The sequence below is a fragment of the Pseudoliparis swirei genome, chromosome 9 (genome assembly GCF_029220125.1).
Source record: "Pseudoliparis swirei isolate HS2019 ecotype Mariana Trench chromosome 9, NWPU_hadal_v1, whole genome shotgun sequence".
Classification (NCBI taxonomy): Eukaryota; Metazoa; Chordata; class Actinopteri; order Perciformes; family Liparidae; genus Pseudoliparis; species Pseudoliparis swirei.
This window is the reverse complement of record NC_079396.1, coordinates 1,741,179-1,877,795: the sequence shown is the minus strand read 5'-3', so window position 1 is coordinate 1,877,795 and position 136,617 is coordinate 1,741,179. Positions and strand designations below refer to the sequence as shown.

Below are 136,617 nucleotides of genomic sequence, written 5' to 3'. Positions count from 1 at the left end.
AACTCGTGAAACGACTTTGAGATGTTTCGAGGACACTCCAGGGGTCGGTTGGGGGGTCAGGGGCGGTCTCCTCTCGAGTCTCTTCAAGATAAAGTTCTAACGTAGGGATGCTTCGTTTTTAAGTACTCGGTTAGGTTTAGGAATAAAAGCGTTTTAGCGTGTGTCTTGACTGGCGTTCCTAAAATCCGGAGGTCACGTGACTAAATGAGCATAATGTGGACTTGTTGTCACCCGGGACTCAGACAGCGGTCTCCTCTGGCTGGTTGGACCCGTCCAGCCGCCGGTCTCAACCGTGGCCCAAGGGGGCGGACGGGTTCTCAGCGGAGGGTTCGTATCGCCGGGCAACGACCAGACGGGACTTGACAGATTGCGTCATCGGATGTTGAGTGAATATTAGAAAACACACAACCAAATAAAAGCGCCTGCTCGATGTGCTCAGCAGCTGCTTTGCTAACAACTTCCTGTCATCGTGACGGATTCACGTCGAGCCTCCAGCTGCTGCCCCCTAGTGGCCGACGAGAGACCTGCCGACGCAGCTTCCAGATGGAGCGGAGCGAGTTCAGCCCAATCTACTTTTCAGAACGCGTCCGGAACACCCAAACTAAATATGATTTTCATCTCTCCCCCAGACACACACACACACACACACACACACACACACACACACACACAATGGATTCAAGTAGGCTGATGGATGTTGAATGGAGGGCAACGGTCCCCAACCAGCAGGTAAAATGTCTCCTAGCTTCTGTTAATGTTGCCAGATAGACCCGCGAGTGATGGACTGCTCTTGTCTCACACACACAAAGACTGTGTGTGTGTGTGTGTGTGTGCCTTACACCTAACACACTCAATTAGATGCACACAACGCTGCCCCAGAAATAGCCAGCCCCTCCACTGGCATCTCATCAGAGCCCAGTGGCTCCAGTGCTCCTCTCACAGCAACCGGAGCCTGACTCCGCTAACGAGGTCCGACCAGATGGTGCCGACCAGAACCGCGTATGAACCGGCACGACAGGTAACAAGATACCCGTGTGTGTGTGTGTGTGTGTCTCCCTCCTCTCTCCGTCTCCATGAGTGCACATGACTCGACTTCAATAGTTTCCTGTATTGAGAGACATGACGGGTCGGTTCTGTTTCTGGTGCAACTGCAACGTGATTAAAGTTCTGTGAGCGTCGCGTGTGGCTGGCGTGGATCTCTGCTCTCATCCGACAACCAAGTTCTCTGACTGGCAAAATAAATGCCTTTCATTCGCTGAGATTACATTTGAAGGTTTACATTGAAGTGTGTCAACAAAATAACATCATTTCACCTCCTGTTTGAAATCCTCCGGGCTTGAGCCCTCAAACTCAACGAAACATCCTCTTCTCGTTGTTCTGCACAATACGAAGTCGCTCTGTCTCTAAGCGTCTCTCGTTCAGCTCGCTGTCTGGGAGCCGTGAGGAACTCTGCCTTCGCCCCGCGAGCGTCGGCCTCCTCGTGCTGCGGAGCGACGGAGCGTTTGAGCCGCGGCGGTCGATGGGATCGATCGCCGCGGCGCCGGTGGAGGCGGACAGACGGGTGCCGAGTTCAACCACAGGCAGCTGTCATGCACCGGGAAACAGACAGAAACACAGTGACCGCGGTCGACGGAGGCCGAGCGCCGCCCGCCTGCTGCTGACGCTGCAGGGCTCGCTTACAGGGCTAGCAGTGCTAGTGTTATCTAACAGTGCTAGTGCTCTCTAGCAGTGGTACCTAGCAGTGCTAGTGCTCTCTAGCAATGCTAAAGCTCTTTAACAGTGCTAGTGCTCTCTAGCAATGCTAAAGCTCTCTAACAGTGCTAGTGCTCTCTAGCAATGCTAAAGCTCTCTAACAGTGCTAGTGCTCACTAGCAATGCTAAAGCTCTCTAACAGTGCTAGTGCTCTCTAGCAATGCTAAAGCTCTCTAACAGTGCTAGTGCTCACTAGCAATGCTAAAGCTCTCTAACAGTGCTAGTGCTCTCTAGCAGTGCTAGTGTTATCTAACAGTGCTCTCTAGCAGTGCTAGTGCTCCCTAGCAGTGCTAGTGCTCCCTAGTAATGCTAAAGCTCTCTAACAGTGCTCTCTAGCAGTGTTAGTGCTCCCTAGCAGTGCTAGTGCTAGCTAGCAGTGCTAGTGCCCTCTAGCAATGCTAATTCTCGCTAACAGTGCTAACTTCCACACGTATGCAACAAAAAAACCCGAGACAGACATCCACACCTGGAACGTCACACAGTCTGAACTCAGCCGTTGTTTTCTCAGGTCGAAGAAAAGTGTCCGAGCTCAGCTGCCGCCGCCATGAGAGTGTCAGATGGACCTCTCTTCCTTTAAATGTCCAGACAAGTACCCTGCTTTTATTCTGAAGAATGTCCAACGGGTGGAAGGCGTGTGTGTGTTCTCCGTGTGTTCTCCGTGTGTTCTCCGTGTGTTCTCCGTGTGTTCTCCGTGTGTTCTCCGTGTGTTCTCCGTGTGTCCGTCCTCGGCGGTCCGTTCGGCTCGTCTTCCTCCGGCTGAGCAGCAACAACTTGTTTCTCCTAAATCCCAGTTGAGCGCGAGGAATCCATCAGATAGAAAAAAACATCACAGATCCATTTCCTCAACGCACATGAATAACATATGGACGTCGGTGTGGGCTCCTCTGTGTGTGTGTGTGTGTGTGTGTGGCCCGTGTCACACCGTCTCCAGTAAGCAGAGGGCTTCCACGGCGTTGCTGGGTCCCTGGGCGACGCCCCCGATGACAAACAGCATGTTGGCCGCCTGCAGGAGGGCGGAGGAACAGCGCGCGGTGAGCATGGGCGCCGCGTACTCCCAGCGCCGCTTCACCGGGTTGTAGCTCTCCACCGAGCCCAGCGGCGTGGGCTCGTTGCCTGGGGGGAGGAAGAGGAGCGTGAGGAAGGCCATTGGGTCAGGAGAGAGTCACAGAACCAACGAAAGAAAACACGATGAGTTGAGATTCATCCTGTTGTGACGCGTGTTCATTATTACTGACGCTTTAAGTTTTATACCATTTAAGACGTTCAATATTAAGTTTGTTCCAGTTGCCTCTGAACATTCAACGAGAGATTTATGGAAATTCATAGTGGTCACACACACAGACACACACACACACACAGAGACACACACACACACACACACACACACACACACACACACACACACACAGAGACATACACACAAACAGAGACACACACATACACACAAACAGACACACAAACAGACACACACACACAGAGACACACACATACACACAAACAGAGACACACACATACACACAAACATAGACACACACACACACACAGAGACACACACACAAACAGACACACACACATACACACAGAGACATACATACAACAGACACACACATACACACAAACAGACACACACACACAGACAAACACACACAGAGACACACACACACAGAGACACACACACACACTTACACAGTTTGATAACCACTAACGCAGTGGACCGTGATGTACCGATGTGTATCATCTTTTCTCTAATATATATATATAAATATATATATATATATATATTATATATTTATATATTATTTATATATTTATTTACATATATATATATATATATATATATATATATATATATATATACGTATATATATATACGTATATATATAACCACCTGCATAACTCTCAGATTTATTTGAAGCCAAAACGTCTGTTTCAAGACAAATATATTTTCTTGACGCTCAGGTTATTTATAGAAGCTGTTGAAGTGTGTGTGGAAAACCATTGTCATCAACACAGGAAGACCACTTCAAAGCAATCTGGGCCAGACACACACACACACACACACACAGAGAGAGAGAGAGAAACACACACACACAGAAATACAGAGAGAGAGAGAGAAACACACACACACACAGAAACACAGAGAGAGAGAAACACACACACACAGAAACACAGAGAGAGAGAAACACACACACAAAGAAACACAGAGAGAGAGAGAAACACACACACAGAAACACAGAGAGAGAGAAACACACACACACAGAAACACAGAGAGAGAGAGAGAAACACACACACACAGAAACACAGAGAGAGAGAGAAACACACACACAGAAACACAGAGAGAGAGAGAAACACACACACACAGAAACACAGAGAAACACACACACACAGAAACACAGAGAGAGAGAAACACACACACACAGAAACACAGAGAGAGAGAAACACACACACAGAAACACAGAGAGAGAGAAACACACACACAGAAACACAGAGAGAGAGAAACACACACACAGAAACACAGAGAGAGAGAGAAACACACACACAGAAACACAGAGAGAGAGAAACACACACACACAGAAACACAGAGAGAGAAACACACACACACAGAAACACAGAGAGAGAGAGAAACACACACACACAGAAACACAGAGAGAGAGAAACACACACACAGAAACACAGAGAGAGAGAAACACACACACACAGAAACACAGAGAGAGAGAAACACACACACAGAAACACAGAGAGAGAGAAACACACACACACAGAAACACAGAGAGAGAAACACACACACACAGAAACACAGAGAGAGAGAGAGAAACACACACACACAGAAACACACACTCTCCTCCTTCCTGCTCCCTCTCTCTTCCCTCTCTCCTCCTTCCTGCTCCCTATCTCCTCCTTCCTGCTCCCTATCTCCTCCTTCCTGCTCCCTCTCTCCTCCTTCCTGCTCCCTCTCTCCTCCTTCCTGCTCCCTCTCCTCCTTCCTGCTCCTCTCCTCTCCTGCTCCTCTCCTTCCTTCCTCTCTCCTCTCTTCCCTCTCTCCTCCTTCCTGCTCCCTCTCTCCTCCTTCCTGCTCCCTATCTCCTCCTTCCTGCTCCCTCTCTCTTCCCTCTCTCCTCCTTCCTGCTCCCTCTCTCCTCCTTCCTGCTCCCTATCTCCTCCTTCCTGCTCCCTCTCTCCTCCTTCCTTCTCCCTCTCTCCATCTCTCCTCCATACACTCTTACTATGTCCTTTATTGTATATGCATTCCCTCTGGGTCATATACATGTGTGTATCATGTCCCTGAACGCCTCACCACTCAAATGACACCTGGAATATGCATCAGGCTACTCCTGGTATGCAATACAACCTGACAGGTTAAAATCCCAGTGCACCTGAACACATCGTGTGAGGAGGACCCATCAGCGAATGAGAAGCCTCTCCTGTCACTGTGACCGTGATGGACGACACACATAAAAGACCCTGAAGGCATCACCCTGAAGGCAAATATATAAATATATATATATATAAATTTAAATATATATATATATATATATATAAATTCATATATGTATATATTTATATATATGTATAAATTCATATATATATATATTAGGGCTGTCAATCGATTTAAAAAAATTAACTCATTAATCGCACATTTTGAAATTCATTACAGTTTTTTTCATTTGCTAAACGACAGCGGGCACAACTGGAGTCACATGTGCAAAACTCTAACTCCAGTCTGCACAGCAGCAGTTCATGTGGACCAAACTCTAGTTTGTTTTTCATTGCTTGAACACAGTTTTCAAAACTCTAACACTTATCCCGTGACTTTAACCACAACCTGCACAACACTGTGGATGTACAGCACTTTGTTCAAATGCAACACACTGCTGTCCAAACTGTGAACCACACATTCAAAACGGAATAGAGTTCAGCCTGGTGCCACTCAAACACTGATGATTGCAATTTCAGCTGAAAGGCTAAGCAGGTGTCTTGTTTTAGACTTGTTAGTGAACACACACACATATATATATATATATTCCTCGTTTGTTTGTGAAAACATTCCTGGCAATAAAACTGTTTCTGATTCTGATTCTGATTCTGATATTACAGTATATATAGGTAGAGCTCAGAAAGACTCATTTTGGAAATGGAACAAGGAAGACGGGTTCGTGGAGGGAGAAGGGAGGCAGGGAGAGGGGGATGAGTGGAGGAAGACAAAGAGCTGTTATTCCAGATGAAATAAGGGCTCCACTTATAGAGCATGTAATGTAATGTCGTGAACCAAGTGTCTGGTCACCACCCACATGACCGAATGTCTCTTTTGGAAGCCATGCGTGCCGGATGTGAGGACACGAGTCCAGAGGACTGCCAGGGATGGATCAGGCCCTCCAGAAGGTTCTTCCCCAGGTGCATGGCAAGAGAGAACATTAGATGTGATGTTGATGACATGTGGCCTGATGCTAGAGAGAGGCAGGATTAGGCCCTCAATTATTTGTTTGAATTATGTACTTTTAGTTTCTACCTTTTTTTTCTCATTACTGTAATTCCGTAAATTACTACAGACTGTTATCAAGATGGCGCGGCTGTGTCCAGACGCCGTCGAGGTAGCTCCGCGGAGATTGTGCGCTCTTTTAGTTTTTGTGTTTATTTTAATGTTTTGCCACAAACACATCGGCACTAACAGCATACGACCACAGCACACTTTTGGACATAAACTTTTGCGCAAAACAAGGGTTTTTGTCCACTTTTTCCATCGATCCAGCGTGGCCGGCAGAGATCAACCACATCAACAACAGTGGAGCCGCTACTACGGGAGACAACATCGAGGGAAACGGAGCGGAACAGACTGAGAGTTCAAGCCCACCCACCTCTGCCCAGCATCCTTAAAATAAGATGGATGATTTGATCAGATTCAACAGGACATGAGGAAACATGGCTGGTCCTTCTCTGTTTTCCGTGCAGACAGAACGGAAGAGTCTGGTAAATCTAAGAACATTAAGACTCTTTGGAACATCTCATTCCACCATATCGGACCTACATGATGTGTTATGTCGGCATCAGAACAAGTATCCCGACGGCTGTGGTGGTGGCTGGGGACTTTAAAAGGCAAACCTAAAAAGTCATGCACATGATCCAATCAGTTCCAGACGGTTTGAGGAGGGTTACAACAGCAGCGTTAGCTAACAACAACAACACTGTTAGTAGCCTGTAGAGTTCACCCCGCTAGATGAACACACACCTCTGTGACCGAGCACAGTGTGAGGAGGGTGTTGAGGGTGAACACCAGATTGAAGCAAACTGCTCATTTTCATTTATCTTAAAGAATTGTTATGTTCTAAAAAAATTAATAAATCATGTGAAAGAATGTCTCTCTTTTCTTTGAAGAAAATATTACTTTGTTTGAAGTCACTGAAATTGTTCAAACTGTAAAGATGAAAAGTTAGTATTTTCTGTATTGGTGTTTGATGCTCGTGTTTTTACTCTCAGTGTATTCTGGGTGACAGTGTGTGTTACCTCAGTGTGTGTTACCTCAGTGTGTGTTACCTCAGTGTGTTACCTCAGTGTGTGTTCTGAGTGACAGTGTGTGTTACCTCAGTGTGTGTTACCTCAGTGTGTGTTGCCTCAGTGTGTGTTACCTCAGTGTGTGTTCTGAGTGACAGTGTGTGTTACCTCAGTGTGTGTTACCTCAGTGTGTGTTATCTCAGTGAGGGTTGTGCAGAGTGTTTGGCTGCACTGAGCGTGTTTTGAATCATGTGTTAAGAGTTGTGTTGCTTGGAATGAGTTTTGCAGGTGATGTGAACTGTTTAGCTCAGGTGACTGTTGGTAGTGCAGACTGTGGTTAGAGTTTTGCACATGTGACTCCAGTTGTGCCCACTGTCGTTTAGCAATCGAAAAAAACTGTAATCGCGATTAAACGTTTTTTTTTCTTCTTTTTAAAGACCAAACTTAAAAAATGTAAATTCACCTTTTAAAGGCGTTTGCATATGACACATCCCCACGTGTTATACATCAAACATTCCAGAACAATCTCAGCTCTCTATATATTGAGGCACATTTGTCCTCGCGCCGTGTTCTCTGTCTTCTCTGACTGACAGGCTGCTAATGAGCCTCACCTGTGTGGTGGGAGGTCCTTGTGATTTACTGAGTGTTCATTGGTTGTTTTTTTCGCAAAATGTTGACAGACAAACGGATTGACCAATCACGGTGAAGGTTTCGTGACGAGTTCTTTCCAAGGCCGTCACTGACACGGTCCCCTGTTCCTCTGTATCAGAGGGGAGACGAGGAAGGAGGAGCAGGAGGAAACCCGACTGATTCATCCACGAGTTTAAACTGATTTATGCTCTGGATTGCGCGGAGAAATAATTGTTTTAAAAACGGAAACAGTGTTAAACCGTACTGCCGCGGCTTGACACTCAGAGGAGTGTAACAACTTCAACGAACACCGGAAGTAAACAAAGTTGCGTTAATTGCGAAATAATATTTTAGTGCGTTAACGCAGCCAAATTAATCGCATAGATTAACGCGTTAACGCTGAAAGCCCTAATATATATATATATATATATATATGTGTATATATCCCAGTTCAAGTGCACGTGGAGTAGAAGGCGCCTCAAACTTTCTTCATTTTGACCTTATTTAGAAATGATGATACATTTATTTTTCAAATAAAGGTATAATATATTAATTCTCCAGCTTTATAAAATGCATGAGGTCATTCATAGAGAATAATACGTATACATGCAGAATGTATCCTCCCTGTACGTATACATGTATTAACAGTGTTGCTGCATTATAGATGCTCGTTGCTCTATGTAGGTACATCTATCTTTTATTCCCTTTTATTAAATAGGTCAAAAGGCAGAGGGTTGGAAATACATGTATATATCTATATATAAAAAAACCATAGGGTCGGAAATACATGTTATATATATATATATATATATACAGTATAGAACTCGCAAGCCCAAAATATCCCCGCAGATTACATGGTGAGCCGGACTCACAGCTGACACTTGTGTGGATTATATATAACATATTTCCTCTCTCTCTCTCTCTCACACACACACACACACACACACGCACATACACACACACTCACACACACACACACACACAAACACACACACAACAGATGTCTCTCATGCTGTCGGTCACTGAGGACAGAAACAATAAAACTGTGAATTATGCCTGCCTATGTAACATATATATATATACTGTATATATATAAATATGTATGTATATATATATATATACTGTATCTATAAATATGTATGTATATATATATATATATACTGTATATACACACACACACACACACACACTGATGTGATGTGTGTAATCTGCTGATGCAGGTGCTCTGGAAACTAAATCAATATCTAACGAGCATCAGGACTGATCAATGTGGAGCGTCTTCACATGATGAACAGACGCAGCTCGCCAGGAAGAACATACAACGGCACTGGAACATGAAGGCGTGTGTGTGTGTGTGTGTGTGTGTGTGTGTGTGTGTGTGTGTGTGTGTGTGTGTTAATTATGCTATTCATTCATTGATTTAAACCTTAATCCTTTGTTACTTTATTTTGTATTTGTTCTGGTAGTGACATCTGTGTGTGTGTGTGTGTGTGTGTGTGTGTGTGTGTGACTGGAGCTGGAACTACCACACAGATGGTGCTTGAGGACTTTGCGTTAGAGAGACCTGAAATACAAAGCTTTTAAGGCCAGGTCACCAAGGTCATGCAACCCCACTGCAACCCATATATATATATATATATATATATATATATATATATATATCAAAACCAGGTCTGTCCAGAGAACTAAACGTCCAAGGAGAGGAGGAGTATCCAGGAGAGAGGTTTCAGAGAGAGAGAGAGAGAGAGAGGAGAGGAGCCATAGTATCTCAAAGAGAAGGAGGAGCCCAGCAACCCCCACCTCACCCAGAGATATCCCAACCAGAGAGCCCAGTGTATCCTAAACGTCCATAAGGAGAGGAGAGGAGAGAGGAGCTCAGTGTATCCTAAACGTCCATAAGGAGAGAGGAGAGAGGAGAGGAGAGGAGAGAGGAGAGAGGTGCTCAGTGTATCCTAAACGTCCATAAGGAGAGAGAGGAGAGAGGAGCTCAGTGTATCCTAAACGTCCATAAGGAGAGAGGAGAGGAGAGAGGAGAGGAGAGGAGAGAGGAGAGAGGAGAGGAGCTCAGTGTATCCTAAACGTCCATAAGGAGAGAGGAGAGGAGAGAGGAGCTCAGTATCTCAGGCCCATAAGAGGAGAGAGGAGAGGAGAGGAGCTCACTGTATGCTCAACGTCCATTAGGAGAGAGAGGAGAGGAGAGGAGTGTATCCTAAACGTCCATAAGGAGAGGAGAGAGGAGAGGAGCTCAGTGTATCCTAAACGTCCATAAGGAGAGAGGAGAGGAGAGGAGAGGAGAGGAGAGAGGTGCTCAGTGTATCCTAAACGTCCATAAGGAGAGAGGAGAGAGGAGAGAGGAGCTCAGTGTATCCTAAACGTCCATAAGGAGAGAGGAGGAGGAGGAGAGGAGAAGAGGAGGAGGAGAGAGGAGCTCAGTGTATCCTAAACGTCCATAAGGAGAGAGGAGAGGAGAGGAGAGAGGAGAGAGGAGAGGAGCTCAGTGTATCCTAAACGTCCATAAGGAGAGAGGAGAGGAGAGAGGAGAGGAGAGAGGAGCTCAGTGTATCCTAAACGTCCATAAGGAGAGAGGAGAGGAGAGAGGAGAGAGGAGAGAGGAGAGGAGAGAGGTGCTCAGTGTATCCTAAACGTCCATAAGGAGAGAGGAGCTCAGTGTATCCTAAACGTCCATAAGGAGAGAGGAGAGGAGAGAGGAGCTCAGTGTATCCTAAACGTCCATAAGGAGAGAGGAGAGAGGAGAGGAGAGAGGAGCTCAGTGTATCCTAAACGTCCATAAGGAGAGAGGAGAGGAGAGGAGAGAGAAGAGGAGAGAGGAGCTCAGTGTATCCTAAACGTCCATAAGGAGAGAGGAGAGGAGAGAGGAGAGGAGAGAGGAGCTCAGTGTATCCTAAACGTCCATAAGGAGAGAGGAGAGAGGAGAGGAGAGAGGAGAGAGGAGAGGAGCTCAGTGTGAAATAACTTCAGTTGTATCTTTATCATCAGGAAGCTGCAGCTCCTCATGTTCCCGTCTCTAGGAGACGATGACGTCCACTGAGCTGGTTTGTCTCCTCTGGTTTGATCCATCGATATAATCGAGTTTCATCTCCATAGCAACGGAGGTTTATGGACTGAGCATCAACACGACCACCAACAGGAATATAAATCTGTCTTTGGTTTCATGTGCAGTGAAACACAGAAACAGAAACACAGATCATCACACGAGACGTCACACCGGGAAAGAAATGCACTCCATCATGGAGGGGTGTGTGTTTGACAACAGGGCCCGCCTCAGGACCCCCCCCCCCCCCCCGATCAGATCGGTGGCTCAGGTCCCTGAAGTAGTCGTTTCCTTCCCTGCTGCAGCTCACGCGTCGTACATCGTAGTTTCTCGCCCGTGGATGGACAGCGTGGCTTTTGAAAGGTTACCGGGGGCAACCGAGTGGAAACGAGGCCCGGCGGTCCGAGCCTGGCCTTCGATTGGTTCTCTACGACCGTCTTTCTTTTTGTTTTTATCGAGCTAAACGAACAGGACTCGTGACTCAGAGCGTCGCCACAGTGGGAGGCGTGGACGGGGCAGCGTGGCGCCCCCTGGTGGTCAGTGGGCGGACGAGCCAAGGAACGGAATGTTTTGGAGGTGTTTCTGGAGGAAACACCTGGGTTCTCTCAGTAGTTTACGGTTCTCTCCTCTCTATAGCTTAGGGTTCTTAGTAGCTTTCCCATATTGTATGTTCGTGTATCGATTCTTCATGTAAAATAAATACATATATATACAGTATATATAAATATATATATATATTTATATATATACATATTGTGGCACACGGCGGGTGCCCCGTGACTGAGAAATAATAATTCCACTGTCCACACCCAATTTACAACCAAATGCAAAGTCTTTATTTCACAATACCAGCGGTTTAGATCAATCGGGTCCGCGGGGTACGGGCGAGGGTCTGGCAGGATCGGGGTATTCAGACAGGCGAGGATCAGGCAGCCAGAAGCGTATTCCAAAACAGAGTTCTATCCAGTCGCTCTGGGACCCACAGCCCATACTTCCTAATCGTCTCTCGTATCTGCTCTCGTATCTTCGTCTCCACCACTCTCTCTCCTTGTGGGCTTCTGTCCTTTCTTTTATCTGTAACGCCCCGGGTGGTGATTGGTTGCCGGCCCGTGCCTCCCATCACCCCCAGGTGTTTCCACTTTTGTTGCCTGCCGGTCTGGCTGTCGGGGCCCCGTTGGCTCCCTCTCTGGGCCGCAGTGGGGAAGTACAGGGAACAGTCGGTATTTACCGTCCCTGACTTCCCCTCGTGGTCTCGTCCGGGGCTGGCTGCCACACCCCCCTCCTCAGCTCCAACCGGGAGGGAGGGGCGGCCCATCCCCCCAAGGCGTCTCTCCGGGACATGGCATCCGCGTTCCCATGCGCGGCCCCGGACCTGTGGACGACGGAGAAGGCAAAGGATTGAAGGACAGGAACCAGCGGGTGACCCTGGCATTAGTTTCTTTGTTCCTTGACATCCAGACGAGAGGGCGTGGTCCGTGACAAGGGTGAAGTGCCGTCCAACAAATAATATTTTAACTCTTCCAACGCCCATTTAATGGCTAAACATTCTTTCTCGATCGTGAGTAGTTTTGTTCTCGGGTAGCAGTTTTCTGCTGATATACGTAATGGGGTGTTCCTCCCTTCTTGCAGCTGTGATAGAACGGCACCCACCCCTGTTTCGATCGCGCCTGTCTGGACGATGAGGGTTTGGAGAAGTCGGGGTCACCAACACTGGTCCTGAGCAGAGCGCCTCTTTGAGCTCTTGGAATGCCTTCTCCGTCTCTTCTGTCCACAGGATCCGGTCGGCCAGCCGGCTCCTGGTGAGGTCCGTGAGGGTGCTGCGAGGGAGGAGAAATGGGGACAAACCGGCGGTAATAGCTGGTGAGCCCCAAAGGTTCGCACCTGCTTTTTGGTTTGGGGCCGGGCCAGTTTGTATCGCCTCGACCTTGCCTGCCTGGGGTTTGACGCATCCACGCCCTATTGTAAACCCCAGGTAATCTGCGTCCCAAGCCGAGGCGACACTTCTTGGGGTTGGCGGTCAGCCCGGCCCCTCTCAGGGCTCTCAGCACGGCGGTGACCTGCTGGAGATGGGTCCCCACTCCTCCCATGGATGACAATATCATCTATGTAGGCTGCTGCATATTTCTGGTGGGGCGGAGGACGCGGGTCCATCAGCCTCTGGAAGGTGGCGGGGCTCCATGTAGGCCAAACGGGAGCATTAGGTAGTGGAACAACCCGTCGGGGTGATGAAGGCGGTCTTCTCCGGGCCGCTGGCGCCAGGGTACCTGCCAGTAACCCTTGGTCAGGTCTAGGGTGGTGATATATCGGCTGGTCCCCAGCCAGCTCGATCAACTCATCCACCCTAGGCATGGGGTATCGTCGAACTTGGATATCAGGTTTAGTTGCGGAAATCATTACAGAACCTGAGGGTTCCGTCTGGTTTGGGACCAGCACAATGGGGCTACTCCACTCACTATGGGACTCTTGATGATCCCGTTCTGTAACATCGTTTTAACCTCTTGCCGCACGGCTTCTCTCCGGCCTCCGGATTCGTAGGGCCTTAGCTTTACCTTCTTTCCGGCTCGTGATGATGTGATGTTGCAGAAGGTTGGTATGGCCGGCTTCCGAGAGAACACATCTCTATGGCGGTCGATCAGCTCTCGGAGGTCCTGGCGTTGTCTCGGATAGCTGCTCGCCCATAGGTACCACTACGGCCTCCGTTTTTGACGGGCCTGGTGGGAGAGATACAGCACACAGCCTCCCGGCGACCCATTTTTTAACAAATTGATGTGATATACCTTCTCTGGTGGTCTTCGCCGGGCTGCCTAATGCGGTAGTTGACCTCTCCCACCTTTTCGATCACCTCGTGGGGCCCGTGCCATTTGGCCAGGAACTTGCACTCCGATGTGGGCACCAGCACCAACACTCTGTCTCCGGCGCGAACACCCGGGCTGTGCGCTCCTGTTGTAGACACGGGCTTGGGCGGCCTGGGCGGCCTCCATGTGTTCTCTTACCATGGGCCATATAGTGGCCATTCTCTCCTGTACCTCCTCCACGTGTTCCACCAGGGTCCGATGGGGTGAGGTTGTTGCTCCCAGGCTTCTTTGGCCAGGTCTAGGAGTCCTCTGGGTTGTCTCCCATAGCAGCTCGAAGGGGAGAAAATCCTGTGGAAGCCTGGGGCACCTCACGAATGGCAAACATTAGGTGTGGTAAGAGCTGATCCCAATTCCTTCCGTCCGCTTGATAACTTTCCTCAACATCTGTTTCAGGGTCTGGTTGAGCGCTCTACCAGCCCGTCAGTCTGAGGGTGGTATACTGACGTTCTCAACTGGGTAATGTTCATGACTCGGCATAGGTCTTTCATGATTCGGGACATGAAGGGGGTGCCTTGGTCTGTTAATATTTCCTCGGGGATGCCTACCCGTGAAAACATTAGCATTAGCTCATGGGCTATTCCTTGGAGGCCATGGTGCGTGGGGAATTGCTTCGGGGTACCTGGTGGCATAGTCTAGGACCACTAGGATGTATTGGTGTCCTCGGGCACTTTTTGGCAGTGGCCCGATCAGGTCCATCCCTATTCGACTAAACGATCACGGCAATTATAGGCAAGGGGACTAGGGGTTGCGGTGATGGGGTCTGGGTGCCACCTGTTGGCACTCGGGACAGCTCCGCAGTACTCTTCACGGCTTTCTTTATGCCTGGCCAGTAAAACCTGGCTTTAATCCTCTCTAGGGTTTTCTACTCCTAGGTGGGCTCCGAGCTGGTGAGTGTGAGCTAAGCGCAGCACCGTGGGGATAAATGGCGTGGTACTAACAACAAGTCACTAGTTACGGAGGCTTTCCGGACAACCTGGTATAATAATGCATTTTTAATGGCAAAGTGAGGATATACGTTGTCTCACCCTTGACGAGTCGCCCGTCGATCACAGAGACTTGCTGCAGAGCGCTGGTGAGGTTGACATCCTCGAGCTGGGCAGAGCGAATCTCGGCTAGAGGCTCAGCCCTTGGGCCCACGTCGGTGTCGTTGTTGAAGGGAACATGTCCCATTGGTCGGCTTCCTCTCTGCTGGGAAGCGTCTGCCTCTTCCTCGAGGGGTTCCTTTCCTTCCCTCGTCTCCACCGGTCCCTCTTCCTCTTCCGCCACTACCTCCCGGCGCTGGACTCTCCTTCGGAGAGGGGTCAGTGGAGCCTTGGAGGCGACGTCCTGCACCGCACAGAGGCGGGGTGCCGAGTGGCGCTGCCTGGGAGGCGGGGCCGAGGGGCCCCTCGGGCTTCCGTGGCCTCCCATGGCCAGGCGCAGCCACAGCTGTCTGAAGAGGGGGAAGTCCCGACCGATGAGCACGGCTACTGGTAGGCCTGGTACGACCCGGCTGTGCCAGTATGTTCCCTTTATTGTTTTTAACGTGATGTTTGTAGTGGGTACTGACGGTGCTCGCCATGTATACACGTGACACTCAGTGTGTCTTCCAGGAGAGGGGCTGGGCGAACTCCGGTCGCACCAGCGTCACCACGCTTCGGAATCTATCAGGCGATGGCGTCTCGCCTGTTAGCGTGACCGGAGTCGAGGTGCGTCCCCCGTCTCTTCCGCCCAGCCTGTGGTTAGTAACCCATAGGGTCATCCGGCGGGTTTCTCGCTGGCGGCCGAGACCATGTGCACATCACCCTTCTGGGGACAGTTCCAGGCGATGTGGCCTCCTCCTCAAGACTCGTAACACCTTCGGTGGTCGGGGTTGGTGGGGGGCCGTCTCCATGGTGTTTCCTGTGTAGGTCTCACGACGGGCACCTCCTCGGGCTGTCGCTTCTTGGGGCGCGTGGGGGCTTCTGTATTCCCCAGCCGTCCACTGCGCAGTACTCCCTGGGCGGCCTGGTACCCTTCCAGCAGATCCATCAGCTGGTCCACGCTCTGGGGATTCTGTTGACACACCAATTTCTTGGCGTCGTAGGGAAGTGACCTCATGAATCGGTCCATGATGACCCGTTCGATGGGAGTGAGGGTTTTTGGCTCTGAGATCAGCCACGCATTGGTAAGCCTCACTAGCTCATGCATCTGTGCTCGAGGGGTGACTGTGGGGTCGAATACCCACTCGTGGTAACGCTGGGCTCGGGTGATCAGTGTAAACCCATGGCGTTTCAAAATTTCCCGTTTTAGGGTGTCAAAAGTGGTAAGGGGGTCAGTGGCTACGTCCTGGTAGGTAGTCTGCGCTATGCCTGACAAAAATCAGTCCTACCCATTGGTCGATAGGCCACTCTTCTCTGACCGCGGTCCTCTCAAAGGTGAGCAGGAAGACCTCAATGTCATCCGCGGGGGTCTGCTTGGTGAGGAAGCGTGCGGGGTGGACCCGGCGGTCCCTCTCATAGCCAGCATGCTCCTCCTGGGCTTCGTAACGCTCCGTGAGTTGGGTCCGCAGGAGCTCGGTGGTTTGCTGCTGCACCAGCAGGGTCTGGTCGTGGCGCGTCTGCTGCTGTTGATTGTTAACTATGAGCTGTTGATTGTTAGCCATGAGTTGTGCAATCAGCGCCGTTAAATCCTTTGATTCCATTGTAGTTGGGGGGGTTTAATCATTATCTTCAGTCAGAATGCGAAACCCGCATTCTCCACCATATGTGGCACACGGCGGGTGCCCCGTGACTGAGAAATAATAATTCCACTGTCCACTGAGACGTCGAGCCAATCGACCCCCACTACCCACCATTTTACTGGCAAATGTACAGTCTTTGGACAATAAGCTATGCGAGCTCCAGGCTCGTATTCAATTCCACCGGGAAACTAAGGACAACTGCATCATCTGCCTTACGGAGACATGGATGTCGGAGGAGGTTACCGACTCAGCCATCGAGCCGGCAGGATTTTCCGTCCACCGCGCGGACAGAACAAAGACTCTCTCTGGTAAAGATCGTGGAGGGGGGGTATGTCTCATGATAAACAGATCTTGGTGCAACCAAAGTCATGTACATACTCTCAAGTCGTTCTGTTCCCCGGACCTGGAGTACCTAATGCTCATGTGTCGACCATTCTGGCTACATGGAGTTTACAGCAGTCACCGTAACTGCTGTGTACATTCCGCCTCAAGCTAACACGGACATAGCGCTGAAGGAACTCTACGGGCGATCAGCGAGCAGGAGTCGGCACACCCGAGGCTGCTTTCATTGTATGGGGACTTCAACAAAGCGAACCTGAAGAAAGTTCTCCAAGTTCTACCAACACATAAAAGCAACACGAGGGGAGCGGATTCTCGACCACTGCTACACTCCCTTCCGGGATGGATACAAAGCCCTCCTCCGCCCACCGTTCGGCAAATCGGACCACCGCTCCATCCAACTACTCCCGCCTACAGGCAGAGGCTTAAGCAGCAACCAATCGCTGTGAAGGAAGTGCAACGCTGGTCGGACCAATCGGAGTCTATGCTACAGGACTGTTTTGAGCGTGACTGGGATATGTTCAGGGTCGCCGGACAACAACGTCAGTGAGTCGCGTCCTCAGTCACCGGGTTCATCAAGAAATGCATAGATGACGTTGTTCCTACCAAGTCGGTTCGGATTTATCCCAACCAGAAACCGTGGATAAATGGCGATGTTCGCGCTGCACTCAGACGCGTAACACCGCCTTTGACTCGGGAATATGGCGGAATACAAAAGAGCCCGCCACGACCTCCGAAGACCATCGGCTCTGCCAAGCGGGAGTTCAGGAACAAGGTGGAGGAAAGCTCAAGAGCCATGACGAGAGAGGTGTGTGGAAGGGGCTACAGACAATCACGGACTTCAGAGGGAAAACCAGCGGTGAAGAGAACTCCTCTACCTCCCTCCCAGGCGAGCTAAATACATTCTTTGCTCGGTTCGACGTGAGCGGCAGCCCGCCGAAGGCAGCGCCGCCCGAGGAGACCAGCCTGCTGATCATCTCAGAGGCTGACGTGCGCAGAGCCTTCAAGCGGGTGGACATCCGGAAGGCGGCAGGTCCGACCACATCCCGGGCGCTACCTCAGAGCATGTGCAGACCGGTTGGTAGGATTCTTCGCAGACATCTTTAACCTCCCTGTCCCAGGCTGTTGTTCCTGAGAGCTTCAAGATGTCCACCATTGTGCCTGTCCCCAAACACCCCAAGGTAACCTGCCTGAATGACTGGAGACCCGTAGCCCTCACCTCGATTGTCAGTAAATGCTTGAGAGGTTGGTCAAGGACTTCATTTGTTCCATGTTGCCTGCCACGCTGGACCCATGGCAATTTGCATATCGTCAAAACAGATCCACCGACGACGCAATTGCCATGGCACTTCACACCGCCCTTTCCCACCTGGAGGAGGAACTGTTGTGTGCGAATGCTGGTTGTGGACTACAGCTCAGCGTTCAACACTATTGTTCCCGCCAAGCTCGACACCAAGCTCAGAGGTCTAGGCCTGCACTCTACCATGTGCAGCTGGATACTGGACTTCCTGTCGGGCCGCGCCAGGTGGTGAGGATGGGCGGTCCCACCTCAGGGCCGCTGACCCTCAACACGGGAGCCCCTCAGCGATGCGTGTTGAGCCCTCTCCTCTACTCCCTGTACACCCACGACTGCACGGCCATGCACAGCTCCAACGTCATCATCAAGTTTGCTGACGACACAACAGTGTTGGGGCTGATCACCGGCACGACGAGACAGCCTATAGGGAGGAGGTTGGATCACTGGTACAGTGGTGCCAGGAGAACAGCCTCGTCCTCAGCGTCAAGAAGACCAAGGAGCTGATCGTGGACTACAGGAAGCGGAGAGGAGAGCACACCCCCATCTCCATAGACGGAGTTGCAGTAGAGAGGGTCAGCAGCTTCAAGTTCCTCGGCGTGCACATCTCCGAGGACCTCACATGGACCACGCACACCACTCACGTGGTGAAAAGGGCCCAACAACGCCTGTATTTCCTTAGGCGACTGAGGAAATTCAACATGGCAGCCCGCATCCTCAGAAAATTCTAGACCAGTACCATCGAGAGTGTTCTGAGAGCTTGCATCACCGTCTGGTACAGGAACTGCACCGCCCTGGAACGAGGGCACTACAGAGGGTGGTGCGGTCGGCACAGTACATCGTTGGAGGTGAGCTTCCTCCATCCTGGACATATACACCAAGCGGTGCGTGGCCAGGGCCAAACGGATGATGAAAGACAATAACCACCCGGCCACAAACTGTTCACCCTTCTACCGTCAGGCAGGCGATACCGCAGTATCAAGTGCCGCACAAACAGACTGAGGGACAGCTTCTTCAGTCAGGCCATCAGGCTGCTGAACAAGGACTGAGACCCTCATTAACACTACACACCAGAACATATTCTGTGAATATCTATGGCCATGGTGTATATTTTATTACATTGTTTATATATATATATATTGTATATATATATTGTATGTATATACATATATATATATATAGTCTCAAAAAAAGTGTATATTTTATTACATTGTTTTATATATATATATTGCCATGATGTATATTCTATTACATTGTTTTATATATATATTGTTAATACTTTCTTCTTTTTTGTGTGTGGATATTGTATAGTTTATTCTCATTCTTATTCTTTTTTTAGTCTGCTACTGCTGTCGGGTGTTTTGCACATAAGAATTTCACGAACCGATTATACTTGTATAAAAGGGGATGTGACAATAAAAACTTGAAACTTGAAACTTGAAACACCCAATTTACAACCAAATGCAAAGTCTTTATTTCACAATACCAGCGGTTTAGATCAATCGGGTCCATGGGTGGCGAGGGTCTGGCAGGATCGGGGTATTCAGACAGGCGAGGATCAGGCAGCCAGAAGCGTATTCCAAAACAGAGTTCTATCCAGTCGCTCTGGGACCCACAGCCCATACTTCCTAATCGTCTCTCGTATCTGTTCTCGTATCTTCGTCTCCACCACTCTCTCTCCTTGTGGGCTTCTGTCCTTTCTTTTATCTGTAACGCCCCGGGTGGTGATTGGTTGCCGGCCCGTGCCTCCCATCACCCCCAGGTGTTTCCACTTTTGTTGCCTGCCGGTCTGGCTGTCGGGGCCCCGTTGGCTCCCTCTCTGGGCCATTGAGAGTCTGACACGATGACGTAGAATGCTAATCGAGTGGCTCCTGTTGTTAAAGAAGCTCTCCATAAGCAGACTTGGGCCTCCTCTGACTTTCAGTGGGAATCAATAATCAATATGTGAGGCCCATAAATCACGAGGATCGATGGAGGAGTCGTTGAAGAGGAAAGGTCACGCAGTCACAGCTACTTTGAATGAGCTGTTAGCAAACTAGCCTGGGCTGAATGTGCTCTCTGGTCTAATGAATAGACATGAACTAATCAACAAACACACACACACACACTCACACACACACACACTCACACAGACACACACACACACACACTGGCAGATGAGTCAATCAGTGAACACGACAATGTGTCACGACTGTTTCTGCAAATGTGTCTCCAGACGGCAGTGAAGAGGAGTCTGTTTGAGAGCTCCTCATCTCCTCTCCTCCTCTCCTTTCCTTCCATCTCCTCTCCTGTGTCCTTTCATCTCCTCTCCTCTGTCCTTTTGTCTCCTCTCCTGTCCTCTCATCTCCTCTTGTCTTCTTCTTTCTGCTCCTCTGTCCTGTCCGGCTCCGTCCTGCTCATGGGTTCAGGGCAGAGAGGGAACTGGAGGCGCGTCTGCAGCAGAAGAGCTCTGACTAACTATCTCTCTCTCTCTCTCTCTCTCTCTCTCTCTCTCCTCTCTCTCTCGTCTCTCTCTCCCTCCTCTCTCTCCTCTCTCTCTCCTCTCTCTCTCTCTCCTCTCTCTCTCTCTCCTCTCTCTCTCTCCTCTCTCTCTCTCTCTCCTCTCTCTCCTCTCTCTCTCTCCTCTCTCTCTCTCTCTCCTCTCTCTCTCTCCTCCTCTCCTCTCTCTCTCTCTCTCTCTCTCTCTCTCTCTCCCTCTCTCTCTCTCTCTCTCTCTCTCTCTCTCTCTCTCTCTCTCTCTCCTCTCTCTCTCTCTCTCCTCTCTCTCTCCTCCTCTCCTCTCTCTCTCTCTCTCTCTCTCTCTCTCTCTCTCTCTCTCTCTCTCTCTCTCTCTCTCTCTCTCTCTCTCTCTGGTGGCCGTCGGCCCCGAGAGACGAAGTGAAACTGATTGTGTCGTAAATGGAGATTCATGTGTTCCTCCATCCGTCTGTCGTCTGATCAGAACCTCCACCTCACAGATGGAGGCGGCGCTCTTTAACCCCCCGACAATCCTCTCATTGCTGTCGGACACACACAAACACACACAAACACACACGCACACACACACACACACATGCCGCTGAGTGGCGGTTGGGCGGACCTGGTGGTCTCAGCTGGAGGAGAGCACAGTGAGTTATTTACAGCTCAGGATCAATCGCTTCCCTTTCTTGTTCCGCCCCCCCCAGGTGCTGTCGCCGAGCTCGATAAGACACACACGCATACACACACAAACACACACACACATAGACATACACACACACACACGCAAACATACATACACACACGCACACACACACACACAAACACACACACACATAGACATACACACACACACACACACACACACATTGGTACGTATGCACACAACGGCACAAATGAGCAGAAAGGAACGTCGGCAGACGTGGACACGTGTGTTCACCCATGAACACACAGACACACACACACACAGACATACACACACACACACACACACAGACAGACAGACAGACACACACACACCGCCTACCCCCATTTCCAAATGTCATCACCGGGGAGATGGGAAGACGTTGGTAGGACGAGGCGCTGATGACAGGATCTCACATGAACACCTGGAGATGTTCAGGTGTATATATATATATGTAAATGTTAAGCGTCTTTGAGTACGATGAAAGGCGCTATAGAAATGTTATGTATTATTATGTATATATATATATATATACATTTATAACATATAAACTATTGTTTGTGGGGTTTTCTTGACTGTAACATCCACGGGGAGACTGTGTATATTGCATATTGTGAATATTGTGTATCTATCTTGAGGTTTTCCGATAAGCCCGGTATGCAGAGAGGTAACTTCCCATGATGCACCCTGCTGTCAATCTTCTCTAGTGAAGGCGTCAACGAGGACGTGCTCTGATCCCTCCTGACGGGAATTATTATATTATATTATTATATATTATATATATATATTATATATATATATATATACATATATATATTATATTATATATATACTGTATATTTATAATCTATGTATATATATAAGTGTATGTATATATATTATATATATATATATGTATATAATAGGGCCTCATCCACCCCTATAATACAACACCTGCCACCACAAGAACCAACGTGATGGAAACAGCTCTCTGGTGGAGTTTGCACCTGTTACACGTCTCCAGCTTCCAGCTCCTAAACTCCGGTAAAAAAAAAAGGAAAGAAGTTCCATAATGAGAAAAAAAACTATTTCCCATGATCTGAGCAGCAGGACATCAGCGTTAAGATCTCCCACCAAAGTTCAAGGTTCAAGGTTCAAGGTTTTGTATTTGCCAGCACTCGGACGCGGCGGCGCGTGAATCGTGGCCGGCGTGCGGAACGAGGCGGATTCGACCTTCATCTCGCGTTGGAAGACGAGGAGGGTCCTGCTGTCGCCTCCACTGAGAGACATCCAGGCCCACGCAGCTGGAACCACACCTGCATCCACCTGTTGCTGAGAGACGGGCTGAACCGGGAGGTCAGGCTGAAGGTCAATGAGCAGAACCCGCCGGTTCCTCTCGGCCCTTCAGGGGTTACTCGTTGATACGTATGACTGATGACACCGACCTCATCCATCTGTAACGATACTTCATCTGTTAACTTCTAATTTAACGGCTTTTCCTGCCACTACTTTTGACCACGTCTGGTTTCTTCCTCGCACGCCGCTCTCCGGGATGACGTGAGCGTGGAACACACGGATGGTTCCAGGACGGAGGGTTCCCCAACAGCTTGGGTGAGAACTTCTTCCACCTCGTCGGTCCAGACTCAAACGAATCAACCTTCATGCAACATAAAATATATAAAATATCGTGTTTTTCCATGAAGACGTCTGAGTTCAGTGGAGAGCTGGAGGCGGGTGATGTTCCATGACTTATTTCATTTCTCCACTTTTAAATATCATTTGCTGAATGAACCAACAGCTGCACAGCTAACGGCCTCCCATCAGCCCAGCTGGGTGAATTAGCCAATGTTAGCGTGTTTAATTAGCATGGTCATCAATCCGGTCACAATGGACGAAGGTCCTCAAAGGAATATATTCGTCATTTTCTTTTTGATGAAAGCCTTGAAAAGTCGTCCTCTCCTCTCACCTCCAAAGCCTTCAGAGGTCGCTGTGCTTCTGTATCTGTCTCTGAATGCACAGATTACCACACACACACACACACACACACACACGCACACGCACACGCACACACACACACACACACACTCATGAATCTTCTCCAGCTAGCGGCGGTTGCTGCGGTGCCGTGTGATTAATAGCGCTCGCCCTTCGATGACTCGATCGATGCGCTGATCCACGTCTCGGGACAAAGCGCCGCACGTTAAACCGCCGGTGAGGAAGAGTTGATTCATCGGTGAGGAAGAGTTTATCATCACGCGGACTGAGGGTTCAGAAGACGGACGGCGGACGGAGAAGATGGATCAGAGAAGATATCACGACTCATGATGGAGGCGGTTCTGGAGAGAGAAACACGGATCGTTGCGTTAGCTCCCTACTAGCTAGAGAGAAACACGGATTGTTGCGTTAGCTCCCTACTAGCTAGAGAGAAACACGGATCGCTGCGTTAGCTCCCTACTAGCTAGAGAGAAACACGGATCGCTGCGTTAGCTCCCTACTAGCTAGAGAGAAACACGGATCGTTGCGTTAGCTCCCTACTAGCTAGAGAGAAACACGGATCGTTGCGTTAGCTCCCTACTAGCTAGAGAGAAACACGGATCGCTGCGTTAGCTCCCTACTAGCTAGAGAGAAACACGGATCGCTGCGTTAGCTCCCTACTAGCTAGAGAGAAACACGGATCGCTGCGTTAGCTCCCTACTAGCTAACCCGCCTCCTCAGAAATCCTTTAAATATTAATGTCCAGTAGGTGGACATGAAGTCAGAGTGGCTCTAATGAGCTCCACATCCCCAGGTCCCTGAACTCCTCACTAACACCTCAACGTTCCCCAGTTCCCTGAACTACCCACTAACACCTCAACGTTCCCCAGGTCCCTGAACTACCCACTAACACCTCAACGTTCCCCAGGTCCCTGAACTACCCACTAACACCTCAACGTTCCCCAGTTCCCTGAACTACCCACTAACACCTCAATGTTCCCCAGTTCCCTGAACTACCCACTAACACCTCAACGTTCCCCAGGTCCCTGAACTACCCACTAACACCTCAACGTTCCCCAGTTCCCTGGACTACCCACTAACACCTCAACGTTCCCCAGTTCCCTGAACTACCCACTAACACCTCAACGTTCCCCAGTTCCCTGGACTACCCACTAACACCTCAACGTTCCCCAGGTCCCTGAACTCCTCACTAACACCTCAATGTTCCCCAGGTCCCTGAACTCCTCACTAACACCTCAACGTTCCTCTCAACGTCTTTTTGCTCCGCCGGTCGTGAGGATGTAAAATAAAGACGTAAACGAGAGTCCTCTGCTCGACCTTCCAGGATGAAAACACGTAGAAATCAATCAGCTGCTGGAGGAGGAGGAGGAGGTTGGCTGTGAATCGGTGGGGAGCGGCTCGTCCTTCAATCAGAGGATCGGCAGGTCGATCCCCGGCTCTGCTCGTCCGAGACATTTAACCCCCCGATGTCTGCTGAGCGTCCCGGTGGTCGGGTGGAGCCGAGGCTCCTCCCCTCATGTTCTCCACAGATGTTCTCCATGGGGAGAACCTGGACCTGAACCCGGACCTGTTCCTGGACCTGTTCCCGGACCAGTTCCCGGACCTGTTCCTGGACCTGTTCCTGGACCTGTTCTGTGGGCCAACTGGGTCGAGGTTCCAGGCGAGCTGAGAACATCAGGACGTTCTGCACCAACCCGACGTCTTCTCAAACCGCCGCCGCAACTCTATCATTCCTCTATATCTGTGGTCCAAGAGGAGGATCCGGCTACAGAGCCCGGTCTCGTCTGAGATGATGTCACGGCAGTTTCGTGCGGTGTTGCTATGACGATCGGCATGGGTACAGCCGCCCAGCTGACATCTGCAGCGCTAAACAAAAACAAAAATGTTCAAAGAACGGTTGCGCAACGAGATCAAGGATCACAAAGAGGACTCAGAGGAGCTCCATGTGGGTCACGAGCTTTGCTTTCACCGCCACCTGGCCACTGTCAGGGGGGGGGGGGGGGAGATCAAAGGAGAGAGCGCAGCGCTAACAGGAAGGAGAGATCTCTGTGAGAACACACAGAACATCAGAACATCTCAGAATGGAACTCAAAGGGGAAACTTCTAAACTAGAGAGAGGATTCAGATGAAGACCTTCAGAAGGTCTGGCAGCAGGTGACGGGTTTTTCCGTCGTCATGGTATCACGGGTTTGCACGCCGTAGTTATTCTGCAGATATTAACAAACCTAATATCTATTATTCTATCATATAATATTGATGATACTATCAGCTTCAGGACAACACGAGGGCCGCGGCTCGACGGTCCACCCAACGGGCTGAAAGCCAGAGATGGAGATTACATTATTCTTCCTCTCTCTCCCTCTTTTTGCCTCCGTTCACCTCTTTCCATCTGTAATACGCTCACCTGACGGATGAAGGTCAGGCTCATAAAAAGGTTCTTCTATCCGCCGCAAACCAACGTGGATGAATGCTCAATTTTCGTGTGGACCAAAGGCCGGCAGAGACAGACGTCTGATGCATCGGGGTCCTTTCCGACCAGCACACCCACCCCTCCAAATGAAATGACGCAATACTTCATCTACAACAACCTTCCAAAAAGAAAAGCAATAAAGGCCGTTGGGACCGGACACCGCTGTGAGAAAACAGCCCAAAAGGTATCACCGTTACCCCATGTGGACTGCATCTCGTACGAGTGCGATCGCCTTCAAACGTGGGCGATCAACACATTCCAAGCACTAGCTCTCTTTTAACAGCTCAGTACCCCGTGGGAGTGGACTTGGCTACGACAACCTCTAGTTGTTCGATCATCTCCTCAGAATCCGGACCCACAACCGAGTGATGTTTGAGAATGAATACATTCGGTTCCATTTCGATGCATTTTATCAGCACAGACCGATAACATGAGTTGTAAATCATGAGGGGAAGCTGTAGTCTGCATATCGTGGGATGCTCAGAGAGAGATGAGCAGAACGGTCGATACTCTGAGAAGACTCTGAAGACTCTGAGAAGACTGAGAATATTCTGAGAAGACTCTAAGAATACTCTGAGTAAACTCTGAGAAGACTCTGAGAAGTCTCTAAGAAGACTCTAAGAAGACTCTGAGAAGACTCTGAGAAGACTCTGAGAAGACTCTGAGAAGCCTCTAAGAAGACTCTGAGAAGACTCTGAGAAGTCTCTGAGAAGCCTCTAAGAAGACTCTGAGAAGACTCTGAGAAGTCTCGAAGAAGACTCTAAGAAGACTCTGAGAATACTCTGAGAATATTCTGAGAAGTCTCTAAGAATACTCTGAGTAAACTCTGAGAATACTCTGAGAATACTATGAGAAGTTATTTCACTCGAAAAAGACAAAAGTATCCGGCTCCCCCCGAGCCTTTAATGCCCCCGGAGTGGACCGGACTCCGATAGGTTCATTGTTCCCTCGGGGCGGATCATAAACCTGTCTCACGTGTTCAGACACCGTGACGAGTTTTAAAAGCAGCGAAACTACCGACTCACATCCAGAATGAAGAATAAACCTAAAGAGTCCGATATGAGCAGAATTATAACGTTTCATCACGCTCCGACAATGAGGAGAATAGAGCTTTCTGTAAAACTTTTTTTAATAGCATTTTCATATTATTATAAATACTTTAAATAATATATATTATTTATTAATTATAATTCATCCAGTTCGATTTGAAATCTGACAATGTACAGTATATATATATATATACTGTACATTGTATATATTGTACAGTATATATATATACTGTACATTGTATATATTTAAATAATATATACTGTATATATATAAATATATATAATATGACAATGTACAGTATATATACTATATATATATTTATTTATATATACTGTATATTTTTATATTTAAATCATATTTATTATTCATAATTCATCCAGTTCAATTTGAAATCTGACAATAAATATTGTTGAGATGTTATTCAACAGAACTTTCTTTATTTGATTTGACATAAGACATTAATACAACTGTTTGCTAATTTAATATATGTATGTATATATATATATGTATATATATATATACATATATATATATAGATATATATATAAATATATATATATATGTCACTAAATTATACATATTATATATTGTTATGTTCCATGAGGGGATTCTGGGTGTTGATTGAAGGGATCACCGGGCCACATGTTCGGTGCATTGTGGTGAGACTCACTTTGGTTTCAGGCTCCTTTCATCACAAGTGGCTCCTCCATAATTAATCTATTTTCCTCTTCCTCGCTCCAGCCACATTTAACCACAGCCGGGAACTAATAATAACAATCAAAGCAGTTGTATGTCATCGTTTTTGTAAAAAAAAATGAAAAAAAGAAGCTTTTCTTTGCCTGAAGTTCCTTTCCCCTCAAAACCTCTTCCCACCCGTTGCTGTCATCTTGTTAACATAAGGCGGTACACACACACATATGTAAGCAAATAGGCACACACACTAACCACCACACACACACACACACACACACACATTGTCATCCAGCAGCAGTCCCTGGGGTCTACAGGCTTCCTGCGACATCGTGTCCCAACAGGACGACAGGACGGCTCCTTGAAGATAGATAGATAGATAGGTAGATATATAGGTAGATAGATATAGATAGGTAGATATATAGGTAGCTAGATGATAGATAGATAGATAGATGATAGATGATAGATAGATAGATAGATAGATAGATAGGTAGATAGATAGATAGATGATAGATAGATGATAGATAGGTAGATAGATAGATAGGTAGATAGATGATAGATAGATAGATAGAAAATGAGTGAGAGAGCAGGAGAGGAAAACAGAACAAATAAAAAGAGAGTGGGCTCCTTTGACATCTCACAAGCTTCTCTCCTAATCACCAGGCTCTCCGAAGGAACAGAGCCCTGATGTCTTCTGAGCTGATTACCGTGTAATTGTCTGGTAATCAGAGTCGACACGGGGAGCAGTCGCAGTGAGACGGGGAGCAGATAAAAATAACTCAGGGGAGAGTGAAATGCTTTGAGGAATTGATTGTGTTTCTGGGTTCAATGTATTTATCTGTAGGGCAAGAAAGAACATGGATTAGGGCGAGGTAACCCATCGACATCTGTGCTTTCTACTTGTGCTTTTAGACGATATACAAATGTTTATGCAGTTAACATTGCTTATCAGTAATCATTAATCAACAGGCTGATAAGCTCGGGACAAAATAATTCCTGTTGTTTAAATAATTTGCTTATATTGATCATATAGAACGCTTCTGGTGTTCATTAAGGCTCTTTTTACACTCAACAAATTGAAAAACTGATGTTAAAGCTGTGGAATGCATAAACATATAGAGTAACTCCACCAGGTGGGACTGCAGCCACTGCCTACCCATAATGCCTCATATAGATACTTCTTTTCATCCTTTACTTTCATGCAGTAACCCATCTGCTTATCATCTGGAGACCTGAGGCGGATGCAGCCTGCACATCCAGTTAAAGACGGTTTCCTCCCAATGAGAAACAAAGTCGCCTCGAGGCTTACGAGAAAACCCGCCGGCAAGGTAGGTAGATAGGTAGGTAGGTAGATAGGTAGATAGAAAGACAGATAGATCGATAGATAGGTAGGTAGGTAGGTAGGTAATCTAGATAGATAGATAGATAGATAGGTAGCTAGGTAGGTAGGTATATAGGTAGGAAGGGAGGTAGATAAGTAGGTAGGTATAGATAGATAGATAGATAGATAGGTAGGTAGGTAGGTAAAGATAGAAAGATAGATAGATAGGTAGGTAGGTAGGTAGGAAGGTATATAGGTAGGAAGGGAGGTAGATAAGTAAATAGGTATAGATAGATTGATAGATAGATAGATAGATAGGTAGGTAGGTAAAGATAGATAGGTAGGTAGGCAGGTAGGTAAAGATAGATAGATAGATAGATAGGTAGGTAGGTAGGTAGGTAAAGATAGATAGATAGATAGGTAGATAGATAGGTAGGTAGGTAGGAAGGTATATAGGTAGGAAGGGAGGTAGATAAGTAAATAGGTATAGATAGATAGATAGATAGGTAGGTAGGTAAAGATAGATAGATAGATAGATAGGTAGGTAGGTAGGTAGGTAAAGATAGATAGGTAGGTAGGTAGGTAGGTAGGTAAAGATAGATAGATAGATAGGTAGGTAGGTAGGTAGGTAAAGATAGATAGGTAGGTAGGTAGGTAGGTAAAGATAGATAGATAGGTAGGTAAAGATAGATAGATAGATAGGTAGGTAAAGATAGATAGATAGGTAGATAGATATGTAGCTAGGTAGGTAGGTAGGGAGGGAGGAAGGGAGGTAGATAAATAGATAGATCGGTAGGTAGGTATGTATAGGTAGATTATTCATCCTCAGGGGTAAATGCGTGGTCCGTCCTGTAGTGCGGTCGTGTCTCTGCTTCCTGTCGAAGTCAGAGGATGAGAGAGTGAATGAAGTGTGACCGGAGCGAGGCCACGGAGGACAGTGGCGAGAGGAAATTGAAAGTTCAAGGATGTGGAAAGCAGCAGAGGGAAAGAAAAGTGGAGACATTTAAAAGTGAGAGGCCGGGGGGATTGGATGGCGAGGTGAAAAGAGAGAGGAGCTGGACTGTGACAGAGAGCAAAGAGCTGAGGAGGAAACGTCCAGGGAGACTCTGGAGACCCCAACGGGACAGAAGACCCCGTCAAACCAGTTGCTGAAAGAGTGAGACCCTCGATGAAGAGGCCCTGAGGGGCGTCTCGTTCAGGGGTCACGGAGGGGATGACTCTGCCCTTACAGTACCGTTACAACATAAACTTATAGAACATGACACCACGCCTGCTGGTGGATAATCGCCTCCACCTGGCCGGGTAGACGTGGAGCTGCCGGTGAACACCAGCCGGTCTCCCCCCCCCCCCACTGCTTCCCATCAGCGCTGTGAGTCGATGTGGGGAACATTTAAAATGCTAATCTCTCTGATTAAATCGTTCCCAGTGCTCATGGAGGATCTGGTAATGAAGCTGCTTTATGAGCGCGAGGCCCCGAGGGCCACCGCCTCCATTAAAGAGCGTCACCGCAGAGCAGCTGAGACATCGGACCTCTGGAGACATCGGACCCGCCGCCGGCACGACGGCAAGATAACCGGATTCAGACTCGACCTCTCGGCCTCTGTTCTCTTGTTCTACCTACACCGGACTCTCCGAGGGTCTCTGTGGGAGGCGCTGGGGGGCGTGGCTTCTGGAGGACGCGGCCTCTGGAGGACGCTGTGTTGTTGGTGTTGTTGTTTGACGGGTCGCTCGCGTCCCTTTTAACCGGCTCCCTTGACGATCACCGCGCTTTCACTCAACCTGCGTCTCACCATCTGTGACGAGCATCTCATTTCAAGCCTGTTCAGGACGTTAAACATAACGTACGTGTCAGTCTTGCTGCTGCGTAGCTCTCGTGCTGTCCCCTCGGTGTTGGTTGCTCAGTTACATGAAGATGAACTTTGCTAATCCCCTAAAAAAATCACTTTAAACTGCCGTGGCACCACGAGGGACACGCCCCCATCTCCATCTGATTATAGCCTCGGAGGTCTCCCTCCTGTCGATAGACCTACAGCTTGATGCATGGCGGAGGACTGTGTTCTGTCGTCGCCGTGGTTACGATGTGAAGCTAATGTAATGAAATAATGAAGATAATAAAGATAAAATATCAGGAATCCTCCTGTGCTCCACTCGACGCTGTGTTTCAGGCGGTTGGAGCTTTCCGGTGCAGCGAGAGGAAATTTGATCTACACATTACCCACAATGCATCTATTTATTTTTGGTGCAGTAGAGGACGTTCTCCTTCGGCATCCCCGTCAGCGTCGATGGGATCCGACTCAACTTGTGCATAATCGTGGTGTTTCAGGAGCTACTTTATTCATCGTGCTCCGGGGGCGTCAACCACGTCAACCACGTCAACCACCGTTACCATGGCTGCACACAGCGAGCAGCTTCTGCTTCCTCTTCCTCTCCCACGAGTCCAAGAGAATCAAACTACGAGGGGAGTATCTATTCACGTGGCGGCTGATCAACGGTAATCGATGTCTGAACCAGTTTCCCAAAGCAGCTTTTGTTTCCCCCGTTTCATATTACCCTAAAATCCCCAAAATATGGATTTTTATTATTTATGGAATGTAGTTATTGCACAATTTGTATCTCTTTACGTCCCAATAAAAAGACCACTGGCCTCAGACCATCGGCCTCAGACCACAGACCACCGGCCTCAGACCACCGGTGCAGTCAGTGCATCTTTACGGTTTGCCGTTTGCTCAGTGAGACTTCTACACACACACACACACACACACACAAACACACATGGCTACCTTGGTCCAGGTCATACTCCTCCATGGTGCTGACGAAGTGAGGCCTGGAATAGAAGTTGTGGGGCCCCGGCTGCTGGAGGCCCCCCAGGCTGAAGAGGCTCCGCCCGTTGGAAGCGCAGCAGGAGAAGGCCCTGCGGCTCGGGATGCAGGCGTAGCGCGTCCAGCTGCGGGTCTCCAGGTCGAAGGCCTCCAGCGCCGTCACCGGCATCTTCCCCTGGCGCCCGCCTGGAGGACAGAGGAGGAGAGGGTTCATCCACATGACCAATGAACAGGGTTCATCCACATGACCATTGAACAGGTTCATCCTCATGACCAATGAACAGGTTCATCCTCATGACCAATGAACAGGTTCATCCTCATGACCAATGAACAGGTTCATCCACATGACCAATGAACAGGTTCATCCACATGACCAATGAACAGGTTCATCCTCATGACCAATGAACAGGTTCATCCTCATGACCAATGAACAGGTTCATCCTCATGACCAATGAACAGGTTCATCCTCATGACCAATGAACAGGTTCATCCACATGACCAATGAACAGGTTCATCCTCATGACCAATGAACAGGTTCATTCTCATGACCAATGAACAGGTTCATCCACATGACCAATGAACAGGTTCATCCACATGACCAATGAACAGGTTCATCCTCATGACCAATGAACAGGTTCATCCTCATGTCCAATGAACAGGTTCATCCTCATGACCAATGAACAGGTTCATCCACATGACCAATGAACAGGTTCATCCTCATGACCAATGAACAGGTTCATCCTCATGTCCAATGAACAGGTTCATCCTCATGACCAATGAACAGGTTCATCCACATGACCAATGAACAGGTTCATCCTCATGACCAATGAACAGGTTCATCCACATGACCAATGAACAGGTTCATCCACATGACCAATGAACAGGTTCATTCTCATGACCAATGAGCAGGTTCATCCACATGACCAATGAACAGGTTCATCCACATGACCAATGAACAGGTTCATCCTCATGACCAATGAACAGGTTCATCTACATGACCAATGAACAGGTTTATCACATGACCAATGAACAGGTTCATCCTCATGACCAATGAACAGGTTCATCCTCATGACCAATGAACAGGTTCATCCACATGACCAATGAACAGGTTCATCACATGACCAATGAACAGGTTCATCCACATGACCAATGAACAGGTTCATCCTCATGACCAATGAACAGGTTCATCCACATGACCAATGAACAGGTTCATCCTCATGACTAATGAACAGGTTCATCCACATGACCAATGAACAGGTTTATCCACATGACCAATGAACAGGTTCATCCTCATGACCAATGAACAGGTTCATCCACATGACCAATGCACAGGTTCATCCTCATGACCAATGAACAGGTTCATCCACATGACCAATGAACAGGTTCATCCACATGACCAATGAAGAGGTTCATCCTCATGACCAATGGACAAGTTCATCCACATGACCAATGAACAGGTTCATCCTCATGACCAATGAACAGGTTCATCCTCATGACCAATGAACAGGTTCATCCACATGACCAATGAACATGTTCATCCACATGACCAATGAACAGGTTCATCCTCATGACCAATGAACAGTGTTCATCACCATGGTGACCAATGGGTGTCCAGGAATGGGGGGGGGGGGGGCTACAAGTTGTTTACTTTCACAAATCCCGTAAACAATTGAACAAAAAGTGGCTAGAGAGAGGGAGCGTACAGGAATGTGAACCATGGAGGACGGGCGAGAGATATATATAATATATATATACATATATATATATATATTCATATATAATATATATAATATATATATATATATATATATAATATATATATATATATATATAATATATATATTCATATATATATATATTCATATATAATATATATATAGATTATTGGGGAATAAAACAAGAAAATAAGCCGATGTTTATGCCGACACGGTGGACCAGAACAAAGCCTGCAGGACCCTGATGATGGGACCCTGATGATGGGACCCTGAAGACAATGGCTCTCGAGGTCAAACACAGCCATCTGGTGGCCACTGGGATGGAAACGGTGGGTGAGAGATGGGAAGATAGACAGAAAACAAAGAGAAACCGGTTGGATCCGGTTCCCTCACCCATCATGAAGATCTTGTCTCCTCGGAGGAAGGACGTGGCCCCGTAGCGCGGCGTGGGCAGCGAGGTCACCGGCTGCCACTGGTCCTTCTCCGCCTCATAGACCCGCACCAGGGCCTGAGGCGTGGTGTCGGCCCCCATGCCGCCCAGGGCGTACACCTTCCCGTCTGCACACGCACACACACACACACGCACACACGCACACACACACACACACACATGTTAAAGGAGCGCGTTCCAACCCGCTCGCTTGATGCTACAATGAAGCCGCGTCTCATCGGCTCTGGAGCTCGTTGTCCCCCAAACATCTTAAAATACGCATCAAGTCTGAGTAACCAGGAGAACCAGGAGAAGCTGGAGAACCTCTTTCACAAGGACACAAGGAAAAGTGCTGAGCGAGCAAAATACTGGGAGAGAGAAGAGGAGAGGAAGCGTGAGAGGACAAGGGAGGAGATGGGAGGAGATGAAAGGAGATGGGAGGAGATGAAAGGAGATGGGAGGAGAGAAGAGGAGAGAAGATGGAAGGAGAGGAGATGGGAGGAGATGAAAGGAGTTGGGAGGAGATTAGATGGGAGGAGATGGGAGGAGATGGGAGGAGAGGAGAGGAGATGGGAGGAGATGAGATGGAAGGAGAGGAGATGGGAGGAGATGAAAGGAGATGGGAGGAGATGAGATGGGAGGAGAGTATATGGGAGGAGAGGAGATGGGAGGAGAGAAGATGGGAGGAGAGTATATGGGAGGAGAGGAGATGGGAGGAGAGGAGAGAAGATGGGAGGAGAGGAGAGAAGATGGGATGAGAGGAGAGGAGATGGGAGGAGAGGAGAGGAGATGGAAGGAGAGGAGATGGGAGGAGATGGGAGGAGATGGGAGGAGAGGAGATGGGAGGAGATGAGATGGAAGGAGAGGAGATGGGAGGAGATGAAAGGAGATGGGAGGAGATGAGATGGGAGGAGAGTATATGGGAGGAGAGGAGATGGGAGGAGAGAAGATGGGAGGAGAGTATATGGGAGGAGAGGAGATGGGAGGAGAGGAGAGAAGATGGGAGGAGAGGAGAGAAGATGGGATGAGAGGAGAGGAGATGGGAGGAGAGGAGATGGAAGGAGAGGAGATGGGAGGAGATGAAAGGAGATGGGAGGAGATGAGATGGGAGGAGATGGGAGGAGAGGAGAGAAGATAGGAGGAGAGGAGATGGGAGGAGAGGAGAGAAGATGGGAGGAGAGGAGATGGGAGGAGAGGAGAGGAGAGGAGATGGGAGGAGAGGAGAGAAGATGGAAGGAGAGGAGAGAAGATGGGATGAGAGGAGAGGAGATGGGAGGAGAGGAGAGGAGATGGAAGGAGAGGAGATGGGAGGAGATGAAAGGAGATGGGAGGAGATGGGAGGAGAGGAGATGGGAGGAGATGAGATGGAAGGAGAGGAGATGGGAGGAGATGAAAGGAGATGGGAGGAGATGAGATGGGAGGAGAGTATATGGGAGGAGAGGAGATGGGAGGAGAGAAGATGGGAGGAGAGTATATGGGAGGAGAGGAGATGGGAGGAGAGGAGAGAAGATGGGAGGAGAGGAGAGAAGATGGGATGAGAGGAGAGGAGATGGGAGGAGAGGAGATGGAAGGAGAGGAGATGGGAGGAGATGAAAGGAGATGGGAGGAGATGAGATGGGAGGAGATGGGAGGAGAGGAGAGAAGATAGGAGGAGAGGAGATGGGAGGAGAGGAGATGGGAGGAGAGGAGAGGAGAGGAGATGGGAGGAGAGGAGATGGGAGGAGAGGAGAGAAGATGGAAGGAGAGGAGATGAAAGGAGATGGGAGGAGATGGGAGGAGAGGAGAGAAGATGGGAGGAGAGGAGATGGGAGGAGAGGAGAGAAGATGGGATGGGAGGAGAGGAGAGGAGATGGGAGGAGAGGAGATGGGAGGAGAGGAGAGAAGATCAGATGGGTTGATGGGGAGAGGAAGAAGAACTGAGAGAGTCCTGGAGGAAGAGGAAGAGGAAGAGGGGGAGAGTCGTTGACCTGGACAGATGCACAGAGCCGTGATTTAAGACAGGAAGAACAGAGCGAGAATGAATCCGTCACTCGGAGCGCCGTGAGGAACCCTCCAGCCCATCAGGAACATAGAACATAGAACGTAGAACTCTGAGCACAGCACCGTACTGCAGGGTTCTGTTGTTTCTCCTTTACAACACGTTGACATCCAACAGGTTTGAACCGCTCACTGCTAAAAAACACACTGTGTGTGAGTGTGTGTGTGTGTGTGAGTGTGTGTGTGAGTGAGTGTGTGTGTGTGTGTGTGAGTGTGTGTGTGTGAGTGAGTGTGTGTGTGAGTGTGTGTGTGTGAGTGTGTGAGTGTGTGTGTGTGTGTGAGTGTGTGTGAGTGTGTGTGTGAGTGTGTGTGTGTGTGTGTGTGTGAGTGAGTGTGTGTGTGTGTGTGAGTGTGTGTGTGTGAGTGTGTGTGTGTGAGTGTGTGTGTGAGTGTGTGTGTGTGAGTGTGTGTGTGTGTCTTTTTGATCACGCCCAATCTCTTCCAATTAAAGCGCTCTCTTCTCCGCCGGTCACCCCGGGAGACGCCATGGCAACCGCAGCGTATAACCTACAGACGGCTATTATGGGATGGCGGCTCGGCAACAGCCAGACGGCGACAACAGGAAGTGGAAACACGGAGCAGACACACAACAGACACAACAGACACACAACAGACACACAACAGACACTCATCTTCATCACTCATCATCACTATGATGTCACACATGCCTCGTGCGTCTGCTTCCTCATCTTTCATCTGCTCTCTCTCAGCTTTGCCACTTGCTCTTTACTTTCATCATTTCATCCCCCCCCCCTCCTCACCCCCCCCCCCTCATCCCCCTCCACCTTTTTATCTCCCATTCAGTTTAATTGATTTCACCGTCTCTTGTCACCCTCTTTCTTCTCTTGGATATCATTATGTCCTTTTATCTCTCTCTCGCTCTCTCTCTTTTCTTTCTTCTCTCTCTCTCTTTTCTTCTTCTCTCTCTAACCGTTTCCCGTGTCCAGCCCCAGTGTTCTCCTGCTCCTCTGTGGTAAGCCGCGTTCCTGCTGCAGAACGTCTCCATGTTCTCCTGAAGGAACCAGAGGAGGAGAACCACGAAGAGAACTATGAACACACGAGTCAAATGAATCAACTATTCATAGTCCTTCTTTCGAGAACCGATTCCTTAAAGAGTTCCTCAAAGAAACTATAAAGGTGCCTCAAAGAACCTTAAAACATGGTTCTTTAAGGCACTATTCATGGTATCTCAAAGAACCTTTAAATCATGGTTCTTTAAGGCACTATTTATGGTTCCACACAGAATTTCTAAACCAGGGTTCTCTAAAGAACCTTTTCCTTAAAACGTTCTTTAAAGAACCTATAAAGGTGTCTCAAAGAACCTTTAAAACATGGTTCTTTAAAGCACCATTTATGGTGTCTTAAAGAACCATGTTTTAAAGGTTCTTTGAGGCACAATTTCTGGTTCCACAAAGAACCTTTCAAGCCACGGTTCTTTAGAGAACCATTTTCCAAAAGAAGTCTTCAAAGAACCTATAAAGGTGCCTCAAAGAACCTTAAAACATGGTTCTTTAAGGCACTATTTATGGTGTCTCAAAGAACCTTTAAATCATGGTTCTTTAAGGCACTATTTATGGTTCCACACAGAATTTCTAAACCAGGGTTCTCTAAAGAACCTTTTCCTTAAAACGTTCTTTAAAGAACCTATAATGGTGCCTCAAAGAACCTTAAAACATGGTTCTTTAAGGCACCATTTATGGTTCCACGAAGAACTTTTCAAACCAGGGTTCTTTAAAGAACCATGTCTGTTACAGAGACTGGAGCAGTCGACATCATGTTTTCACGGGCAATTAATTTGGTTTAAATCCTATTTATCAGATTCCAGATAAGTTATTTGTAACCACAAGACGCCTCGACAACTACCAACGTTAATCATATCATTCTTTAACATGCTTGTTTTTATTATTTTTGTTAACACCCACACACTTTCCCTTTGGGCAGTAAGAAAGGAACACTCAACTATATTTATTGTGAAGGAGATGACATCAACTATCTTTATCGATAAACCAGAGGAGAAACACCAAATGTTAATTCAATCTGTGTCTTGATGTTAAAAACAGATGAATTCCTTAATTCTTAGATGCGACAAACCAAGTGGAAAAGACCGAATCTGACTCATTATTGGATCCTACATCTGGAGATGTCCCATGGACATATGATCATTCTGGCATCCAAATTTCTACTGTAAAGAAGAATGGCATTCTTACCCATTTAAACTCCTCTTGGACTTTCTCTTTCATCTCAAATCAACAAAAATCAGTCTTTCATCTATTTCATTTCAAATTTCAAATTTGGTATCATCGTTTCTCAGATATTGCATTGGTTTGTTAAATAGATTCCCAGATCATTTACTGTACTCCTTATTAGCAGGTTGCTCTAATAAATAAGAATAGTCCAGCCCTCAGTTCTGCCAACTAGCTGCCTGCAGCTGATCACATCACTAAACACTAAAAAGAGATCACATCCTCCCTCAAAGTTGCTCTCAAATTTTCTTCTCACTCTCAAATGTAGAAAGAAAACTGCTCTTAACCTACAAAGCCTCTACAGGATGAGCCACTCCCACCTTAAGGTACTTGTTGCTTCCTATTGTTCTCACTGAACTCACTAGAGCTAAGAAAAGTCAAAAAGCAGAATGGGAGCCAGAGCCTTAGGTTCTTAGAGCCAGAGCAGAGTTATTTTACTCCTTTAGCTTCCAAACCAAGAACACTTCACAGACACAGTCAGCATAACTTAAGACCTAAGAGTTTCCCAGGACCTTAGTCTTTGACAGATGCTGCCTGCAGCTGAGCCTGGTCCAGGCTTTGGTATGCCACTATAAGCTTATAGGAGCTGGGGGGGTTTAGGATTGACCACTGGAGTACTAGCTCTTTTTCTCTCTCCTTATCTGGCTTTCATCTCTCCTCCAAACTTAACTCTGCTTCTCCCGTTTTGTCTTGACTTTACTCCTCATGGGGTCTCATCTGACCCTATGAGCTATCTGATCTCTATGCTATGATGTCCCTGGCGTCCTGAAGGAACTGTCCATGACCACGCCACTCTCCTCCTGCCTCGCCCACTCATCCTCCTCCTCCCTGATGGCCCTCTGGATCGTGGTCGTGGTCCATGCCTATCTATGAACTATGCACTATTCACACACTGTCATATTCATTGATCATATTTTAACCTAATTGTCCTTCTGGTCACATTACACATCTATTGCATCTGTCCATCCCATCCTAGGAGATCCTCTCTCCTCTGTTGCTCTCCTTTTTTTTTTTTTTCCCCCTCCCTGGTTATTTTTATTTTTTCCTGGTCCTATGGTTTTGGGGCAGGATGGGCAGGGATGTATACAGATTGGTAAGCAGACGAGACAAAATTTAATGAAATTGAAATAGCATACAAATAAACTGAATTGAATTGAATTGAATGAAAGAGTTCTTCAAAGAACCTATAATGGGGCCTCACACTTTCTTCAGTCGGTTAGGGTTAGGGTTCCAAACCAGGCGTTGGGGGTCAACGGGGTCAACAGGTCATGCCCCCGTTCACCGGGAGTCAGTGAAGGCCACATCCTCATCTCAGAGCAGCTCCTCGCCCTGAGAGGAAGTGTTATCGTGAGGTCACGGTGACCTTTGACCCACCGAGTTCTCACCAGGTGGTCCTGAAGCCAGAGGAATGCCATGGAGGCTTCAGTTACTCAAACACGCAGAACGCTTTACATCCTCCAGAAGTTTCTCTCTCTTCCCGTCAGCGAGCTGTCCGGCTCTCCTTCCTGCTGTGATGGAGGACGACCTCTAAAGGTCACCGCGCTCTCCTTAGTGGACACACGTCAATGCCGAATCAATAGAAAGCTCTCGCCGTGCATTCTGGGAGTTCCTCGAGAAAGGCTCTGCTCCTCGGCCTCCTGTTCTCATCTTGATCTTTACTTTCTTCTTCCTCTCTCTCTCTCTTTCCTTCCTTCCTTTCCTCATATCTAGGCCTCGTGAAATGGGATTGGAGGCTCAATGTAACACGCCCCACGCCCTGACAGTGAAGGCATCACGCCTCCTCCCGAGCGAGGCCACGCCTCCATGTGAACGCCTCAAGGTTCATATTTATACTTCTATGTGAAAAATAACATTGACTCGGATGGGGCAGAGAGGTGGACTGGCTCCCACACACACACACACACACACACACACACACACACACACACACACACAGAGTGGACTCTGAAGGTCAGTCCGGAAACAGTCGAGGCTTTAAATAGCGTTAGCATGACGTCCTCGTGTAGCATGTGGGCGCTGACACCGACCACAAGAGGCCATCGCCGCGCGCCGGGCTGTTGCCACGGCAACCAGACCGTCCACAAAGAGCCGTGGATGGAGGCGTCCCAGGTGTTCAGGTGTTCAGGTGTTCAGGTGTTCTGAGAGCGGCGAAACGTTTGATGTGTGATGAGAAAAGACTGATACGCAGCCGGCTGAGAGGCTGTTGTTGTTGTTGTTGTTGTGAAGTTCCCTCCTGAGTGAAGGTGGCAGCTCCTCTCACCGGAGGAGAGCGGCCGCCTGCTCACTGACCTAAAGGCGGACGTTTAGTTTCGGCCTTGTAGAAAAACAAAAGTCCCCTCGGTGAACATCGTCCCGTCGTTTCGACGCGACGGAGCGACTCCCCCCTGGGGTCGTGACCTTTTGACCTCTGACGACCGGCCGGTACGCCTTCGCCCCCGAGGACCACGACATGTGAAGCGAGAGACGCCGAGCGGCGACGGCTTGGAACCGACGGCTCTCCAGCTCCCTCCTCTCGGGCCTCCGAGCCGCCTCGCTCACGACCTTTCCACGACCTTCACCGCCGCCGCGCTCTCCACTTCACGGAACTCACGCCGAAAGCTTTTCTCCTCACTGCTGACATTTAAGCGGGACTCAAACCCTCATGGGAGCAATCGTTTGAGGCTTGTTTCCTCTTTACACTTCAAACTGTGGTTCAGGAAATCGTCTCTCAGGAAATGATGTTGTGATGTGAAGCCCGGAATAAAAGTGAAGAGCAAAGTGTAACATGTGCACTTTAGTTCAAAGGGGGGGGGGGGCGAGTAGAGGTCATATGGTTCTGATTAGAGGTCCAGATCCCGGCTGAGGCCTTAAAGTACCGCGTTCAAAGTGGTGACCTCTGCCCCCCCGGTGGCCGTTAGAAGGATTACGGCCTCCTGAAGTTCACCAATCAATAGTTGAAACAATAATTGAAATTAACTCAAAGTTTGATCACATTTCCAATTTATATTCTTTTTGCTTTGCTGTGTGCTGCTCTTACACATACGTACACAATCTCTCTCTCTCTCATTCTCTCTCTCTGCACACCGCACTCATCACATTTCCTGTAAATCCAGTGTTGATTGTGTGTCTGTTATAATTTAGGAGCCTCGCACACAGCCTTGCATGCCTCCTGTCTACTCAGCACCGCGATGAGGACAGGTTTGTTGTTGTTGTTCAGAATCAGAATCAGAATCAGAAACAGGTTTATTGCCAAAGAATGTTTTCACAAACAAACGAGGAACTTTTTTTGGCGGAAGGTGCAAGATTCGCGCACCAAGACACCGAGGCACCGTCCGCGGCGCCATCTTGGAAAGGGTGGATGAAAGATTACAGCATAACATTGTTGTTGTTGTTGACAAGCCACACCGGAGAGAATGACACGGTGTACAATTATGATACAGTTGCAGTGGGAGCATCGCAGAGCAGGAATGTTCACGAGTTCAGTGTTTTTACCCCAATGAGAACCCAGTGTGTGTGTGTGTGTGTGTGTGTGTGTGTGTGTGTGTGTGTGTGTGTGCGTGTGTGGGTGTGTGTGTGTGTGTCGTGAAGGCCTGTCCTTGTGGAGGACGTAAAACACAAGTGACGTCTCTGGCTGTCTCTGACTCCTCTTTCCTCCCCGTCTTGCCCTTGATGACACAATCACACAACCACACACACACACACACACACACAGACACACACACAGACACACTCTCTCTCTCTCTCTTTCAGATGCAGACACACACTCAAAGACACACAATCACAGTCTCTCTCTTTCTCTCTCTCTGATACAGACAGACACATACACACAAACAATCGACACACACACAATCTCTCTCTCTCTGATACATACACACACAGACACACATACACTCTCTCCCTCTCTCTCTCTCTGATACATACACACACACACACAGACACTCGCAGACACACACACACACAATCTCTCTTTCTCCCTCTCTCTCTCTCTCACACACACAGTCACACACACACACACAACACACACACACACAATCACTCTCTCTCTCACACACACACACACACACACACACAAACACACAGTCACACACACACACAAACACACAGTCACACACACACACATTCTCTCTCACACACCGCTCTGCAGGCGTGACGGCGTTGCGTCCGCCGGCCGATGACAGGGCGGCGTGGCGAGCCGCTGGCAGCAGGCTTCCTGGCACGGTCCAAAAGGCAGCGCCGGCGCCGCGGCGTCCGCACGCCACTCTGCAGGCATGTCGACGGGGTCCGCCTCCCCCGACAGAACCAACAGAACCGCTGACATCAGCAACTCACCGAGACGAGCGGGTGGAATACAGAGTGATCGTTCCAGATGTTCCGTGAGGACGGAGTCAGAGATCTGTTCCCGAGGCGCCGTCACAGCCCACAATGCAACGGAGGTTCTTTCACAGAGGGGGAGGAGCCTCCTGACTTTCATTGAGAATCGCCAACGCAGCCTCCGAGATTCTTGACGAGGAAACCAAAATCTAGTAAATAGGTATATAGGTAATGATGGTAGGAAGTGGCACGTTGAGTCTTCTCTTCTGACAGTTATCTGTCTGTGCAAAAACAAATTTAAATCATTAAATTGTATTTAGTAGCCCCAAACTCCTATTAGTATAGCCTCAAACTCCCGCTAGTATAGCCTCAAACTCCTGCTAGTATAGCTTCAAACTCCTGCTAGTATAGCCTCAAACTCCTGTTAGTATAGCCTCAAACTCCTGTTAGTATAGCCTCAAACTCCTGCTAGTATAGCCTCAAACTCCTGTTAGTATAGCCTCAAACTCCTGTTAGTATAGCCTCAAACTCCTGCTAGTATAGCCTCAAACTCCTGCTAGTATAGCCTCAAACTCCTGCTAGTATAGCCTCAAACTCGTTAGTATAGCCTCAAACTCCTGCTAGTATAGCCTCAAACTCCTGTTAGTATAGCCTCAAACTCCTGCTAGTATAGCCTCAAACTCCTGCTAGTATAGCCTCAAACTCCTGCTAGTATAGCCTCAAACTCCTGCTAGTATAGCCTCAAACTCCTGCTAGTATAGCCTCAAACTCCTGTTAGTATAGCCTCAAACTCCTGCTAATATAGCCTCAAACTCCCGCTAGTATAGCCTCAAACTCCTGTTAGTATAGCCTCAAACTCCTGCTAGTATAGCCTCAAACTCCTGCTAGTATAGCCTCAAACTCCCGCTAGTATAGCCTCAAACTCCCGCTAGTATAGCCTCAAACTCCTGCTAGTATAGCCTCAAACTCCTGTTAGTATAGCCTCAAACTCCTGTTAGTATAGCCTCAAACTCCTGCTAGTATAGCCTCAAACTCCTGTTAGTATAGGCTCAAACTCCTGCTAATATAGCCTCAAACTCCTGCTAATATAGCCTCAAACTCCTGTTAGTATAGCCTCAAACTCCTGCTAATATAGCCTCAAACTCCTGTTAGTATAGCCTCAAACTCCTGCTAATATAGCCTCAAACTCCTGCTAGTATAGCCTCAAACTCCTGTTAGTATAGGCTCAAACTCCTGCTAATATAGCCTCAAACTCCTGTTAGTATAGCCTCAAACTCCTGCTAGTATAGCCTCAAACTCCTGCTAATATAGCCTCAAACTCCTGTTAGTATAGGCTCAAACTCCTGCTAATATAGCCTCAAACTCCTGCTAATATAGCCTCAAACTCCTGTTAGTATAGCCTCAAACTCCTGCTAGTATAGCCTCAAACTCCTGCTAATATAGCCTCAAACTCCTGCTAGTATAGCCTCAAACTCCTGTTAGTATAGCCTCAAACTCGTTAGTATAGCCTCAAACTCCTGCTAGTATAGCCTCAAACTCCTGTTAGTATAGGCTCAAACTCCTGCTAGTATAGCCTCAAACTCCTGTTAGTATAGGCTCAAACTCCTGCTAGTATAGCCTCAAACTCCTGCTAGTATAGCCTCAAACTCCTGTTAGTATAGCCTCAAACTCCTGCTAGTATAGCCTCAAACTCCTGCTAGTATAGCCTCAAACTCCTGTTAGTATAGGCTCAAACTCCTGCTAGTATAGCCTCAAACTCCTGCTAGTATAGCCTCAAACTCCTGTTAGTATAGCCTCAAACTCCTGCTAGTATAGCCTCAAACTCCTGCTAGTATAGCCTCAAACTCCTGCTAGTATAGCCTCAAACTCCTGTTAGTATAGCCTCAAACTCCCGCTAGTATAGCCTCAAACTCCTGCTAGTATAGCCTCAAACTCCTGCTAGTATAGCCTCAAACTCCTGCTAGTATAGCCTCAAACTCCTGTTAGTATAGCCTCAAACTCCCGCTAGTATAGCCTCAAACTCCTGTTAGTATAGCCTCAAACTCCTGCTAGTATAGCCTCAAACTCCTGTTAGTATAGCCTCAAACTCCCGCTAGTATAGCCTCAAACTCCTGCTAGTATAGCCTCAAACTCCTGCTAGTATAGCCTCAAACTCCTGCTAGTATAGCCTCAAACTCCTGTTAGTATAGCCTCAAACTCCCGCTAGTATAGCCTCAAACTCGTTAGTATAGCCTCAAACTCCTGTTAGTATAGCCTCAAACTCCTGCTAGTATAGCCTCAAACTCCCGCTAGTATAGCCTCAAACTCCTGCTAGTATAGCCTCTTCTTTGGCTCTCTTCGAAGGCGGTCGCATTTTCTCTCCCTCTCCTCCCCATGACCTTCCCTTCCCTGCTTGGCTTCTATCGTCATGTCTTGTCTTGTTTTATACTTGAGAGACTCTCCTCATCGCTCTTGAACTAAAAACCATGGACCGATCAACTGATCATCTGATCAACTGGTCCCTCAACGCACTGACACCGTCTTCTCGACGAGAAGCTTGGGTTCGGGGAACCTGCCCGTCCTGCCGGACGTTGCAGCTGGTTACACGATGGACGTGTCGTGCCTAGCAGCCCTTTCCGTGGAGGACGTAGATGACATCTACCTATTCGGAACTATGATTACAGGATTTCTGCTGTTTGGATTTGGCGTTGCCCTGGTTTATCGGAAAATTAAGGAAACGGGACAGCCGTTAAAAGCCCCTAAGGCTGCCCGACAAAATTGGATCGATTTGAAAAATGGGAGGAAAGTGGTGGAATAGTAGGTGCGCAAATTGGATGTAGCTGCTGGAAGACCAAACAATCCCAATCTTATCTGCTTCGGCTCCTCAACCAGAACGGGCCTTGGCCAAGGCCGTTACTGGAACAACAACTCCTGAAGATCGCTGAAGTGAGAACCTCTCTCATTCCTTCCCCCTATCCACAGACACCTGTGGTTGTTTTCTCCCAGGACCTTTCAAGGCTATCTCCATGGCAACGACCATCTTGCGGACTGTGAACTCTGTCTGTTGTGGCCTGGGGGAGGACGACATACCAGACCACGCACACACACTTTCAATATACTGATTTGCATTCACTACCCCTCCCCCATCCCACGCCTTCGCCTGCTTCTTACCCCCAGTGTGACCGGACGGGGCTGTGGCTGGCGCTGTGAAAGGCTGGCGCCGGACCGGCTGGCTGCTTGTCGGTGCTGGTTACCTTCTGCCCCCAATGGATGGGCTTAGATCACCCTGTTGTTGGATTACCTCCCCTCCCCCCTTCCTACTCGTTGCAAGTCATGTCTAAAATGTATGTGCTTATGTGCTAAGGTGTTTTTTTCCTGCTCCCACACTGTACCCCTCTCGGGGCATAGTCGGGGGGTTGGTGTTTTTTTCTCGCCTTCTTCCCTCATGTTATGCTGTAATCTTTCATCTACCCTTTCTTGCAATTTCGATGCTTTTGTACTTGTACTCTGGCAAACGACAAATAAATTCAATCAATCAATCAATCAATCAAAAACTCCCGCTAGTATAGCCTCAAACTCCCGCTTGTATAGCCTCAAACTCCTGTTAGTATAGCCTCAAACTCCTGCTAGTATAGCCTCAAACTCCTGCTAGTATAGTCTCAAACTCCTGCTAGTATAGCCTCAAACTCCTGCTAGTATAGTCTCAAACTCCTGCTAGTATAGTCTCAAACTCCTGCTAGTATAGCCTCAAACTCCTGCTAGTATAGCCTCAAACTCCTGCTAATATAGCCTCAAACTCCTGCTAATATAGCCTCAAACTCCTGTTAGTATAGCCTCAAACTCCTGCTAGTATAGCCTCAAACTCCTGCTAATATAGCCTCAAACTTCTGCTAATATAGCCTCAAACTTCTGCTAATATAGCCTCAAACTCCTGCTAGTATAGCCTCAAACTCCTGCTAATATAGCCTCAAACTCCTGTTAGTATAGCCTCAAACTCCTGCTAGTATAGCCTCAAACTCCTGTTAGTATAGCCTCAAACTCCTGCTAGTATAGCCTCAAACTCCTGTTAGTATAGCCTCAAACTCCTGTTAGTATAGCCTCAAACTCCCGCTAGTATAGCCTCAAACTCCTGCTAGTATAGCCTCAAACTCCTGCTAATATAGCCTCAAACTCCTGTTAGTATAGCCTCAAACTCCTGCTAGTATAGCCTCAAACTCCTGTTAGTATAGCCTCAAACTCCTGTTAGTATAGCCTCAAACTCCTGTTAGTATAGCCTCAAACTCCTGCTAATATAGCCTCAAACTCCTGCTAATATAGCCTCAAACTCCTGTTAGTATAGCCTCAAACTCCTGCTAATATAGCCTCAAACTCCTGCTAGTATAGCCTCAAACTCCTGTTAGTATAGCCTCAAACTCCTGCTAGTATAGCCTCAAACTCCTGCTAGTATAGCCTCAAACTCCTGTTAGTATAGCCTCAAACTCCTGTTAGTATAGCCTCAAACTCCTGTTAGTATAGCCTCAAACTCCTGTTAGTATAGCGTCAAATTCCTGCTAGTATAGCCTCAAACTCCTGCTAGTATAGCCTCAAACTCCTGTTAGTATAGCCTCAAACTCCTGTTAGTATAGCCTCAAACTCCTGCTAGTATAGCCTCAAACTCCTGCTAGTATAGCCTCAAACTCCTGCTAGTATAGCCTCAAACTCCTGTTAGTATAGCCTCAAACTCCCGCTAGTATAGCCTCAAACTCCTGTTAGTATAGCCTCAAACTCCTGCTAATATAGCCTCAAACTCCCGCTAGTATAGCCTCAAACTCCTGCTAGTATAGCCTCAAACTCCTGTTAGTATAGCCTCAAACTCCTGCTAATATAGCCTCAAACTCCTGCTAGTATAGCCTCAAACTCCTGCTAGTATAGCCTCAAACTCCTGCTAGTATAGCCTCAAACTCCTGCTAGTATAGCCTCAAACTCCCGCTAGTATAGCCTCAAACTCCTGTTAGTATAGCCTCAAACTCCTGTTAGTATAGCGTCAAATTCCTGCTAGTATAGCCTCAAACTCCTGCTAGTATAGCCTCAAACTCCTGTTAGTATAGCCTCAAACTCCCGCCAGTATAGCCTCAAACTCCTGTTAGTATAGCCTCAAACTCCCGCTAGTATAGCCTCAAACTCCTGCTAGTATAGCCTCAAACTCCTGCTAGTATAGCCTCAAACTCCTGTTAGTATAGCCTCAAACTCCCGCTAGTATAGCCTCAAACTCGTTAGTATAGCCTCAAACTCCTGTTAGTATAGCCTCAAACTCCCGCTAGTATAGCCTCAAACTCCTGCTAGTATAGCCTCAAACTCCTGCTAGTATAGCCTCAAACTCCTGTTAGTATAGCCTCAAACTCCCGCTAGTATAGCCTCAAGCTCCTGTTAGTATAGCCTCAAGCTCCTGCTAGTATAGCCTCAAACTCCCGCTAGTATAGCCTCAAACTCCTGTTAGTATAGCCTCAAACTCCTGCTAGTATAGCCTCAAACTCCCGCTAATATAGCCTCAAACTCCTGCTAGTATAGCCTCAAACTCCCGCTAGTATAGCCTCAAACTCCCGCTTGTATAGCCTCAAACTCCTGTTAGTATAGCCTCAAACTCCTGCTAGTATAGCCTCAAACTCCTGCTAGTATAGTCTCAAACTCCTGCTAGTATAGCCTCAAACTCCTGCTAGTATAGCCTCAAACTCCTGCTAATATAGCCTCAAACTCCTGTTAGTATAGCCTCAAACTCCTGCTAGTATAGCCTCAAACTCCTGCTAATATAGCCTCAAACTTCTGCTAATATAGCCTCAAACTCCTGCTAGTATAGCCTCAAACTCCTGCTAATATAGCCTCAAACTCCTGTTAGTATAGCCTCAAACTCCTGCTAGTATAGCCTCAAACTCCTGCTAATATAGCCTCAAACTCCTGTTAGTATAGCATCAAATTCCTGCTAGTATAGCCTCAAACTCCTGCTAGTATAGCCTCAAACTCCTGTTAGTATAGCCTCAAACTCCTGTTAGTATAGCCTCAAACTCCTGCTAGTATAGCCTCAAACTCCTGCTAGTATAGCCTCAAACTCCTGCTAGTATAGCCTCAAACTCCTGTTAGTATAGCCTCAAACTCCTGCTAGTATAGCCTCAAACTCCCGCTAGTATAGCCTCAAACTCCTGTTAGTATAGCCTCAAACTCCTGCTAATATAGCCTCAAACTCCCGCTAGTATAGCCTCAAACTCCTGTTAGTATAGCCTCAAACTCCTGCTAATATAGCCTCAAACTCCTGCTAGTATAGCCTCAAACTCCCGCTAGTATAGCCTCAAACTCCTGCTAGTATAGCCTCAAACTCCTGCTAATATAGCCTCAAACTCCCGCTAGTATAGCCTCAAACTCCTGCTAGTATAGCCTCAAACTCCTGCTAGTATAGCCTCAAACTCCTGCTAGTATAGCCTCAAACTCCTGCTCACTCAGTGATCCACACTCTTCTAAGTAGCAGGCCCCCTCCACTTCACCGGTATGGTCTGCGTTGGATGGCGGTCTGCAGGCGAGGCGGCGTCTGTTTCCTCCCAGCGTGACGACGGCGTCACAGAGTCCCAGACGCTCCATTAAGGCACAAACAATGTTTAATTCTGATGATTCAATTAGAGCGCACAGGGACTCACACAGTGACGCACACCGAATCAACTGCACACACACCACAGCGGGACACCATCACAGGTAGCGTAGACGAGGGAGAGGACACATTATGCTGCATTATGCTGATGTGCTTCTTGACAATGGACCATTAGTGGAGGGCGGCACGCTGGGAGGAATTAATTCTGTTTGCTCCGGGGGGGGCGGAGCCTCTCGTCAGGGAAGTGTTGTTGGGAAGTCTGAAAGGGACGAGAGTCGAGACGTCCAGCAAATCAAATGTTTAAATGATTCTTTATGATTCATATCATGTGTCAGAACGCTGTTTTTAACACCTCTCGATGATGACTGTAGGAGCACTAAACAAATACATATAATAATAATAATACAATTACAAATGACTTTGCAAGAGTTGAAGACTTCAACACTTCACAACAAGCCGAGCTTGTATACCTCCACAATACCTCCATAATACCTCGTAATAGATCCGTAATACCTCCACAATACCTCCATATTACATACGTAATACCACTGTAACACCTCTCTAATACCTCCGTATTATCTCTGTAATACATCCATAATGCATATGTAGTACCTTTGTAATAATACCTCCGTATTACCTCTGTATTACATATGTAATACTTCTGTAATACCTCTGTAATACCTCCGTAATACCTCTGTATTACCTCTGTAATACTTCTGTAATACCTCTGTAATACCTCCGTAATACCTCTGTATTACATATGTAATACTTCTGTAATACCTCTGTAATACCTCCGTAATACCTCTGTATTACCTCTGTATTACATATGTAATACTTCTGTAATACTTCTGTAATACCTCTGTAATACCTCCGTAATACCTCTGTATTACATATGTAATACTTCTGTAATACCTCTGTAATACCTCCGTAATACCTCTGTAATACCTCTGTAATACCTCGCCGAGCCGAAATGGACATGTTCTGTTTCACCATCAACCAACAACGAGGATTTTAACCGGTTAATGCGACAAATGAGAATTTAAAAAAAGATAAGAGGCTTCTTCCTTCAGTTCCACCTTCAGGAGACGATGTGCTCAGCCAAGTGGCTGCTGACGGTCCCCTAGGGGCCGTTGGGGGTTATTACGCCCGCATGGAGGCAGTAATCCTGTCGTTAAACGGATAATGTTCTGTTAACAAGGCTGGGCTGCTGCTGAGAGAGAAGAATCCACATCAGCTCAGCTGCTTCTCCACGGTGGCGACGTTCTCCCCGTCCTGAGGTTTCAAAGGATTTCGTGAAGTGAGAGAAGAAGAAAAACAACTTTTATCCTCAAACTCTTACAACACTAGTTCACAGACAACAGATTATATCTGGCGTCAGTTCCCAATCCAGACCAAGACTAGATTGTATTGAGACCCAATCCAGATATATAAAGTCCAGTGTCCATTCTGAGACGAGAACGAGACCCTAAAGAAGTGGTCTCCCAGGACCGACCTTGAGTACTACAACACCGGGTCCCAGACTCGTCACATGTGCTGGTCCTATTCTTTAGACCCCCTGAAGACTCTTGAACGAGTCTTTTCCTTTCAGTGGAGATCTCCGCCCTGAAGGTGGCGAGGCCCAGGAGGCTCTAACCACTAGGGTCTGTTCAGCTGCAGATAACTCAAACGTATAATTGGTAGAAACGCAGGTAGCTGACATTGCTCCCACGCAGTCACGCGGTACACAATGAGTACACAACTAGGCACGAGCATCCTGGAGGTCTCTCTTCAAACCTTTTCTTATCTCACCACAGCAGACTTCCTGTGTCACGATCACGAAAATGAACCGATTCCAACGTGTAGGATGATTATACGGCATTTAAATCCAATAATAGGGCCCGGACTGGCTGTCATCGGGGAGGGTGGGTGGGCGAGAGCTGCTGCATTATTGAAGGTTGTGGAGTGGGCGGCTCCTATCACTCAAGCTTCAGTCCGTCTGGCTCCAGCAGCGGCCTCCCAAACCCCGAGCAGCTGTCACACAGTGGCTCATGTCGACTGGAAGAACTAATGAAAAAGAGCGTAAACATCTCCCGTCACCAGCCTCAGATACACAGAGATCACATCTCACATCAACAAATAGAAATAAGATTGCTTCTGTTCGTGTGGAGGCGGGCCCAAGCAGAACACGCCGTGAGGTGAGCTGTTCATCGTGTTCCTGAAGGCCTCAGTGTGACCCCGGGGTCATCGGGGGGAGAGCACAGGTCTACTGACTGATGACTGCAGGTGGGTTCTGTCAGGTACCCACAGAAACATGAAGGTGCCTTCTGGAACCCAAAATGGTTCTTCAGAGTGATGCCATAGAAGAACCATTCAAACCAGGGTTCTTTAAAGAACTATTCCCTTAAAGAGTTCTTCAAAGAACCTTAAAAAATGGGTTATTTAAGGCACCATTTCTGGTTCTTTAAAGAACCTTTCAAACCAGGGTTCTTTAAAGAACCATTTCCTTAAAGAGTTCTTCAAAGAACCTTAACAAAGGGCTTCTTTGTGGATAACTCCACAAAGAAGCGTGATGGGAGACGGACCTGCAATCACTTCCTTTATATTTCTTCTTCTCTTGCTCTGTACTCAAAGACTTCTCTAAGCTCCTCCCCCTTTGGGGGCGTGATCCAGCATGACCCAAGTGGCCATGTTTTACTGAGGTTCTTTTTCTCTACTGATGTTGGACCTTGATTTCTGCATCGATGCCTGAAGCGTTCATGTCCTTTGTGACCTCTGTGACCCCTGTGACCTCTGTGACCTCTGCATCGACCTCTCAGGGGACTGAGGGCCGTGGACTCCGGTGCTGGTGGACTGGAGCCCGTTGGAAGGCGACCCGGGTACCGCTAAGTGGCAGCCAGGGTTTAATTGGCTCACGGGAAAAGGCCGTATTGAGCATTTGTTAACCTTTAATTTGCCCCAGTGGGGGTGCCTTGCTAAAGGGCACATCGGCGGTGTCTGAAAAAAAAATGAAAAAAAAAAAGAAGACAAAAAGGCGGGATAACCTTTATCATGTGTCATCCTCGCTGTCGCGTGATTTCAAATGTCACCCCTTCCAAAAAAAATGAATTATTGACACTTCAGAAGAGAGGAAGTAGACCCAACGCCCCGCGGCCGTATCCCTCCGCCCGCCGCTCGAATTACGACCGCACAAAATACTTATCGTCATCTGCTAATTGGTCAAAGGACACAGGAATGTTGACACGCTTTATATTTACTTTAGGACAGATTTGTGGATTTATATGCCAAATAATAAGCACATAAAAAACAAAGAATGCAAAAAAATAACGATTTGTTTATGTGATTACTTATTTACTGATGGACATATTTACATATTGATATATATATATATTATAATATCTATATAATATGTTGTGATCACACCTGAGTCATTAAACAGCTCACGAATAAATAAATAAATAAACACAAAAATAAATTAACACAGGGGAATGAAGAGAACCGTGGGTGGTTGAATGGTTGCAGCCAAGTTTTTCATTGTTATTTAGATGCATAAAAAGCAAAGAATGCGACACAATAACTATTTCTGTCTCTGCTAATATGGATCAAAGATTGTCCGTTAGTTACTGAATATAAAAGTTACATTTGTTCCTTTTTTCCCCGTCGATCTGATCCCAGGGCGTTGTGATTAAAGTTTGCACCCGGTAACGTTTCCATTGTCTTCCCACAAATGTTTTGAACGCACCTCCTCAGTGGGAAGGAGAACATTTAGAGGGGGGGGGGAGAGTAGCACTGGCAACCGGTGGGAGGGGAGTGGGCGGGGCCTATTGAGTCTGATAAGAGACCTTACATCACAATCCTCATTAGAGCCGAGACCTCCTGACACACACACCCAACTACACACACATACACACACACAACTACACACACATACACACACACACACACACACACACACACACACACATACAAACACAGACAGACAGAAGTAATCCAAAAATGGGCTGCAATCAATAATGAATCTAGCAGACACACACAACACAGCTGCAATCATATAGCTCTATATATATATATATATACATATATATATATATATATATGTATATATATATGTCCACGATAGATCTACATCTCTCTCTGAGTATTTCTTGCAGCACCAGGTTATGAATAAACATAATTTTTTCTTCCCCCTCAACATCCAGAGGGATCCTAAAGGCACACAAGTTATTCCTCAGATTTATTCAGCAGCGAGATGTCAAGCTTTACCTCCACCTCCTCTCTCTCTCTCTCTTTCTATATATATATATATATATATATATATACATATATGACATGTATTACATATATGACATGTATGACATGTATGACACGTTTATTCCCTGTGCTGCCCTACACGCGTGTGTTTCTCTGGAGGCCACATTCATATTTAATGCACGTCTGAGATCATTTAATTACACATGATGCAATCCCCGGAACAGATTCTGTAATAAAGGTGTTATTAATCGATCGGCGGCCAGCACACCTGGGGCTCAGAGGTGTGTGTGTGTGTGTGTGTGTGTGTGTGTGCGTCTGTGCATGTGTGTGTGTGAGTGTTTCAGCCTATCGAGCCAGAACATTACCGTTGTCTATCTTCGTCTCCTGAGCTCTGGCTCTGACGGCCTGAAGCACTCAGATGAAGTGAAGCTTGTGTTAAATTAAATAACAACAACAACAAGCCTGTTGTTAAAAGTGTCTCCTGTGATGTTACAAGGACGAGAAGTAGGGAGGAAAAAATGGAGAGAAGAGACAGCGGGAATCAGCAGGAAGCTATTTTTAACCTTAACAGTGTGTGTGTGTGTGTGTGTGTGTGTGTGTGTGTGTGTGTGTGTGTGTGTGATGGACACACGACACACACTCGGGTCTGCTGGGTGAAAGTCCTCCTGTTGAGACACTGGGCCTCACGGTGCACACACAACGAGTACTGGATTACTTTAAGGAGTAAACACAGGACGAGTGGCTCACACTCGTTATGTAAGACAGAGAAGGAGTCACATCCGTCACGCTCATCACCTCCTGCTTCAGGTTCAAGATGAGAGGAGATGAGATGAGAGGAGATGAGAGAAGAGAGGAGAGGAGATGAGATGAGAGGAGAGGAGAGGAGAGGAGATGAGAGGAGAGGAGAGGAGAGGAGAGGAGAGGAGAGGAGAGGAGATGAGAGGAGATGAGAGGAGAGGAGAGGAGATGAGAGGAGATGAGAGGAGATGAGAGGAGATGAGAGGAGAGAGGAGAGGAGATGAGAGATGAGAGGAGATGAGATGAGATGAGATGAGATGAGAGGAGATGAGAGGAGATGAGAGGAGATGAGATGAGAGGAGAGGAGATAAGAGGAGATGAAAGGAGATGAGATGAGAGGAGAGGAGATGAGAGGAGAGGAGAGAAGAGGAGAGGAGAGTCTCAGGGTGATGACCGGGCTTCAAACCGACGTCCCACATCCACACCCACAGATCTTTAAACCGTCAACATGTGTTCAGATGAAGTATTTTCTTCAGAGGCCAACGGGCCTTCGGCGTGGAGGCTGGTCAACTCCACTTCCTGTGAGACAGGAAGGACAAATGAGCCTCATTAGTGGGCCGTGATCTACACGGCGAGGGGAGGGCGTCGCCCCCCTGTGGAGAGACGGGGGGGCGTCTTCAAACGTTCCCTCTGGTCCTCAGCAGGCGGAGCCTCTGCCACCGCGCCGCACGGCGAGAGCCGAGGAGTCTCTGATCTCCATGTGAAGAGGAGATGAAGACGAGGGAGCAGCGTCCTCTTCATCAGGATGAAGCAACAGGACGTTTCCTCTTCACGTGAGTTTGTTTCTGTTTCAGAACTCACACGATGACGACGGTACGGCTCATCAGCTGCTTCCTCCTCTCTTGGGTCCCACGCCTCGAATTCAGCACCCTGGGGTTCCTCAACGACAAGGTGTCAAGGTGTCAAGGTGACAAGGTGTCAAGGTGTCACGGCTGTAACTGCATATCAGGACTCAGATATTTATTTAGTTCATAAAATAGAAGACAGTAGTAGTCGTGGTTTGTTTTGACAGTGATGGGTTACCAGCACGCCTGATTGGTTAAGATACCCCTGATTAAGAGCCTTTGTCCAATAGAGTGACAGCAGCTTTTTAAAATCAATTGTTCCCGATCTATTGTTATCTGATCATACTTTCAGAGATTGTAAAATATTTAATTTTCTCCGTATGTGTTGATATGAAAGGTGACCACACGGCCGCCGTCTCATTCTTGTTTGGAATATCAATAAACATCTTTTATTGTTTTTTGAGATATGCACATGCAAAGGAAAAGATGTACACACTGTAGGTACACAAAGGTACTCAGACAAAAACATAACAATAACAAATAAAGTGAAAAAGAATATATTTATATATATATATATATATACAGGACTGTCTCAGAAAATTAGAATATTGTGATAAAGTTCTTTATTTTCTGTAATGCAATTAAAAAACAAAAATGTCATGCATTCTGGATTCATTACAAATCAACTGAAATATTGCAAGCCTTTTATTCTTTTAATATTGCTGATTATGGCTTACAGCTTAAGAAAACTCAAATATCCTATCTCTAAATATTAGAATATCATGAAAAAGTATACTAGTAGGGTATTAAACAAATCACTTGAATCGTCTAATTAACTCGAAACACCTGGAAACACATTTTCAAATGTTTGATTTTGTTTTGCTGTTATAAATCTTTTTTTTTACTTGGTCTGAGGAAATATTCAAATTTTATGAGATAGGATTTTAGAGTTTTCTTAAGCTGTAAACCATAATCAGCAATATTAAAAGAATAAAAGGCTTGCAATATTTCAGTTGATTTGTAATGAATCCAGAATGCATGACATTTTTGTTTTTTTAATTGCATTACAGAAAATAAAGAACTTTATCACAATATTCTAATTTTCTGAGACAGTCCTGTATATATATTTATATAAATAAATACGGGTAGACATGCAAAAACCTATGGAGAACTTAACATATCTTAAGTATAAATAAATAAATGAATAAATATAGGACTAATTAAATAAATGCTTAAATAAATGTAGAAATAAATGCATGAATAAATGTCCTTATATGCAAATGAGCTTATTAAGATACATCAGCACATACCTGCATACCCTAATACACACACACACATAAATACTGTGAATGTACCCCCCTCCCACTGTTGGCGACGCCCCCCCCCCCCCCCATACATCTCCAGATATTATATAAGGGAATGTATTATATTATGTTACAATTATATATATTGTTGAATGTTGCTTAAATTCCAATGGCTCAGAGGGATACCAAATGAGCCCAAAGGAGCCCAAATGAGCCCAGATCTCCAGTTTAGAGACCTCTCCTAAATGCTCCGTACTAAAACCTCTCTAACTTTCCTCTGCTTCACAAGTCAAACTTTGCATGCAGACGGTTCCCATGTTGATCTGTGTTAGTTTACACATTTTCTTTGCATCCTTCCAAGAGATATACATCCTGAAAATGCTTCTTTCTTTTTCCCTCGGCGAACCTGAAACTTCTGTTTCTGCTGTGTTTCATCTTTATTTACTCTGAACCAGTCACACATATATATACTAATATTTACACATCTGAACCAAAGCTCACGTGGGTTTCCTTTATCAGAACACCAACATTATTCGTGGTAGAGGATATACACTTGTTTTAGTCTGGGTCTGTTATTTCGAGCAGAGGCTTAGAGGATACGTGTTTTTAGAGGTTAGCATGATGACGCTATCTACACACGGCCCTGCTGCTGCTCCGGGTTCTGGGTGGGAATTGATCTCAGAGATTCTTACAAAGCTTCTCCTCCCTGACTGGATCAGAGCACGTTTATCTCATCTTAGGGCGGCTTATGCTTTGCTTCAGGTTTTCTCTCGCTGCGATGAGTCATTGCTTTGCAGAAAAAAGTCAACAACCTCCACAGGGACTCATATTTATTCCCTCCATTTTTCACCATGTGTCCCTTTAGTTCTCCCACTGCATTAATATTAGCATCTTCGCCCCTTCGGCCTCCAGGCAGCTCCCTTCTTCATTGTGAAGAGACTATTGTCCTGTTGTTGTTGTTGTTGTTGTTGTTGTCCCGACCTCAGTTATCGTACAGACCTTGAATCCGGTCACGCCGATTGAATTAGAGCTTATTGTCAGACGAGTGTTCATCATTCTCAACGCAATCATCGTTATCCGTCCCCCGAGCGACGGTCAGCCTCTCATCCGTATTCAGAGAGGACACCTCCAACAGCTCTCTGTTGGTACGTGTGGGGCGACGGAGAGGATAGAGAGGACGGAGAGGATGGAGAGGACAGAGAGGATAGAGAGGATAGAGAGGATGGAGAGGACGGAGAGGACAGAGAGGACGGAGAGGATGGAGAGGACAGAGAGGACGGAGTGGACGGAGAGGAGAAGAGGGAGAAGAGGTGGCTCCACCCACCATGTAAGTGACGGTGTTTAATTCGAGAGGAGGAATGGAAAGAGACGGATCGTCTTTAGAGAGAAGAATGGGAAGCTGCTCTTTTAAACTGGAGGATCCTCTGATGTGTGCAGAGCGGCTCAAACCGCATGTGTCCAATTACAGAAACAAGTCCCCAAACGCAGCGCGGCCGCTAGCTAACGGAACCATGACTTCAACCCGCCGGCGTGACCACAAACACACCGCGGGTAAAGAACCAGGGGTGAAGAGGCCCCGCCTTCGCATCCCACAAGAGCTGCTTGGAAAGGTCCTGCTGGAAAACACCCAAATGTATGTGTGTGTGTGTGTATGTGTGTGTGTGTATGTGTGTATGTGTGTGTGTGTGTGTGCTGCCGCTCTTCACATGATATTTAATGGTGCATAATAACCGAGGGAGCGCGACGATCTCCACCTCCATCCGGTCAACCGTGGGAGTCGAGCGTTCAGCGAGAGGTTCACTGACACTACGGAAGCTCAGGAATGCAGCACTGCGAGCCTCTTATAATATATATATATATATATATATATATATATATATATAATATATATTATATATATATATATATAATGCATCAGCATTCAGAGAAACCTCTGTGTGTACAACAGTAAACACATCAACCCCCTCCCCCTTAAAGAGTAAATACTAAAGCTTTAAAAATGTAATATGTGTACAATAATTGCCTTAGAGATGTGATGGAGTAGAAGTATAATGTAGAGTATAATGTAGCATACACTGTAAACTATAAAGTACCTCAAAACAAGTGGAGAACTCGATGTCGTGGAATAAAAGAACGATAACAGATTCCACAATGAGCCTGAACGTGGGAGGAGTTCTTTCTGGTCGCCTGAGGAACGTGTCGAACAGTCACAGGACCAAAAACATGGCAGGCCTTAAAAAACAATGTCAGAGCGGGAAGAGAAGTCAGTGAGGCTGCAGACGCTGCAGACGCTGCAGACGCTGCAGACGCTGCAGACGCTGCAGACGCTGCAGACGCTGCAGACGCTGCAGACGCTGCAGACGCTGCAGACGCTGCAGACGGCGACCCCAAGCTGTGACATCATCAAACACTCGGTGGGCTCAGAGCCGCTGTCAGCCGACGTCTGCTTCCTCCTTCTGTTTGTCGCTTCTTTCAGTTCTCTCCTTCTCTCCTCCAGCTCGTTGTTCTGCCTCCTCTCCCTCTTGAGCACATAAAAGCCCCCCCCCCTTCCCCCCCCTTCCCGTCCAGATCCAGGAACACGAGTGTGCGTTGGATTCGCCGCCGCCAGGCCGCCGGCTCTCGTTCGTGTCGGTCTTGATCTGCAATCTGAAGCCTCGGCGGGGCTCCGGGCGAGGAAGAGGAGGAAGAGGAGCCGCCAATGGCGTCGACGGAGCGTCGTCACACTCCAGGTTTCCAGCCTCAAAGGTCCCGGCTCCAACCCTTCAGAGTCTTGGTCCAGACGCCCCTCCCGTCGGGGAACATGAGACGTGTTCCCCGTGTTCCCTCTTCATAAAGGACCTCAGCTCTCAGGCCACCTCCACCTCCTCCTGCTCTGACGTTCACACGCTGGCCGAGTGTCTGTGACGGAGGAGCTTTTGTCTGTGACGGTGCAGAGGACCACTCACAGCCATCGGAGGCGTCCTTCCTCTCAGAAAGAGGACAAGGAGAAACGCTTCCACCCGACCCTCTTTAACGCGTCCTAGATGTTGCGTAACGTCTGCCTGAATGGGAATGAACAAAGGCTCCAGCAGACGGAGCTCAGGCCCAAACATCTGAACACAGGAGTAACGTCTGGTAAACGATGTGTTCAGCGTCTGTGCTCAGAGGTCGATGAAAACATATCTCTGTATGAATAAGAGACAAACACAGCAGGTTATAAATGTTGCTCTGGGCATGAAGTGACGCATTCAGCGTGTTCTGAATGTGCAGAAGCTCGCAGTGTTTCACCACCAGAGGATCAGCAGGCAGGAACCGGCTCAGGGCGTTAACGAGGAGAGAGGAGAGAGGAGAGAGAGGAGAGGAGAGAGGGGAGGAGAGAAGAGAGGAGAGAGGGAAGAGGAGAGAGGAGAGGAGAGGAGAGAGGAGGAGAGGAGAGGAGAGAGGAGAGGAGAGGAGAGAGGAGAGAGGAGAGGAGAGAGAGGAGACTTGATGACTTGATGTGAACGAGCTGCTCGGAGAAACATTCAAAGAGCTCCTGGTTATTGAAGCTTTATTATGAATAAAAGACGAGAATATGGAACCAGAACAGGAAAAATGTACAAACACATGTACACACACACACATGTACACACACACACACACATGTACACACACATGCACATGTACACACACACACACATGTACACACACACACATGTACACACACACACACATGTACACACACACATGTACACACACACACACACATGTTCACACACACACACATGTACACACACACACACATGTACACACACACACACATGTACACACACACATAAATACACACATGCACAAATACACACATGCACAAATACACGCATGCACACACATGCACACACATGCACAAATACACACATGCACACACATGCACACACACATGCACAAATACCCAAGCACACATGCACACACACGCACAAATACATACACACATGCAATTATGCACACACACACACACATGCACACACCAACATGTACATGTAGTCCTGTGCTCCCTCTGATTAGTCTAAAAACAAATTCGTTGCCTAGCAACAGCGTCGCTCGCTGAGCGGTCGACTTCTTGTCCTTTATTCTGCCCCAGAAACTAAAAACACACATGACTCCAATTACAGTAATTACATACCATCTGGTGTCTGACATGAGACTAAATATGATCACTTCCATGTGACCGAATATGATCACATACGTGAGACTGAATATGATCACATACATGAGACTGAATATGATCACTTACATGAGACTGAATATGATCACATACATGAGACTGAATATGATCACTTACGTGAGACTTAATATGATCACTTACATGAGACTGAATATGATCACATACATGAGACTGAATATGATCACATACGTGAGACTGAATATGATCACAGACATAAGACTGAATATGATCACTTACATGAGACTGAATATGATCACATACGTGAGACTGAATATGATCACATACATGAGACTGAATATGATCACTTATATGAGACTGAATATGATCACATACATGAGACTGAATTTGATCACATACGTGAGACTGAATATAATCACATACATGAGACTGAATATGATCACTTACATGAGACTGAATATGATCACTTACATGAGACTGAATATGATCACATACATGAGACTGAATATGATCACTTACATGAGACTGAATATGATCACTTACATGAGACTGAATATGATCACATACATGAGACTGAATGTAATCACATACATGAGACTGAATATGATCACTTACATGAGACTGAATATGATCACATACATGAGACTGAATATGATCACTTACATGAGACTGAATATGATCACATACATGAGACTGAATGTAATCACATACATGAGACTGAATATGATCACTTACATGAGACTGAATATGATCACATACATGAGACTGAATATAATCACATACATGAGACTGAATATGATCACTTACATGAGACTGAATATGATCACATACATGAGACTGAATATGATCACATACATGAGACTGAATATAATCACATACACGAGACTGAATATGATCACTTACGTGAGACTGAATATGATCACTTACATGAGACTGAATATGATCACATACATGAGACTGAATATGATCACTTACATGAGACTGAATATGATCACATACATGAGACTGAATATGATCACTTACATGAGACTGAATATGATCACATACGTGAGACTGAATATGATCACTTACATGAGACTGAATATGATCACTTACATGAGACTGAATATGATCACATATGTGAGACTGAATATGATCACAGACATGAGACTGAATATGATCACTTACATGAGACTGAATATGATCACATACGTGACCTCGCCGCGTGTCCGTGACCCTGAAGGTCACATTGACTCATTCATCACCAGCTGAGGTGTAAACACAGGAAACTGCAGCGGAGAGGAATTCAACAAGTGCATCACACTTCTCTCTCTCTCTCCTTCTCTTTCTCTATCTCTCTCTCTTTCCTTCTCTCTCTCTCTCTCTCCTTCTCTTTCTCTATCTCTCTCTCTTTCCTTCTCTTTCTCTATCTCTCTCTCTTCCTTCTCTCTCTCTCTCTCCTTCTCTTTCTCTATCTCTCTCTCTTTCCTTCTCTCTCTTTCTCTCTCTCTCTCTCCCTCTTTCATTCTCTCTCTCTCTCGATATTTAAAATCTCTCGGTAAATCTTTTCCCCTTTTATGGCCTGCTATCACTTGTTTTTTTTCAGGTTTCCTTAGTCACACTCTTCTTCTCTCTCCCCTCTCTTCTCTCTCTCTATCCCCTTTTCTTCCCTCTGTTCCCTCTCTCCCCTATCTTCTCTCTCTCCCCACTCTTCCCTCTCTTCTCTTTTCTTTTCCATCTCTTCTCTCTCTTCTCTCTCTTCTCCCTCTTCCCCCTCTTCCTTCGTCTTTGCCAACATACACAACCGTCTGGGTGGTGAGCGTCCAGTCCGGTGTGTTTATTCAGCGGAGGTAGACTGCGTGACGCCTGGCTCCCCCCCCCCCCCCCTTCACACACACACACACTCTCTCTCACACACACACACACACACACACACCATGTACATCATCGGGATCTCAGGCCCTTTTGGGAGAGCGTCGCCATCGACCTTCAACGCCACTAAATCACCAGCAGCTTCACAGTGACTGAGCCTGGAGGCGGAGCCTCTCCCCAAAGGAACAGCTGATTCCTCACTGCACAGGAGTACGTTGGTGTTGTTCACGAGCCGCTTGATGACACATCCGCCGTGTTGTTGATTCATGTTTATTTACTCACACACATCTACAGGCTAGCAGACCTCCAAGAAAGAGACTCCAAAACACCTCGGGGGCAAAGGTCACATCGTGAACTCTTCACTGCATCGACGGCCTCACGCCGTCACAAGGAAGGCTTTTAAACTCGTGCGTTTCCTTAAATCTCTCAGATCAACACGGCGAAGTCCGCCGCCGCGGAGGCCGAAGACCTTGAAGACGAATCGCACACAGAGACACGACTGAGTTCTGGTGGAGCACAGAACCATGGAGGAGCATCTGGAACCCAACAGGGTTCTTCAGAGGGATGCCATAGTAGAAGCATTTCTGGTTCCACAGAGAAACTTTCAAACCAGGGTTCTTTAGAGAACCATTTCTTTAAAGAGTTCTTCAAAGAACCTATAAAGGTGTCTCATAGAATCTTTAAAAAATGGTTCTTTGAGGCACCATTTCTGGTGCCTCAAAGAACCTTTCAAACCAGGGTTCTTTAAAGAACCATTTCCCTAAAGAGTTCTTCAAAGAACCTATAAATGTGTCTCAAAGAACCTTCACATTTTTTTTCTTTAAGGCTCCATTTCTGGTTCCACAGAGAACCTTTCAAACCAGGGTTCTTTAGAGAACCATTTTGTGGCAGCGGGGGGTGTTAAGGCTCGGCTGCAGAGTGGGTGGAGCGGGGGTGTGGTTCAGGGAACGGTGTCTGATTGTCATCAGCTGGTCTGATGACAATCAGACCAGCTGATGACAATCTGTGTCTGTGTATCTGCGAGGCTGTGTCTTCAAAAGGAGCTGGATGGACTGAAGACGGGAGAGGGACATGCAGAGCAGAGACACAGTCTGCTGTCGGAATAAAGACGATTACCGAATATCCCTCTGGCTGCTGTGGCTTATTGGTGCTTTAGGGGGGGAACCTACTAGTGACAGCGACACACTTGTCACACTGGAGCCAAACGTGGAGCCCTTCTTTTTTCTTTTTTTTGGGGAAAAACAAAGCACATGGAGAGCAGCCAGCAGCACCCAGATCAGCCAACCCAGCCATGGATTCAGCTGGGGCAGATGCTGGAGCGGATGGCAGCAATGCTGCAGGACCAGGCGGAGGCAGGCCGGCAGACACTGGGGAAGCTCCTGGCCCAGGCAGAGGAGCAGACTCACGCCCTGGAACTGCTCGCCGCCCAGACGGCGGCGGCCACACCTTTCCCCTTGGCGGGGGTGGCGTTCGGAAAAATGACGGCGGGGGACGACGCGCAGTCGTTCCTCGAGACTTTTGAGTGGGTGGCGGAGGCGTGCGGCTGGCCAGCGGGGGAGTGGGCGATTCGCCTCCTGCCCCTACTCACCGGGGAGGCGCAGACTGCGGCCCTCGGGCTTCCCCCAGCAGCACGCCACAGTTATGAGGACGTGCGAAAGGCGGTGATGGATCGGCTGGGTCTGACTCCGGGGGATCACCAGCGCAGGTTTCGCGACGCCAGGATGGGGCCCGACGACCGGCCGTTTGCCTACGCGCAACGGCTGAGGGACGCCGCGACGAGGTGGCTGCAGCCCGGGAGCACAGGAGAGGCGCAGGCAGTGACAGAACGGGTGATACTGGAGCAGTTTGTTGGGGGCCTGCCGGCCGAAACGTCGACGTGGGTCTGCTGCCACCACCCAGCATCGCTAGAGGCTGCCGTCACTCTGGCAGAGGACCACCTGGCGGTTTATCCCAGCAGTCAGGTGGACAGCGGCGGCGCACTGGCTCCAGCCAGGCCAACGCAGCTCCTGACGCCACCCACACCGGCCCCAGCAGACACCGGCACCCTTCCCAACCCACAGGTAGTCCCTCAAACACCAGGGCAGGAGTGTTGGAGGTGCGGGCAGCCCGGACACGTCTGGCGGGAGTGTCCGCGGATGGAGGTGGGCCAGGTGATCCGGGTTGCCGGCTCTCCAACGCCTCCCAGGTCCGGGGCGACATACCGCTGCGGTAAGAATCCAGGGGGGTATACATCAGGCAATGGTGGATTCCGGCTGTACACAGTCTATGATCCACCAGAGCCTGGTTCGACCAGGGGCATTGGTGGAGGCATTGTGGGTGAAGATAAGGTGTGTGCATGGGGACATTCACGAGTATCCCATAGTGTCAGCGGAAATTAGATACGGGGGGAAAAAGCATAACGTGAAGGTCGCCGTTAGCTCCCGCCTTACGCACCCCTTAATCTTGGGAACCGATTGGCCAGGGTTTGACAAGTTAATGGGGAAGGCTGCGGGGGTGCGTTCACGGCAGACAGGGTCATGCGGGGTGTGTGCCGTGCTCAGCGGTGACGCGAGGTTGTCCGACACTGCAGACGGGGAGGGGGAACCGGAGGAGCCTCCTATGGCAACTCCTCCGGCTCCCGAGTTTCACTCCATGGAAGATTTTCCACTCGAGCAGTCTCGAGACGATACTCTACGCTCAGCCTTTGACCAAGTGATACGAATTGATGGTCAGCTGGTGCACCCTGACGCAGCGCAGCCATATCCGCACTTTACATTGATCAGGGACAGACTGTACAGAGTGAGCCGTGACACTCACACAGGGCAGGAAAGCACCCAGTTGCTGGTGCCGAAGAGCCGCCGGGAAATGGTTTTCCAGGCGGCTCACTATAACCCAATGGCTGGTCACATGGGATATGATAAGACTCTGGACCGGATAATGACCCGATTCTATTGGCCGGGCATCCGGGCGGATGTGCGCCGTTGGTGTGCGTCCTGCCCGGAGTGTCAATTGGTAAACCCTCCGGCCATTCCGAGGGCACCTTTGCGCCCTTTGCCATTAATGGAGGTTCCATTTGAACGAATCGCTATGGACCTCATCGGGCCATTTCACCGGAGTGCACGCGGATATCGCTTTGTGTTAGTCTTCGTGGATTACGCAACACGATACCCGGAGGCGGTGCCTTTGCGCAACATTTCTGCAAAGAGTGTCGCGCAGGCGCTGTTTCAGGTCATCTCCCGAGTCGGAATCCCGAAAGAGATTCTGACGGACCAGGGCACCCAGTTCATGTCAAGAACACTGAGAGAACTTTACGGGTTACTGGGTATCAAGTCTATTCGGACCAGTGTGTACCACCCACAGACCGACGGGCTGGTGGAGCGTCTGAATAAGACTTTGAAGTCCATGATCCGTAAATTTATTAATGACGATGAACGTAATTGGGATAAATGGCTTGACGCTCTGTTGTTTGCAGTACGGGAGGTTCCCCAGGCCTCCACGGGATTTTCTCCCTTTGAACTTTTGTTCGGCAGGACTCCGCGGGGGGTGCTCGACCTCATTAAAGAAAACTGGGAGGAGGGGCCGAGCACCAGTAAAAACGAGATCCAACACGTCCTGGACCTGCGAGCAAAGCTCCACACACTGGGTCAGCTGTCACGTGAGAATTTGCTCCAGGCCCAGGAGCGTCAGCAGCGGCTGTACAACAGAGGGGCCAGGCTGAGACAATTCACACCGGGAGAGAAGGTACTTGTATTGCTTCCTTCTTCCAGCTCTAAACTCCTCGCCAAGTGGCAAGGGCCCTTTGTGGTCACACGGCGAGTGGGGGATGTCGACTATGAGGTGGTGCGTTCTGATAGGGGCGGAGCTACACAGATTTACCACCTCAACCTCCTAAAAGCATGGAGGAGGCGGAGTCTGTTTCTCTGGTGTCCTCGGTATCTGAGAGAGAGGAGCTGGGGCCTGAGGTCCCAAAATCCACCAATCCGGCCTCGCTCCTTTGTGAAGACCGTCTCTCCGGGACCCAGAAAACAGACATTGCCCAGTTGCAAAAGCAGTTTGCTGATGTGTTCTCTCTCCTTCCAGGACGCACAAACCTCATAGAGCACGAGATTGAGACTCCTCCGGGCGTGACAGTGCGGTTACGACCCTACAGGTTACCTGAACACAAGAGAAAGGTGGTTCAGCGGGAATTGGCTGCAATGCTGGAGATGGGGGTAATAGAAGAGTCCCACAGTTTACTCTGCAGACCGATGCGTCGAACAGAGGGCTGGGGGCCATTGTTCTTGTGGTCAAGAAGGATGGGTCTATTCGGTTCTGCGTGGACTATCGCAGGGTGAACGAGGTGTCACGGTTCGATGCTTACCCAATGCCCCGGGTCGACGAGCTCCTGGACCGACTGGGCACTGCGTGTTTCTTTACGACACTGAATTTAACCAAGGGCTACTGGCAGATTCCTCTGTCGCCAGAGTCTAAGGAAAAAACGGCCTTCTCCACTCCGTTTGGTTTGTACCAATTCACCACGCTTCCCTTTGGGTTGTTCGGGGCCCCGGCCACCTTTCAACGCCTCATGGACCGGGTGCTGCGTCCGCACGCTGCATATGCTGCCGCCTACCTGGATGATGTGATCATACACAGCACCACCTGGGCGGAGCATGTGCAGCGGGTGGGCGCGGTGCTGGAGTCCCTGAGGCAGGCGGGACTTACGGCCAACCCGGGAAGTGTGCAGTTGGACGGAGGGAGGTACGGTATCTGGGGTACCACTTGGGCGCCGGGCAGGTGCGCCTCAGGTGGACAAGACCGCCGCCATCGCAGCCTGACTAAAAAAGAGGTGAGGCAGTTTTTGGGGCTGGCGGGCTATTACAGGCGGTTCATCCCGAACTTTGCGGAGCTGACCAGCCCCATGACTGACCTGACCCGGAAAGGTGCCTCAGATCCGGTCCAGTGGACGGAGCGGTGCCAGTTGGTGTTTGAGGAGGTAAAGCAAGCTCTCTGTGGGGAACCGCTCCTCCACACCTAACTTCTCTCCCTTTACTCTGCAGACCGATCGTCGAACAGAGGGCTGGGGCCGTTTGTCCCAGCAGGTAGGGGTTTGACCGCCCGTGCTGTACATCAGCCGCAAGCTGTCGGAGAGGGAGGCAGGTACAGCACGGTGGAGAAGGAGTGCCTCGCCATCCGGTGGGCGGTCGACTCCCTGCGCTACTACCTCCTGGGACGCTCATTCACCCTCTGGTCGGACCACGCCCCGCTCCAATGGCTCCACCGCATGAAAGATACCAACGCCCGAATCACTCGGTGGTATCTGGCTTTGCAGCCTTTTAATTTCAAGGTGATCCATAGGCCGGGTACACAGATGGTCGTGGCCGACTTCCTCTCCCGCTCTCATGGGGAGGGGGAGTAGGTTAGGCCGGATGTTGCCCCGGCCTAAGTCGGGCGGTGGAGGTATGTGGCAGCGGGGGGTGTTAAGGCTCGGCTGCAGAGTGGGTGGAGCGGGGGTGTGGTTCAGGGAACGGTGTCTGATTGTCATCAGCTGGTCTGATGACAATCAGACCAGCTGATGACAATCTGTGTGTGTATCTGCGAGGCTGTGTCTTCAAAAGGAGCTGGATGGACTGAAGACGGGAGAGGGACATGCAGAGCAGAGACACAGTCTGCTGTCGGAATAAAGACGATTACCGAATATCCCTCTGGCTGCTGTGGCTTATTGGTGCTTTAGGGGGGGGAACCTACTAGTGACAGCGACACACTTGTCACACATTTCTTTAAGGAGTTCTTCAAATAACCTATAAAGGTGGCTCATAGAACCTTTGACACATGGTTCTTTAAGGCACCATATCTGGTTCCTCAAAGAACCTTTCAAACCAGGGTTCTCTAAAGAACCATTTCCTGATAGAATTCTTCAAAGAACCTATAAAGGTGCCTCAAAGGAAGACATGGTTCTTCGTAGAACCACAAAGCCTTTGAAGAACCCTCATGGTTCTGTGTGTAGACAACACATAGCATCCCCCCACATTGCCACCTGTTGGTGTTCTTCTGCCACATCAATGGATTACCCACAATGCATTGCAGCGGCTTACCTTTCTCCACCGTGGTGACCCCCATGGAGGGCTGGGCCAGGCTGGCCCTGGTCTCCCACTTGCCCTCGTCGGGGTGGTACATCTCCACCGAGGCCAGCGGGGTCTGCTGCCGGTTCATGCCCCCCAGCACCATCACCCGGGCCCCCAGGGCCACGGCCGAGGCCCCGGCCCGCGCCGTGGGCAGCGGCGGCAGCTGGCTCCACGCCCGGCTCTCCACGTCCAGGACCTCCACGCTGTCCAGCGGGGCGCCCGTCTCGTCGCAGCCCCCCAACACGTAGAGCAGCCCCCCGTGGTAGAGCGGTGTGCTGTAGACGCGCCGCTGAGACATGGGCGGGAACCGCTCCCAGTACAGCGACTTGACGGGACTCACCGCCATCTCCTGCACCGGCATGTCTCCGGGACCGAGAGGAGGGGCCACACCATCACCCACCGGGGGGGGGGGGTGGCTTTTCGGAGAGGACAAAGCTCCCTCGGCGGGGTCCGACCTGGAGGAAGAGACGGCACAGAATTAAATGGAGGAATCGGAGGATGAATTTAGTTTGAGTCACGGATTCATGAGTTTAAAGGCTTATTAGACGAGATGAGAAATGTAATTGCATACGCTCATACATATACATCTGCCATCTTCAATCTATTCTGTTTCTTTTAATAACAATTTTAATAAAATAATTTTTAAAAAGCTCACATACGCGTGCACACACACACATGTACATATGCATTTTTATTTATTTATTTTTCTTTCTTTCTTATTTTGTTCTTTTTCTCAATACTCTGACTTCATGATGTTGTGTCTATTGTTTCGGCGTCCTCTACGTGTTTAACTCAATTCCTCTTCTGCTGTCCACACGATATATATTCTAATTATATATAATTCAATTCAGTTTATTTGTATAGCCCAATTTCACAAATTACAAATTTGTCTCAGAGTGCTTTACAATCTGTACACATAGACATCCCTGCCCCAAAACCTCACATCGGACCAGGAAAAACTCCCAAATAACCCTTCAGGGGGAAAAAAAGGGAAGAAACCTGCAGGAGAGAACAGAGGAGGATCCCTCTCCAGGATGGACAGGTGCAATAGATGTCATGTGACCAGAAGGACAGATTTAGAGTTAAAATACATTCAATGAATATGACAGAGTGTATGAATAGTTCATAGTAGGCATATTCCACGATGGAGACCTCCACGATCCATCAGGCAGATGGCGGTGGGGAGGAGGAGTGGGCGGAGTCTCAACAGTGGGCGGAGTCTCAACAGGACAGTGGCGTAGTCAGGAGCAGGAACTCCACGACCCAGACCTCGATGATCCATCAGGCAGATAGGATCTATGCCGTCTCATAGGGTCCGATGACCCCATGAGACGTGAAGTCACAAGGACTCCGGGGAGAAAGCAGAGTTAGTAACGTGTGATTGAGAGATGAACATTCATCCCTAAGGAGAGAGGAGAGGAGATAGGTACTCAGTGCATCCTAAACGTCCCCCGGCAGCTATAAGCCTATAGCAGCATATCAAGGGGCTGGACCAGGGCAAACCTGATTCAGCCCTAACTATAAGCTCTGTCAAAGAGGAAGGTCTTAAGTCTACTCTTAAACGAGGTGACTGTGTCTGCCTCCCGGACTGAAGGTGGAAGCTGGTTCCATAAAAGAGGAGCTTGATAACTAAAGGCTCTGGCTCCCATTCTACTTTTTAAGACTCTAGGAACTACAAGTAGTCCCGCACAAGTAGTAATTAATGAATCCATCTTCCAGACCCAGTTAGTGGCCTGAGCCCCAAGGACACGCTGACCTTTACCAAGTGAGATGATGAGGACGACATCAGAGAGGTCGGTGCGGCCCGACCTCCACGCTGGAAAAGGGCCAGAACTGCAGTTCACTGAACGGCCACTTGAGGCTGTCTCCAAAATGGAGTCAATGCAGATTACAACTTTACCGTGGACATTTTTTTACGGTTTGGGGTCTTTATACCTCACATGACAACTAAATGGGCTTTACATATTTATATAACTCTTTACACCTTTAAATTATATTCAGGCCGCTTTGAGGCGGCCGCCGCTAGCCGTCTGCTGGGGTTCACTGCGTAGTTACGTTAGCTCGTGCGAGTGGACGTGACAAAATAAATGAAAAGTTGTGAGCGTAATTCTTTTGTTGTTGAGTGAAATGCTAACGTTAGTATTTGTCAAAAGATAAAAACTATAAACGCGACAGTCAGGGGAGGTACTAGCGGTTATTTGATCCGATGTGTTGATCTCATGTGAAACAACGTTTATTATTGCCTGTGCAGCGTCGTTACTCGTGGGTGAGGAAACACCTGCTCGTCAGTTAGCATGCTAACGAGATGTTAGCATGCTAGGTAGCTAACTAGCTCCGACTGTGAGTTAGTCATAACCTTGTTGGGCGATGTCGTTATCTGGTGAGCGTATTAACTGCTGCTCGGTGGGTGGAGCTGACGTTGATACGTCCCGCGGTCCTTGAATCCATCTTCAGCTTCCCCGTTGTCAGCGCGTGGGCGGAATGAAGCGGACGCTAGTGGCGGCGCAGCCGAAGCAAATCAAAGATGTGAGACTGTGAGAGTGGAAATGTATTTATAGGTCAGCGGTATTCAGTAATCCCCTCGTGACGAGTCCCATGTGGGCGGAACACCAAAAACAAAAGGCGTTATATATATATATATATAATATGTATAATATGTATAATATACATAATGTGATACAGGCGGTGCAGGAATGCACTGCTGCTGCGCGGCCGCCTCATGGCGGCACCGCGTGGCACCGGCGGGGTTTATGTACATTGTTAGCCGTTGTTTGTTATTAATAAAGCTGTGAGCAAATACAAGCTGGACATCTAATGAGCAGGAACACACTTCACAGAGCCGCGTGCTCGTGTCACACATTCAGTTTGAGAACCGGCTCATCCTCTTCCTGTTGGACAACGGAAACAAATGGATTATTTTTCTAAAAAATACATCGGGAAGTTTGTTCTCGTTTCTTTGTTCTAAACATATTTACATGTGTAATCTTTGCATAATGCAGTTGTGGCAGCTAGGGGACCGGGCTCAGGACGAGGGGGGTCTGGGGGCTCCTCCTGAGCCCGGTCCCCCAGACCCCCCTCGTCCTGAACCCGGTCCCCCAGACCCTCCTCGTCCTGAGCCCGGTCCCCCAGAGGCCCCTCGTCCTGAGCCCGGTCCCCCAGAGGCCCCTCGTCCTGAGCCCGGTCCCCCAGAGCCTCCTCGTCCTGAGCCCGGTCCTCGTCCTGAGCCCGGTCCCCAGACCCTCCTCCTGAGCCCGGTCCCCCAGACCCCCCTCCTCCTGAGCCCGGTCCCCCAGACCCCCCTCCTCCTGAGCCCGGTCCCCCAGACCCTCCTCCTCCTGAGCCCGGTCCCCCAGACCCCCCTCGTCCTGAGCCCGGTCCCCCAGACCCCCCTTCCTCCTGAGCCCGGTCCCCCAGACCCCCCTCATCCTGAGCCCGGTCCCCCAGACCCCTCGTCCTGAGCCCGGTCCCCAGACCCCCTTCCTCCTGAGCCCGGTCCCCAGACCCTCATCCTGAGCCCGGTCCCCAGACCCTCCTCCTCCTGAACCCGGTCCCCCAGACCCCCTCGTCCTGAGCCCGGTCCCCCAGAGCCCCCTCCTCCTGAGGCCGGTCCCCAGACCCCTTCCTCCTGAGCCCGGTCCCCAGACCCTCCTCCTGAGCCCGGTCCCCAGACCCCTTCCTCCTGAGCCCGGTCCCCAGACCCCTCCTCCTGAGCCCGGTCCCCCAGAGCCCCTCCTCCTGAGCCCGGTCCCCCAGACCCTCCTCCTCCTGAGCCCGGTCCCCCAGACCCTCCTCCTCCTGAGCCCGGTCCCCCAGACCCTCCTCCTCCTGAACCCGGTCCCCCAGACCCTCCTCCTCCTGAGCCCGGTCCCCCAGACCCTCCTCCTCCTGAACCCGGTCCCCCAGACCCTCCTCCTCCTGAACCCGGTCCCCCAGACCCCCCTCGTCCTGAGCCCGGTCCCCCAGACCCCCCTCCTCCTGAGCCCGGTCCCCCAGACCCCCCTCCTCCTGAGCCCGGTCCCCCAGACCCTCCTCCTCCTGAACCCGGTCCCCCAGACCCCCCTCGTCCTGAGCCCGGTCCTCAGACCCCTCCTCCTGAGCCCGGTCCCCAGACCCCCCTCCTCCTGAGCCCGGTCCCCCAGACCCCCCTCCTCCTGAGCCCGGTCCCTCAGACCCCCCTCCTCCTGAACCCGGTCCCCCAGACCCCCTCCTCCTGAGCCCGGTCCCCCAGACCCCCTCGTCCTGAGCCCGGTCCCCCAGACCCTCCTCCTCCTGAGCCCGGTCCCCCAGACCCCCTCCTCCTGAGCCCGGTCCCCCAGACCCCCTCGTCCTGAGCCCGGTCCCCCAGACCCTCCTCCTCCTGAACCCGGTCCCCCAGACCCTCCTCCTCCTGAGCCCGGTCCCCCAGACACCCTCGTCCTGAGCCCGGTCCCTCAGACCCCTCCTCCTGAGCCCGGTCCCCAGACCCTCCTCCTGAGCCCGGTCCCCCAGACCCCCCTCCTCCTCAGCCCCGTCCCCCAGACCCCTCCTCCTGAACCCGGTCCCCCAGACCCTCCTCCTCCTGAACCCGGTCCCCCAGACCCCCCTCGTCCTGAGCCCGGTCCCTCAGACCCCCCTCCTCCTGAGCCCGGTCCCCCAGACCCCCCTTCCTCCTGAGCCCGGTCCCCCAGACCCCCTCCTCCTGAGCCCGGTCCCCCAGACCCCCCTCCTCCTGAGCCCAGTCCCCCAGACCCCCCTCCTCCTGAGCCCGGTCCCCCAGACCCCCCTCCTCCTGAGCCCGGTCCCCAAGCTGCCACAGCAGTCTTACTATAAATGTTCGGTGTGTTTTTAGAGAGAAGGAAAGATAAATTGTCGGTATGCTTAATAAAGTTATTGATATTAATAATACAATTCACTTTCTTGTGATTTCTTGAAGCATCTTGTGTTGTTTTTTTGGTCGTTGTCATATTTCGGTTCATTCTGTCAATCCATGATCACCATGGCGATTGTGAAAGACAATTAGTTTGAGTGTTTCTGACTTCAAATGATTAGTTCTGCATCCCACCGCTCCCAGGTGGGCTTTGAGGAGGATTTGATGTTATTGCTACGCTGAGCTGCTCGGTGACAATATCAGGATTCTGCCACCAGCGAACTCAAAAAGAAGAGAGAATATTCACGTCAGCTTAGAAACAGAGAGGTGACGCCTGGATGATGAATCTAACATCCACGGCGTGTCGGATCCTAAACGCTGTGCACCCACGGAGACATGCGTCCTTCCTGGGGATCCTGATGCCTTCCAAGAGTCAGAGGGATCGGCTCACACGGAAAACCCAAGATGAGGCAAATGTCTCCGGACGGGTGACTGAAAGATAAAGATGACTAACCCTAATGGAGTCGTTTGACTCTAAACTTCCAGTCGGCTGAAGAGAACGCGGCGTTCTTCCAACGCTCAGCCGCTCGTCATCATCAGCTCGTCATCATCATCCTCTCCGGTCATCGGCTTTGAATGGTGCCGCGTTCAGAGCGTGCGCGGCAGATTTAAGATAATGAGCGAGACTCCCCAGGGTGCTCCGCCCCTTCTCCTGACGGCACAAAGGGAAGACGGAGAACCTTTACAGAACGGTTTTCTGGGTCCTGAACTCTTTCTTTTCCTTCACTTTGGTGAAAAGGTTTTTACAGAAAGGACCAACGGGATGCATTATTAACTATGAGCCCCGCAGCTCCGCTGGAAGAGAGAGCGGCCGAGTTCAAAGCCAAACTGGCAGAATGGGGACGGCGAGCGAACACAGGGATAATTGACGTGTTTCAAACGTCGAGCGGGATGTCGGACGGACGATGGCTCGTCTTTTAAAAGAGTCGGAGTGGTACTTCCCCCCCACTGGAGACCCGCGGACTGCTAACGCATAGACCCGCTAACGCATAGACCCGCTAACACATAGACCCGCTAACACATAGACCCGCTAACGCATAGACCCGCTAACACATAGACCCGCTAACGCATAGACCCGCTAACACATAGACCCGCTAACACATAGACCTGCTAACACATAGACCACTAACACATAGACCCGCTAACACATAGACCCGCTAACACATAGACCACTAACGCATAGACCCGCTAACACATAGACCTGCTAACACATAGACCACTAACACATAGACCCGCTAACGCATAGACCCGCTAACACATATATATATACATATGTATATAAACATATATAATATATCACTGTGGGAAGAGCTTTGCAGAAGTTGTCCTGAGGGTTTCTACTCAGACAGGAAACATCAACTGGAGACAACAGCAGAGTGCAGCTGGTTTACCGGCTGATTCACAACAAGCACCACATTCACACCCGGTGTCTCCGGGGGGATCCGGGTTCCCGGTCCGGCCTGCAGTCAACATTCTGTATTGATTAAGCATTAGAACTATTCAAACCCAAAGCCTCCACGTGGAGACTGAAGCCCACAGTCAATACTCACATTGTCGAGATAATGACCAGCGAGAGACTCGGTTCCTCCTCAGTGTTCGCCGATGAGCTCTTACATGGCTTATTCTTAGCTTTTATCCCATGGCACTGAACCAAAGAGTTAACGGAGCTTCTGGTTAACTGTAAGTCAGCAAGATAATAACCACGGAAACAAGATCTGACATGAGGGTTGAGCCGTGGTAATATTCTCCTGTTGACAGATTGCTTTCTGAACAAACGTTTGGCAAAATTATCGTCCAAAAAAGAGAAAGACAGACACATCAATTGCAAGGCCACATCAGCATCATGGCCGCCCTCTTAAAGGGCCGGAAACACGTTAGAAGCTCTTCGAACATGTTGTTAAATAACTCTCTTTGCATTTGATTATCGTTTATTTGAGTGTAGATATATTGTACATACGAACATTTCTCTAATATTATAACCTTCAAAATAAAAGCACGGGAAATATTTCTTACATTTCTTTAAGAAAAGGGGATCATGTATCTTTCAAGCCGTCAGGGGCCACATGAAATGATGCGGCGGGCCGGATTTGGCCCGCGGGCCTTGTGTTTGACACCTGTGGTCTAAGTGATGGAAGATGACGGGTGAGGGAACGAGCAGACGGATAATGATTGATTATAATTGCTTGAAATCATAAAGCTCCGGCCAACAATGCTCCCAGAGGTCCGATTGCTATCCTTGTGTATCACTCAAGTCCTCAAATTTAATTTCCTCGCATTCTAATGGACGTCAGGGTGAATCTCTCATGACTCACAATGACTTGAATATGAATCACAGAGTGATGTCATAACACTGAACTCAGAGCTTCTTTCAGGCGTTGAGCCTCAAAACGAAGACGAGCGGTACAGAACGCCACATGTTCGTTCATATTTAAGTGTTGTTCCAGCCCGGAGGGGGCGTCGGCTTCCTGTCACTTTAAATCAGTAAAAAGGAAGTGAAGGAACAATGTTTGTGTATAAGGAAATCACTCACGCAGCAGTGGAGGCCAGGAGAGAGAATGCAGTTTTAACACATGAAGCAGAGACTTCTATACAACCAGAGGAGTCGCCCCCTGGTGGTCAGGAGAGAGAATGCAGCTTTAACACATGAAGCAGAGACTTCTATACAACCAGAGGAGTCGCCCCCTGGTGGTCAGGAGAGAATGCAGCTTTAACACATGAAGCAGAGACTTCTATACAACCAGAGGAGTCGCCCCCTGGTGGTCAGGAGAGAGAATGCAGCTTTAACACATGAAGCAGAGACTTCTATACAACCAGAGGAGTTGCCCCCTGGTGGTCAGTAGAGAGAATGCAGCTTTAACACATGAAGCAGAGACTTCTATACAACCAGAGGAGTCGCCCCCTGGTGGTCAGGAGAGAGAATGCAGCTTTAACACATGAAGCAGACTTATATACAACCAGAGGAGTCGCCCCCTGGTGGTCTGGAGAGAGAATGCAGCTTTAACACATGAAGCATAGACTTCTATACAACCAGAGGAGTCGCCCCCTGGTGGTCTGGAGAGATAATGCAGCTTTAACACATGAAGCATAGACTTCTATACAACCAGAGGAGTCGCCCCCTGGTGGTCTGGAGAGAGAATGCAGCTTTAACACAGCTTTCGCGAAGCTGAAAGTCCAAAAACCCAAATAGTATACAGTGCATCCGGAAAGTATTCACAGCGCTTCACTTTTTCCACATTTTGTTATGTTACAGCCTTATTCCAAAATGGATTAAATTCATTATTTTCCTCAACATTCTACACACAACAACCCATAATGACAAAGTGAAAACTGTTTTTTGCAAATTTTTGCAAATCTGTTAAAAATAAAGAACGAAACATAACATGTACATAAGTATTCACAGCCTTTGCCATGACACTCAACATGTAGCTCAGGTGCATCCTGTTTCCACTGATCATCCTTGAGATGTTTGATTGGAGTCCACCTGTGCTAAATTCAGTTGATTGGACATGATTGAGAAAGGCACACACCTGTCTATATAAGGTATCACAGTTGACAGCATATCAGAGCATAAACCAAGTCATGAAGTTCAAGGAATTATCTAAAGACCTCCGAGACAGAATTGTATGGAGGCACAGATCTGGCGAAGGGTACAGAAAGATTTCTGCAGCATTGAAAGTCCCAATGAGCACAGTGGCCTCCATCATCGGACATGGAAGAGGTTTGGAACCACCAGGACTCTTCCTAGAGTCGCCCAGCCAGACGGAGCGATCGGGGAGAAGGGCCTTAGTCAGGGAGGTGAACAGGAACCCGATGGTCACTCTGACAGAGCTCCCGCGTTGTTCTAAGAAGAGAGGAGAACCTTCCAGAAGGACAACCATCTCTGCAGCACTCCACAAATCAGGCCTGTTTGGTCGAGTGGCCAGACGGAACTCACTCCTCAGTAAGAAGCACATGACAGCCCGCCTAGAGTTTGCAAAAAAGCACCTGAAGGACTCTCAGACCATGAGAAACAAAATTCTCTGGTCTGATGAAACAAAGATTGAACTCTTTGGCCTGAATGCTAAGCGTCATGTCTGGAGGAAACCAGGCACTGCTCATCACCTGGCCAACACCATCCCTACAGTGAAGCACGGTGGTGGCAGCATCATGCTGTGGGATGTTTTTCAGCGGGAGGAACTGGGAGACGAGTCAGGACTGAGGGAAAGATGAATGCAGCAATGTACAGAGACATCCTCGATGAAAACATGCTCCAAAGCGCTCTGGACCTCAGACTGGGGCGACGGTTCATCTTCCAACAGGACAACGACCCGAAGCACACAGCCCAGATAACAAAGGAGTGGCTTCGGGACGACTCTGTGAAGGTCCTTGAGAGGCCCAGCCAGAGCCCTGACTTGAACCCCATTGAACATCTCTGGAGAGATCTGAAAATGGCTGTGCACCGACGCTCCCCATCCAACCTGATGGAACTTGAGAGGTTCTGCAAAGAAGAATGGGAGAAACTGCCCAGAAATAGGTGTGCCACGCTTGTGGAATCAGACCCAAGAAGACTTGAGGCTGTAATTGCTGCCAAAGGTGCTTCAACAAAGTATTGAGCAAAGGCTGTGAATACTTATGTACATGTTATGGTTTCCTTCTTTATTTTTAATAGATGTGCACAAATTTGCAAAAAAACAGTTTTCACTTTGTCATTATGGGTTTTTGTGTGTAGAATGTTGAGGAAAATAATGAATTTAATCCATTTTGGAATAAGGCTGTAACATAATAAAATGTGGGAAAAATGAAGCGCTGTGAATACTTTCCGGATGCACTGTAAGACAAATGTATCCTCTCCTCGTCCCCTCCTCGCCTCGTCCCCTTCTCTCCTCCTTTCCTTGTCCCCTCCTCTCCCCTTCTCTCCTCCTCCCCTCCTCCTCTCCTCCTCATCGCAGCTTGCCGCATCCGCAAATTCAGCCTTTAAGTTTGAAGCCGCTTGTCCTCCATAATTTAAACCTGACATTGTGCTCCTTTCATCCTCCTCCTCCTCCTCTCCCTCGGTTCCTCACTCCCTTGATATTTCCTCCTCTTCTCTCCTTTACTATCAGCTCCAGCTCCGGGGTGCGTTGCATGTCTCTGATGTGTAACTTAACGTCTCCTCCGTGGTCGAGTTTTATCTTCGACTCTTTGTTTTTGTTTTTTATGCCGAGTCAGCGCCGCGGCTTCAATCCGGTCGTCTTATAAAACACCGAAGCTTCAAACCGAGGCGAGCCGCAGCCTCGTTTCCTCCTGGCGGCCATCAATCGTGTCGACTGCGTATCGCAATTAAATGCAACCGGACGAAATTATCTAATTAAGAGGCAGTTAGCGGAAAATGTCTCCGCGAACACGAATTACAGCATGCGTGGGTTTCCTCCGGGTACTCCGGTTTCCCCCACCATCATAAAGACATGCACCGCAGCCTCACCCCGGTTCGTATGGATGTGAATGAATGTTGGTGGTGGTCGGAGGGGCCGTAGGCGCTGATTGGCTGCCACGCTTCCGTCAGTCTGCCCCAGGGCAGCTGTGGCTACTGATGTAGCTTACCACCACAGGGATGACTGTGTGTGTGTGTGACTACTGGACTCTGTACTCTGTAAAGCGACTTCGGGTGCCTTGAGAAGCGCTATATAAAATAAATGATTATTATTATTATTATTATGAAGCCTGTAAATATGGAATTAACGGCCACGCCACATTAAAACCAACAACTACACGACTCAATGCGACATATGCATTAGACATATGATGTCCCAGTCATGTACACAGCCCATTTACTCCCAGTTACACAGTGTAACTGGGAGTATATGAAATATTTATATACTATATATATATATATATATTATATAATATATATGTATATATATACTATATATTATATATATAATATTTAATCATATATATTTGTATATACATATATAATATACATATATATACTATATATATTATATATATAATATTTATATTAAATCATATATATTTGAATATATATATATATATATAATAAAAGCCTCAGGCTTTTATTGTGAAAGGTGAGGACAGTTTTGGTCAGCCCTGTCTTCGTCAATGCTGAAGACAGTGATACATTTTTGCTGTGTTGAGTTTTTTTAATCACACCGGTTAAATATATATATACAAAATCTAAAGTTGAGCTGTTGAATACCCGACGCTGCAGATTATATCTTGAGATTCTTCTGGAGTGTGAGGGATGAGAGGAGACGGCCTGAGGAGGTCATCAGGCAAACACACACTCACAGAGCATGAGAGGAGATCTAATGACATGTACTCACAGGGATGTTCATCCCAAAGCACTCGCAGCAGCTCGGGGACCCGGAGCGCGCGGTGTCAGTGACGGCTCCATTCAAGATTTAAATTCCATTTCTTTTCCTACGACAACTCGAGCAGGCCTTCAGTGTGTTTGCTTCTCATGGTGCACTATTTGGTCGGGCTGAGTCCTCCCGGGCTGCTGGCCTCAAAGTGATGTTCCACAAAATGAGATGGGCAGAATTTCACAGGGGCCCGTCTGTGTGTGTGTGCGTGTGTGTTTGTGTGCATTTTTATATCCCGGTGGGGTCCACCATCTGGCATATCACACAACCCGTGGGGACCAATTCCCCCATAGGGACTATGATACAAATGTGTTTGTGTGTGTGTGTGTGTCTGTGTGTGTGTGTGTGTGTAGCCAGAGAAGCCTCAGTAGAAGATAAAGAGGTTTTTATTATCATTATTGTTATACAACACTCTCCTGTGGATGAAGTGTAGTTTGTGTACTTCACACATCCCTGGATGCCATCAAATCCCGTGTGTCACAGAAGGAGTTGAAACTACCCACAAGCCCCGAGGCAGCGGGCCTGTGACAGTGATTTCCATCAAGGCTCGTCAACGCGATGAAGACGTCGGTATCTGTTCTCCACCGAGCCGGAGACGTGTTGTGTTCACTGTCTGGGGAACTGAAGGCATCATGGAGCTAATGCCCGTCTCCTCCTGCAGCGACAGGACCTGTCACCACGGAGAGGAGAGGAGCTGTGTGCTGCTGTCTGTGCCCACAGAACGAACACACACACACACACACACACACACACACACACACACACACACACACACACACACACACACACACACACACACACACACACACACACACACACACACACACACACACACACACACACACACACACACACACACACACACACACACGCCATCTGTAACCCAACATGGTTCTTCAGAGTGGTGCCATAGAAAAACCTTTCAAACCAGGGGTCTCTAAAGAACTATGTCCTGAAAGAGTTCTTCAAAGAACCTATAAAGGTGTCTCATAGAACCTTAAAGATGGTTCTTTAAGGCACCATTTCTGGTTCCACAAAGAACCTTTCAAACCAGGGTTCTTTAAAGATCCATTTCCTTAAATGCTTATTCAAAGAACCTATAAAGGTGTCTCAAAGAACCTTCTGAAAAAGGTTCTTTACGGCACCATTTCTGGTTCCACAAAGAACCTATAAAGGTGCCTTAAACGAAGATTTTTTATTCAGTCGGTGATGGATCTGCGTAGATCCACAAATCCTTTGAAAGAACCCTTTCAGAACCCTCATTGTTCCGTGTGCATCTCCCCCTTGCAGCCTCACAGAGGATGTAAACTGCATTAAGGACTTTGAGATTATTTCCCGCGGGTCGAGTGCGACGCGGTGGAGCTGTTAATGCGCTCTGAGCTGGGGAATTGTATCCCGGCGTAACTCCGTGACTCGGTAACCCCGTAACCACGCGGCGGTTTGACGGCGGACGCCATCCCAGAGACGTCATCCCTCCGGTTCTGATCCGGCAGAATCACAATAACAAGCTTTTCTGAAGCAACATCGTGACACGGAACTGATGCCCACAGCGGGAGTGCCGCAATGCAGTCTGGGTAATAATAGAAAAGGGCCTTTATCTGTTGGATAAAAGGTGGGTCTCGTTATATCAGTGCAAAACCAACGTGATGGCAATATGTGTGTGTGTCTGTCTGTGTGTGTGTGTGTGTGTGTTGGCCCAGATGGCCCAGTTAGCCCAGTTGACCCCGCTAACCGTCTCACACGGAGACAGCCTGGATGACATCATCGGGGGCGGGGCCAGTGGGCGGTGACCCCCACGGGGCCGTACCAGACCGTCAGGGTGAATGTTGTTTCCGTTCAATCTGTCGAGTTTAATGTTCTGGAATAATCCTCTCCGTCCGGATCTCTCTCTCTTTTGTGACAGCTGACGCAAAACAGAACAAATAGAACAACTAGAACTAGGACAAAGGTTTCTGAAAACACGTCAGAGTGAAGCTCTGTCTTTAAAGATCCAGGAGAGGAAAAACAGAAGAAGAAGAAGAAGAAGAAGAGTGGACTGTTTTCCTTCCCCTGGCGAACGGTTGCCTGGAAACAGGAATCAAACAAGTGCGAGAAACGAAGAGGAGGAGACGTGGTGAGGAGGAGGAGAAGGGGTGAGGAGGAAGAGAAGGGGTGAGGAGTAGGAGAAGGGGTGAGGAGGAGGAGAAGGGGTGAGGAGGAAGAGAAGAGGTGAGGAGTAGGAGAAGGGGTGAGGAGGAAGAGAAGGGGTGAGGAGGAGGAGAAGGGGTGAGGAGGAAGAGAAGAGGTGAGGAGGAAGAGAAGAGGTGAGGAGGAAGAGAAGGGGTGAGGAGGAGGAGAAGGGGTGAGGAGGAAGAGAAGAGGTGAGGAGGAAGAGAAGAGGTGAGGAGGAAGAGAAGGGGTGAGGAGGAGGAGGAGAAGAGGTGAGGAGGAAGAGAAGAGGTGAGGAGGAGGAGAAGAGAATCCTCTGCAGCGAGAGCCACAACGGGGCATCTGGGGACTAGCTGTGGCGTTTAGATAAATACCCCCCCCCCTCTACTCCCCCCCTCCTCCTCCACCCTCCTTCTCCACCTCTACTCCCCCCTCTCCCCCCTCCTCCTCCTACCCCCCCACACACACACACATCAGTTTCTCAGCAGATGTTTCTTTCTTCCTTAAAAAGATGTAAAGCCAAATTAAAAGAAGAAGCAGCCGAGGGAAGGAGAGAGAGGGGGAGAGAGAGAGAGGGAAGGAAGGAAGGAGAGAGGGGGGAAGGAATGAAAGAGGAAGGAAGGAGGGTGGGAGGAGTGGGCGCTGCAGGTGGAGAGTAAACCGACTCAGACGTGTTGAGATGTTCTCATGGGAATGAAAGAACAACAAAGAGGAGAGAGAGAGGGAAGAAGAAGAAAGAAAGGGGGATGAAGTTAACGAGGCTTGTTCCATAAACGTGGAGCTGAGGTTACGTTTATAATCCAGATACACACAGGGTGAGGAGTGTGTGTGTCTGTGTCTCTCTCTCTCTCCATCTGTCTCTCTCCCCCCTCTCTCTCCATCTCTCTCTCCCCTCTCTCTCCATCTCTCTCTCTGTCTCTCTCCCTCTCTATCTATCTCCCCTCTCTCTCCATCTCTCTCCCCTCTCTCTCTCTCTCCATCTCTCTCTCTCCCCTCTCTCTCTCTCTCCATCTCTCTCTCTCCATCTCTCTCTCTGTCTCCCTCTCTCTCTCCCCTCTCTCTCTCTCTCTGTCTCTCTCTCCATCTCTGTCTCTCTCCCTCTCTCTCCCTCTCTCTCTCCCTCTCTCTCTCGTTATTGTTTTTTTCCATCTTGCTTTCGTAAAGATTTAGCCGCCGCCCACTTTGCAGCTCAATGTCTGCTAGAGGTCAAAGCAGAGGTCAGAGGTCAGAGGTCAGAGAGCCGCTGACGGCGCCTCGTCTCTCCAGCTCAGGGCCGCGGCTGTTGGCCTTCACCTTCGTCATGATGAACTTCTGTCATGAGTCTGATGCCCCGGTGCATGCTGGGAAGAATAAAGCAGGTAGGAATGATGTATGTTGGATCACAGCTCAATTATATATATATATATATATATATATTAGGGCTGTCAGCGTTAACGCGTTAATCTATGCGATTAATTTGGCCGCGTTAATGCACTAAAATATTTTAACGCAATTAACGCAACTTTGTTTACTTCCGGTGTTCGTTGAAGTTTTTACACTCAAACCGAGTGTCAAGCCGCGGCAGTACGGTTTAACAATGTTTCCGTTTTTAAAACAATTATTTATCCTTGAAAATAAGGAGCATAAATCAGTTTAACTCGTGGATGAATCAGTCGGGTTTCCTCCTGCTCCTCCTTCCTCCCGTCTCCCCCTCTGACACACAGAGGAACGGAGGGCGACGTGTCGGGACACGCGGCGCGGAAAGAACTCGTCACACGAAACCTTCAACGTGATTGGTCAATCCGTTTGTCTGTCAACATTTTGGGGAAAAAACAACCAATGAACACTCAGTAAATCACAAAGGACCTCCCACCTCACAGGTGAGGCTCATTAGCAGCCTGTCAGTCAGAGAGCAGAGAACACGGCACCAGGACAACTGAGCCTCATTGAATAGAGCTGAGATTGTTCTGGAATGTTTGATGTATAACACGTGGGTATGTGTCACATGCAAACGCCTTTAAAAGGTGAATTTAATTTTTTTGTAAAATGAGCCTCCAGAGGGTTAACAGGACATATGTGAATGTCAGTCAGTCACCAAGGCCACTGGTTCTGCTGTTCAATGTTAAAGATGACAGGACCAATGGGGTCTCAATATACTTTTTTTTTTTACTAATCTGATGTTTCACTGAAGAAACAATTTATCATCCACAATATTAAATACCTCGCTGGCACTTTATAGGTAGGAGCCTCTTTGAAAACACAGCTCTGTGTGAAGTTTGGTCTTTAAAAAGAATGAACTTTTAACTTTTAACTTTTAATTGCGATTAATCGCGATTAATTAATTAATCGCAATTTCAAAATGTGCGATTAATTAGTTTTTTTTTAATCGATTGACAGCCCTAATATATATATATGCATTTTAAGGGCATTTTAACGGTCCTGAGTGGGCGGAGCCTAGTGGGCGGAGCCTAGTGGGGGAGATCCAAAGAGAAAGAAAAAACACACCTACATCCTGCACATGTGCCCCTGAGCAAGGCACTCAGACGCTGATCAATCAGGAGGAAGTGATCTGTGTTCTTCTTCTTCTTCATTATGGACCACATGCATCTCACCCAACATCTGGATGGAGTGGCCCCGGCACCCTGCAGCTCCTCCACCGGACCCTCAACGCACCGTGCCGCTCGCTCCGTGTTGCACACACACACACACACACACACACACACACACACACACACACACACACACACACACACACACACACACACACACACACACACACACACACACACACACACACACACACACACACAGAGAGCTCCTCGTGCTGACCACACAGACCCGTGCGCGTGCACGTGATCGCGGTTACTGTGGGCTATGCTTTACTTAGTGATAACGTCCTGCACCGCGCCGCTTGTCCCGCGTGCTGCCGCAACACTGCGCCGGACCGCGCGCGGCTCACACCGGGCTCCTCCTCCGGTCCGCCCCGGTCCACCGCGTCCCGACACTTGTGCCTCCCACCTGTTCACCCCGAGCCGGGCTCCGGTAGTGGCCCCGCAACGCCCAACAACAACAACCACAACAACGACAACAACAACAACGCGTTGCGCTTCCCCGCCGCGAGCGCACGTGAATGTGAAGCGCAACGCGTCGAAAGTCCTCCGCGGCACCGGGTGCGTCGCCACGTCGTTATCTCAACTGTCCAGAGGACGTGGGAACCAGAGAGGGGGAAAGTTTGGGGGCACGGCGGTCCTCACCTGGTGTGTGTGCGGGGGGGCCGCGGTGCGTCAGGCGCAGTCCGCGGTGCGTTCGGCGCGGCTGCGCGTAAACGTCTGGACGCGGCGTCTCGGCCCGGGAACTGTCGCTCCTGTCGTGTTCCGGTTCAGCGGCAGAATCCAGCGAGACCAACAGTTACTCCCAACCTCTGGCTCCACATCACTCCTCCTCCCTCTCCTCTCCTCCTCCCCTCCTCCCTCCTCCTCTCCTCCCCTCACTCACTCACCGCGCGCATCAACACATCCCGGACCAGTCGCAGTGCGCACGTGTCCCTCCACCGGCCACCCTCTCCATGTACAGTGCACGCGCACTCTTTTTGAGGCAGCTGGCGGCATCAGGTGAGTGCGCGCTCACCTGGAGGGGGGGAGGAGGGTCGAGGAGGAGGAGGGTGCTGCCTCCTAGAGGTGAGCTGCGCTGCTATGGAGGACTTAAAATGACTAAAGTATAAATAAATAAATAAATGAATGCATGAATAAATACAAGAATAAATAAATAAATGCTTAAATAAATGTATAAATGAATAAATAAATGCTTAAATAAATGTATAAATAAATAAATAAATGTATAAATAAATAAATAAATGCTTAAATAAATGTATAAATAAATACAGGAATGAATAAATAAGTTATAAATCAACAAGACATCATTAAATAAATATATTTCTGCATTTCTGTATTTCTTCATTTATTTATTTACACGTATTTCTTCATTTATTATATTCAAATGAGCTGGGTACTACTTCTGCCTGGCACATGATGCCAGCTCACCGTTAGCAGAATTCAGCTTTTTGACTTCAGCTGTTTATCAATTCCAAGATCACTGAATCTGGTCTTGGGAGTCTGGCTTCTGGTCTTGTGACGTCACCACATCAACTGTTCTCTGTAAAATAATTTACAGTGGAGGGTGTTCACTGTTGCTACAAATAAACGATAATAAAATTATGAATCTTAACCCTCAGTCAAATTGACGTAACGTTATCTTTCTTTAGATCCTCCAAACCTAATTATATCTCATGTTACAGGAGACGTCAGAGCCAGCGGAGCATTTCAAAAGTCCTGCCGAGATCAGGCTAAATTACATTCCGTGACTCAACAACTGTAGTATTTAGAATGTACAGACAAGAATCGCTGTTCGTCTACAGATCAATCCTGTTCAACAATGAGGTAGCTCATTTGAATATTAAATAAATGAAAAATACATTTATTTAATGATGTCCTGTTGAGTTATAACTTATATTTATTAATTTCTGTATTTATTTATCTATTTATACATTTATTCTTGTATTTATTTATTTATTTATACATTTATTTAAGCATTTATTTATTTATTCTGCATTCATTTATTTATTTATTTATACTGCTGCCCTCGTGTGTCCGATGGAGCAAACGGGCCTTTAGTGTTATGATGGTTATTCATTTGGTTTTATTTAATCTTATGTTATGTTTAATATTTTTTATTTCCAACATAAACCCTGCAGCGTGTCGGTGCATTTTATTATATTATTGCTATTCTCTCTTCCTGTAAAACTCTTTGTGCTGCATGAACTCATCTTTGTAAATGTTATGTAATATTATTGTTATGTAATGTCATTATTATTGTAATATTATTATTATGTAATGTTATTATTATTGTAATTCATTAACTTTGCTGTTAAATTCTTCTTGAATGAAAATACATTAAGTTTCACACAGGATCAGGTGGGCGGAGCCTATGGAGTCAGCAGCCAATCAACCTCTAACAAAGAGGATATGAACTCATGTGAGTGTGTGGACACACACACACACACAATCTACCTCTCTCCCTCTCTTACACACTCACCCAAACTCTCTCCCTTTCACACACTCACACGATCTACCTCTCTCACACACACTGTATCCCTCTCACACACACACTTTCCCTTTCTTACACTCACTCACCCAAACGCTCTCCCTCTCACACTCTCTCCCTCACACACACACACACACACACCTGTATTAAAGCCTGTGCTGCGTCTCGTGCGCTCAGTCGTCAGGATGAATCACCAGACGGTTCAACAGGAAACACACAAAACACGAAACTTTATTAAACAGCGAATGAAAACATCAAGAAAAATAAACAAATGGCGGTTTTCATGTAGTATGTTTATCAGTATCCATGGTAACCAGGTGGGTTAAACTATAAGGACGTTGCCCTTTGTGTGTTTTAAGGCTCTGAATGTAAAACCCTAACTTATTATGAACAAGGCTCATCACACACCTACAGCTCCTGGTTTATTACTTACTAATAATAATGATTTTAATCTTTACTAATTCACCTTCAGGTTCATCTCTACTCAGGCAGAAACTGAACCAGACTGATTATCATTTTACATATTCAAGGCTGTGACTTCAATACAGGCGCTTTGATTTGTGTTTTGCATATTTCAATTAAAAGGAATCACAGATGTGTGTGTGTGTGTGTGTGTGCGTCACTCCACTCGTCTCAGAAACCTGCATTTGAGTATTCTTCTCATATTATTCTTATAGTTTGTATTATCTCTCTACATTTTGGGCTGACCAAAAAAAAAAAATAGATGTAAAAAATGTTCCTGAAAGCCGAACAATAAATAAATAAATCCAAAACCCTAAAAAACAAAAGATTTATAAACTTCAGAACACATTCAAATGTCACACAAATAATAAAAACATCCAAAAGCCCAAATGATGTCTCTAGATATTCACCAGTTATATATATCTAAATACATATATATATATAAAGAAATACATATATAAATACAGATATATAAAAATACATACATATAAATAAATACATACATATATTATGTACATATATATATATATATGTACAAACACACTATATCTCTGCATCATGTAGATGTTTTACTCTTCCTTGATCATATCAGTGTTATGACTAATGAAGTATTTTGTTATCCCTACCAGAGATATAGTCCCATTAGATTATAATTTGATGACCCGATGAGGTCATAGATCCTTCTCCGTCTGCAGTGTTTACCTTTCAGCTCTACGAGGTGTAAACAAAGCAGACGGAGGAGTGACCTTCACCTCCGTACAGGAGACGGTGCAATCTATTCGTAAAGTGCTCTGGTTAGTCTCTCTCCTTTCCTACGCTCCTGAACACAACGCTGGCGCTACTTCAGCGGTTTGAGATGAAACTCCTCGTCTATCCTTCTGTATATAAAAAACGTCCTCCATGTGTAAACTTCTTGTCTTCATAAGTCATCAGCCCCCCCCCCCAGCATCTGGTGTCTCTGGAGGTCTGTCCGTGCTCTAGAGCGCCCCCTGCTGGAGGCTCCGCTCATAGTTCTCCAGGCAGATGTGGACCCGGCGGGTGAAGTAGCTGGGCTGAGCGATGGCCTGCAGCAGGTCCGTCTGGACCAGCACCACGTCGTACAGCTCAGAGGTGCTGGCCACGCGGGTCTCTGTGCCCCCCGGGGCCAAGAAGACCTGGAGAGGGGGGGAGATAAGAGAGAGAGAGAGAGAGAGACAGGGGTTAGGGTTAGCTTTCTGGAGACACAACTGATAAGATAATCTTTAATAAACTCAGAACACTCGTATAGTTTCAAAAGAGACGCATGAACACAACAGAGACACTGAGCTGAGGAGAAGAGGAGAGGAGGAGGAGAGAAGAAGAGGAGGAGAAGAGGAGGACCCGAGGGTCCGGAGATGGTTTTCATGACTCAGCGGTGGCTCATGAAAGCTGAAAAAGAAGTGACAGATCAAAGGACCTGAAGCTAACGGTCCGTGGTGTTTCCTGAAGGTCAAACTGAAAGACACGACGACAGCAGAGACCAGAGCAGCCAATCAGAGGCTCTGATGCTCGTTGTTCATTCTGCACCAACAGAGTCCCGCCTGAGACACGGAGCCCACAAGCGACGCCTGTCAAACATCTGCACCTGTTCTAGGAGGTCTCTGTGTTCTAGGAGGTCTCTCTGTGTTCTAGGAGGTCTCTGTGTTCTAGGAGGTCTCTGTGTTCTAGGAGGTCTCTCTGTGTTCTAGGAGGTCTCTGTGTTCTAGGAGGTCTCTCTGTGTTCTAGGAGGTCTCTGTGTTCTAGGAGGTCTCTGTGTTCTAGGAGGTCTCTCTGTGTTCTAGGAGGTCTCTGTGTTCTAGGAGGTCTCTGTGTTCTAGGAGGTCTCTGTGTTCTAGGAGGTCTCTCTGTGTTCTAGGAGGTCTCTCTGTGTTCTAGGAGGTCTCTCTGTGTTCTAGGAGGTCTCTGTGTTCTAGGAGGTCTCTGTGTTCTAGGAGGTCTCTGTGTTCTAGGAGGTCTCTGTGTTCTAGGAGGTCTCTGTGTGTTCTAGGAGGTCTCTGTGTGTTCTAGGAGGTCTCTGTGTTCTAGGAGGTCTCTGTGTGTTCTAGGAGGTCTCTGTGTGTTCTAGGAGGTCTCTGTGTTCTAGGAGGTCTCTGTGTTCTAGGAGGTCTCTGTGTTCTAGGAGGTCTCTGTGTTCTAGGAGGTCTCTGTGTTCTAGGAGGTCTCTGTGTTCTAGGAGGTCTCTGTGTTCTAGGAGGTCTCTGTGTTCTAGGAGGTCTCTGTGTTCTAGGAGGTCTCTGTGTTCTAGGAGGTCTCTGTGTGTTCTAGGAGGTCTCTGTGTGTTCTAGGAGGTCTCTGTGTTCTAGGAGGTCTCTGTGTTCTAGGAGGTCTCTGTGTTCTAGGAGGTCTCTGTGTTCTAGGAGGTCTCTCTGTGTTCTAGGAGGTCTCTGTGTTCTAGGAGGTCTCTGTGTTCTAGGAGGTCTCTGTGTTCTAGGAGGTCTCTCCGTGTTCTAGGTCTCTCCGTGTTCTCTACATGTTCTCCGTGTTCTCTACATGTTCTCCGTGTTCTCTACATGTTCTCCGTGTTCTCCAAGGTCTCTAGGGTACCTTGGGCAGGACGATGAGACGAGTTCAGGCGGCTTGTGCGGATGTTGTCGTCTGGAAGCCCCATGTGCTGGACCTGCTGGTCTCAGGTCTCGGGTCCCAGGGACAGGCGCCCAGGCGGAGAACGAGTTACTGGCCCACCTGAAGGAGAGGAGAGTCAAGTCCACCTGCAGCTGAGAGGACACGGTCAGAGGACTTGGATGGACCCCCAGACCCACGTCAGGAGCATGGGCCCTGTAGGAGGCGAGTGGACGACTAAAGGAGGCGAGAGGACGTCTAAGGTCGAGGGCGTCTAGGACAGGAGGCGCGGTCTAAGGAGGCTCAGGACGTCAGCTGGAGGCGAGAGGACGTCTAAAGGAGGCAGGGCGTCTAAGGAGGCGAGGCGTCTAAAGGAGGAGAGGACATCTAAAGGAGGCGAGGGGCGACTAAGGAGGCAGAGGGCGTCTAAGGAGGAGAGGGGCGACTAAAGGAGGCAGAGGACGACTAAAGGAGGCGAGAGGGCGACTAAAGGAGGCGAGGGCGTCTAAAGGAGGCGAGGACTAAAGGAGGCGAGGGCGACTAAAGGAGGCGAGAGGACGTCTAAAGGAGGCGAAGGACGACTAAGAGGCGAGGCGACTAAAGGAGGGGAGAGGTCGACTAAAGGAGGCGAGTGGACGTCTAAAGGAGGGGAGAGGACGACTAAAGGAGGCGAGAGGACGTCTAAAGGAGGCGAGAGGACGTCTAAAGGAGGCGAGAGGACGACTAAAGGAGGCGAGCGGACGACTAAAGGAGGCGAGAGGACGTCTAAAGGAGGCGAGTGGACGTCTAAAGGAGGCGAGGGCGTCTAAGGAGGCGAGAGGACGTCTAAAGGAGGCGAGAGGCGTCTAAAGGAGGCGAGTGGACGTCTAAAGGAGGCGAGGCGTCTAAAGGAGGCGAGAGGACGACTAAAGGAGGCGAAGGGCGTCTAAAGGAGGCGAGAGGCGTCTAAAGGAGGAGAGGGCGTCTAAAGGAGGCGAGGGCGACTAAAGGAGGCGAGTGACGTCTAAAGGAGGCGAGGACGTCTAAAGGAGGCGAGAGGGACTAAGGAGGCGAGAGGACGACTAAAGGAGGCGAGTGGGCGTCTAAAGGAGGAGAGGACGTCTAAAGGAGGCTAGAGGACGACTAAAGGAGGCGAGGACGTCTAAGGAGGCGAGAGCGACTAAAGGGCGAGGACGTCTAAGGAGGCGAGAGGACGACTAAAGGAGCTAGAGCGTCTAAAGGAGGCGAGAGGACGTCTAAAGGAGGCGAAGGGCGTCTAAAGGAGGCGAGAGGCGTCTAAAGGAGGAGAGGACTCTAAGGAGGCGAGAGGGCGTCTAAAGGAGGCGAGAGGCCTAAAGGAGGAAAGGCGAGGGCGTCTAAAGGAGGCTAGAGGACGTCTAAAGGAGGCGAGAGGACGTCTAAAGGAGGCGAGAGGACGTCTAAAGGAGGCAGAGGACGCCTAAAGGAGGCGAGAGCACTAAAGGAGGAGAGGACGTCTAAAGGAGGCGAGAGGACGTCTAAAGGAGGCGAGAGGACGTCTAAAGGAGGCGAGAGGACGTCTAAAGGAGGCGAAGGGCGTCTAAAGGAGGCGTAGAGGACGCCTAAGGAGGCGAGGGCGACTAAAGGAGGCGAGGACGGCGTCAAAGGAGGCGGAGAGGCGACTAAAGCAGGCGAGAGGACGTCTAAAGGAGGCGAGAGGGCGCCTAAAGGAGGCGAGTGGACGTCTAAAGGAGGCGAGAGGCGACTAAGGAGGCGAGTGGGCGTCTAAAGGAGGAGAGGACGTCTAAAGGAGGCGAGTGACGTCTAAAGGAGGGGAGAGGACGACTAAGAGGCGAGGGACGTCTAAAGGAGGCGAGAGGACGACTAAAGGAGGCGAGAGGACGACTAAAGGAGGAGAGGCGACTAAAGGAGGCGAGGGCGTCTAAAGGAGGAAGGGACTAAAGGAGGCGAGAGGCGACTAAAGGAGGCGAGAGGCGACTAAAGGAGGCGAGTGGGCGACTAAAGGAGGGCGACTAGGAGGCGAGGACGTCTAAAGGAGGCGAGGACCTAAAGGAGGCGAGAGGACGTCTAAAGGAGGCGGTGGGCCTAAAGGAGGCGTGGCGTCTAAGGAGGCTAGCGACTAAGGAGGCGAGGGCGTCTAAAGGAGGCGAGTGGACGTCTAAAGGAGGCGAGAGGGCGTCTAAAGGAGGCGAGAGGGCGACTAAAGGAGGCGAGAGGACGTCTAAAGGAGGGGAGGACATCTAAAGGAGGCGAGGGCGCCTAAAGGAGGCGAGAGGCGTCTAAAGGAGGGAGAGGACGACTAAAGGAGGCGAGGGGCGACTAAAGGAGGCGAGAGGCGTCTAAAGGAGGCGATGGACGTCTAAAGGAGGAGAGGACGACTAAGGAGGCGAGAGGACTAAAGGAGGCGAGTGGACGTCTAAAGGAGGCGAGGCGTCTAAAGGAGGCGCGAGGACGACCAAAGGAGGCGAGAGGACTAAAGGAGGCGAGGACGACTAAAGGAGGCGGAGCGTCTAAAGGAGGCGAGAGGACGTCTAAAGGAGGCGAGTGGACGTCTAAAGGAGGGGAGAGGACGACTAAAGGAGGCGAGTGGACGTCTAAAGGAGGGGAGAGGACGACTAAAGGAGGGGAGAGGACGACTAAAGGAGGGGAGAGGACGACTAAAGGAGGCGAGTGGACGTCTAAAGGAGGGGAGAGGACGACTAAAGGAGGCGAGAGGACGTCTAAAGGAGGCGAGAGGACGTCTAAAGGAGGCGAGAGGACGACTAAAGGAGGCGAGGACGTCTAAAGGAGGCGAGTGGACGTCTAAAGGAGGGGAGAGGACGACTAAAGGAGGCGAGTGGACGTCTAAAGGAGGGGAGAGGACGACTAAAGGAGGCGAGGACTTAAAGGAGGAGAGGACGACTAAAGGAGGCGAGGGCGTCTAAAGGAGGGGAGAGGACTAAAGGAGGAGAGGCGTCTAAGGAGGCGAGGGCGTCTAAAGGAGGCGAGAGGACGACTAAAGGAGGCGAGCGGACGACTAAAGGAGGCGAGAGGACGTCTAAAGGAGGCGAGTGGACGTCTAAAGGAGGCGAGTGGACGTCTAAAGGAGGCGAGAGGACGACTAAAGGAGGCGAGAGGACGACTAAAGGAGGCGAGAGGACGTCTAAAGGAGGCGAGTGGACGTCTAAAGGAGGCGAGAGGACTAAAGGAGGCGAGAGGACGTCTAAAGGAGGCGAGGGCGTCTAAAGGAGGCGAGGAGCGTCTAAAGGAGGCGAGAGGGCGTCTAAAGGAGGCTAGAGGACGTCTAAAGGAGGCGAGGGACGTCTAAGGAGGCGAGAGGACGACTAAAGGAGGCGAGAGGACGTCTAAAGGAGGCGAGAGGACGTCTAAAGGAGGCGAGAGGACGACTAAAGGAGGCGAGCGGACGACTAAAGGAGGCGAGAGGACGTCTAAAGGAGGCGAGCGGACGTCTAAAGGAGGCGAGAGGACGACTAAAGGAGGCGAGAGGACGTCTAAAGGAGGCGAGAGGACGTCTAAAGGAGGCGAGAGGACGACTAAAGGAGGCGAGAGGACGTCTAAAGGAGGCGAGTGGACGTCTAAAGGAGGCGAGAGGACGACTAAAGGAGGCGAGTGGACGTCTAAAGGAGGCGAGGCGACTAAAGGAGGCGAGAGGACGCCTAAAGGAGGAGACGACTAAAGGAGGCGAGGGCGTCTAAAGGAGGCGAGAGGACGACTAAAGGAGGCGAGTGGACGTCTAAAGGAGGGAGGCGAGCTAAAGGAGGCGAGGGACGTCTAAAGGAGGCGAGTGGACGTCTAAAGCAGGTGAGAGGACGTCTAAAGGAGGCGAGAAGGACGACTAAAGGAGGCGAGAGGCGTCTAAAGGAGGCGAGAGGACGTCTAAAGGAGGCGAGGGACGTCTAAAGGAGGCGAGGACGACTAAAGGAGGCGAAGGGCGTCTAAAGGAGGCGAGAGGACGTCTAAAGGAGGAGAGGGCGACTAAAGGAGGCGAGAGGACGACTAAAGGAGGCGAGAGGACGTCTAAAGGAGGGAGAGGACGACTAAAGGAGGCGGCGACTAAAGGAGGCGAGGGCGTCTAAAGGAGGCGAGAGGACGTCTAAGGAGGCGAGGCGACTAAAGGAGGCGAGGCGTCTAAGGAGGAGAGCGTCTAAAGAGGAGAAGGACGACTAAAGGAGGCGAGTGGACGACTAAAGGAGGCGAGAGGACGTCTAAAGGAAGCGAGAGGACGTCTAAAGGAGGCGAGGACGTCTAAGGAGGCGAGAGGACGACTAAAGGAGGCGAGAGGACGACTAAAGGAGGCGAGAGGACGTCTAAAGGAGGGGAGAGGACATCTAAAGGAGGCGAGAGGACGACTAAAGGAGGCGAGAGGACGTCTAAAGGAGGCGAGAGGACGTCTAAAGGAGGCGAGAGGACGACTAAAGGAGGCGAGGAGGCGACTAAAGGAGGCGAGAGGACGTCTAAGGAGGGAGAGGACGACTAAAGGAGGCGAGTGGACGTCTAAAGGAGGGGAGAGGACGTCTAAAGGAGGCGAGAGGACGTCTAAAGGAGGCGAGAGGACAACTAAAGGAGGCGAGAGGACTTCAAAGGAGAGAGGGCGTCTAAAGGAGGCGAGAGGACGTCTAAAGGAGGCGAGAGGGCGTCTAAAGGAGGCGAGGACGTCTAAAGGAGGCGAGAGGACGCCTAAGGAGGAGCGTCTAAGAGAGGACGTCTAAAGGAGGCGAGAGGACGTCTAAAGGAGGCGAGAGGACGTCTAAAGGAGGCGAGAGGACGTCTAAAGGAGGCGAGAGGACGTCTAAAGGAGGCGAGAGGACGTCTAAAGGAGGCGAGTGGACGTCTAAAGGAGGCGAGAGGACGTCTAAAGGAGGCGAGAGGACGTCTAAAGGAGGCGAGAGGACGTCTAAAGGAGGCGAGAGGACGTCTAAAGGAGGCGAGAGGACGTCTAAAGGAGGCGAGAGGACGACTAAAGGAGGCGAGAGGACGTCTAAAGGAGGCGGAAGGGCGTCTAAGGACGAGGACGTCTAAAGGAGGCGAGAGGACGTCTAAAGGAGGGGAGAGGACATCTAAAGGAGGCGAGAGGACGACTAAAGGAGGCGAGAGGACGTCTAAAGGAGGGGAGAGGACGACTAAAGGAGGCGAGAGGACGACTAAAGGAGGAGAGAGGACGACTAAAGGAGGCGAGAGGACGACTAAAGGAGGGGAGAGGACAACTAAAGGAGGCGAGCGGACGTCTAAAGGAGGCGAGAGGACGTCTAAAGGAGGCGAGAGGACAACTAAAGGAGGCGAGAGGACAACTAAAGGAGGCGAGCGGACGACTAAAGGAGGCGAGAGGACGTCTAAAGGAGGCGAGAGGACGTCTAAAGGAGGCGAGTGGACGTCTAAAGGAGGCGAGAGGACGTCTAAAGGAGGAGAGAGGACGTCTAAAGGAGGCGAGGGCGACTAAAGGAGGCGAGAGGACGTCTAAGGAGGCGAGAGGCGTCTAAGGAGGCGAGAGGCGTCTAAAGGAGGCGAGAGGACGACTAAAGGAGGCGGGACGACTAAAGGAGGCGAGAGGACGTCTAAAGGAGGCGAAGGGCGTCTAAAGGAGGCGAGAGGACGTCTAAGGAGGCGAGTGGACGTCTAAAGGAGGCGAGGGCGTCTAAGGAGGCGAGAGGGCGTCTAAAGGAGCGAGAGGCGTCAAAGGAGGCGAGGCGACTAAAGGAGGCGAGCGGACGACTAAAGGAGGCGAGAGGACGTCTAAAGGAGGCGAGTGGACGTCTAAAGGAGGCGAGTGGACGTCTAAAGGAGGCGAGAGGACGACTAAAGGAGGCGAGAGGACGTCTAAAGGAGGCGAGTGGACGTCTAAAGGAGGAGAGAGGACGTCTAAAGGAGGCGAGAGGACGACTAAAGGAGGCGAGAGGACGTCTAAAGGAGGGGAGAGGACATCTAAAGGAGGCGAGAGGACGACTAAAGGAGGCGAGAGGACGTCTAAAGGAGGGGAGAGGACGACTAAAGGAGGCGAGAGGACGACTAAAGGAGGCGAGAGGACGACTAAAGGAGGCGAGTGGACGTCTAAAGGAGGGGAGAGGACGACTAAAGGAGGGGAGAGGACGACTAAAGGAGGCGAGTGGACGTCTAAAGGAGGCGAGAGGACGTCTAAAGGAGGCGAGAGGACAACTAAAGGAGGCGAGAGGACGACTAAAGGAGGCGAGAGGACGTCTAAAGGAGGCGAGAGGACGTCTAAAGGAGGCGAGTGGACGTCTAAAGGAGGCGAGAGGACGTCTAAAGGAGGAGAGAGGACGTCTAAAGGAGGCGAGAGGACGACTAAAGGAGGCGAGAGGACGTCTAAAGGAGGCGAGAGGACGTCTAAAGGAGGCGAGAGGACGTCTAAAGGAGGCGAGAGGACGACTAAAGGAGGCGAGCGGACGACTAAAGGAGGCGAGAGGACGTCTAAAGGAGGCGAGTGGACGTCTAAAGGAGGCGAGAGGACGTCTAAAGGAGGCGAGTGGACGTCTAATGGAGGCGAAAGGACGTCTAAAGGAGGCGAGAGGACGACTAAAGGAGGCGAAAGGACGTCTAAAGGAGGCGAGAGGACGTCTAAAGGAGGCGAGTGGACGTCTAAAGGAGGCGAGAGGACGTCTAAAGGAGGCGAGTGGACGTCTAAAGGAGGCGAGAGGACGACTAAAGGAGGCGAGAGGACGTCTAAAGGAGGCGAGAGGACGACTAAAGGAGGCGAGCGGACGTCTAAAGGAGGCGAGAGGACAACTAAAGGAGGCGAGTGGAGGAGGCGAGTGGAGGAGGCGAGTGGAGGAGGAGAGTGGAGGAGGCGAGTGGAGGAGGAGAGTGGAGGAGGCGAGTGGAGGAGGCGAGTGGAGGAGGCGAGTGGAGGAGGCGTACCTTGAGGGCGGGCAGGTCTGGGAACAGCGGGTGGGCGCCACTCAGCGCCCGGCTCACGGCGCCCAGCGCCCGCGGCAGGTCGCTGCCGAACGTCCGGAAGACGACGGAGAAGCTCCGCCCCTCATGGACCAGGTCCACCAGCAGCTGGAAGAAGGACGGAAGGATCCAGTGGAACAGGCGGCCGCCGGCGCCCTCCACACACAGGGCGCTGTCCGCCTGCAGGGGGCGGAGCCAAGTCATCATTATATATACACACATATATATATATACACACACACAGGGGGGGATAAGGGAGATGGGGGCGAGAGAGAAAGAGGGTGGGGGAGAGAGAGGGTGCTTCTCTCATAGGGTGCTGCTCCTACAGGGTGCTGCTCCTACAGGGTGCTGCTCCTACAGGGTGCTGCTCCTACAGGGTGCTGCTCCTATAGGGTGCTGCTCCTACAGGGTGCTGCTCCTACAGGGTGCTGCTCCTATAGGGTGCTGCTCCTATAGAGTGCTGCTCCTATAGGGTGCTGCTCCTATAGAGTGCTGCTCCTACAGGGTGCTGCTCCTACAGGGTGCTGCTCCTATAGGGTGCTGCTCCTACAGGGTGCTGCTCCTACAGGGTGCTGCTCCTATAGGGTGCTGCTCCTATAGAGTGCTGCTCCTATAGGGTGCTGCTCCTATAGAGTGCTGCTCCTACAGGGTGCTGCTCCTACAGGGTGCTGCTCCTATAGGGTGCTGCTCCTACAGGGTGCTGCTCCTACAGGGTGCTGCTCCTATAGGGTGCTGCTCCTATAGAGTGCTGCTCCTATAGAGTGCTGCTCCTATAGGGTGCTGCTCCTACAGGGTGCTGCTCCTACAGGGTGCTGCTCCTATATGGTGCTGGTCCTATAGAGTGCTGCTCCTACAGGGTGCTGCTCCTATAGAGTGCTGCTCCTACAGGGTGCTGCTCCTATAGAGTGCTGCTCCTATAGGGTGCTGGTCCTATAGAGTGCTGCTCCTATAGGGTGCTGCTCCTATATGGTGCTGGTCCTATAGAGTGCTGCTCCTACAGGGTGCTGCTCCTATAGAGTGCTGCTCCTACAGGGTGCTGCTCCTATAGAGTGCTGCTCCTATAGGGTGCTGCTCCTATAGAGTGCTGCTCCTATAGAGTGCTGCTCCTATAGAGTGCTGCTCCTACAGGGTGCTGCTCCTACAGGGTGCTGCTCCTACAGGGTGCTGCTCCTATAGGGTGCTGCTCCTATAGAGTGCTGCTCCTATAGGGTGCTGCTCCTATAGAGTGCTGCTCCTATAGGGTGCTGCTCCTATAGAGTGCTGCTCCTATAGAGTGCTGCTCCTACAGGGTGCTGCTCCTATAGGGTGCTGCTCCTACAGGGTGCTGTTCCTACAGGGTGCTGCTCCTATAGAGTGCTGCTCCTATAGGGTGCTGCTCCTATAGGGTGCTGCTCCTACAGGGTGCTGCTCCTACAGGGTGCTGTTCCTACAGGGTGCTGCTCCTACAGGGTGCTGCTCCTACAGGGTGCTGCTCCTACAGTGTGCTGCTCCTACAGGGTGCTGTTCCTACAGGGTGCTGCTCCTATAGGGTGCTGCTCCTACAGGGTGCTGCTCCTACAGAGTGCTGCTCCTACAGGGTGCTGCTCCTACAGGGTGCTGCTCCTACAGGGTGCTGTTCCTACAGGGTGCTGCTCCTATAGGGTGCTGCTCCTACAGGGTGCTGCTCCTACAGGGTGCTGCTCCTACAGGGTGCTGTTCCTACAGGGTGCTGCTCCTATAGGGTGCTGCTCCTACAGGGTGCTGCTCCTACAGTGTGCTGCTCCTACAGGGTGCTGTTCCTACAGGGTGCTGCTCCTACAGAGTGCTGCTCCTACAGGGTGCTGCTCCTACAGGGTGCTGCTCCTACAGGGTGCTGCTCCTACAGGGTGCTGCTCCTACAGGGTGCTGCTCCTACAGAGTGCTGCTCCTACAGGGTGCTGCTCCTACAGGGTGCTGCTCCTATAGGGTGCTGCTCCTACAGGGTGCTGCTCCTACAGAGTGCTGCTCCTACAGGGTGCTGCTCCTATAGGGTGCTGCTCCTATAGGGTGCTGCTCCTACAGGGTGCTGCTCCTACAGGGTGCTGTTCCTACAGGGTGCTGCTCCTACAGAGTGCTGCTCCTACAGGGTGCTGCTCCTACAGGGTGCTGCTCCTACAGGGTGCTGTTCCTACAGGGTGCTGTTCCTACAGGGTGCTGCTCCTATAGAGTGCTGCTCCTACAGGGTGCTGCTCCTATAGGGTGCTGCTCCTACAGGGTGCTGCTCCTACAGGGTGCTGCTCCTACAGGGTGCTGCTCCTACAGGGTGCTGCTCCTACAGGGTGCTTGCTTGCCTTGGCGCCCTCGGGCCAGCGGAACAGGTCTAGATGCTCGTCCAGGATCCCGCGGAAGCGTCGCCCGGCGGCACCGATGAAACCCGGCGTCCGTCCAAATTGAGAGTAGTAGCTGACGGCGCCGTCGCACGGTGGCAGCAGGGAGGCGGAGTCACTAAGCCACTCCCACTCGCCTGCACAGAGGTTTTCATGGAGGGTCGTAAACAATGCGAGTGCGCAGCAGCTCAAGGTCGCTCAGCGGCTCCCAGGAATGTAATCTCTCCTCTAGGATATTCAGGACTCGTGATGAGGTCATACATTGAGATATCATAAATACACCATGATGTTGTTGTAATTGATAATAAAAGTAAGAGAAATGCGAGTATGTATGTGGTTATTACTCACAATCAAAAAACACATTTCTCTTACTTTGTACTTTAACTGTTATTAATTCATAATTCATATTTTTATTGTCACGTGATAAATTCACAAATGAGTAATCAACCAGTTATTACACTGAACCAACCGGAAATATGTTGATATTGAGGCCAGAAGTTATCGCGATGTGAAATGAACTATAAAGTGAGATTGTGGCCCAATACGTTATATATATATATATATTATATATGTATATATTATAAATATATAATAAATATACACATTTAATATATATATTATATATATATTTATATATTAAATGTGTATATATAAATGAATATATATATATACACACATATTTAATATATACATATATATATTCATTTATATATTTAGAAATATTTATTATAAATAATTTATATATAAATATTCACTTTCACATTATAATAAAGATAAATACCATCCACCGACATATGTGTGATTCCAATAAAAATGACCTTTGACCCTGTACTTATTATTTTCGGGGGCTGGTTGACGACTTGTTCTTTAACAATAATGTCGCTGACGTCATCCGGTAAATCAACGTCACCTTGTGCGCTCATCTTGCCCCAGGTGACCGTGGAGAGGAAGTACTCCAGGGCGGCCGCCGGCCCCTGGCCCGTCACGCTGTCCGACACCAGGACGGTGTTGTTCAGGTCCACGTGCAGGACCAGCCTCCTGCGCCGGTCCCCGGTCCGCGGCCCCCTGGGGACCGGCGGCCCTACGGGGTCACCGGCGGTCCGGGGCACGGGCTCGTCCACGCGTCGGCCGTTGGTCCCGTCGTGTTCTTCTTCGGCCTCGCGGCCGCTGTTCTCCCCCGAGTCCGCCATTAACGACGGTTTAGTGGTTTGTAAACGTTGCGACTGAAACTTGCCACCGAACCGACTCAACTGCCATCGCGACTTACCGGCGAATGCTTCCTCGTTCCTCCATTATAACCCTCGTTATTCTTCTTCTTCTTCTGCCCGTCAACAGTGGCACGCTCGTCTACCGGAAACACCGCCATCTGCCGGTGTGGGGAGATACTGCAGGTCGAGGGAGTTACTTCTTCGTTTCTCCCTCCCGCTTCTTCTTCTGCGGCTCCATAGCGGCACGCTCGTCTACCGGACATAGGAAACAGCGCCATCTGACGGTGAGGTTAGATACAGCAGGTAGAGTTACTTCTTCGTTCCTCCATGCTACCCCTCCTTCTTCTGCGGCTAAATAGCGGCAGCCTCGTCTAGCGGAGACAGGCCACAGCGCCATCTGCCGGTGTGGGAAGATACTGCAGGTCGCGCAGGTGTCAGATGAGGGCTGATTCACAGGTGTTTCTGGGGGTGTCCTGCATGTTTTTACGGATCCATGAGGAACAGCAATTATTGCAAGTTCCCGGGAGTTTATTCATAATTTTATTCAGTTGACAAAAGGAACAAAACCACTACTAGGGTAAGCAGATCTCAAAATTGTTTTTATTTATATTAACCATTTATATGTATCCACAGCAGCATTCTTAACCAGCCCCACATTTCATAGCGATATATACGCAGTCTATTACAAGAAGAGGTGGCGGGGAGAGACTGGACAACTCACACAACTGAAATCATGACATGAGAAGCAGATATTGAACATGCAGGTCATGCACATTTCAGTTTATACTGAAGCCGTTTCGATGATTGCATCCACAGAATCGAATACCTAAACAAGAACAACTAAACAATACACAACAGCAGAAGACACCAACAGGAAGTTTATGAAGCAGCAAAAGACAGGAGCGGTGAGCCCGCCATATCAAAAAACAAACAAATGTAAAAACAAAAAGCAGCAGGTCTCACACAATGTCTCTTTACAGTTGATGCAGGTTACATAATATCCTGCCACAAACAAACCCCCATGAAAAGAAACATAACAATATACACAACAACAGGTCTAGTAAAAGGTTAGAAGGGACCACAAGGTGCGTTGGTCCGACCTCCTCTCACGTGGCTGTGGCTTCATCACGAGCTGCTCACAGGAGCGCAGATTACAGAAGTGCAGTCGCTTGTGTGTGTGTGTGTACACTGAATGAATACAACTAGCTTATTATAAGTGTGTAAGTCTATCTATGAGAGTAAATCAGGGGCGTGTGTGTAGTTAGTTCATTCCTATGTGCATCTGAAGCGCCGTCACATCCTCAAAGACCAGGTCCAGGTTCTCAAAGACCAGGTCCCTCAGGTCCCTCCAGGGGTGCACCGGTCAGACCTGGACGCCCCGTGTTGTTAGCGAGCACCGACGGGGTCTCTAGCAAAGGAGGCGGAGCTTCCCTGGGCTCCGGATCTGGCTCTCCTCCCGGTCCTAGTCCACCTCCTCCATGTTGCTGTAGGACGGCGCCGTGCAGTCTCCAGAGAGGCCGAAGAGGTCGGCGGAGACCTCCGGGGTCAGCGTGGGGAGGCCTTGGGGGTCCAGGTCGGCCCCAAACAGCGACTGGCTGGAGGCCTGTTGAATAATAATGAGCCAGTGTTAACCATGAGCGCTGTTTACTGGCCTGGAGTTTCTGTGTGTAAATAAAAACATACAGATGAGAAACAGATGAGACTTTATTTCTAAAAAGAATTACAATGCTTTATATACATATATATCAGAAAGCAGCATTTAGATGGCGTCTACATTATTGCAGGGAAATAACATGTTTCCTTAAAATAGTATACTTTACAACTCAGAGATTCAAAGTATATTGCAGATAGAGAACATACATCGCGTCCTCACAACTAGACACTCTAATGGACATCACACACACACACACACACACACTGAGACACACACACATTAACACACACACACACACACTGAAAGAGACACACAGACGCACAGAGAAAGACACACACACACTGAGAAAGAGACACACAGACACTGAGAAAGAGACACACACACAGACACTGAGAAAGAGACACACACTGAGAAAGAGACAGACACACACACACACTGAGAGACACATACAGAGACAGACACACAGAGAAAGAGACACACACAGAGAAACACACACACTGAGAAAGAGACACACACAGAGAAACACACACTGAGAAAGAGACACACACACTGAGAAAGACACACAGAGAAACACACACACTGAGAAAGAGACACACACACACACACAGAAAGAGACACACACTGAGAAAGAGACACACACACACACAGAAAGAGACACAGAGAAACACACACTGAGAAAGAGACACACAGAGAAAGAGACACACACACACACACAGAAAGAGACACACACTGAGAAAGAGACACACACACACAGAGAAAGAGACACAGAGAAACACACACTGAGAAAGAGACACACACAGAGAAACACACACACTGAGAATGAGACACACACACACACACAGAAAGAGAGACAGAGAAAGAGACACAAACACACCCAGAGGGAGTGAGAGACAGACACACCCAGAGGGAGTGAGACACAGACACACACAGAGGGAGTGAGACACAGACACACACAGAGGGAGTGACACACACACACACAGAGGGAGTGAGACACACACACACAGAGGGAGTGAGACACACACACAGAGGGAGTGAGACACAGAGACACACACAGGGAGTGAGACACACAGAGACACAGACACACACACAGAGGGAGTGAGACACAGACACACACAGAGGGAGTGAGACACAGAGACACACACAGACAGACACACACAGAGGGAGTGAGACACACACACACAGAGGGAGTGAGACACAGACACACACAGAGGGAGTGACACTGAGAGACACACACAGAGACACAGACACAGAGGGAGTGAGACACAGACACACACACACACACACACACACACACACACACAGAGGGAGTGAGACACACACACACAGAGGGAGTGAGACACAGACAGACACACAGAGGGAGTGAGACACTGAGAGACACACACAGAGACAGACACAGAGACACAGACACACACAGAGGGAGTGAGACACAGAGAGACACACACAGAGGGAGTGAGACACTGTGAGACACACACACACAGAGGGAGTGAGACACTGAGAGACACACACACACACAGAGGGAGTGAGACACAGACACACACAGAGGGAGTGAGACACACACAGAGACACAGACACACACACAGAGGGAGTGAGACACTGTGAGACAGACACACAGAGGGAGTGAGACACTGAGAGACACACACAGAGACACAGACACACACACAGAGGGAGTGAGACACTGAGAGACACACACAGAGACACAGACACACACAGAGGGAGTGAGACACTGAGAGACACACACAGAGACACAGACACACACACAGAGGGTGTGAGACACAGACACACAGAGGGAGTGAGACACTGTGAGACACAGAGACACAGACAGAGCGAGTGAGACACAGACACACACAGAGGGAGTGAGGCACTGAGAGACACACAGAGACACACACAGAGGGAGTGAGACAGACACACACAGAGGGAGTGAGACACAGAGACACACACACACACAGAGGGAGTGAGACAGACACACCCAGAGGGAGTGAGACACACACACACACACACACACACAGAGGGAGTGAGACACACACACCCAGAGGGAGTGAGACACACACACACAGAGGGAGTGAGACACAGAGACACACACACACACAGAGGGAGTGAGACAGACACACCCAGAGGGAGTGAGACACACACACACAGAGGGAGTGAGACACACACACCCAGAGGGAGTGAGACACACACACACAGAGGGAGTGAGACACAGAGACACACACACACACACAGAGGGAGTGAGACAGACACACCCAGAGGGAGTGAGACACACACACACACAGAGGGAGTGAGACACACACACCCAGAGGGAGTGAGACACACACACCCAGAGGGAGTGAGACACACACACACAGAGGGAGTGAGACACACACACACAGAGGGAGTGAGACACAGAGACACACACAGAGGGAGTGAGACACACACACACACCCAGAGGGAGTGAGACACAGAGACACAGACAGAGGGAGTGAGACACACACACACACACACACACAGAGGGCGTGAGACGCGTGTCTGTCTGGTGAAGTCTGGACCAACAGGTGATTTGAAGCTTTAAATCTTACATTTCTACGTTCGTCCAGAAACACAGAAACTCGTCGATCGTCTCGTCGACGAAGACGAGACTCGTCGTCAACATCTGAGCGTTCCTAAACAACAAGTTCACTACGTTTCATCTGATAAAAAAAACTAAAATAAACTTCAAGATGGAACAAAACAAATAAACACACGTTGACAGGCATTTAAAAAACATGACAACAAACGGCTCAGAACACGAGAGACCAGGAACACGCCGCGAGACGGGTTCTGATCCACTGAGGGAACAGAGTTCTCTTTGCTTCATGGGAGACTCAGTGGAACCTCTCACCTCTTCAGAGTGGTGCAATAAAGATAGAGGATAAAGATAGAGGATAAAGATAGAGGATAAAGATAGAGGCCTCATCTAAGCTCTCGGCTCCTTACTGGACAACTATTCTGTTCATGAGCCTCTTCCAGAACCTTCCACCGCCCTCCACCTGCACTGAGGAGGTTCTCCACGTTCTAGTCGGAGCCGCCGGCCTCCTCTGCTCGCCCCGCTGGCTGAGGAGCGGAGAGAGAGCAGAGGAGGATCTAATGGCTCCTGTAGTAAAAACTTCACCTGGTGGCCAACATGGGTACTGCAGCAGTACGTACCGCTTTGCTTCCCTTCTCGTGTGTGGTCAGTATTAAACTGAACATCAAGTTATTAAACTGATCAAATTATTAAACTGTACATTAAGTTATTAAGCATAAGCTGTCAGAGCTCAGCCTGAGAATTATTTAAATTAAATGTGACAAGAAAACAGAAACCAGCGCGTCGACGCCGTGAAGTGACTCGTTTACGCTCGGCTGCTGACGGCTTCAACCTTCTCTTAGTTTTGGGCCTCAGGGTCTTAAACTTATTGCTTCAATAAAAAATTTAAAAAAAGTTTGAACTGTTGAAATCTGACTTTTTTTTTTCCTTCTTCCAAATTGCTGGAGAACAATTTACGGTTAAATAAAAAGTCTGAACATTTACATCTGTGCACGTCATTGTTCGCGGTTTAATTTAAGCCCAATTAAAGCTGGTCGGGGGTCTCTCCTTGGTACCGGGTCGGTGGATCCGGGTCGGGCCCGACGGAATTTTACAGGGTTGATCCATGTTTACGACCCGCCGAGGACCCGTTGGTGACATCTGAAAACAGAACTTCCTCGTCCAAATGTTCCAACCTCGCGTTGGTCCGTCTGCATGCAGAGCGGGCCCCTCACATGGGCCCCTCACATGGGCCCCTCAGGTCCAGGTGGCTCTGCTCAGCAGGGGGTAGACCAGGTTGACCAACAGCGCCAACACGGCCACCAGCGTGCCCAGAACAACGTAGCGCACGCAATCGTCGTTGGGATAGTCCGACATCCTCCTCGTCCTCCTGCGGCGCACCGAGACGGCGCCGCCGTCTCCGTCCTCCTCGGCGCGGTCCAGCGACGTGCGACGCCTCCGCGGCGCCGAGCGGGACGGTCCGCGGGGGCCTCCGGCGAGCCCCTCCTCTTCCTCCTCTTCCTCCTCCAGTTCCCGCCAAATTCGAGAGGCCTGCGATTGGCGGAAACCGGTGTCAGCTTCTGGGAACAGGCGCTGACTAACAGACGCTACGAGTACATTCAGAAACACGGCAGACCAACGGGGACCCGACCCGACCGCCACTCAGAGGAGAGGGACCGAGAGGCTCGCCCCCAAACCACGACTCGCTGAGTGAGGAGGACACAGACTCTGGAGGTCTGACGGAGACTCTGGAGGTCTGAGACGATTCTCCTCCTCACAGAAACTAAAAGTGCATCTTCAGGAAAGATGGAGGCTCAGAGGAGAAGAGACACCGACATGTTCTCTACGGAGAACTTCTGGACTGAAAACTATCTCACACCCTCTCCCCCTCACAAACACACACTCTCTCCCTCTCTCACTCACTCTTTTTCTCTCACACAGAACTCCACACTCTATCCTGTTGATGAGTGTGTGCAGCCGCTGCCTGACATCTGAATCTTGATGATCTCAAACGAACCGACGACTTAAATGAGGAATCTCCCCGTGATGACTCAGCGAGTCGTCGAACTCCCGTCGACACCGAGAAGAGTCGCTCCGGCTTCGTGAGACCCCCCACTGAGTCCTGTCAAACACACATTCATCAACTTCCCAAGAGAGGTGGAGTCGAACACTTCTATCAACGTGAGCGGACTCAATCCGAGACTTCTTATTCCACAGGAGAGGAACGACTTATTATCCCAGCAACACTTCAGCCTCGACTCCGAGAGCCGCCGTGGCTTCGAGACGCTGATCACCCGAAACAATGCAACTTCTCATTAAAAGCCTGAAAACAAGTGATTTACTTTACTTATAAGCCAGGGGCCGTTTTAACTTTGGATAGAAGCTCAAACCTGGCGCCTACATCCACAGTGAAAACCCCAAAGCCCTTCTCTGGACCCCCCCCCCCTCTCGTAGTGGTGTGGCGCCCTCACCTGGCTGGCAGCGGCTCCTGCGGGCGACTCGGCTCCCATTGGCCGGTGGAAGCGCGGCGTCCTCTCCACGGGCGAGTTCCGCCGCCGGTAGAACAGGACGTAGGCGTAGCGCGTCACCACCTGACTCTCCTCCACCATGGTCACCGTGCTGTCGTCGAACAGACGCCAGCCTGGCGGAGGAGGAGAGGAGGGCGGAGTCAGGGTGGTTGAACGGTACGACACACACACACACACTCCAGGTGGGGATAAACAGACTCACCGACGTCACTGCGCTGGCTGTTCTTGTCGCTGGGCAGCCGGGCGTAGGCCGTGTAGTGGCCTCCGATCATCCCCCCGTAGTGGTTGATGACGGCGTACAGGTCGTAGACGGGCGGCTGCTGCATCTCGTCCTTCTGGCTGATGCAGAACTTACTGAGATCCAGATTCCTGCAAGAAGAGATTCTATCAGAGGCCGTGGGAGGACGCCAAGCTACGGGTGCTGCATGAGGGACGCTTCACGCAACATTCAGGGGGATTAATGGAATATAACATGCAACAACTATGTTTTTATTACCGTCTAATGACCTAAAAACTAACGATTCTAATGTTGTGTTCGTGTCTCACCGAGAGCAGATTTACACTACCGCTCAAAATGGAACTCCTCCATGTCTCTAAATAAATAATCATCAATTCCACACGGTTCCTTTAGAGCAGCCATTCCCAAAGTGTGAAGGTACTGCAGGTGGGCCGCGAGAGGTCATTTAAAATAAATAAATAAAATGTTTTTAATGTTGTCTGTATTTTACTTAAAACGATTGATAATTGATAAGATACCAAACGTACATCTTTTTCTTAGTTTAAGTATTATTTGAACAATTCTAGCGGCACATTAGTTATGTGAAACATTAATTGATGAAGCACAAACAATTTAAACGAACAGATTAATAAAACAATAAGGCTCTCGCTCGTTATTCAACAAAAGGCGCCGCCAAACAAAGTAAATATATATGAGCTCCGGAGAAAATGGTATACAAAACATACATTGTCGGTTAATACATTTTTAATCGGTTAAATTCTGAAGGTCATTTAATCATCCCTAGTTTATGTTTTGATCAGAGTTGTGATCAGCGCCGCCGCTCCCATAACGTGCACTACGCGCTGCGCGTAGGGCACCAAGTCCTGAGAGCGCACACAAAATAGGCAACTAAAAAAATCCTCATACTTATAATAATTATAATGCCGATATTATTTCAGTCTAGAAATATTAGGCGCCTTTTAGGCACGAATATCACAAAACAGGCAGAACAAGAGATACATTTAATCGCTCAGCCAGCCCCCCCCCCGCTAACACTTCTCGGGATGCATCGCTCTGCCGTGATGCGCACCGGCACATCCGCGCGTATAGGTGCGCACACTCTCACTAGCGCACACCCCCCCCCCCCCCGCCGACAACGCTCGCCGTGGGGGCCGCAGAAGATTTTCAGATTTCAAATTGGGCCGCGGCATTCTTGAGTTTGGGAACCGCTGCTTTAGAGAACATCAACGTGGTGTTCTGCAGATTGACATGTGGTGGAACGCCTCTTCTCTTAAATGGTTTGAATCCTACTTCAAAGGGACAGGGACTACTTTGTGTGACTTCTGATTGGACCAACGTGACCCGAGGAGTTCCCCAGGGCTCCAGTCTGGGTCCTCTTCTGTTTATCATCTTAAATCCCACATGCTCCTCCCACTAGCCCAGATTATGTAAACACATGAGTTATCAATATACAGACGACACACGCATGTGCATGACCACATCGCCAGAGAACTATATACGCAAACCAACGATCTTGCCCTTTATTCGTACTTCTTAACGTTGTCGTCATCTCTTCCACACGCTTCCTTTAAAGGACATTTGAATAAGTGCTGCAGACAGCGTTGTGGTGGAACTTCGCCGTTTCTTGCGTTTACCTGACGGGGAAGTCGACCATGTCGTTGATCTTGTCCCTCCAGATGAAGCTCCGGAAGGAGAAGCGCTTGAGCTGGATGATCAGGACGTTGGGCAGCCGCCACAGCAGCAGCTGCTTGGAGGCCTCGCGGTGCTGCTGGCACTTTGGACAGTACCTAAAAACAGACAGGTTATACATCGAGTCTTTAATGCTGACTCATGGATTTCCAGGACTTTAAACCAAATGTCCATGAGCAAACGCTTTGTGAAATACATGAAAAAGTGATAAAATGTCAGATTTAAACCAACGAGAATTCAAAAGCGTACACTATATATACTGATCTGTATACATGTGAATAGAACAACATTTCCATGACTTTCCCAAAACTTTTGGCATTTTCTTTTCCAATGACTTCTTCAGGCCTGGAAATAAACATTTTTAAATTCCAGGACTTTTCCATGACCGTACAAACCCTGATATACGATCAGAAGAAAAGTTTCACTGAGTGCAAAGATGTTGTATTTGGTATTTATTTCATCCAATTCCAGTGAACGTCGTCTTCGCTGAGCGTCGTTGACGTGATTAGTCGATTAACAGTAAAATTATCTTATTATATTGATGCGATTTTTAAAAAAGCAGAGAAGTTTTCCAAAAACATTGTGTTGGACCAAAATGAACATCCCTTAAAAAAGCCTTTGAAAATAGTTATTTAATAAATATTCAATAAAATATTAATGCGAGTTCATAAACTGAATTGTTTATATTTTATGCTAAATGCTGCATATATTTTTTTCAACCCCAAATGCTTTGCACTGGTTAGGGGGTACTCAGCTGAAAAAAACATTTCACAGGGGGTAGATAACCCCAAAAAGGTTGAGAACTTCTCAGTATTTTGCCCCTACTGGCCAAACAGAGGAAATGCTCCTACATGTAATACCTCAAAACAGGAAACCAGAAAGATGGAGATGAGACGACGCTTAGACCTACCAGGCCTCCTCCGGGGCGAGCACCTCCGGCCTGGTGAAGAGGTTGAGGCACTGCTCCAGGGTGAAGTGTCCGGCTCTGACCGTCTCGCTCAGGGAGCCGGGGTCCTCCTCGTACTCCAGCTCCTTGGAGCTCACCAGGACGTACTCCTTCAGGCGCTCGTTGTTCTGCCACACCAGCTGCAGCTTCGTGTCTTCAGGGAGCTCCAGAAGGTCCTCTGCAGGGGGGTTAGGGGATGGCTTAGGACACGGACTACTTTGTGTGACACGTCTGATTGGACCAATAAGACACAAGGAGTTCCCCAAGGCTCCATTCTGGGTCCTCTTGTGTTTATCTGGCCCTTCATGCTCCCACTGGCCCAGATTATGGATCCAGATTCCTGGCCCAGATTATTAGAACCTTGATTTGCAGCCTCTCCAGTAGGGGAACCTCTACAGCTCGTACATAGACTACTCCCTTCACAACGGTCTTTAACGTGACTGCATAGACGGAGCAACAACTCTCTGCACATTAAAAATGAGACAGTACCTCTCTCATCCAGCCTCTGCTCCTTGTTGCTCGAGTCCAGCAGAGCAATGTAGAACTGACTCGCGTGACCCGCCGCCGATTCACTCGGCTGCTGGTACCCCGTTACTGCAGCTGCAATGAAGAGGCGAGGATGAGGACTAAAGGGGCCATCACAGAAACCCAGAAGCTCCTGGTCCAACAGCAGATGTGTGACATTACCTTCTGGTCGCACCGCCTTCTCACACGACGTCTCCTTTTCGGCGTGAGGGTTCAGAGAGCCGCAGGAGGCGGCGGCGGAGGAGGAAATCTGCTCAGAGAATCCAGAGTCTGCAGTGTGCGTGGTGGAGAGGGAGGTCTGGGAGGAGGAGAGGGAGGCGGAGTCCCCCGAGTGGAGGGCCGGAGCGTAGTCCGCTTTGGACTCCGGCAGCGGAGAGGGGCTCGGCACCGGATCACCGCTACCACCCACGGCCTCGTCCCCCGGACCCAGACCCTCGGGAGGTGGGAGGTCCACCCGGCTCTGCGAGGGTTCGGGGGACGTCCGGCCCGACTGGAAAGGAGGCTGGAACACGTCGACGGAAAACCTGCCAGAGAAAGAGTTCAAGGACCATCTCTAGTTTTTATCTGCGTAGACCAGAAGACGTGATGTGCAAGTTATTTTCTCTAACACACACACATATGATTAAATATATATTTAATACATATATATATTTAATCATATATATATATATAATAAATATATATTCATTTCATCATATATATATATATATGATTATTTTGAAAAACATATATATATATGATTTAAAACATATATATATAAATATATATATATAAAAGTCTGAATATGAATTAAGTGTGTTTTAGTATCCTGGGCCGTGTTTAGTTTTGGAATCGGTAACATTGCTCTCATCTTACTCGGCTGTCCTGACGACAATATTATATATAAATATATATTCATTCTAAGCGATGCCGAGGCCTGAGCGTACCTGGAGTAACCTTCCAGCAGCTGGGTGAGCCGGGCGTAAGAGAGCCGGGACTGCGGCACGCTGACCAGGAAGGGCAGGCCCACGCTCTCCATGACGGGCCGGCACAGGCCCTTGTGATGGGCCCAGTGGCTCTTCTGACACGCCCTGAGGACCAGAGGAGAGTTAACGGGACTCAGAGAACAGTGACCATGTCTGTGTGGACGCTCACTGGTTGCAGTAGCCCACGCGGTAGCAGCGGGTGCAGCGCTTCAGCTTGTCTTCCTCGGACACGGGAGGCTTCAGGCAGGCGGCGCACTTGGAGATGGGGATGTTCGGGACCTGAAGTCTCTGTCGGAGAAAGAAAACAAACTCTCAGCAAGCGTGAACAGCAGCGTCTAAAACACACCGGGGCCAAAGGCCAAACGGCCCCTAAGAAACATCATGTTGCCCCTGATGTCACGAGGAGAGGAAACACATGCCCCAGAATTATGATCATCCAATAGCGTTTAGTTTGTGTTCTTTGTTGCATGTCTTATCTGTACTTCCTGTACTAGGTAGGTTCAGAAAAAATAATATATATATTTTTGTATTATAAAAAAACAAAGAAATAAGTTATAATTGTTAATAATTTAAAAAGTGTAATAATAAATAACCACAAATAAATAAGAATAGTCTTATTACTGCCCAATAGTCCCATTACTTAATAGTCCTATTTATTATCCAATAGTCTTATTATTACCCAATAGTCCTATTACCTAATAGTCATATTTATTATTCAATAGTCTTATTATTGCCTAATTGTCTTATTATTGCCATAGTCTTTTTATTGCCATTTTTTGTCACAATGGCTCATATCCTGTGAGCCTAAATAAGTATATTTATTATTGTTAACAAAGGTTAAATGTTATTTCACAAGTTTTATAAAGTGCCCCATGTATAGATTTAAATGATGAAATCTGCCCCCTAAAACATGTACATGTCTCCCTGGTGACCGCGACTGGTCGTATGCAGGTGTTGTGCTGTACCTGCTGCACCCGGAGCAGCACCACCCTCTCCTTGGCCAGGTCCTTGGAGAGAACCTCGAAGCAGAACAGCGTGTCGGAGGAGGACACCGTGTCCAGGGAGTGAGACGCCAGGAACATGCGCTGGAAGCGGTTCTTCCCCACCTGAGGGGACTTAAACGATTAGCACGCCGCTTATGTTAACACGTTAGCTCGTCGACTGCGGTCACCGCTCGTCATTCATCCGATTCTGACGCTGCTATCAAGTTTTTTTAATGAAGCTTTGAATCTTAAGTTGTCATCAATAGGAGAAAAAAAGGTTGCACAATTAGAATAAAGCGACTCAATAGATTTAATGAGTCATTTCAACCAATTCAAGTTCTTTTGACTGCAGTGGAAAGGCAGAATATTTAGTTAATTTTGGAAATCAATACATCTATCTTTTATCAATCATTTTTTACCTTTGGACTTAACAGTCAGCAGTTATTGGACATTTTATATGTTTTTTATTACTTACTTTTAATGTTTTATATTAATTCACTTTTAATGGTTTTTATTAATTACTTTGAATGTTTTTTATTAATTTCTTTAATAGTTTTTATTACTTACTTTTTAATAGTTTTTATTAATGACTTTTAATGTCTTTTATTAATCACTTTTAATGGTTTTTATTAATTAATTTTAAATGTTTTTATTACTTATTTTTAATGTGCTGTACTGTAGCTTCTCGTTGTGTATTTTGTGTTCTTCTCACCACATATACTGTTGTAGTGTCTCATTCTGTACTGTTTTTTATTGTTTTACGTTTGTTATTGTTTTATGTTTATTATGGTCTACAGATGCTAATTAGAGATGCATTCATGTTTCAACTGCACACTGTCCTTTTTAAATAAAGATAATAAAAAGGTTTGGATCTCATTCGTCAGAAACAGAATTAAATTCTACAAATGTCATAAAACTATTAACTGCCGAGCCCGTGTGGAGGTGGGATGATCTGAAACTACCGGATGAAACACGGACGAGTGAGGCCTGGTCTACATCTCCAACTGTGCAGGAATACCAGAATTAAAACAGAATAAAAACACAACCACGAATAAATAAAGTTGCTTTATAATTCGACTGGTCGGAAAAAGCCCGTTAGAGATAATCGAGTAAACAAACCTCTGCCAGTCTGAGGTTCTCCGGTTTCACCCGGACGTTCCTGGAGATGGATTCAAGGACCTCCGCGGTACTGGAGTTCTCCTTGCTCACGCTCACTAAGAACTGAGACACAGCGTCAGCCACATGGAACACACCTCCACCTGCCAGCCGAGCCTCGAGTGGAGGCTTCTTACCTTGATGGGCTTCTTGTGAGGCTCCTTGGCAAAGTAGAACACCGAGAGCACCTTTTGCTTCTGGGGGAGGGGCACGGGCAGGTAGAGGAAAGGGTCAAAGGTGATGGACACCTGAGGAAGAGAGGCTCGTATTACTCACTTTTAATAGTATGTATTACATCCTTTTAATAGTTTTATTACTAAGTTTTAAGTTTTATGGCTCACTTTTAATAGTTTTATGGCTCACTTTTATTAGTATGTATGACCTACTTTTTAATAGTTTTATTACTTACTTTTTAATAGTTTTATTACTCACTTTTAATGTTTTTTATTACTCACTTTTAATAGTATGTATTACTTATTTTTTAATGTTTTGTATTACTTTGAATAGTATGTAATACTTACTTTTAATGTGCTGTACTGTAGCTTCTTGTGTGTTGTGTGTTCTTCTCACCACATATACTGTTGTAGTGTCTCATCCTGTATGTTTGTTATTTTTTTTATATTTGTTATTGTTTTATATTTGTTATTGTTGTATATTATTGTGGTCTGTCAAGGGACTACAGATGCTAATTAGCTGTGTAGCTACAACCTGGTACATCAAATGGTGATGCTTATGTTTTAAATGTATATGGTCCCTTTTTAAGTAGAGATAATAATAGAGATGAAGGCCGTCAGCCATCGAGCAAGAAACTACAACTTGTTGAGGTTTGTTTGTTTGTTTGTTTGTTTACCTTTGAGCACATGGGGCACACCAGCTTGGACTTGAACTGGCCTTGGAAGAGGTCCACGATGAAGGAGTCGTTCCTCATCTTGTGTCTCTGCCACGCCTCCTCAGCCACCACCTGCACCGGCAGACAGAACACCGTCAGGCCGAGGCTCCTCGACCCCGTGGAGGAGGAGGAGGAGCCTGAAGAACACCACCCGCCTCGTCGAGGCGCCCGTCGGAGTCCACCGTCTCCGTGTAGGGTTTGTTCTGGATGCGGTTCAGGTCCTCGTGGAGCCCGTCCAGCAGGAAGGCCATGAACTCCTGGGCGTCGTGCTGGGCATAGCCGGTGAACTGGCTGGCTTTGCTCGCCACGATGGCCTGAACAAGTGGAACGGGAGAAGATATTCTTAGTTATATCGTCTTCGACACCATGCACATCATCTTCTGTCCTGTAAAGGTTAGGAAGCAGGTCGCATCCTCCGTACCTTCAAGGGAACAATCACTTAGACTAACAACAAAGGATGAAGACTGATTGATCCGTGTTATAATTCCCACACAAACATGACATCTGGAACTGAAAACGGTTCTTCAGAGTGACTCCATAGAAGAACCATATCTGGTTCCACAAAGAACCTTTCAAACCAGGGTTCCTTAAAGAACCAAGTCCTTAAAGGGTTCTTCAAAGAACCTATAAAGGTGTATCAAAGAACCTTAAAAAAAGGTTCTTTGAGGCACCATTTCTGGTTCCAAAGAACCTTTCAAACCAGGGTTCTTTAAAGAACCATGTCCTTAAAGGGTTCTTCAATGAACCTATAATGATGCCTCAACAAAAAAAAGGTTCCTCAGTAGGTGACGGTTCTTCGTAGAATCACAACGGCTTTAAAGAACAATTTAAGAACCATTATTGTTCCGTGTGCAGGATATTTTCAATGTCTCCTCGTCAAAGGAGCTGAAAACAAAAGTCTCCTTCTGGATCCTCCTTCTTGTTTCCCTTAAATACATGTGTTGTTTCATCGACTTTTCGAGATGAATGCGTCGGTGCCGGTTCGTGTACCTTGAGCTTGGAGGGCTGGAAGGCGTGATGCGTTCCCTTCCACAGCGCCCGGAGCAGCACGGCGAAGCCGATGGCGAGCCGGCCTCCCGTCCCCAGAGGATTGTTGCAGTTGATTTCTGACTCGAACGCCCGATCTGCCGGCACAGAGAAACGTCCTTGAGCCAACAGAACCAGACAGTCGGGTACGGACACGTGGAAACTCTGTAAAACTACCTGGAAGGACCGAGTTGAACCAAGCAGAACGAATAAAACACAAAACAAAAGAATTCAGGTCAACTTTTCAAAGGGTAGAAGATCGGCTCCTCCCTGTGGTTTGTATTTAGAGCCGTGGTTCTCAAATGGGGGTACATGTACCCATGGGGGGATGTGAAGGCACCACAGGGGGTACATGAGATTTGTAAAAAATGTAATTAATATTATCATCCTTTAAAAAAAAACACACAAGTGTAAATTCATGAGCATAATTGTATATATTCTATATTAAATCAGACACCGATGGCACAGCGCTGTGTATTTCACCACAAATGGCTAGTTAGGGGGTGAACATGGCTAGTTAAGGGGTGAACATGGCTAGTTAGGGGGTGAACATGGCTAGTTAAGGGGTGAACATGGCTAGTTAGGGGGTGAACATGGCTAGTTAGGGGGTGAACATGGCTAGTTAGGAGGTACTTGGCTGAACAAATATTTCACAGGGGGTACATAACTGAAAAAAGGTTGAAAACCAGTGATGTAGAAGAAAAACCTCTGAGAGTCTAGAAGATACAGCCAGACATATTCTTTCATGTTCTTTCTACGTCTGCAAATGTTGGAAATATTACAATTATTAAGAGTTTTGTTTCTTTCTAATTTGTAATTTTTTGCACCGTTCCAAAATGAACTAGATTTGGCAGAAATTACATACTTTTTTCATTTAAATGCTTCTCCAGCAGAAACTAGTGTTCATGGCACATCCAGGTAAAACTACAGGAAGTTACAGTCTATTAAATGAGCTCTAGGGGGCGCTGTTGAGTCCGTCAGGTTTCAGGGGCCAATAGAACCAGAATAAAACATCTTTGTTTTAAATAAACGATCAGAATAGCATGACGTTGTCATATATAAATATATATGCGTGTTACCGTGAAAGAAGTCCCTGAGTTCTCTGGTGTTGGACAGCGACTGGATGACGCTGTTCATGAAGCAGGTGTTGCCGAGGTTCACCAGCCCCGTGAAGCCAGGCAGGCACACCTTCTTCTCCTCCTCGTCCTCGTGGCGCTCGTTGCTGGCGAGCAGCGCGTGGCTCATGGGCTGCACCATGCAGGTCGGCTTAGGCTGAAAGACGCGAGTCCACCAATGAGAACGACTCGCATGCCGACCTCTACCTCTACTCGGATGACTGATCCCTCCGCTCACCGTGGGCTCCGGCTTGGCGATGGCGACGTGCTCAGAGACGCCGCGGGGAGCCACGGCGTCCTCCACCCTGGACGAGGCCTTGGGGGGCTTGTTGGGCTTCTCCTCCCCGACCCTCGGGGGCTCCTCCTGGGCCGGCAGGCTGTGCTGGCTGCCGCCCGGCTGGCTCTTCTCCATGCAGGAAGGGCTGGAGGGTACCGCGACCTTGGCGCCACCCACTGCACCTTAAACAGAGTTGGATGGGGCTTGTAGGAGATGAAGGTCGACGACACAGCAACTGGATATTTGTAAATGTGTATAATATGGATAACGCAAAGGAATTTAAGGCCTTTTCATTCGGACACACGTAAAAATGACTCCCATTATTTTATGTAGAATTACAGCCATTTAGGATCATTATTATAATATATATATTTTTTTAATTATATTCTTTTATTATTATATGTATATATACACACATTATATATATAACTATATTAAAATATATATATATATATTCAACAGTCTCCATATATTTTGAATTCAATATGCTACTAAAAATAAATTAGCATTTTCAGCTGACCTCTGCATACCAAATGAACACTGTCCCTTTTTTGGTAATAAGAAGTCAATTACATACTTATTTAAAAAGCAGTTTAAAACTGTCCCTGCAGTCGTCTGTATTCCTATTTTAGAACCGGCTCATGGGCTCAAGGGTGCCGAACGTTGGGTGTCACACAGTCTGCAGCCGCATAAGGCTGCAGGACCGACCGGCTCCCAGATCTACTTGCTGGATACATTACACAGTTCAAGTTCCTGTCACCCAGAGAGCTAAAGAACACAGACTCACACCAACAGTAAACAATACACACACATAGAAAACATGTTATGAGTATGACACAAACACAGCTGTACAGGCTTCCTGCAGCTTTAGGTATATGGTTTGAATGTTAAATGAGGGCTGTTTGGGATATTTATTAATATATATATATATATTTTAATCTATTAATATATATATATATTAGGGCTGTCAATCGATTAAAAAAAAGTAACTAATTAATCGCACATTTTGAAATTCATTAATCGCGATTAAAAGTTGTTTTTCTTCTATTTAAAGACCAAACTTCACACAGAGCTGTGTTTTCAATGAGGCTCCTACCTATAAAGTGCCAGCGAGGGATTTAATATCGTGGATGATAAATTGTTTCTTCAGTGAAACATCAGATTAGTAAAAAAAAAAGAAGTATATTGAGACCCCATTGGTCCTGTCATCTTTACCACTGAACAGCAGAACCAGTGGCCTTGGTAACTGACTGACATTCACATATGTCACGTTAACCCTCTGGAGGCTGGGGGCATTTTATACATTTTACAAAAAAATGTAAATTCACCTTTTAAAGGCGTTTGCATATGACACATCCCCATGTGTTATACATCAAACATTCCAGAACAATCTCAGCTCTCTATATATATGAGGCACATTTGTCCTCGCGCCGTGTCCTCTGCTCTCTGACTGACAGGCTAATGAGCCTTACCTGTGAGGTGGGAGGTCCTTTGTGATTTACTGAGTGTTCATTGGTTGTTTTATTCGCAAAATGTTGACAGACAAACGGATTGACCAATCACGTTGAAGGTTTCGTGTGACGAGTTCTTTCCGCGCCGCGTCACCCGACACGTCGCCCCTTCGTTCCTCTGTGTATCAGAGGGGGAGACGGGAGGAAGGAGGAGCAGGAGGAAACCCGACTGATTCATCCACTAGTTTAAACTGATTTATGCTCCTTATTTTCGCGGAGAAATAACTTTTTTTAAAACGGAAACAGTTTTAAACCGTACTGACGCGGTTTGACACTCGGTTTGAGTGTAAAAACGTCAACGAACACTGGAAGTAAACAAAGTTGCGTTAATTGCGGTAAAATATTTTAGTGCGTTAACGCCAGTGGTCCCCAAACTACGGCCCGCGGGTCGGATCCGGCCCGCCTCCCCATTTGGACCGGCCCCCTGAACAATACCAGAGACGCGTTCCGATTTATTATTTTGTTCACCTGGCCCGCTGCCGTTGAGATTGCAGTGAGACGCGGAGAAAATGTGGAGTGGTGCTCTTCTTCGCAATAAAACATCTTTGATGGGACGTGTCGCGTCTCGGCCAATCAGCGTTCAGATGTCCACAGCGTTTGGGAAGTTAGGTTAGCTTGATTGTTAGTCCGCTACATCTGCTGCTGTCACGCTGCACGGTGTAGCGATACTAACAAAGTACCCGATGTGATTTAGCATATTTTTAGTATCGATACTTCATTAAAAGAGCGATCAGAGCTCAGCCGTGATGCGCGCACACAGGTGAGCACACTCTCACTTGCACCCCCCCCCCCCCCCCCCCCTCTTAGGAAAAAGTTTGGGGACCCCTGGTTAACGCGGCCAAATTAATCGCATAGATTAACGCGTTAACGCTGACACCCCTAATATATATATTAATCTATTAAAATATAAATAAAAATATATTTTAATCTATTAATATCTATTAAAATATATATATTAATCTATAAAAAAATATATTCAAAATGCATGTTTGTGGTGGACACTGCCAACAACAGGAGAATGTTGCATTTCACCACACGTGCGACATAAAAACACTAAAATCTTGCAGCGCGTAATGTTAGAAGCCTGGCAGCTGACCTTGTGGGGCGGGGGCCTCCAGACCCCCCCAGCGCTGGCTGTGCCTCTTCTTCAGGGCGATGTCCAGCCGGAACGGCGTGAAGGAGTAGCTGCACTGGTCCGGCTGGATCAGGTTCCTGAGGAGAGGGAGACGTCAAGGGGTTAACCCACTGAAAGGTTACTTTATTAAATGAGAGGTTAACATTATTAGTATTTAAAAGACTTAACAAAAACACACGACTTAACATTTACCTGAGTTTGACTTGCCACTTGAAGACGGTGTTCGGTCCACAGTCTGAATGAAGCCGCAGGAAGTTGGCGTCGCTGTGAAAGGCAGAAACATCGTTTAAAAAGGCGTTAACTTGTAAATGAGCCAACGGTTCATCTTCACAGGTGTTCACCTGGTCTGGAAGATGAGGGTGAAGTCCTGCTCCCTGAAGATGATCCGGGCCGAGTCCCTGCAGATCCCCTTCATGTAGACGTTGACCACCATCAGGTCCGTGCCCTTCTCGTACGAATCGTTCTTCATCAGCTGCAGGTTCACCATCGGCTCTGGGACTGAGGAATGACATCATCAATGAGCTCATCAATCACATGACATCATCAATGAGCTCATCAATCACATGACAGGATACGCATCGCTACATCTACACATTGTTTCTATTTTACAACCATCTACACATTGTTTCTACTGTAACATCTACTCAGTTTCTACTGTGTAACCCCAAACCTTCTCAACTCACCTTCCTGCTGCTTCATGTCCAGAGGAGGCTCCTCCTCCTTCGGCTGGTCCTGCTGGTCTGGCGTGGCGACGGCCGGCGCCGACTCCGCCTCCTCCGCTTCAACCTGCCGGCCGGTCGGAGAACCGCGCTCCGCTTCCCGCTCGACGAGCTTCTTCTCCTCCGGCTCAGAGTCAAGTCCGTCTCCGTGAGTCTCTACAGACGCCACGCCGACGGGTTCCAGGCGGTCCGGCGCCGCCGGTCGGCCATCGGCGCCGCCTGCCGCTGATGCTCCGCAGCCGTCTGACGGACGGTTTGGCTTCTCCGCCGCCTGAAATCAGGAAGAGGAAATGAAACCCCAAAATCCACCGGAAAACGAGTCGCAGCGAACCGGAGACATCGCCGCTATTCTCACCCGAGTGGTGTCGGCTCGTCCTCCTACTTCCTGTTCCTGGCCGCTGCCGAGTCTCTCCGCGCCGCCGTGTGGCGTCTGTGGGCTCGGGCCAGCGGGAGGGGGCGGAGCTTCGCCGCCGGCCGTAGACGGGGCCGCGTGCGTGTCCTCGCCGGCCGGTGACGGGGCCTCCCTGGCGGCCGGCTGTACGACGGTGCGCTTGGCGCTGGGTTCCTGAGGCTTGCTGGAGGCGGTCGGGTCGTCTGAGGCTCCGCCCCTCGCCCCGACGGAATCCTTGGCGGCAGCTTCGTCACACGGCGGTTTGCTCTTCATGTCGCGCTTGGCGCCGCACTCGGCTTTGCCACCGCCGCCGCGTCTCGACTCGCTGTGTGCGGGCGAGGCGGGCGATGGCGGCGGCTGCGAGGAGGACGCTTTGGGTTTCTCCGATGGCTCCGAGGCAACGGGCTTCCTCTCCGGCTCCTTCCTGGTCTCCGGAGGCACGACCTCCTTCTCCTTCTTGTTGGACTGGAGCAGAGAATACAGAGGTGACCACATCTGGATTATTTCAACAACATGTACAGTGTGAATGCCACTCAGGAATCACTCAGAACTCAAATTTAAGAAATCATCAGTATAGCTCAATTTGACAAACCCACCGGTACGGGCAGAAAGAACCTCTCATCTTCCTCGACTCACCTTCAGCGAAGGCCAGATGTGAAAGGGGATCTTCTTGTGCATGACGACGTGCAGGAAGCCGCCCTTCTCCTTGTACTGGACTCGGCTGCACGACGCCTCGATTTCCTCCTGCAACTGGCAGCTCCACTGCCGGCCATCTGAAACAATACAAAGACACACACGTGTTATTGGAGGACTTGACATGATTTGTAAAATTAAAGTTCAACAAGGCCTAACCCCAACGTGCCGGTTGTCCTTTTGTGGTACTCAATTTATTTATATATGTATATAAATATATTTACAAATAAATACATATATTATTTATTTGAATATATATATATGTGTGTGTGTGTGTGTGTGTGTATAAATATATATATACACACAAATATATATTCAAATAAATATATATATATTCAAATAAACAAATATAAATATATATTCAAATAAACATATATTAATTCAAATAAATGTATATACACTACCGTTCAAAAGTTTGGGATCACCCAGACAATTTCGTGTTTTCCATGAAAACTCACACTTTTATTTATCAAATGAGTTGCAAAATGTATCGAAAATATAGTCAAGACATTGACAAGGTTAGAAATAATCATTTGTATTTGAAGTATTAATTTTTTTTCTTCAAACTTTGCTTTCGTCAAAGAATGCTCCTTTAGCAGCAATTCCAGCATTGCAGACCTTTGGCATTCTAGCTGTTAATTTGTTGAGGTAATCTGTTGAAATGTCACCCCACGCTTCCTGAAGCACCTCCACAAGTTGGATTGGCTTGATGGGCACTTCTTGCGGAGCATACGGTCAAGCTGCTCCCACAACAGCTCAATGGTTGAGATCTGGTGACTGGCCACTCCATTACAGACAGCAAGCTGCCTGCTTCTTCCCTCAAGAGTTCTTGCACAATGTGGAGGTGTGCTTTGGGTCATTGTCCTGTTGGAGGAGGACATTGGCTCCAATCAAGCGCTGCCCACAGGGTATGGCATGGCGTTGCAAAATGGAGTGATAGCCTTCCTTATTTAAAATCCCTTTTACCTGCTACAAATCTCCCACTTTCCCAGCACCAAAGCAGCCCCAGACCATCACATGACCTCCACCATGCTTGACAGATGGTGTCAGGCGCTCTTCCAGCATCTTTTCACCTGTTCTGCGTCTCAAATGTTCTTCTGTGTGATCCAAACACCTCAAACTTGGATTCATCTGTCCATAACACCTTTTTCCAATCTTCCTCTGTCCAATGCCTGTGTTCTTTTGTCCATACCAATCTTTTCTTTTCATTGGCCAGTCTCAGATATGGCTTTTTCTTTGCCACTCTGCCTAGAAGGCCAGCATCCCGGAGTCGCCTCTTCACTGTCGACGTTGACACTGGCGTTTTGCGGGTACCATTTAAAGAAGCTGCCAGTTGAGGACCTGTGAGGCGTCTATTTCTCAAAACTAGAGACTCTAATGTACTTGTCTTCTTGCTGAGTTGTGCACCGGGGGCTCCCACTTCTCTTTCTGCTCTGGTTAGAGCCCGTTTGTGCTGTTCTCTGAAGGGAGTAGTACACACCGCTGGAGGACATTTTCAGTTTCTTTGCAATTTCTCGCATGGAATAGCCTTCATTTCTAAGAACAAGAATAGACTGGCGAGTTTCACATGAAACTTCTTTTTTGAGAGTCTTATCGAACCCACATGTGATGCTCCAGATAATCAACTAGCTCAAAGGAAGGCCAGTTTTATAGCTTCTCTCATCAGCAAAACAGTTTTCAGCTGTGCTAACATAATTGCACAAGGGTTTTCTAATCAGATATTAGTCTTCTAAGGCGATTAGCAAACACAATGTACCATTAGAACACTGGAGTGATCGTTGATGGAAATGGGCCTCTATACACCTCTGGAGATATTTCATTAGAAACCAAACGTTTCCACCTAGAATAGTCATTTACCACTAGGGCTGCAACTAACGATTATTTTGATAATCGATTAATCGGTTGATTATTTTGTTGATTAATCGATTAATCGGATACAAAAAAAATGTATAATAATTTTAATCCTTTATTCAAAACAGGGTCCGTACGGTCATGGAAAACCTGGAAACGTCATGGAATTTTTAAATGGCTATTAGCAGGGCTAGAAAAGTAATTAAAAATAATAAAATTCCAAAATAATTGGAAAAGTAATGCAAATGTGTTAGATTCAAATGTTAATTTACACAGAATATAAACAATATGCTTTGGAATTCTCATTGTTAGTTTAAATACTACATCTTCTCACTTTGCCATGTATAGACAGAGTTTTCACAAAATGTTTAATCATGGAAATTTGGTTTAAAGTCATGGAAAGGTCCTGGAGATCCACTGGTCAGCATGTGGATGAACCTGTTCACTGGTCACCATGGTGATGAACCTGTTCACTGGTCACCATGGTGATGAACCATCACAAACAGACTGACAGCACTTTACTCTCCTGAGTTGGCTATTTATGGGTTAAACGCCTCATACGGTGAGGGGCGGGGCTTATCTCCGTTACCTTTCTCCGTGGAAAAATATTTTCCGCCATACGCCACTGAATAAATAACCATGTTTTCTATGTTATACTCTTGTGGCAATGCCACACGTCGTGACATGTAGCGCCCTGGTGTCTGGGTTCATAACGTCACCCGTAGGTGCACTCAGCTCCGTGAGTGTCTCCGACGACGTAAATGACTTCCGCATCCAGCGCCACGTGAGCAGCAGCAGCCAATTAGATTCATCAACAGCGGAGCAGCTCAGCGCTGATTGGCTCTCACAACGCAGCGTTCCGTCTGTGCTCTCTCTCTGCTCTCTCTCTGCTCCGCTCTTGTTTCTCCTGCGTGGCTTTGCTCTCAACTCAACTTTGTTTATAATCCGTGACTTATTGAACGCCGTAATAATCGCGCGACACAACGAATCGATAATGAAATGAACTATTTTAATAATCGATTTTTATCGATTTGTTGTTGCAGCCCTATTTACCACATTAACAATGTATAGAGTGTATTTCTGATTGATTTAATGTTATCTTCATTGAAAAAAACAATGCTTTTCTTTGAAAAATAAGGACATTTCTAAGTGATCCCAAACTTTTGAACGGTAGTGTATATATATTAAAATAAAAGTATATATATATATTAGGGCTGTCAATCGCAAAAAAAAATTTTTTACTAATTAATCGCACATTTTGAAATTCATTAATCGCGATTAATAGGTTTGTTTTCTTCTAAAGACTAAATCTTCTAAATGAACGAGTAATCCCTTCAGACAGCGTGTATTTTAGACACTTGTTTAATTGTATTCTTTTTTAAAGACAAAACTTCACACAGAGCTGTGTTTTCAAAGAGGCTCCTACCTATAAAGTGCCAGCAAGGTATTTAATATCGTGGATGATAAATTGTTTCTTCAGTGAAACATCAGATTAGTAAACAAAGGTGTATTAGAGACCCCATTGGTCCTGTCATCTTTAACACTGAACAGCAGAACCAGTGGCCTTGGGAAACTGACTGACATTCAAATATGTCACGTTCACCCTCTGGAGGCTGGGGGCATTTTATACATTTTACAAAACAATGTAAATTCACCTTTGAAAGTCTTTTGCATGAGACACATCCCAGTGTTCCCCCACCATTCTATCAGGGTGAGGCCCCGCCCCCCTGTCATGTTCTCTATAGCGCCAGATTACAGCAGAAGTAATGTACGGTTCTTTCCTTCAAGACGTCTTTGTTCTTTATTAAACTAAACGTCTGTTGTTGGTCGTCTCTCCAGCAGCATGTCATTCTGTCTCCACGTGTCGGTCACTCTTCTCTCTCCGTCTCGCCGCAGAGCTCCATGCCGGCGTGTCTGCGCGCGCATCGAGCGGAGCAACAACAAAGTCCCCTTTACCTTCCGCCCCGCGTCACCGACACGTCGCCCTCTGCTCCTCAGTGAATATCGAGGAGCAGACGGGAGGAAGGAGGCGGACTGCCGCGGTTTGACACTCAGAGGAGTGAAACAACTTCAAAGACACCGGAAGTAAACAAAGTTGCGTTAAAATATTTTAGTGCGTTATTCGCGGCCAAATTAATCGCATAGATTAATGCGTTAACGCTGACAGCCCTAATATATATATATCTAAAAACAAAATATATTAAAATAAATGTATATATATATATATATATAAACTCCATAGTAGTTTCTATTCCATGCTTTACCTGGGAAGCCCACGTGGCAGTGCGTGTCGGTGAAGGTGGTGTTGATGTCCTCCACCCTCAGCACCGCCTCCCCACAGCGCAGTCTGACCGTCACTTCATTCACATTCTGCTTCCAGTCCACGAAAACATCTGGAAAAACACAAAGGAACAAACGGTCACAACCAGAGAAGGAACTAGGGGGGTGGGGGCGGCACACACACGAGAGAGAGAGAACGAGAGAGAAATAGAGAACTTCCCCTTTACACCCTAAAGTTCTTCACTATTCTAACAATCCAATAGGAGCTCTAACGCAGTCAAATGCATTTTGTAAATATGGAGACAGAATAATAATAGCAGGTTGTGAAGCAGCCTGTGGTGATCACACGGCATCTCCACTTCCTGAGAATAGAGACGCACACACTGAACTACACACTGAACCGCACACAGCAGACCAGAAGTGGGTCGGACTAAACACAGGACAGCTCAGCAACATCTCAAAGTGTCCGCACTATCGATTGGTCCAGATCTTATTCCTGGAGGCTAAGAAACTGGAACTAAACTCTGGCGTATGTTTTGGTTTCATTTACAGAGAATTCACAGGCAGATGAAAACTCCTTAATTCTTACCATCTGTCGTGTGGTATATTTTAGCGCCGTCGGTCCTTCATTGTTCAGCCAGAACAAATTAGGCGTCATGAAATGTCCATATCTAGACGTCTCAATTTAACAATATTGTGCTGAATTAGATCTGTAACCAGTTCACTGCAGGTAGAAGTCACACCTGAGCTGTGCTTTACCTCGAGTATTAAAACACTTATTATTCTAACACTGGATCAGATCCTCAACAATATATATAAAATATATATATATATAGTAATGCTACATGACCCGACTAGTGGGTGGTAGTGTGGATATTCCGACCACAGGTGTGTTTCCCGCCATAACGTTTAGTCCCGCTCACCTTTCTTGACCTCTGCGGTGACCTCGGCCACCGCGGCGGCGGCCCTCTTGGCCTCTCTGCTCTCCTGGTTGGCCCTGTCCTTCTGCTTCTTCTTGCTGCTGGAGGAGGAGGGCGGGTCGGCGCCGTTGTCCCGGCCCCTCCTCTGGTGGGCGCCACCGCGGCGGCCCACCGGCGCCTCGCCGCTCCCGGTCGCGCCGCTGCTGCTCGCCATCTTCGAGCACTTGGCGCTGACGGGCCGCCCGGCGCCGGAGTCACTGCCGCCGCTGGGGTCTGGATCTGAGATGTGCCTCTTCCTGCCCGGCCCGGCTATCTTGGCGATGACACCGGTCAGAACTCTCCCGGATCAGAATCGGGTGGATAGTAGAGGACGGGGACCTGAGGGAGAGGATGGGCAGCTTCAGTCTCACTAAGGACACTAGCGTCTCGCTTAAGGACACTAGCGTCTCACTGAGGACACTAGCGTCACGCTTAAGGTCACTAGCGTCACGCTTAAGGTCACTAGCGTCTCACTGAGGACACTAGCGTCTCACTAAGGACACTAGCGTTTCACTAAGGACACTAGCGTCTCACTAAGGACACTAGCGTCACGCTTAAGGTCACTAGCGTCACGCTTAAGGTCACTAGCGTCTCACTGAGGACACTAGCGTCTCACTAAGGACACTAGCGTTTCACTAAGGACACTAGCGTCTCACTAAGGACACTAGCGTCACGCTTAAGGACACTAGCGTCTCACTGAGGACACTAGCGTCTCACTAAGGACACTAGCGTTTCACTAAGGACACTAGCGTCTCACTAAGGACACTAGCGTCACGCTTAAGGACACTAGCGTCTCACTAAGGACACTAGCGTCACGCTTAAGGACACTAGCGTCTCACTAAGGACACTAGCGTCACGCTTAAGGACACTAGCGTTTCACTAAGGACACTAGCGTCTCACTAAGGACACTAGCGTCACGCTTAAGGACACTAGCGTCTCACTAAGGACACTAGCGTCACGCTTAAGGACACTAGCGTCTCACTAAGGACACTAGCGTCACGCTTAAGGACACTAGCGTCTCACTAAGGACACTAGCGTCTCACTAAGGACACTAGCGTCTCACTAAGGACACTAGCGTCACGCTTAAGGACACTAGCGTCACGCTTAAGGACACTAGCGTCTCACTAAGGACACTAGCGTCACGCTTAAGGACACTAGCGTCTCACTAAGGACACTAGCGTCACGCTTAAGGACACTAGCGTCTCACTAAGGACACTAGCGTCACGCTTAAGGACACTAGCGTCTCACTAAGGACACTAGCGTCACGCTTAAGGACACTAGCGTCTCACTAAAGGACACTAGCGTCTCACTAAGGACACTAGCGTCTCACTAAGGACACTAGCGTCACGCTTAAGGACACTAGCGTCTCACTAAGGACACTAGCGTCTCACTAAGGACACTAGCGTCACGCTTAAGGACACTAGCGTCTCACTAAGGACACTAGCGTCACGCTTAAGGACACTAGCGTCTCACTAAGGACACTAGCGTCTCACTAAGGACACTAGCGTCTCACTAAGGACACTAGCGTCTCACTAAGGACACTAGCGTCTCACTAAGGACACTAGCGTCTCACTAAGGACACTAGCGTCACGCTTAAGGACACTAGCGTCTCACTAAGGACACTAGCGTCACGCTTAAGGACACTAGCGTCTCACTAAGGACACTAGCGTCACGCTTAAGGACACTAGCGTCTCGCTTAAGGACACTAGCATCTCGCTTAAGGACACTAGCGTCTCACTAAGGACACTAGCGTCTCACTAAGGACACTAGCGTCTCGCTTAAGGACACTAGCGTCTCGCTTAAGGACACTAGCGTCTCACTAAGGTCACTAGCGTCTCACTAAGGACACTAGCGTCTCACTAAGGACACTAGCGTCTCACTAAGGACACTAGCGTCTCACTAAGGACACTAGCGTCTCACTAAGGTCACTAGCGTCTCACTAAGGACACTAGCGTCTCACTAAGGTCACTAGCGTCTCACTAAGGTCACTAGCGTCTCACTAAGGACACTAGCGTCTCACTAAGGACACTAGCGTCTCACTAAGGACACTAGCGTCTCACTAAGGTCACTAGCGTCTCACTAAGGTCACTAGCGTCTCACTCAAGGACACTTAACCAGTCCGATATCGATCCTCGTTTCCTTAGCATAGCAACAAGGAAGCTGCTAACGTGGACAGAGGAGTGACAGACAAAGGACAACAGCCATCTTCCTCCGCGCGTGTTTACCAATAACGAGGCCCGGAGCTCGCGGAGCTCGCGCTCCGTCTCCCGCCCCGTCTCGCGCCCCGTCTCCCGCCCCGTCTCGCGCTCCGTCTCCCGCCCCCGGGGTCGTTAGCTTGGTAGAACTAGCAGTTACAGCCGACTGCAGAGGTTCGTTTATTTCGAGGCCCACGTGTTGTGGACTGTCACGTGCCCGTCGATGTGAGCCGCATTTAACAGTCACGTTATTTATTTGTTCTGAGTATTTATGTTTAATAAACCCCATTAATTACAACAAGCTAGTCCTCTTCAGCCAATAACAGTAAAATGGTGCGTTGTTATGAATGTGTGCGGGGACACTGTATATACAGTATTTAATGTAAAATAGCTGTCCTAGCTTTACTGACTATAAATAACAAAGCACATTACTACTGAATAAATCAGATTATTAGAAGTGTACTGCTCGTTTATCAGACCAATCTCCCTACAGAGCGCCGGAAGGGTCAGTCAATCAAACGCTCCTCCGGTCTTCGAGAAGCTAACGTCATTAGCCACACGGAGCTAGCGCTAGCCGCCGCGAACGGGTTAATTTGTCTAACGTTCCCTTGTTCTACACAACACAACATGACATCCACCGACACCGGACAGCCGGCGGGGAACAACGCTAAATTAATGTTGCCACGCAAAACGGGAAACTTACGACGCTTCAATTGTCCGGAGATTGAATTCCGTTGTGATCGCAATGGCCGCGGCGCCTCCTCCTGCTCCTCCCGGCTGCTGTAAGCTCCTTCACCGGGGCCGCGGGCTGCCGCTCCTAACACCTCCGTTTCTGAAATAGTATCTCTTTTTATCCGGCACCCATCTCTGAAAGTCTTCAATTCTCAGAGATTAAAAAAACCCACAAAAAAGGCAACAACGACAATAAGAAGAGCGAGAAGCCACCGGTTGTGTCTGCTGGTGTCATTCGGGCTCCACTTTGTTTGGAACACCGCCGCCCCGCCGAACGGGAAGCGGGAGCGCGCACGGGCTACTTCCGGGATGTCGCAATCACGCAGGGTTGCCAGGTCGGTGTGACAAAACCAGCCCAATGGCCAATAAAACCAGCCCAAAAAACAGCCCAATATCAGAACTCAAAATATGCCCGTGCCAAACCATATGCACTGCTTTTAAAGTCCAACAGCATTGCTATCATTGCCAAATGTATTGTAATATCTACAAAGTAACACCAAATGTTTAGTATGCCAGCATTAAAAGCAGTTTTCCCTAAAGAGTTATTTCACCTCGGTCCTAAAATGGCCTTGTGTAATTACAGTATATTATCAGAAATAAAATGTGTGTACGTGCTGATCTGGAGTCAGTTTGGTAGGATTTGGGTATAAATAAATTATTTCATTTAAAATATGGATTTTTATTTAAAGATATTCATGTAATTTGCATGCAAAATAGGTCTACCCGAACCAGCGGACAAAAAATTCAACCCGCGGCAACAGAGCAGTGTTGCCAGGTCCGCGGGAAAACCGCGGACCTGGCAACACTGCTCTCATTCAAAGGGTAACATACGGGGTCTCTTTGCCTCGTGTCCAGGGGGGAAACAGCGCCCCCAAAGACTTGTGGCCAAAGATATATCGCATCGGAACTACCAGAGAGAAGTCTTTGAAGCGAGCATTGTGACGTCACTCAACCCACCAGTTCTAACTGGTTCTGTGCTTTGAAGTCACCTGTGACGTCACGGAGCAGCGAACCAGACTATGTAATACGAGTGATTTCTAGCAGGCGGCACTGCTCCTTCATTGAAAGGAGTGGGGCGGATCTGCGAGTCCCGTAGGAGGCAGTTGGCGAAGGTTCTAGGGATTTGCCTGCCCTCCCCTGAGTGTCGGCCATTGCCGACACACGGGGGGGGTTTGTAGGCAATTTTCCTACACTTTCCCGGGTGTAGAATCACCTACACCTTCTGCAGGTGTGGGGGGTTTCGGTTTGAGTCACCTCGTGTGTCTCTGCCATAAGAATCCCTCACACCCCCCCCTGGGAAGGGAGGTTTGGCGAGATTCACAGAATGGTTAATGGGATTTGTGAATATATATATATATATACATATAAATACACATATATATATATATATAAACACAGCTGAATTCTCAAATGAAAAAAAGAAATAATATAAAACAAATGAAATGAATAAAAAACTAATTAAATACAGTATATATATATGCATATATATATATAAAACACAGCTGAAGTCTAAAATGAACAAATAAAAAATATAAAACCAATGAAATGAACATGTGAATCCCATATAAGTATATATGTACATGCATACATAATTATTACATTATTATACATATAATAAAACAACCATATATATATAGACATATACATATACACACAGAGTAGTGTATTCAAAAACATATTTATAATATAAGTGCTGAAACAATCAGCAACATGACCTGGTTTTAGCTTCTCAAATGTCAGGATGGATACACATTTTATATATATTTACATTATTATATAATATTTATATACAGCAATAATTGTATTTATTCTAGTAAAATATCAATATTTATTCCAAAACAATAATTATATACATTCTCATGTACTGGACATATATATTTGCAATCAATATCAATGCAATAATGCTGCTTATATTCGTCCAATAATTCTTATTGTATCATTTAATTAGTATTACTAATACTATATATGTGTGTGGTCTCTTCTTCCTCTCTGTGAGCCATCTGTCTCTCTCCGCCTCACAGAAAGCGGACTGTGTGAAGTCCCCCAGGCCATCTCCTTCCCCATGCCCTGGTCCTTGTACAGGGAGAACACCCTGGAGGGGCAGTAGACGTACTTCCCCAACACCCCGGGGAAGCAGCTGTGAACATGAGGGCTGCCGGGGCCTCGCCTCAGCGGCACAGGCGACCTGTCGGCAGCGGCTCCGCCGACTTCCTCTTCTTCCTTCACCTTCTTCCACTCGGCCCCCCTCTGCTTGGCGGCCTCCAGCTCGCGCTCAAAGAAAGGAGACGCTGCAAAGTCCTCAAAGGACATGCGGGGGTCTCTCAGGCCTTCGCATGCATACGTCTTAAAGACCTTGGTGGAGCAGTAGAAATCTTTAACTGTCTTGGTCTGGAAGACTAAATGAACCGAGGAACCGTCGGCAAGGTAGCGGGACTTTGGCTGAGCGCAGGCCAGACAGTTCCTCGTCAGCTTCTGCTGCGGATGTTGCTGCTGCTGCTTGTCCAGGATCTCAGCCACCATCTTCTCCACTGCATCCCGGCTCAGTGACTCCTCCTTGAGAGGAGCCACAGCTGGAGGGTTGACGGTTGCAGGAGGCATGGTGATGACCGGCACACTGACCGTTTGGCTGCCGGTGGTCAAGCTCTGCCACAGCTGCTGTGTCTCCAACACCTTCTCTGGGCTGGTGTTCAGAGAGGAGCTGGTGGGTTTTCTTTTGGCCAGATGCTTGACATATCTGGAGATATGTTGGCATGTGGTCGGATGTAACAAACTGTGAGGGTCAGTGCACCCCCTCTGGACCATGGCGGCGTAGTCGTCATCCACCTGCTTCAGCATGCGTGGAGCTCCGTGGTGTTTCATCAGAAGCCGTCAATGGCACCTTCTGTCCACCGGCCGTGGTCCAGCACCTGGACGATGCCTCCTGTTTTCATCGGTCCGGTGCGAGCGGCTATATGGAGAGGAGGATACGGGCAGCGCTGCTGTAGATAAATACAGCGTACAAAGCACATGTTGATTACAGTGTTTCTTGGGAGAATACAATTATATGGTGATGTGTTTTTTATATTTTCAGGATTATTGTAAATAAACAATATATTAAGACGATTGTCTTGTTATTCGGTCTTTTATTTACACGGCTGGTTGTCAGTGCAAAGTCCATATGAGGGTGGTCGGGGTTTAATTTACCTGGAGCAGACGACGGCCTCCAGGGCGGCTGGAACTTGACGTCAGACCCCTCGTGGAAGGACAGGATGGGCACAAGACTGGATGGAGCTTCCCTCACAGTGGCACTGGTCTCCTGAAATGAAGCGTCACACGGAGAGGACAATAAGTATTCACAATCTGATCATGATTATTGATCATTGACTGGTCATTTATCTGGATTACCTGACGGTCTGTGGCCTCTACAGCTGCAGGATGCTCCGTCTCCTTGGCGACCGCAGCGGCCATGCTTGGCTGTGTCTTGTGCTTGTCCCAGTTGAGAGGAACAGGACGACAGCAACGCTCCACATAGTCAAGACCGAATCTCTCTCCCGTGTCTCCGTTGGTGACCTGCAGCGCTGGATATTTTGCCTTTGCCGTCACCTTTGCAGACAAATTGTTCAGCTCTGCTATCAACACAGGGTTGAACACGGCTGGCAGCTCCACACCGGGCAGCTTCAGGTCAACCAGTCTCCGGAAGTTCCAGCGCACCACCCCTGTCATGGCCTGCGCCTGGAATAGTTCACATATAAATAAACATACAGTCGACATTGTATTTAAAAGCTTCATCTGTAGAGGTCCAAAGCTCTGGAGCCAAATTCCGGACGAGGTCAAATCAGCATCCACCACCAAGGCATTTGGTTCTCGCCTTAAACGCCATCTCACTTCACTTTGAAAGTTATTAATATTGATATACAGCCTGGCGGCACAGTACAATAGAGGAAAGATATTTAAAATAAAATGTATATACATAATTTGATGTTCGTGATATTATTATTTTTTTCTAAGTTATCAGTAGTTCACATTTGCCTTTTATTATTATTTTTACTCTGTCTCTTTCTTTTTCTTTTGGTTTTCTTTTTCCTGTTCTGGTTTTTTGTTGTTGTTGTTGTTGCTTGTATGACATTTTATGTTTTGATCCATATGTGTGTGTACTGTCTGTGTGCCTGTAGTAGTTGGGAGGGGGGGGGTTAAAGGGTTAGGGGAGGGGCTGTCCAACTCCTCATCTCAGCGGAACCTACAGACCTCGGTCTTTGGACGGTCCTCCATTCGTACATTTTTTCTGTTGCTAATGTCTGTCAGTATGTACACGTTATGTATGTACCTATGGAAATAAATTACTTACTTACTTCACAGGAAACCCGGTTCCCTGTGACCCACTGGGCTTGGTGAAAGTGGAAGCCCTCCTGCTGAGAGGGGCCTCTCAGGGATCCAGATGGGTGCAGCAGCTCCCTCTCCCTCGGTGTAGTTCAGCTGCAAGGTGCCACCAAACCTGTACAGGGTTCCCTCCCCCACCTCAGGGTCGCTCAGGCAGCCTGATGTGCACACGCTGCATCCTTCATGTCTTTAACATGGAGGATTTGTAGAGGAGCAGGTTGACATCTTTTGAGATGTAGAAGTGATGGAGGACGTCTTCCACCCTCTGCAGCAGCTCTCGGGGCTGTGGCACCTTGCACCTGCAGCGCTCTCATGTGCAGCTTGGTGGGATTAGGAGGAGAGATCCCACAGAAGGTGTTCGCCTCCTTGAGCCTCTGGAGATCTCCCTGGTCCACAACGAGGAAGGCTGCAGAGAGGAACTGGCAGAAAGGTGGAGAGAGAGTGATGCTCCGAGACTGAAGCGCCGCATGCAGTGGAACAAGTCCAACTCGATGGTTCTATCGTTGTTGAACTTGGTCCTTGAGGCGCTGGTGTTCTCCAGGTTCCCAGACGATGCCTCTGAGGTCCTCCAGCAGTCCCACAAGAGCTGCTCCTGAGCTCCAGCCTGCAGGACCCTGAAGGCAGCAAAGCAGTCCCTAAAACATGGGAAATAAATTCACAGCTAAAAACATCTCACAATTTATTGAGTACAAATTGAGCCTCAATATATTTTACAATATAAAATAAATCAACCTGAAGTGTTCCAACTAATTATATCTTTTCATTAAAAAAAAAACAAGACAACTAAACTATATAACGTCCAAGTCAAAAACTGAAAATTATGTTTTAAACTGAAACTAGTTCTTCATGCCTGTCCACCTGCTGGAAGCCGGCCTTCTCCACTCCAGCTGCAGTGCAGCGTTGACTCAGACCCTCATACATGGCATGAAGGGACCGGTCCACTCTGACTGCAGCATCAGCTCAGGATCATCCAGTTCTCGTTCATCACGGCGTATGATGACATGGTGCCGGACCACAGCACCACCTTCTTCGCCACTTTGCGGGTGTGGTCGGACCTCAGCGCCTGTCTGAAGCTCCCCTGCAGCAGCAGAGTGAGGTGGGATGAAATGGAGACTCCACACCAGCCGTCAGCATCGGAGTAGCCGCCAAATGCCTCTGGAGCGTCGGCCTGTCTGAGGAGCCCAGTGATGGTTCTCTGGCCGGAGAGCCCTGCCTCCGCATTCCTGACGTTCTGCACGCTCAGCAGGTAGGCCAGGTGAGCTCTCTCGGACTTGAGATGGAGCGTCTCCGTCAGCTGCTTGGCCATGTCCTCCGGTGACCTACCGCTGCGCCTCATCTCGTCCATCACTGACTTGCAGACGGCCTTTTTGTGCATCAGAAAGTCGGCACAATGTCACGCTGCGGCAGCATCTCCAGCCACTGGGGCTCGTCAGTACTTCTTACAGCCCCTACACGTGAGGCTCAAATGTAGTACTGGCTGCTGGTGCCGATGATGACTCTGGGCCTCCCAACTCCAGACGAAGCGACATGAGGGTTAGGACAACCGTGGAGACAGGGCAACACGTGATTGTTCCTCACCCTCTCCATGAGCGCGTGCTCCGGCTTCCAGATGAAAAAAGGGTGAAGCTGGAAATACTTCAGGGACGGCAGGTCAGAGATCGAGTCAATGAGCTCCGCTTGAGGTGGATGACGCCACAGAGACCCTGTTCATCAGGTGGCGTACTGGACGTGACCCTGGCCACAGCCCCAACCCCTCTAGCTCCGCCTTCATCCACAGCCTCGGCTGCTGAGAGCCACTGAGCCACATCCTGATCACGACCAGGGACAGAGGCTGCAAGCTGGGGTGAAGCGTCGACAGAGACGGGAGGAGCTGCACATGGAAGAGATGTAAACCCCAAAACAACATGACAGTACATGTACAATCGGAGGACAGGGAAGAGAGCTCCGTGGTTACAACAATGTCACAGAAATGCACACCTTGATCCAGGACCGTGTGTCTCCGTGTGTCCACAGGGGCCTTATTCTGAGATGGTGAATCTAGAGAGGAGTGAGATCAAATCAGGAAAGGCAAGTGAGACATTAAAATAATCAACATTTAAATATCCTTTCTCATTGCAATGAAGAAAAGTAGAACATGTACCCCCAGGAAGGAATGGTGCTGCTGGTATCCCCGGCTCTGCAGAAGAGGTGTGGGACGCTGGCTTTGCATGTGCTTTGGAACAAAGTTTCGATCCCACAGCAACTGTGGGATCGAAAGAAAAACAAAGAAACGACACGTAGTGAGAACGACGTTCAGGATGGTGGAACGTGAGGAGCAAAACTAAATAATAACCTTTTACTGAAGCTTTAGCCACAAGGGGCTCATCTGGCTGAGCAGGTCTCTCCTCTTCTTCTACCGTTTTCATCAGGTAGATGGCGTAGCCAATGTCATTTTCTAGGAGCCATCTGAATAATTTCCCCTTGTATTTACCAAACTGCAGGACGTACTCCCCCATCACCTCCTGTCGGTGAAGGAGCGCGGTGAGAGCATTGGTGCTCACGCGATGCTGAAGCTGAGCAGGAGACTTGTCCTGAAGCGAGGGGTCTGTTTTCATCCTCATGGCCTCATCGGAGGCCCGATGGGAACGACACCGCCTTCCTGCCTGGGAAGAAGTTGGTGGTCTTCTTCATCATCTCCTGTGCACAGCAAAACACAACGCAGCGCATAGACAGAGTCCCTCACGTTAACAGTGATGAGCATTTGTAATAACTAGGTAACAGCTTCATTTATTACACAGATATAGGCAGACAGACAAGAAAACTAAGTGTTTTCCACCTTATTATTCTATATTCTGCTTGTCATAGAACTTGAACCCATCGTAAACGTGGGGAACTGTAGTAATTACCCATTCAAACTAATATTATTCATAAAGACAAGTCAATGATTTCCTGTTGATGCTGACCACGTTACACACACAACAATATACATTAAATACGTCCCACTACTAACCTTACGGTGCTAACAACACACAGTGTTACAATGCTAACCAACACAAGTAAAGTAAACTATAGAAGCAGTTGACCAACATATACAACTGAGAACCGTTCATTAAGTAACTTCATTGACAAAATGCGGCGTACTTACGTGTAACTGTTGGTCCGAAAAAGAGCCGCGAAAAGACGCTCCGCGAGGCTCAGGTGTGGGTGTGCTGCTGCGGGTCGTCTCTCGCTCAGGGTTGCCAGGTCTGTGTGACAAAACCAGCCCAATTGTTACGGTTCTGCTGCTGGAG

General features: G+C 48.6%; 4 protein-coding genes across 15 annotated transcripts; all 4 read right to left on the bottom strand.

Moving 5' to 3' along the window:
* Positions 1-25,252: 25,252 nt before the first annotated feature.
* On the bottom strand, positions 25,253-84,853 carry LOC130199752 (kelch domain-containing protein 8B). Its single transcript, XM_056423489.1, has 5 exons — positions 84,695-84,853; positions 68,037-68,521; positions 33,685-33,849; positions 31,538-31,762; positions 25,253-25,272 (listed from the first exon to the last, which is right to left on the bottom strand). Exons 2-5 carry the CDS (start codon positions 68,425-68,427, stop codon positions 25,253-25,255), a joined length of 801 nt encoding a protein of 266 aa, XP_056279464.1. The 5' UTR covers positions 68,428-68,521; positions 84,695-84,853.
* Positions 84,854-89,589: 4,736 nt separating this feature from the next.
* On the bottom strand, positions 89,590-100,118 carry si:dkey-32e6.3 (uncharacterized). Its single transcript, XM_056423485.1, has 5 exons — positions 99,721-100,118; positions 98,775-98,947; positions 96,430-96,645; positions 89,704-89,735; positions 89,590-89,653 (listed from the first exon to the last, which is right to left on the bottom strand). The coding sequence occupies exons 1-5, from the start codon at positions 99,998-100,000 to the stop codon at positions 89,590-89,592; spliced, it is 765 nt and encodes a 254-aa protein (XP_056279460.1). The 5' UTR covers positions 100,001-100,118.
* A 473-nt stretch (positions 100,119-100,591) lies between these two features.
* Positions 100,592-129,238, bottom strand: usp19 (ubiquitin specific peptidase 19). 6 transcript variants are annotated; one of them, XM_056422925.1, is made up of 27 exons: positions 128,964-129,235; positions 126,030-126,404; positions 125,091-125,219; positions 120,919-121,055; positions 120,247-120,747; positions 119,856-120,162; positions 119,514-119,670; positions 119,365-119,436; positions 119,134-119,249; positions 116,488-116,708; positions 116,214-116,406; positions 115,099-115,232; positions 114,264-114,422; positions 114,070-114,180; positions 113,357-113,467; positions 113,184-113,285; positions 112,047-112,187; positions 111,251-111,369; positions 111,043-111,186; positions 110,279-110,640; positions 110,081-110,191; positions 109,556-109,769; positions 108,591-108,743; positions 106,921-107,087; positions 106,662-106,831; positions 104,225-104,308; positions 100,592-101,621 (listed from the first exon to the last, which is right to left on the bottom strand). In XM_056422925.1, the coding sequence occupies exons 2-27, from the start codon at positions 126,238-126,240 to the stop codon at positions 101,481-101,483; spliced, it is 4,467 nt and encodes a 1,488-aa protein (XP_056278900.1). In that variant the 5' UTR covers positions 126,241-126,404; positions 128,964-129,235; the 3' UTR covers positions 100,592-101,480. The 6 variants fall into 6 exon arrangements, with proteins under 6 accessions (XP_056278900.1, XP_056278901.1, XP_056278902.1 ...); XM_056422926.1 differs by lacking the exon at positions 104,225-104,308 and having other exon boundaries at positions 128,964-129,234; XM_056422927.1 differs by lacking the exon at positions 104,225-104,308 and having other exon boundaries at positions 116,488-116,702; positions 128,964-129,234.
* Positions 129,239-130,550: 1,312 nt separating this feature from the next.
* On the bottom strand, positions 130,551-134,739 carry LOC130199449 (uncharacterized). Of its 7 annotated transcripts, none has more exons than XM_056422936.1 (5): positions 134,207-134,739; positions 133,313-133,983; positions 132,377-132,703; positions 132,176-132,287; positions 130,551-131,970 (listed from the first exon to the last, which is right to left on the bottom strand). In XM_056422936.1, exon 5 carries the CDS (start codon positions 131,849-131,851, stop codon positions 130,952-130,954), a length of 900 nt encoding a protein of 299 aa, XP_056278911.1. In that variant the 5' UTR covers positions 131,852-131,970; positions 132,176-132,287; positions 132,377-132,703; positions 133,313-133,983; positions 134,207-134,739; the 3' UTR covers positions 130,551-130,951. The 7 variants fall into 7 exon arrangements, with proteins under 7 accessions (XP_056278911.1, XP_056278912.1, XP_056278907.1 ...); XM_056422937.1 differs by having other exon boundaries at positions 132,377-132,574; XM_056422932.1 differs by having other exon boundaries at positions 133,317-133,983.
* Between the last annotated feature and the right edge of the window lie 1,878 nt (positions 134,740-136,617).

Coding starts and splice junctions, on each gene's coding strand:
- LOC130199752 (XM_056423489.1), bottom strand. CDS start 68,427: ATGCCGGTGCAGGAGATGGCGGTGAGTCCCGTCAAGTCGCTGTACTGG. Junction 31,763..33,684: donor AGACAAGATCTTCATGATGG/GTGAGGGAACCG, acceptor TCTGTCCTCCAG/GCGGGCGCCAGGGGAAGATG. Junction 25,273..31,537: donor GGAGTATGACCTGGACCAAG/GTAGCCATGTGT, acceptor GTGTTCTCACAG/AGATCTCTCCTTCCTGTTAG.
- si:dkey-32e6.3 (XM_056423485.1), bottom strand. CDS start 100,000: ATGGCGGACTCGGGGGAGAACAGCGGCCGCGAGGCCGAAGAAGAACAC. Junction 98,948..99,720: donor GGGCAAGATGAGCGCACAAG/GTGACGTTGATT, acceptor ACCTCTGTGCAG/GCGAGTGGGAGTGGCTTAGT. Junction 89,654..89,703: donor TTGACTCTCCTCTCCTTCAG/GTGGGCCAGTAA, acceptor CTGGGACCCGAG/ACCTGAGACCAGCAGGTCCA.
- usp19 (XM_056422923.1), bottom strand. CDS start 126,240: ATGGCGAGCAGCAGCGGCGCGACCGGGAGCGGCGAGGCGCCGGTGGGC. Junction 120,163..120,246: donor GACGAGCCGACACCACTCGG/GTGAGAATAGCG, acceptor TCCTGATTTCAG/GCGGCGGAGAAGCCAAACCG. Junction 116,709..119,133: donor GGAGGCCCCCGCCCCACAAG/GTCAGCTGCCAG, acceptor ACTCTGTTTAAG/GTGCAGTGGGTGGCGCCAAG.
- LOC130199449 (XM_056422936.1), bottom strand. CDS start 131,851: ATGAAACACCACGGAGCTCCACGCATGCTGAAGCAGGTGGATGACGAC.